At 46.0% G+C, this 121,896-nt stretch overlaps 3 protein-coding genes across 12 annotated transcripts; 2 read left to right on the plus strand and 1 right to left on the minus strand.

Moving 5' to 3' along the window:
• Positions 1–12,990: 12,990 nt before the first annotated feature.
• Positions 12,991–25,563, minus strand: MFSD2A (MFSD2 lysolipid transporter A, lysophospholipid). 4 transcript variants are annotated; one of them, XM_055341544.1, is made up of 15 exons: positions 25,348–25,486; positions 24,380–24,477; positions 23,818–23,949; positions 22,181–22,305; positions 17,574–17,697; positions 17,363–17,441; positions 16,871–17,028; positions 16,357–16,447; positions 16,117–16,238; positions 15,816–15,899; positions 15,314–15,397; positions 15,104–15,216; positions 14,521–14,664; positions 14,247–14,423; positions 12,991–13,457 (listed from the first exon to the last, which is right to left on the minus strand). In XM_055341544.1, the coding sequence occupies exons 2-15, from the start codon at positions 24,452–24,454 to the stop codon at positions 13,394–13,396; spliced, it is 1,572 nt and encodes a 523-aa protein (XP_055197519.1). In that variant the 5' UTR covers positions 24,455–24,477; positions 25,348–25,486; the 3' UTR covers positions 12,991–13,393. The 4 variants fall into 4 exon arrangements, with proteins under 4 accessions (XP_055197519.1, XP_055197518.1, XP_055197517.1 ...); XM_055341543.1 differs by lacking the exon at positions 24,380–24,477 and having other exon boundaries at positions 23,818–23,946; positions 25,348–25,563; XM_055341542.1 differs by lacking the exon at positions 24,380–24,477 and having other exon boundaries at positions 25,348–25,563.
• A 103-nt stretch (positions 25,564–25,666) lies between these two features.
• MYCL (MYCL proto-oncogene, bHLH transcription factor) lies at positions 25,667–61,594 on the plus strand. 4 transcript variants are annotated; one of them, XM_055341553.1, is made up of 7 exons: positions 25,667–25,845; positions 26,771–29,790; positions 35,302–35,403; positions 53,053–53,490; positions 54,097–54,210; positions 55,227–55,731; positions 58,763–61,593. In XM_055341553.1, the coding sequence occupies exons 4-7, from the start codon at positions 53,446–53,448 to the stop codon at positions 59,359–59,361; spliced, it is 1,263 nt and encodes a 420-aa protein (XP_055197528.1). In that variant the 5' UTR covers positions 25,667–25,845; positions 26,771–29,790; positions 35,302–35,403; positions 53,053–53,445; the 3' UTR covers positions 59,362–61,593. The 4 variants fall into 4 exon arrangements, with proteins under 4 accessions (XP_055197528.1, XP_055197530.1, XP_055197531.1 ...); XM_055341555.1 differs by lacking the exons at positions 25,667–25,845; positions 26,771–29,790; positions 35,302–35,403; positions 53,053–53,490; positions 54,097–54,210 and adding an exon at positions 54,707–54,757; XM_055341556.1 differs by lacking the exons at positions 25,667–25,845; positions 26,771–29,790; positions 35,302–35,403; positions 53,053–53,490; positions 54,097–54,210 and adding an exon at positions 54,792–54,909 and having other exon boundaries at positions 55,222–55,731; positions 58,763–61,594.
• Positions 61,595–71,037: 9,443 nt separating this feature from the next.
• Positions 71,038–120,780, plus strand: TRIT1 (tRNA isopentenyltransferase 1). 4 transcript variants are annotated; one of them, XM_055341771.1, is made up of 13 exons: positions 71,155–71,211; positions 86,587–86,717; positions 95,503–95,643; positions 101,259–101,357; positions 102,066–102,211; positions 104,588–104,730; positions 106,385–106,496; positions 106,875–106,987; positions 107,233–107,310; positions 110,280–110,389; positions 110,712–110,829; positions 113,804–114,001; positions 114,351–115,343. In XM_055341771.1, exons 2-12 carry the CDS (start codon positions 86,697–86,699, stop codon positions 113,971–113,973), a joined length of 1,251 nt encoding a protein of 416 aa, XP_055197746.1. In that variant the 5' UTR covers positions 71,155–71,211; positions 86,587–86,696; the 3' UTR covers positions 113,974–114,001; positions 114,351–115,343. The 4 variants fall into 4 exon arrangements, 3 of the variants coding, with proteins under 3 accessions (XP_055197745.1, XP_055197744.1, XP_055197746.1); XM_055341770.1 differs by lacking the exons at positions 86,587–86,717; positions 114,351–115,343 and adding an exon at positions 120,377–120,780 and having other exon boundaries at positions 71,038–71,211; XM_055341769.1 differs by lacking the exon at positions 86,587–86,717 and having other exon boundaries at positions 71,038–71,211.
• The last annotated feature ends 1,116 nt before the right edge of the window (positions 120,781–121,896 follow it).

The raw sequence follows: 121,896 nt of genomic DNA on the forward strand, positions 1-121,896 counted from the left end.
TCCATTTGCCACTCCAGACCTGATCCACTCTCTGCTCTTCTGGAAGCAAGCAATCCTGCCCCAGGAGGCAGACTTTAATGAATGGTATCAATCAGCTCTGTTGCCCAGTGGCTTCCTGTTGAGTTCAGCCAAAGGGAAATACTACTCCCTCGTCTTAGCCCTTCAGACCTATGGATAACAGACAGATCTCTCCAGTGCCCCCTCATTCCTTGTTGGTTCCCTTAACCTTGTCCACATCTTTTCCAATAATCCCTTCATTAAACTGGCTTCAATTGGACTCAGCTTGAGTGTGCCATCTGTTTCCTGCCAGGCCCTAACTAATACACTAGTTACATTATTTCTGAATTTCATTTCAGGACAGTAAAGGGCAAATTACAAAAGATTTGTTATAAAAGAGAGTAAATCCAGAATGTGAAACATTCTTGAGGACAATTGAACTGGTTTCTGGAATAAGTCAGCAGAATGAAAAATAAAGGGAGGGGGAGGATTGCTAGAGATTAAAAAGATTGAAAGGGCACGACAACAAAATGTAATGTGTAGACCTTGTGTGGATCCAAATTTGGACCAACCCAGTGTAATAAGGCATATTGGAGACGTGAGAGAAAGTTTAATTATGGACTGGATTTTAAATGACACCAAACAATGATTTTAAATTTTGTTAAGTATGGTCATGGCATCATGATTATGTGAGAAAATGGCCCATGTCTTTAAGAGATGCACTGAAGTATGTAGGAGTGAAATGACACGGTATCTGTGATTTGTTTTATTTATTTATTTTTAAACAGTTGATTATTCTTTTTAAATATATATATATATATATATATATATATATATATATATATATATATATATATATTTTAGAGACACAGATTGAGAATGAGAGAGAGAGAGTGGCAGAGGGAGAAGCAGGCTCCATGCAGGGAGCCGATGTGGGACTCCATCCCAGGTCTCCAGGATCACACCCCGGGCTGAAGGCGGCGCTAAACCGCTAAGCCACCGGGGTTGCCCCTGTGATTTGTTTTAAAATACTTTTGAGGGCAGCCCCAGTGGCTTAGCGGTTTAGCGCCGCCTTCAGCCCGGGGTGTGATCCTGGAGACCTGGGATGGAGTCCCATATCGGGCTCCCTGCATGGAGCCTGCTTCTCTCTCTACCTATGTCTCTGTCTCTCTCTCTCTCTGTCTTTCATTAATAAATAAATAAGATCTTTAAAAAAGATAAGTAAAATACTCCTGCAAGGAAAAATGAAAAAGAGAAAGAGGGATAAAGCACCTGGGGGGAAAGGGGATAGATAAACCAAATTCAATATTATTAAATGCTGAATCCAGGTAATAGATATATGGGGATGCATTGTACTGTTCTCTCTATTTGTTTGTATATTTGACATTCTTTACGGTAAACCATTTCAAAACTAAATTAGATTAAATTGAAAAGGGACATTTTGGGACACCTGGGTGGTTCAGTCAGTTAAAAGCCTGCCTTCAGCTCAGGTCATGATTGGGCCCGACCTCAGGCTCCCTGCTCAGCTGGGAGTCTGCTTCTCTTTCTGCTCCTCACTCCTCTTGTGCTCTCTCTTTCTCTCAAATAAATAAATAAAATCTTTAAAAATAAATTTAAAAAAAAGGGACATTTTATCTAATAGGGGGCATCAACCAAAGCAGGAAGTAAAGACAAGAAGAGATTTGGATTGAAATAGGAGTATATCCAAGCAAGATCTATACAGTAGAAAGGGGGCAGGAAAATGATAATAATGAGACCATGGACCCCAAGGTAGATAAATAGACAAGGTAAAGGGTAACAAAAAGGTAGTAGAGTCAATGGGCTGGATCCTGAAGAAGTTGAAAAGTTACTGGATTCAGAATACCAAACAGAGTGAGCCACAAAGAAAAGTGGTAATGGTCAAAGATTGGAATACTTAAAAATAATAAAAATACTGGGGCTCCTGGGTGGCTCAGTCAGTTAAGCATCTGACTTTTGATTTTGGCTCAGATTATGATCTCAGGATTGTACGCTCAAGCCTCATGTCTGGCTCTGTGCTGGGTGTGGAGCCTGTTTAACATTCTCTCTCTCCCTCTCCCCCACTTAAAAAAATAAATAAAAATAAAACCTCACTTCCCCATTCCTGTCTACAAAAAAAATTACTAATAATCAAAATACTAGCTTTAACTTTTTTTTTGAGAGAGAGAGAGAGATCTTGAGGGTGGGAGGGTAGGGGATGGGAGAGCTTATTAACTGATTGAGCCACCCAGGTGCCCCAAAATACTAGCTTTAACTTTAAGATCAATGAAAATGTTTTTTAAGTTAAATATGTAGAAATTTCAGGTTGCCTGGGTGGCTCGGTCATTTGAGCATCTGCCTTCTGCTCAGGTCATGATTTCAGAGCCCTGGGATCAAACCCCAAATCAGGCTCTTTGCTCAGCAGGAGTCTTCTCCCTCTGCCCCTCCTCCTTTATTTCATTTTGTTTTATTTTATTTTATTTATTTATTTATTTATTTATTTATTTATTTATTTATTTATTTATTTTTTCTGCCCCTCCTCCTGCTCGTGCTCTCTCTCTCTTTCAAATAAATTAGTAAAATCTTTTTTTAAAAAGGTTTTAAAAAAATACATATGTAGAGGTTTCATAGAATTAGTGAATTTGATGAGACTACTGGATACAAGGTCAACATACAAACAAATGTATTTCTAGGGACACCTGGGTGGCTTAGTTGGTTAAGTGTCAGGGTCCTGGGATCCAGCTGCTAGTCAGGCTCTCCACTCAGCAGGGAGTCTGCTTCTCCTTCTCCCTCTGCCCCCTCCCCCTACTCGTGCTCATGTGTGCAGTCTCTCTGTCTCTCAAATGAATAAATAAAATGTTTTTAAAAATGTATTTCTAGGGATCCCTGAGTGGCTCAGCAGTTTAGTGCCTACCTTCGGCCCAGGGCGTGGTCCTGGAGTCCCAGGATCCAGTCCCGCATCAGGCTCCCCCAGTGGAGCCTGCTTCTCCCTCTGCCTGTGCCTCTGCCTCTCTCTCTGTGTGTCTCTTATGAATAAATAAATAAAATATTTTTAAAAATGTATTTCTATATACTGGCAAGATACAATTGGACAATTGTTACAAAATGATACCATGTATAACTGCATGGAAAATATCAAATAACTAGGGATAAATGTATTGAAAGATGCTTAAGACCTAGACACTGAAAACTACAAAATATTCTTTTTTTTAAAGATTTTATTTATTTATTCATGACAGACACACACACACAGAGGCAGAGACACAGGCAGAGGGAGAAGCAGGCTCCATGCAGGGAGCCCAATGAAGGACTGGATCCTGGGTCCCCAGGATCAGGCTCTGGACTGAAGGCAGCGTTAAACCGCTGGGCCACCGGGGCTGCCCACTACAAAACATTCTTGAGAGAAATTAAAGGTGACCTCAGTAAATAGATATTCCGCGTTCATGAATTGAAAGACTCAGTACTGTTAAGATGTCAATTTTTTCAAAATTGGACTATGGGTTCAATGCAATCCAATCAAAATTCCAACAAGCTGTGTGTGTGCATGTGTGTGTGTGTGTGCATGTAAGCTAATTCTAAGATTTACATGATAATCAAAGGATCTAGAGTATCCACAGTTCTTGATGAAGAAAGTTGGAGGACTTACATTATCAGATTTCAAGATTTACTATAAAGCTATAGTAATTAATTAATATAAGGCATTTTGGGATCAACAATAGACATAGAGAGTATATATACTCTCTTTGATATATATCAGAAGTGTCACTCTAATTAAATAGGGGAAGAATGATCTTTTGTTTTTTAGAATGATCTTTTAATAAACAATGCTGGAACAATTAGATTTTGTGGAGAGAAAAGAACTTGGGGGGGATCCCTGGGTGGCACAGTGGTTTGGCGCCTGCCTTTGGCTCAGGGTGCGATCCTGGAGACCCGGGATCGAGTCCCACGTCGGGCTCCCGGTGCATGGAGCCTGCTTCTCCCTCTGCCTGTGTCTCTGCCTCTCTCTCTCTCTCTGTGACTATCAAAAATAAAAAATTAAAAAATATATATTAAAAAAAAGAACTTGGGCCTTTGACTTAAAACTATAACGAAAATTGGGCAGCCCCAGTGGCGCAGCGGTTTAGCGCCGCCTGCAGCTGGGGGTGTGATCCTGGAGACTCAGGATCCAGTCCCACATTGGGCTTCCTGCATGGAGCCTGCTTCTCCCTCTGCCTGTGTCTCTGCCTCTCTCTTTGCTCTCTCTGAATAAATAAATAAATAAATAAATAAATAAATAAATAAATAAATAAATAAATAAATAAATCTTAAAAAAAAAAAGCTATAACAAAAATTAATTTTAGGTGGATCATAGACTGAAACATTAAAACTTCAACAAACTTCGAAATAAAAACATAGGAGAATTTCTTTTAAATTAGGGTAGATAAGGGGATCCCTGGGTGGCTCAGCGGTTTAGCGCCTGCCTTCGGCCCAGGGCGTGATCCTGCAGACCCGGGATCGAGTCCTGCATCGGTCTCCCTGAGTGGAGCCTGATTCTCCCTCTGCCTGTGTCTCTGCCTCTCTCTGTGTGTCTCTCATGAATAAATAAATAAAATCTTTAAAATAAGTAAGTAAATAAATAAATAAATAAATAAATAAATTAGGGTAGATAAGATTTCTTAATCAGACCACAAAATGCATGAAACCATTAAAAAAACTCATAAATTTTACTTAATTAAAAATTTAAAATATTTGATCATCAAAAGCTTTCACTAAGAAAGCACTAGGAGGGGGATCCCTGTGTGGCTGCCTTTGGCTTGGGTTGTTATCCCAGGGTCCTGGGATCAAGTCCCACATCAGGCTCCTTGTGGGGAGCCTGCTTCTCCCTCTGCCTGTGTCTCTGCCTCTCTCTGTGTGTCTCTCATGAATAAATAAAATGTTAAGAAACAAAAGAAAACAACTAGGAAAGGTATAGACTGACAAAGTATCCAGAACATACAAAGATCTGCCACAAACCAATACAAAAAAACCCCATTCAATTAAAAATGAACAAAAGATATAAACAAGTATTTCACAAAAGAACACATTCAAGTGGCCAATAAATATATGAAAGAGTGCCTAAAATAGTATCTCATCCAAAATATGCAAACTAAAACCAGAATATAGTTAATATATTCAGCAGAATGACTTTTTAAAGTACTGTCATTATCAAGGATTGCTGAAGATGTGGAGTAATTGGAACTCTCACATGTTGCTATTTGGCAGTTTCAAATATAAGCCTATACTGTGATCTACCAATTCTGCATCCAGAATCCAGACATGTACCCAAGAAAGATTAGTTCAAATGGTGGTCAGAATACTTGTACAAGCAACTTTATTCATAATAGCCAACAATTGGGCCAAATCCAAATATACAAAAGGAGAATACAACAATTTGTGATATATTCATAAAATGGAATTTTACCAGCAATAGTCAAAATGAAAAAAAAAAAAAGGTAATACACAGAACAACCCAGATGAATCTCAAAAACATTGTGCTAAGACAAAGAATCCAGAAACAAAAGAATACATACTATATGATTCCCTTCATAAGAAGTTTAAGAATAAGCAAAACTAATCTATGATGATAGAAATAAAAATAGCAGTTACTTCTGAGGGATTGGATTTTGATTGAACAGGGCAGAGGGAACCTTCCAGGGAGATAGAAATGTTTTATATCTTGAACTGGGTAGAGGTTATATGAGTATATGGGAAAATTGAGCAATACAATTAGAATTTGTCCATTTTCCTATATGAAATTATACTTTAATACAAAGCTTTAATTTAAGGAGTTTCTTTTTTAATTAGAAAAGCAAAATAGAAAAAAAAAGAAAAGCAAAATAGATACACACTTTTTACAGGAAATTAAATAAAATATAACTAGAATGAAACCAAGACTTGAATCCATTTCTGGGGACACGAGTCTATCTTCAACTCCCTGCAGGTCTAAGTTGGAATAGAGGGAGGGCATGTTTTGTGCAAATGACAAAGGGCAGATCCAGAATCTGTGGGGGCAAGCCACAGGGACATAGTTTCCATTGGAGATGAAGATCTTTTTTACAACTTACTCCAGAAATGAAACAGGCAGATTTGAAACAGTAAGCCAATGGTAATGTGTGGAAACAGAAGGCTGCCAGCCAGCCACAAGGCAGGGATATTGTAGAGGGCATCCAACAGGTGGGGGTTGGATTAGACAACCTAGGTCTCTTGTGGCCTCTGTTGCTGGGCCCCTTTAAGAAATAGCAGTGAGTGGAACAGCTCCTCCCACACACTGAATTGCCCCTACTGTTAATAGAGATGACCTAGCCTGTCTGCTGGCAGCCCTAGACCGCTGGGGAACTAGCTCTGGAGTCTGGGCCCTGTTGGAAATGGAAGGGCAGGCAAGGACACAGAGCAAGAATATTGGTTGTTAGGGCGCCTTGGTGGTGCAGTCAGTTAAGTGCCCAGCTCTTAGTTTTAGCTCAGGTCATGGTCTCAGGGTTGTGAGATTGAACACAACTGAGGATTCCATGCTCAGTGGGGTCTGTTCGAGATTCTTTTCTTTTCCCTCTCCCTTTGCCCTTCCTTCCACTTGCAAGCACGCTTTCTCTCTCTCTCTCAAATAAATTAAATCTTTTTTTTTTTTTAAGTGTTGGTCCTCAAGAAACTGACAATTTGGTGGGAAAACAAAAATAACTCTGAGCAGGCCTGCCCCAAAATATGCTACTTTGGCATACTGATTATTTTGAATTAAATTTATTTAAGAAACAGTCAGTGCAAAAAGGACACTCTGACCCTCCTTTGTACTCATAAGGGAAGGAAATAAATTTCTTATGTGAAAGATTACCAGGAAGTAAAGAGACATTCTTATCACCAGAGATGGGAATTCAGGGCCACAGCCTATATAAACACACCTTGTTACTTTTACTATTTTATTACCCAGCCCAAATTCTGTTTTGAATTCCTTACTAACTGAAGCTCCCAAACATAAGTTTTCTTTGTCCTGCCAATTCTTCACAGGTTTATGTTTCTTTGTCTAAAAGGTATAAAAGCTGCCTGCTTTGGTCAATTCTCTGAGATTCATATTTCTATGAGATCCCATAAGTATGAATTTGTTTTTCTCCTGTGAATCTCTCATGTCAATTTAATTCTTAGACCAGCCAGAAGAACCCCAAAGGATAGAGTAAAATTCCCACCCCTTCTAATAAGTCCATCTTGCTTCTGCTTCTGGCTGGCTATGTGACCTTGTGCAACTCCTTTGCCATCTCTGAGCCTGGGGGCCAGGCTAGGCGATTCCCCTGCCATCCCCAGTATAGACCTCATTTGAGGCTACATGGGAGTCCTAAAGGGGAAGGTACTGGTGAGAGACTGCTGTGACTATAGTGGGAAACAAGAGTCAGAGAGATTCTAGGTCTCATTCCCCATCTCTTAAACTACTGTTAAAGCAAATAGTCCTGCCCCCTCCCTGCTTCATTGGCCCTAGGTCACCTGCAGGACATTCCAGCTTCCCCTACAAGTCATCCAGCCCACTGTTAGATCACCCAGAGGTGGGTGCCCAGTCTACCCCTCTAGGCCAGTTTCAGCAGGATCTCTGCCAGACAGAAGGCAATTTCATGGATGATGAGCAATCAGAGTTCATTCTGGGCTTGGCCTCTTTAGGGCTTGGGCCTCACCCCGGAAAGGGCCTTAGGCCACAGCAATCAGGGACTTCCTTGATTGCCCTGGAGATGTGAGGCACACTCAGCTCTGCCCAGCTGCCCTGAAGGAAAAGGGGAAGGTCTGAATCTAATTCAAAACACCCAGACCTAAAGTTTTCCTCGCTCTCTGCCTCCTCTGGCATACTACTTCTTTCTTCCCCCCTCCCTGTCCTGCCTCCCTCCCTAGAGTTAAAAATAAATTTTAGCAAGTAGGAAAATTTGCAGATACAGAATCTTCAAATAGTGAAGATCAACTATATTTTTCCCCGGGGAGACTGGAGGAAACTCTGACTCAGAAGAGTCGGGGAAGATTTGCAAAGAGATGTTACTTTGGCTATTCCTGTAATACAGAGAGGTCCAGACAGGGGGCTCATGACCACAAACTAATTCATGTGGTTTGACAAAGAATTATTTCTTTCCTATTCATTCATAGGTATTTTGTTGCTCTCGTAAATGTGGTCTTCTCTTTCACCATACCTTCTAACTCAGTACTGAACAATAGAACTTTCTGTAATGATCTACTTGTTCTATAACAACACTAATACAGTAGCCACTAATCAGATGTAGCTATTAAGGACTTAAAGTGTGACTAGTATGATTAAGAAAGAATTTTAAATTTTACATACTTTTAGCTATTTTATTTTTATTATTTTTAAAAGATTTTATTTATTTATTCATGAGAGACACTGAAAGAGAGGGGCAGAGACACAGGCAGAGGGAGAAGCAGGCTCCGCACAGAGAGCCCAATGTGGGACTCAATCCCGGGTCTCCAGGATCACGCCCTGGGCCAAAGGCAGGAGCTAAACCACTGAGCCACCTGGGCTGCCCCTTATTTCTTTTTCTTATCTAATTCCATCAGCTAATACCTCCAAATAAAGGTTATATAATGATATTGGAGAAAGTGTGTATTCTTGTTCTTGACTTAATGGAATTTCTAAGTGCTTTATATATGTAAAAATGATACCAACAGGTAACAAATGAATTGTTCTGTCCCTCTAGCTTGCTCCTCCTCCCCTGCTCCCTGTGCTACTGAGTTGAGGTACCACTGTTTTCTAAGTTAGAAATCTCGGCATCACTTTCATTTCTGTCTCCTCCTCTCCCTTCTCTTTTTCTCTCCTTCTCCCTCCTTCCTTCTTTCTATTATCCAGGCCAGCCAGCTGTCAAATCCATATTCTTTCCATATCCACTGCCACTTACCCATCTGGTACTTTTCATTGCCTAGAAACATTAGAAAAGAGGTGCCTGGGTGGCTCAGTCAGTTGAGTGTTAGACTCTTGATTTCAGCTCAGATCATGATCTCAGGGTCACTGGATCAGGCTCCGTGGTCGGCAGGAAGTCTGCTTCTCTTCTCCCTCTCCCTCTGTCCCTCCCCTGCGTGCACACATGCACACACATGCATGTGTTCTCTTTCTCTCAAGAGAAAGAAAGAAAGGAAGAAAGGAAGAAAGGAAAAAAGAAAGAAAGAGAAAGAAAAAGAAAATGAAGGGAGGGTAGGAAGGTAGTAAGGAAGGAGAAAGAAAGAAATGTTTTGAGAGTACCCACTATGTTAGTCACCCTGTTTCTACTTTCACTTTCTTCAGTCTTTTTTACACAAAGCAGATGATATGGTCTTTCTAAACTCTTGATCTATCATATGGCTTCCCTACTTAAAACTTGTCAATTGGCTTTTTGGCTTTTCTCAAAATAAAACTCAAAGTTTTACTGTGGGCTACTACAGGGCCCTGGATGGTTTAGTTCCTGTAGACCTCTCCAAACTCACCTCATACCACCTGCCCGCTCATTCGCTACACTTTGTTCCTTTCAATATTCCAAATACACGAAGCTCTTTCCTATCCTGGAGTCTTTGCACTAGCTGATTCCTCTATCTACAGTATTTCCCCCCCAAGCTCTTTGAATCTGCTAATTCTCCTCCTTTGTGATTCAAGTCAAAAGGCATCTTTTCAGAATATTATTTCCTGAGCACTCAATTTAAAATAGTTTCCACAGGGGTGCCTGGCTCAGTTGGTAGAGCATGTGACTCTGGATCTTGGGATTATAAATTCAAGCCCTATGTTGGGTACAGAGTTTGTTTGTTTATTTATTTATTTATTTTAAAGATTTTATTTATTTATTCATGACAGACAGAGAGAGAGAGAGAGGCAGAGACACAGGCAGAGGGAGAAGCAGGCTCCACACAAGGAGTGGTTGAACGTCCCTGGGTGACTCAGCGGTTGAGTGTGATCCCGGAGTCCTGGGATGGAGTCCCACATCGGGCTCCCTGCATGGAACCTGCTTCTCCCTCTGCTTGTGTCTCTGCCTCTCTCTCTGTGCCTCTCATGAATAAATAAATAAAATCTTTAAAAATAAGTAAACTAAATAAAAATAAAATTTTTAGGGGCATCTGGGTAGCTCAGTCAGTTGAGTGTCTGCCTTCAACTCAGGTCATGATCCTGGAGTTCCAGGATGGAACCCTTCTTCTCCCTCTGAGACTCCTCCCTTTCGTGCTCTCCCTCTCTCATTCTTCTCTCTCAAATAAATACAATCTTTAAAAAATGATAAATTAAAATCTTTTTAAAAAAATAGTCTCCACACCAATTCTCCACATTATCACCCTGCTTCTTTCATGGTGCTTATTACAATCCCAAACTATCTTATTTATTTGCCCATATATTTGTCGTTGGTCCTCGCTGAGCATGTAAGTTCCATTTTATCCACCCCTCTATCCTCAGAGCCTAGCTAGTACATGACATAGAGAAGGCCCAATACAAATATTTGTTTCCCAAGTGGATAGCCAACCTCCTAGAGTCAATGACAGGTTGGGAGTTCCTTCTTTGCAACGTTGAAAGGTATTGCTCCCTTCTTCCAGCAGGTGGAGCCAAAGCCACACCTGTTCCTTAGCAGGAGTCCCGGTGGAGGGTGCGATTGGCGGCTGGGGACAGCAGGTCAGATTCAAGAGGGAGGCGGAGTTTTTGTAGTAATGCTGGATTCAAGCATAGAGGAGGTCAAGATGGCACTTCTCCCAAAGGAGGAATAGGTACGAGCTGCCCAGAAGGCACATGGAGTCACCAGCAACCCAAGGAGTTTCTGGGATCCCAGGTTGTTTTCCTACCCATCCCACCCCCTACCATATCTTCCCCCCAGAAATAGGCAGGGGATCTTTGAGGAGAACAATTTTCTGTGAGTATGAAACTGAAGAGAGGGTGTTCCATTACAAATCCCCATTGTACAGCTGGGGGAAACTGAGGAGAGAGAAACTTCATGGTGGGTCAGTGCCAGTTGGGAGTGGCTCACAAAGCCTTCTTGTTCTAGCTCATGTTTAAAAACTCCGCAGCATGAGCGCCACCCTATCTCAGCCCACTGTGCCTGGCCCTGGGCTCAGTATAGGAAACTACAGTGGAAGAAGCATGGCCTCTCAAGAGCTATCCCCAAAGAACACAGGGGGCAGGAATGGCTTTAGAGAGGCATTCTGGAAACAAGGCACATTGGAGCAGTATCTGCCAGATGGACCAGGGGCCAGAGGTATATTCCAGGGCTGGGCAGGTGACCTGTGGGAATAGGGAGATTGGCAGGGGTCTGAGACTTCCTCCTGAAGGTAATGGGGATTCATCCAAGGGTTTCTAAATAGGGCTACTTTGGTTATCTTGGAGAGTTTGCAGAGGAATGTCAGGAGATCAAATCAGAGATAGAGACCAGCAAGGATGCTGGTATGATCATCCGGTGAGAGACCCAGTAAGTGACTATAGGGATGGGAAAGAAGCAAGACTGAGTGGCTTAGGAAATTTAAAATTTTTATTTTTTAAAGACAGGATTGCATGGTTATTGGAGTAGACGGAGGGGGAGGTAGGAATGGGCCTCTGCAAACATTATCTGAGCTCCTGAGTGTTCCAGCTACAAAGGCCAGCCCAGAGCCCAGGGCTCCTGCCCAGCCCAGGCAGCCTGACCCTGAGATGGCAGCTGTAAAGGCAACAGAACCTGGCTTGGTGGTGACAGACTACTGGTTCACATAATGGCCTAAAGTAGTGGGTCCTGTAGCCAGACAGCTCAGGTTCAAACAGCTCCTCCGCTTACTGCCTGATGACCTTGGACAAGTTCCTTTTCTGTGCCTCAGTTTCTTTATCTGTGAAACAGGGATGATGATGTACTTACCTCATAGGGGAATTATGCCTATAGCTGTGCCTGTTAGTGACACTTGATAAATTTATGAAAATACTTTGGTAGAACTTTAGAGCAAAAATGGAGCCCTATACCCAGAGTAAAAACCACGCCTGAATAGTCTATGCACTTCTCTTCTCTGCCCTCCATTTATCCAGCTGTAAAATAGGGAAGTTGGACCCATAGCCCCTGATCCTGCCAGCTTCGCTTTCCCAATATTTGGAGCTTGGCCTAAGTGTGTGAGACCCAGTAATGTGCTGGGGCAAGCTCCTACCAGCTTGTGAGAGCCAACTGTCAAATTTTCAGGAATTTGGCCCAAGTACAACCACTGGTAACTTGAAATTGGCTATAGTGGAAGCAATTACACCATGCAGATGGACAAGTGCTATACACGAAGGTCTTCCCCAGCAACCTCCTCCCCACCAGCGGTGGGTTTTCACCAGCACACCAGTGGCAAGACTCCCTCCTCAAACCATACCCACCCACCCAGCCAGGTACATTCTCAGCTTCCAACACCATCATTAACAGCTGTGGGCAAAGAATCACAGGTCTCTAGGACCTCACCCAGCCCCAGTCACATAGAGGATGTGCCAGCTCCACACGCTCGAGCATGCACAGGCCAGGAAACACAGCACGCAGGCCTGGGCAGAGTGGCCGTCTGCCAGTCAGTGGGTCACTCAGATTCAGCGGAGCAGAAGGGTGGAGTGTCACAGACCTGGGGTGGGGATTCCAGTTCGGCAGCTCTTAGCCATGCGACCTTAGCCAGGTCCCTCTCAACTTTAAAGTGGAATAGTCCTGGGGCGCCTGGGGTGGAGGGGAGGGGCTCAGTGGGTTGATCACCCAACTCATGATCTCAGCTCAGGTCTTGATCTCAGGGTCATGAGTTCAAGCCCTGTGCTAGGTGTGGAGCCTCCTTAAAAAAATAAGAAGAATTAAAAAAAAAAAAAGTGGAGTAGTCCTGACAGACCAAGACGGTTTCAATGATTAAATTTGAACACTAGCAGAGGGAACTATAAAGCCTCCACACTGTGCCTGATACAGATAGGTGTTTAGTAGATGTTAGCTGATGCTCTTATCATGCCTCCAGACACACTCTTGCTCCCCAGGGCACCTGCCGCTTACTGTTCCTGTCTTGGCACACAGGGTTCTCAGGGCAAAGACAGAAGCAAGCACCTCTGGTTTTCAGCTTTTATGAAAATTAATAACATTAATAGCTCACAGACACATACATACACACACATTGCTATGTACATGGTCATTAAGTTATTAATTAGTCTCTGTATAAAACGTTTCTACATTAGTGTTCTGGGCTAGGCCCCATCAGTCCTTGGCATATTCACAGTAGCAGCCCCTGGGCTTGGCCCCGTGGGCAGGCAGACGTGAGGCAGGTGGCTGTATGAACAGCCCTCCCCATGGTAGGCACAGGAGGTATCCTGGGCCACTTACTCTCGAGTCTTTGGCTCCCTTTCTGGCACCTGGAGACCAGCTATTCAGCAAACAGGCAAGCAGGCCCTGATTTCTCCTGTCGTCTGGTACCCAGGCCCTGTGGGTGGTGGCTTCGGGCAACACAGCAGGCCCTAGAGGATGCTGGCCAGCTCTGTAGAGTCTGTGTCAGAGCAGCCGGAGCTGCTGGCCTCTTCCCTGCAAGAACCAGAGGAGATGGGTTGGAAAAAGCATCCTTACCCCTCCCCTGTCCCCTGCTGCCTTGTTCCTCACAGGACCCTGGCCCAATAGTCTTAGCCGGCTGTCAGGGGAGTCTAACCTATAGGATGTATTCAGTTTGCTCACTCCCTCTCTCAACTCAGAAACTGCCAGTTGGTCTGTCTGCACCACAAGCCCCAAGACTACGCTTTGACCTGGGCTGGCTGATGGTCTGGCATGATTCACTTCACCGTGCCTCCCGGTCTCCAGAAAGGCAGACTCAGGCCACACCTGAGGTCCTGCATGCCAAGAGAGCTGTGAAGAGTACAGGCTCTGGAGTGACAATGCCAGGGCTCAAAGCCCAGTTCTCCTCCCTATCAGCTGGGCCAGTCACTCTTCTGGGCTAAGGCTCGATTTCTTTATCTGCAGAGTGGGAATCGTAGGACCCTCCTGACACCTCAGGTTGTGGAAGGACTGTAAGAGAACGTGAGTGCACATTCCCCAAAATGTAAATTCCGTGAGGGCAGGGATTCTGTTGGTCTCACTGGAGCAGTGCCTGGCAGTGTTTGTTGAATGAATAAATGTAAGACCACCCAGCACACTGCCTGGCATGCAGATGAGTATCCAAGAGAGGTCAGCTGCCATTACCATGGATCAGCAATGGGCAGGGGAGTGAGGAGGGGCCCTCGAGGGATGGTGTGCAGGAGGTAAGCCAGGACTTGGCCCCAAGAGGCAGGAGTGGAGGGCTTAGGCTGGACGAAGCCCCCTCCTCTGTCTCCCCGCTCTCACCTCAGAGCCTGCAGGGCCTTCTTGTTCTGCCGCCGCTTCTCCTCGTCAATGGGGTACAGCTTGAAGAGCAGCAGGCCTAGCAGGATGAGGACTATGGGAGCTATGGTCACCAGCAACTTCAGGGTGAACTTGACACGTGCCGGCTGTGAGCAGCCACGGGTCTGGTACCCGGCGAAGCTGTGGGACCCAGTGGTCAGGGGAGTGGTGAGGGCAGGGCACCTGGGGCTCGCCCCACCCTGCGCTGCCCCAGGACCGCCCCCCCCCCGCCACTCACTCAAGACTCAGGGTGGAGATGCCCAGTGAGACTCCAGAGGCGAACTTGGTGAAGAAGACATAGAAGGAGAAGAAGATGGGCTCAGTGCCGTGAGACTGGGGCTGCTTCAAGTGGAAGTCGTCAATGACATCAGGCAGCATGGACCTGCAGAGTGGTGGCAGCCATGAGGACCCCCCACCCCCACCCTGGGCCCCCACTAGCCCGTGTGGCATCTCTGTGTCAGTTAGAAGAGGTAGCCCTCTGGGACTCTGTAGCCCCAGGGTGCACAGCTCTGTGAAGACATGGCAACTTCATGGTAATAAGAAGGCCGCTTCCTCCGAGGTGGAGCCCCACTCTAGGTTTGCAGCTTGGTGAACAGAGCACAGACCAGACTTAAGCCCCCCATGTCACACCTTGATTAATCAGATCTTTTTGCACAGTTCACAACCTGTAGAACTGTATAGGAAAGACCTATCCTGCCCCCAACACGGACCCACAGAATGGTCTGCAGGAGAAGCCTGTGCAGAATTCCCTGCAAGGAACTTCAGAAGTAGGGAGGAGGGAGGGGGCTGGGGAACATAGCCAGGTGGGCCTGTATACTCACCAGGGTAGTAAGAAGGCCGCTGCTACACTGATGCCAGCTGCCACAGCTACCACATAGGTGACAATCAGGTTACTCTCCATGAAGGCCACCAAGATGAGAAATGGCACTGCTGACTAGTGGAAGGGGTGGGTACGGGAGATGAGTCAGCCTGGAGACGCCCACCAGCGACACGCAACCCAGCCGGGGCCGTACCCCTTCAGCCCCACTCACTGAGATCCCAACGTATACAGCCGTCTTCTTGCCAAATCGGGTTAGAAACCACTGCCAGATGGGAATGGTGAATGTGGCCGAGAGCTGTGGATACACAGTGGGGTGAGGGAATGGGATTAGTCATGAACCCCTGCTGCCCTTCCCAGGCCCTCAAAGATACCCCTAGCCTTGCCTGAGAGCCGCCAGATGACACCATCTAGGCAGTGTCACCTTTGATGGCTCCCCAGGGGAGCTGAGAGCTAGTTCCAGTCGCTTCTCCTACTTTCTCTGAGCACGACTGAGCACAAAATCTCTAAGTTCCTGGCCTCCATGCCTTAGCTTTTGCTATGTTTCCAACTGGAATATCTTTCAGTCTTGCCTAAGCAATTGGAGGTCAGATCCAACCAGTGATTCTGAGACTCCTCCCTCCTCACCTTACCCAGTCTGGGAAACATCCTCTGACTATCCAAAGAACCGTCTGGAAGCCCAGGCTGCCTACCCACCCTCAGGGCCCCACACACACCATGATGGCCAGGAGCAGATTCTGGAATTCATTTCGGAAGCCCAAGGTGTAGGTGCAAAACAAGGCGAAGTTCCCCTCCACCAGCTGGGAGACGGGCAGGGTAGGGGGGAAGGAAATGCAAGGAAAGAGGTGATGTCAGTGCCCATGTTTCCCCATGCTCCTGGGACCTCTGCTTACCCCAACCCCATTCCATCTGTCCCTCAGGCATTGTCACATCCCGAGTCCATGTTTTAGCCCACCCCTCTTGTACCCGCCCTACTCTCAGGCTGAGCATGTCGGAGCCCCCCCCCCCCCCACTCACCATAAAAGCCAGGGAGGTGAAGAGGAAGCCAGCAATAAGCTTGACGTATGGGCCATGGCTCATGACCAGCCGCAGGCCCCGAAAAAAGGACATCGGCTCAGCCTGCTGAGTCTCATAGGGTTCTAGAGGCCAGAGGAGACAGTGAGGAAGGAGCAGAGGCCCCTCTCAAAGCCTGAGGCCCAGGCAGAGGGAAAAGGCATGCGGTGCTAGGGCCTATACCGCTCCCCAGGGGCCCCTCACCTCTCTGCTCCCGCACACCCAGGGTTAGGATGACAGCACAGATGACATAGATGGAGGCAATGACCCCTGCCGCCAGCAGGTATGCATTTTGCTACAAAGAGGATAAAGGTGACAGTCAGCGTGATCTCATCCCAGCTCTCAGCAGTTCCACAGGCCAGTCCCTTCTCTGGAGTCTCACTGTCTCCACCCATGAAATGGGAGAATCATCCTGGGCCGGCTGCTGTTCCGATGGCAAAGTCCGGAGGAACAGAATGTTAAGAAGCCAGGCTGTGGAGTGTGAGAGGCCACCACTCAAATTCCCCCAAATCTGGGTTCTGTAAATAACTAGTTTTATGACCCTGGCCAAATTATTTAGACTTTCTATGCTACAGGTTCCTCATCTGGAAAGTGGGCGTATTAATAGTTTGTAGATCAATGGCCCAACATTAAATAAACATTTACAAGGTTGAGGATGATGACAAACCACCCCTCTGTGCCTCATCTCCCCAAATCCCCACACAACCAAGGGCCTCACCGTTTCTTTGAGTGATGTGGTGCTCTGTGTGTGATTAGCACCTTCCATGGCCAGTGCAGAGTCACTGGGGTCCTGGAGGCAAGGCGTGTCTGCTTGGCCCACGATTTGCCCCTGGATCGCTGTGCCCAACACTGTGCCCAGCACCTCCACAGTCATCCCTGAACAGTAAAGAGGTCCTTTGGAGGGGCTTCGTGGCTTGTAGGCCTCCAGGGAGGAAGGTCGGGTGGACAGATACCCAGGTGTGGCCCCCGGTGATGGGAGCCACTCCAGGAGGGTAGGTACATGGTGGTGGTACATGGTGGGGCACCCAGCACCTTGGCCTAGACTTGGCCTGACCTCTGGCATCCCTGTGCCTCCCTGTTCTCACCAGAGTGATAAAGGGATCAAGTTATATTTGAGATGGCTTCAAACCCACTCCCAGCAAGGGAAGAAATGTGATAGGAAGGTCAGGGTCCCTGGCGGAGGGGCCAGCGGGACTGGAGGGAGACTTACGATATGCAGTAGCGGAATCCCGCTCACTCTGCTCTGTGCTGATGAACATCGTGAGAGCTGAGTAGGGAACGTGGAAACACTGGCATGGAAGAGAGGCCCTCAGCCAGTCAGATGATGGGCAAGCCCATGTGGCTTCCTGCACCAACCCTACAGGCCCTGGGACCACCCTCATGCCTCCCCACTGGCACCCAGGGGAGGGGCCCACACTCACCGTGACCAGCGTTTCAAACAGGCAGTAGAAAAGCAGGTACCATAGGGCCTGGCCCCGTGGGAAATCAGGCACGAACCAGATGAGGAAGTAAGCAATGATGGCCAGGGGTGTGGAGAAGATGATCCTGGGGAAAGGGAGGGTCTGAGTGGGGACTGGAGGCCAAACCCCAGGATCTGGGATCAGCCTGGACTGCTCTGTATTCCCACAGGGTGCCTGCCGAGGAAGGGGATTCCTCCCCCCACCCTCCACTCCAATACACCCACCCCAGGGTCTCTGGGTGGAGGCTGATGGCCAAGCCTGGAGCCCAGACAGCAACAAGGCCCCTGGACTGAAATCCTGAGCATGGAGCATAAGGTCAGATGCTGAGTCTTGCCTACGTCTGCCCCCAGGGAGAGGGCTCCATGGGCGGGAGCTTCCTATGGGCTGGGGGACTGGAGGATGACAGCTAAACCTCAGGTGGCAGGGCAGGGAGGCAGGAAGCAGGAGCAACCCCAACACTGGTATTCTTATATGTGCGTGCACGCACGCATATACACACACCGTGGGCACACACAAGGGTAGCAGAGGCCAACTCCAGGTGAAGGACCAGGCCTAATGAAATCACATAAGGGAGGGTGAATGTCTGCCTTCCCACTGGTGCATCTCACACCATTGCAAATGTGGTTAGACATCAGGATGGACTGACTTCAGGTCATCAGCATAGAAAGGCAGCAGAGAGCAGTGGCTAAAAGAAAGGCCTTCGGAGCCATACTTCAGGAATCCAATTCTGGCTCTACCAATAACTATAGATAACTTGGTCTTGAGCAAGTTATTTAACTTCTCTGAGGCTCATTTTCTCATCTGTAAATAGAGAATAGTAGGGGGACACCTGGGTGGCTCCATGGTTGAGTGTCTGCCTTTGGCTCAGGGCTTGGTCCCGGGGTCCTGGGATCAAGTCCTGCATCAGGCTTCCCTCAGGGAGCCTGCTTCTCCCTCTGCCCTTGTCTCTGCCTCTCTCTGTGTGTCTCTCATGAATAAATAAATACAACTTAAAAAGGGGGGGGTAATAGTAGGGGTTCCTGGGTGGCTCAGTCGCCTAGGTATCTGTCTTCAGCTCAGGTCATGATCGGTCCTGGGATCGAGCCCTACATTGGGCTCCCTGCCTCTGTGCTCTCCCTTTCTTTTTCTCCCAAATAAATAAATAAGATTCTTAAAACAGAGAGAATAGTAATAGCACCTAATTATATTCAATATGTACTCAAGAAATATTCAAGTGCTATGTGCTAAGCACTATTCTTATGATATTCTTATGACTCAGGATGGATCAGTGAATGAAACAGAAGTTATCGCTCCAGTGAAACTCATATTCAAGTTGGCAAATGAAAAATAGACATAACTAAAAAGTTATCTATAAATGGTTCAGCCTTAAAAAGGAATGAAAGGCTGACACATTTTACAACACAAATGAACCTTGAGGCATTATGCTAACTGAAATAAGCCAGTCACGGAGGGACCAGTATTACATGATCCCACCTACAGGATACCTACAGCAGTTGAATTCAGAAACCGAGAGTAGAATGGTGGTTTCCAGGCACTGTGCAGAAGGAGGTGTGGGGAGGTATTTTTTTCCGGGTACAGAGTTTCAGTTTGGGAAGATGAAGAAGGTGTGGAGATGGATGGTGGTGATGGCTGCACAACAATGAGAATATACTCAATGACTCTAAATAGTAAGTTAAAAATGATCGGGGCGCCTGGGTGGCTCAGTCGGTTAAGTGTCTGCCTTTGGCTCAGGTCACGATCTCTGTCCATCCTGGGATGGAGCCCTGAGTTGGTCTCCCTCTCTCTCTACCTCTCACTTGCCTCACTCGTACTCTCTCTCTCACACACACATAAATAAAAATAAAATCTTAAAAAAAAATGGTTACAAAAAATGGCAGGGTGCCTGGGTGGCTCAGTTGGTTAAGTGGCTGATTCTTGATTTCGATTCAGGTCATGATCTCAGGATCCTGGGATGGAGCCCCTGCAACAGGCTCTGTGCTCAGCCTCTCCCTCTGTCCCTCCCCCACACTCTCTCTCAAATAAACAAATGCATCTTTTAAAAAAATGGTTGAAATGGCAAAATTTATGTTATGTATATTTTACCACAATTTTTTTTTAAAGTTCTTTAACACATTAGAAGGTGATTAAGGGCTACAGAGAAAAGAAAGCAGGCTCAAGGGGATTAGGAGTATGAGGCTACAATTGATAACAGGGTAGACGGGGGAGCTCTCGCTGAGGAGCCGACATCTGTGCCAAGACTTGACTGAGAGGAGACAGTTGGCCTTGCAGTTGTCTGAGGCCGAAGTGTGCCGCGCAAGAAGAGTCAGCACAGAGATGCTCAGGCAGGTCTGAGGAGTAGTAGGAAGGCCACTGGGGCTGGAGTGGAGTGAGCATAGGAGATGGGATTAGGGCCCGGGGTTGGAGGACACAGGACCTGGAGGACCTACCAGGTCATGGAAGGCCTTACTGGCCGCTGGAAGGACTCTGGTTCTATTTCCTAGAGTGGAAGTACTTTTGAGTTGATATTAAAGTGTAGAACAGTGCTTGGGACACAGTAAGTACTTGCTGTGACGATCGCACCAGGAAAGCTCAGCAGGAGAGCACAGGTCCACAGCCAGGGAATCAGACCTCAGGCCCAGCCCTGCGCCATCCGCGCCTGCCTGCCCACGGGAGCCTGGGGACACCCTGCCTCTCGCCAGGTGGCTTTGGGAACTCCAGGGAAAGTGTCTGTCAAACTCTTCCTGGTCTGAAGCGTAGATTTAAATGCTCGCTGGGGGCAGAGGCTGCTCTGAGGCCTGGAAGGAGAGCGGGCCATGGGGGCTGATAAACCCTGAGAGGCCCAGCCTCTTCCTATGCTCAAAGAAGGTGCCGGGTCCCAGGCCTGAGGGACCTAGGCCCTTATTGTGGCATGCGCAGGCAGGAGGCCCCACACCCTACACGGCAGCCCCTCCATCCACAGGAGACCCAGCATGCACTCAGACACCGGGGTGGAGGTACCAGTCAGGAGGTACCAGTGGGACTTACCACCCAGACAGGTGAGGACATGCACACAGACATTGTTGCAAAGTCCAAAACCAGCCTGGAGGGCCCCCAGCAGCTGCACCAAGCTGGCTGCCACACCTGCCTAGCGTGAGGCCCTCAGACCCTACTTTCCGTGGGGAGGGCCTCCTCCGCTCTCCCTCCCCGCCCTCCTCCTCCCTCTTGACTCCACGTGTCTCCTCAGAGAACAAGGGCTCCTTCCGTCAGCCTTCGTCACTCCTTCTCTCCTCTGGGCTGAGAAACTGAATGTGACTGGAAGTAACCCGGCAGCAGCCGCCACCGCAAGGGGCTGTCTAGGGTAGCCGCCTCCCATTGGCTGGGCCTCATGAGGAGATGTGGCAGCCTGGCCCCACCTCCCACCAGCTGCCAGGGCCTCAGGCCCTGGCCAGAGACTTGCCACTGGCTCCTACCTGGGCAGCCTGGCCAGGTAAGGCAGGCTTCCCTGCCTTCCTGTCACCGCACCCCCCATGCCCCGCCCGCCACCTTCCCACTGCCTCCCCCCCTGCAGTGAAGCCTGGATCAAAGGCCCCACTTTGGGCCTTAGCCAGAAGCTGGCGGGATTGTGGTGGGAGGGGGGCCTCGTGGGAAAGGAAGTTGTAGGGGTAGAGGGGGGCTGTGGGAAGAGCTTTGAAGGCCGGAGACCAGGTATGGGCACCCCTGGGGCAGGAAGGCGCCCACTTGAGCCTGGATGGGCTGGAGATGAAAGGGGCATGTCCACCCCCTCCCCCCAGCAGGCAGGATGTCCTGGAGGGAACCAGAGCTCCAGCCTGTCAGTCTGCCCCTGTGTCTCCCTTGGCTGTCTCTTCTGTGGTGCGACCTCCCCCCACCTTGCCCTATAGCCTGAGGCTGTGGAGGGAGCGTAAGCTCCGGATCAAGGGAAAGGGTAGTTTACATCATCCGATGGGCCAGAGGTTATGGTCTGCTGTCCCATTCTGGGCATTGCCCTCCACCCCTGCCCTACCGGGAGCCACTCTGAAACAGCGTCCGATTACATACTACTTACTACATGCCAAGCACTGTTCTAAGTCCTTTACGTGTCAAAAAAAAAAATGTAATCCTCACCTTAAACCCATGTGATAGGCATAATTATTAGCTCCATTTCGCAGATGAAGAAACTTGAGGCTCAGAGATGTTAAGTGACTTGCCCAAGGTTGCACAGCTGCGGCTGGTGAGACTGAGGCAGGCTGGCTGCAGAGGGCAACCCTTCCACCACTATGCAGCACTGTCTCTGCCACCATGGGAAATGACTGAACGGGAGAAGTTAGAATGCCAGCTTCACAGAAGGGAATGGACCTCGGGGAGCAATGGGGCCTGGTGGAGGGGAGGCTGCTCGGGCGAGTGGTTTGGCCAGCCTGGGAATGAATTGGCAGGGCATCCCAGTGCCCAGGCCTGGGGCAACTGAGACTTCAGCCAGGGTTTCAACACTGGTTTTTGCATCATTTCTTCTCCTCACCCCCCAGTCTGTGACAAGCCAGATGGAAGAATCGAGAATTAGTAGACGTGCTGGAAGCCCTGCCTTCTGCCACCTGGAAGGCGTCTCTTCTACTCACCAGGGCATGAGGCGGCCCAGGCGGGTCCAGGAAGATTTGCTAATGCAGAAGCCCACCAGGGGGTCTGTGAAGGCATCCCACGCTCGGCCCACAAATAGGATGATGGAGGCAAAGAAAGGTTCCACCTGGAATGGGGAACAGGTACAAGATGACCCCTTCATCCTTCTACTCATCTCAACCCTCAAAGGTAGGCAAAAGCAGGGGGGCCCCCTCCGCGTCTCAGCCAGGCCCTTGGGCCTCTGCGCTGCTCTCACACAGGCCTTAAGCATCCTCACTTGCCTGTTAATAGCGATAATAACAGTTCTCTGATAGCAGTCAGTAGCAGTGTGTGCCTCAGAAGTTTTTCCAGATCTGCTCCCATATGTCCTCCCTTCCACTGCCCTTGAAAACACTCCCACCCATTAGAATGAATCCAGAATCCTTTCCATGCTTCGCTCTCACAGCCCCAAGCTCCAGCCACCTGCTGTCAGAATGGGCATATGCTGGGTGACCACAGTGGGCCTCAATTTCCCCATCTGTACAATGGGAGTTAGGATCTCTAGCTTATAGGACTGGAGTTCACATCCCTGTCTTACAGGTTAAGGTCTGTCTTGGCTGTGCAAAGAGGAATCTTTAGATGCTTTTAAAAAGTGGTCGGTCACTATCCACTCAAACTGTCCCCTTCTCCACAAACCTTTTAGGCCCAAAGAGACAGCTTCTCCGGAAGAGAACACTCTTCCTTATATCCATCACAGCTCTTACTGCTTTTGCCCCAGGAAGCCAGGAAGCTAGCGGCCTCCCCACACCGTAGCTTCCCCATCTGACTTTCCCTACCCTCCCACTCCTGACAACAGCTCTACACTTTGATTGCAGCTTCCTCGTGTTTGTACCCCACTTAGGACCCCAGCCCATGGGATCTGCTCAAAAACGAGCTGCTTGAATGAGGCTACTTGCCCTTGCTGCGGCTCAGCGTTCCCCACCTGGAAATGGATACAACTAAGGTGCTTTGCTTGCAGAGTCAGATGCTACACAGAAAAGCCAGCCAGTGCAGCGTGTGGCCCTGGAGCTTCCCTCTCTCCCATCCAAGCAAGATGAATTCTCAGGATGCTAGACTCCTGGCCAAAGCTTCTCAGAACACAGAGGAGCCCTGATTCACTCTAAGTACCTCTCCCAGTCAAAGACCCCGTGTACTGTGCACCTTGCCTGAGCCCAGCCCTGGGGGGCCCCTCTGCCCCCTGCTATGCTTCTGCTTCTTAGGTGAAGGTGAGTTAAGCCTGGTGACATCTAGCAACCCCTGAGTTGGGCCATCTGACTGTTGTCCAAATGGGGACATGGTGTACCAGTCTCTTCTTAGAACAGTGTCACCAGCAGGCTCCATTCTCCCTCACGCCACCACCTACCCCTCCAGGCTCTGTTGCTCCTGCCAGGCAAGAAGTTGCCTGACCTCACCACCTAAGATTCCTGGGGCAGACAGATTCCTCTGCTGGATACTTTCCAAAGCCTTCTTATTTCTCACCCACTGCTGACTCTGAGAGGCAGCAAAGTAAGGGTTCCAGTCCCATTTCACAGATGAGGAAAACTGAATGAACCTACCCCAAGTCCCTAGTCCTTCTCACCTCAGGATGGTGGAGGAGCCCTGGCAGGCTCAGCCAACTTACCTGAGCCACATCCAACAGGTAGATCTGCAGGAAGAACCCCAGGGCACAGCCCGTCACCTGGTAGGGGGCCCCTCCAACTGCATAGCAAAGCTTGTTACAAATGGACAACTGTTGTTTCTTCTTCGGTTCCTTCTGGGAAGAAGAGGAAAGGATGAAAAAAGACCCAAGATCCTGGCTTCCAACCTAGAATGTTCTAAAGGCAGGACCATCCCTCCAGCCAACTTTGCCAGGAGGAACAAGACTGCCTTGCCCTGTTCCCACCCAGAGATCTCACTTCCCACAAGAAAAGAAAGGTATTCTCTGTCTTAGGAAACTTCCATACTGAGGAAGTTGCCCCTAAGCCACCCCACTCCCAGATTCTGAGTTAATTTAGCAGCCCGCCATCCCTAAAAGACTCCCCCCAGGGTCTCAGCCATGCTGCTGTCAAGTTGCAGGGGGGAGCATGCACCAGCAGTGGACTCGTCCCCACCCAGCACCAACCGCCACAACCTGAAAATCCTCTTGCCAAGAGCCGCCTAAGCCCAGCCCTTGCTCCCGCCCTAGTTCAGAGGCCGAGACCCACCTGCCTACTGGGTGAGGACTCTAGAGAGCTGTAGGGGCCCAGCCCAGCTGGCTGCGGGCACAGCTGTTCCTTCATCTGTCCCTGAGCCACCGTGGCCCCTGTAGACAGCCAGAGCTTCAGGCAAACCCAGGAGCTGTCCTACCCTCCCTCTTGCTGTCCCCCATCTCCTGCTCCTAGGGAACCCTGGAGAGGGGAGGAGCGGCCTCTGGGTGCCGGGTCCCTATCTGGGTGGGGCACTAGGAAGACTGAGGTTGCCCAGGGAAAGTGGAGATTACTCAGATGAGGTAGGAGCCTAACTGCTCACCCTGGCTCTTTGCAAGGATCAGTTAATAAAACCAAAAGGAAAAGGCAGTTCTCTCTTGCCTGAGACCCACACCACCTGGAGCCGCCAGGCTTCGTGTGGTCCTTCATGAGTTCCAAGGAAGCCTGGGACGGGGTCTAAGGTCAGGAGGCACAAAGTACCCGCGCAAGCGCCAACACCCACACTCCCACCTCGGAACGCCTCGGAAGAGGCTCCGGTTCTTATGAATGAACTTGAGCTGTGCTCACGGCTCACCGCAGAGCCGAGCCGCAAGCGTGGGCCTGTGGGGGTGGGGAGCAGGGGCTGCGAGTTGGGGAACTAACGGGATTTCCCCGGGGCTCGGAGGAGGTCTTTCTGGCTTCCAGGGCAGCAAACCTAAGCCACTCATCACGGAAGAACGCAAAAACGATTCAAAGAGCCGGACACCACGTGAAGCTTCTGGCTGGGCCGCCCGGCGGAGGGGCGGGGTAGGGGGTGCGCAAAAGGGGGCGCGGGGTCCCCAAACCTCCATCAGCATCAGCCCCCGTACCCAGGACACCGCCCCCCACCCCGCCCGCCCCGGGCGTCCCGGAACCGAGCCTGTACCCCAGACGTCCCCGCCTCCGCTCGCCCTCACCCCCAGCCCTCCGCCCGGGGCCCGGGGGCCCGGGGGCCCGGGGGGGCTCACCTTGACCTGCGCCGGCCGTTCAGCGGCTGGGAGGATGCCGGTGGGCAGCAGCCCGGCCGCGGAGCCGCTCTCGGCGCCCTCTCCCTTGGCCATGACCCGCGGGCCCCGCCGCCCGGGACCGGGACGCCGGGTCGCTCCTCCGCTCCGCCGGCCTCCGCGCCGCCCGGGCTCCCGTCGTGGCTGCCGCTCGGCCGCGCGCTGCTACCCTGGCGGGCGGGCGAGGCGCACGCTCCCCGGCGCGCCCCTCGCGCCTCTTAAAGGCTCGCCCGGGCCTCCCAGGCCAATCCCGCGCCGCCCCGCCCGCAGCCAATCTCTGCGCCCCGCGCCGCCCTCCGCCCGCCGAGCTCCCGGCAGCTCCGCCGCTACGGCCACGTTCTCAAAAGCCGCATCCGGCTGAGCTTACTCCCCGCGGCCCCGGGAGGAGACCCGGACGCTCATCTGACGCGCGCGAGGAAACTGAGCCTAAGGCTGGAGGGGAGCTGCCCGAGGTCCCCCGGAGTGAGTTCTCCCCGAGGCTGGCCTGCAGCCCAGGCCCTGACCGCCCCCTCCACCCCTCCACACGCCCCCTTGGGGAGCGGGAGCCCCCCTGGCCTCCAGACCTGCAGGGAGGATGCAGGCCGGCACTCCCAGTGCCCCTGGCCCTCTGTCGTCCCCCGAGACCCACGTCCCCCTTTCCAACACTGGCTCCTCTGGGCGATGGGGGGACCGACGAGGCAGGCTGCCTCTGCTGGCAGGGGGGCTCCCAGGTGTGGGGAGGAGCCGGGGCCACAGCCACTGTACACCGTGGTAATCACAGTGGCCTGTTATGGGGGGGCTTTATGCTTTCCTCCATGCTTGACGTGATCTCATTCGGTCCTCCCGGCAACGACCTGAGTATGGGACCATCATCCCCATTTTATAGCTGAGGAAATGCAAACTTAAGAGAAGTGAACCAGCTGTTCACTTCTCTTATGTGAAGCTGTTATGCAGCAGAGCCAGGCCTGGCAGGTTTTGCCAGTTTCCAGAGCCTTCTTTCTCTTAACAGCCCTGCTCTGTCCCTCTCAGAAAAAAAAAAAGACCAGAAGGCTAAATGGGGTTATATGTGTCTCCCCAACTAAAAGCCCAGGGAGACCCAGAGCTGCGGGGGCCCTCTGGTTTGCAACAATCAAGGAAAGATTTGAAAAAGAGAGGACTGAGCAATCTAACCCTTGAAAGAAGGTGGGCATTAGTCTGGAACAGACGCCAGACCCAGATCCTTAAAATATGCTTTTCTACCACCCGGTGGGTCCCTCATGCCAGCATCACCCCAGGCTTCCCAGACACTCAAGAGGCCAGGTGGGGGCCCTTTTGTTCTAATTAGCGAAGGGGCTGCTGGGATTCTCAAAGGCCACTCAGCCCTGTTCTTGTGATTGCTCAGCTTCCGGCTCCTTTTTTCTTTCTTAAGATTTCCGATCTCAGGGAGGAGAGATGAGATCTGGCTATCCCAGGATGGCCACACCAAGCCTCCTCACGTGCCCTAGCTGCTCCCATCTTGGCACACAGCTCTTGGTCACTGCTGAGCAGAGAAGGCCAGGGTGCGGCAGCTGCATACGGTGAAAAAGGTGTGGACTGGCCCCCATGGCTCCACGCAAGCAGTGTGTTGCCCTTCTGTCTCTTCCCTTCTCTGGGCTTAAGTCGGCTGTATTAGTCTGTGATCCCTCCAGCCCTAAATCCTTTACTCCCATATCACCACGCAGTGATTTCCACCCCCCCCCCCACCACCATGAACCCCAGGAAGACAGGAACCACATCTATTTCACTGCTGTCCCCACAGACTAGCTGGGACTTGACTCCTATTAGGAACCTAATAAATATGTGTTCAGTGATGCATGCTCTGTCTTCCTCCGGTACAAGCACAAGAGGAGCCCATTTGGAAAAGCCCCAGGCTCCTTCATTTACTAGTTGTGTGGCGGGTCCTGAGCAGCTCAGTTACCCTCCCCATATGTAAAGTGGAGATATTAATGGTGACTACCTAGGAGGGTTGCTTGGGGTATGAAACCAAAAAAATGCACAGGAAGTGCTTAGGACAAGTACCTGGGAGCCGAAGCTGGGCTGGTCCCCCTCCTGGCCTGATTCCAGCCTGTCAGTGTAGCAATGCAAGATTCCAGATATGGCCTGACCACGCCAGCACAATAGGCCTATTATTTCCCCCAGTCTGGACGTGACACACTGTTAATGCAGCCTAAGACTGCAGGGCTCCAGAGCCTTTCTCTCCCATGATTAGTTCCCATCAGGTTGTGATCAACTAAATCATTCAGACCCTTTTCACCAGAGCTGGGGTCAAGTCAGGTCTCTCCCATCCTCGGCTTTGTGTGAATGTCTTGAAGCTCCCAGAAGGACAATGTCATCTTGCTCATTCCAGCCTGTAGAAATTATTTTGAATGCTGTTTCTGTTGCTCGCTGCTTTCTCTCCCTAAGTTTAGATCCAGGCTGCTCCTTGCAACTTCAACTCCACCATCCATACTGTCGATGGGAACAGAGCCCCACAACATTCCTCCGGAGACATTCACCAGCAATAGAAGCAGAGCACCCCTAATACAAAAGTTCCCAATTATTGAGCACCCACTGTATGCCAGGCAAGCACCATGCTAAGTGCTTTGTGTAACACCATCTCATTTACTCCTCACAACACCACTGGGCAGGGGGGTAGTTGGGGTAGTTTTTATCCCTCCCCATTTTATAGATGATGAAACTGAGGCCAAGAGAGGGGAAGTAGGGACTAGTTTTATAAACCCAGAGTGAGGCCCCTTCTGATGGTGAGGAGTGTGGTTATAGACTTGTCACTTAGAGATGTCCTCCAATCTTGAACACGTGTCTCCATTGGCCCTCTTGGCCACTCTCCTTTCCCCTCTGCCCCCACACCACCAGGCCTGGAATCCAAGGGGCTGTGCTGAGGCTCTTGTCCATGATGAGCAGAGGGCTTTACTAGCCTCAGGAGCCTGGAGCAGAGGCCTGGGCCCATTGATCATAGCAACATTCTTTCCATCTAGGACAGCAGTGAGGACAAGCGCTTCTCCCTAAAGGGCAGACAGACAGCTCCCCATTCTGGTAGGACTACCCTCCCAGCTGTCCTTGACCACTTCTGAGTCTAGCCCGACCTCACAGGCTAGGGCAACTGAATTTCAGAGCATCCCCCTCCTTGTGGCTCTCCACCTGTCTGTGCTCTCATGGGCATCATGTCCAGCCCAGTCGGCTTCTTGTATGCCCTAGCATAATCCCCTGAGAATGTTTGGGGGAGGCCAGCAGGTCCCCAGAGCTTCTTGGAAGGCAGAGCAGCAGAGTTAAGTGCAGAGATCCCAGGGACAGGTTACCTGGCTTCGTATCTCTACCATGACAGTTTACTCTTGGGCAAATTACCAAATCTCTAGACCTCACCTTCCCCAACTGTCAAATAGGAATAATAATCGTACCTATCTTAAAGGGTTGGAATGAGGATTAAGTGGGGTGTTTAAAATAGTGCTTGGCACAGAGCAAGCACTTTTAAAAGGATGGTGATGGTGGTGGTGATTACCCTTATTAGTACCCTTGGCGAAACCTTACCAAGCAAGACCACTTCAGTCAGAGGGGAGAGATTTTGCCATTCATAGCTAGAGGCTAGGTTTCTGTCTGGTTATACAAGGTGGTGTTTCCACCACTACTGGATGCTATCAGGCCATGATTGCCAGGTGGAGCTGTTGAGGTTGTGGTGCCAAGGGAAGGAGTTGTCAAGTATGATAGCTTCTACTTCTATACAATGGAAGATCTCTTCTGTGCCTACTCGGAAGACTCACCACCCTGACTTCTGGAAAAAAGAGATCAGCCTGGACTTTAAAATATACTTAGCTCAAGAGCCACTAGTAAGTTTACATTCTGGGGGGTGGTGCTCTGAAGCCAGGGAATAGCTAGAGGTAAGGACTGAGCAGGCCCTGGAGCAAGTGTTCCCTAAAACAGCAGCTGATGGGGATGTCCCAGGCCACTCTCCATGTAGCCCCTATTGTTTGTCTTGTGGGGAGGAGGCAGGGCAGAGAGTAGGAAGGAGGGACTCTTGATAGTCCCAGGAGAGTCCTTTGGGTAGGAAGTGTCTGAGGGCCCTTGAAGTCACCAGGGAGGCTGCTAGTTCCTGCCTGGATGTTGTTTGGGCAATTGTAGAAGAGAGGCCCCAAGACCGATCCATCTGACCACAAGAGGCTCCAGACTACTCCATGGGGAGGCCCCCTATCCTGCACTTTCGGACCAGGCTAGGTGATGGGTCTGACTTCTGAGCCTCAGGTGTCAGAAGGTGAGGGTCACTGGAGAGGGCCCAGAGATTCCCTGGGACCCCCAGTGCCTCCCCCAACCAACCAGCCAGCATTCCTGGATCTTCTCATCCTGGACTCCCCTCAGTTGAAGATTCTTCCCAGAAGAGAGAGACATCCCTACTCTTCAAGAGGACTCTGGCAAGGAGAGGTATGAAGGAGTAGAAGCTGAGTAGGCCAGAGAGCCTTTCTGAGCTGAGAGCTATACCATCTGAGGCCATGGCATAGTGCTGAGATGGCCCCAGTGGTTGAACCCACCTACCAGGTAACCTCAGGATTTGCAAATCAAGCAAAGTGCTCTCTGAGCAGGAGCTTAGAGTCTGGCCTCCAAAGATGGGGTGGGGGCTGAAGACAGAGCAATACCTTGCCCTTCCTGGCTGGTTGGGACTCTGCTCTGGCTCTCCTTATGCTCACACCACGTTCCTGCGTGGAGGCCCTGCTTTGGTTTGCTGGCTTTGACCCTCTCAGTAAGATTCTCAGAGTAAGTAACTTGCCGGACTAAGGCCAGCACGGCAGAAGCAGAGCCTGCCTTGGGAAGCCCCACCTCTAGGCCTTCTTTTACCATCTGCACAAAAAAGCAGTTTGGACAACCTAACACCAAGTAATGGCTGTTTCTGCTTTCACTATGGCATATGGAGAACTGGCTTTTGGTGGCTACCTTCAGACTCATGGTAACCTGTCTGACTGACTTCGGCTCGAGTAGTGATCCCGGGGTCCTGGGATCGAGCCCTCGGTCAGGTAGGACTCCCCACTCATTGGAGAGAGTCTGCTTATCACTCTCCCTCTGCTCCTTCCCTCAATCATGAATAATAAATAAATAAATAAATAAATAAATAAATAAATAAATAAAATGATTAAAGCACGTGGGCCTTAATTTTTTAAAAAGACTTTATTTATTTGAGACAGAGAGAGAGAGAAAGCACAGGGAGAGGAGCAGAGGGAGAGGGAGAGAAAGAGAATCTCCAGAAGACTCCATGCTGAGCATGGAGCCCAACACAGGGCTCAATCCCACAACCCTGAGATCATGGTCCAAGCCAAAATCAAGAGTGGTCACTCAACCAGTTGAGCCACCCAGGCACCCCAGGGCCTTAAATTTTAAAAATTATTTAGGGGTGCCTGGCTGGGTTAGTTGGTAGAACGGCAACTCTTGGTCTCAGGGTCATGAGTTAGTGCCCCATGTGTAGTGTAGAGTTTACTTAAAATTTAAAAAAAAAATTTTTTTTTAAATGAAAGCTACTTGGAGGTAGTATTAGAGTAGGCTTGTCAGTGGTTCACTGAGTCTGTTCTGGGCCCCCACCCCACCCCCGGCAACACAGAGGTGGATGAGGCATGGATGATCTTGTCATTTGAGGGAGTCACATCTAGTCATGGGGACAAACATAAGCAGACTAAGTTACAAAATGGGCCAAGGGCCTAATGGACATCTGTCAGAAGGCACAGACTTGAAAATACCAGATTGAGGGATGAAAGTCTGGGAAGGCTTCACAGAGGAGGTGATGATGGAGCCAAACCCTGAAGGATAAATAAGAGTTCCTGAGATAGGAAAGGGCATGCCAGGCAAAGGGAACACCACAGATGGAAGAGTGATGGAGGATGGTGGTTGTAGAAGAAATGAGCCGGGGCTGGGCATTTGCTGGATGGGAAATTGATAAGGCCTGAAACTGAGAAGATGGGAAGAGGCCTTGGATCCTCATCCTGAAGACAATGGGGAACCATTACAAGGATTCTGAGCAGAGGAGTAAAACGACCAGGTCTGTACTTTATAAGGATGGCATTGCCACTTGCCAATTCCTGGACTGTCGCAACAATGCCCTAATGGGCCCTCTCTAATCCAGTCTTCAATGACAGATAAAAACAAATCTGACCATTTCATCCCCCTGTTTAACATCAACTTTCAATAAATACATGTTCAATAAATATTTAATGAATGAAAGATGAAATGAATGAAAGGGGTATCTGTAATGGCCCTTCTTCTATTTTTCTGGGTCTGTGGGTCTAAGATAAACACTTCCTGACTTCCTTTCTGGGACAGTAAGATCAGAGAAGGGAAGGGACTTGCTCAAAGTCACACAGCAAGTCATCAGCAGTGCCTCTGCTTCCTATCCCATTGGGATTCTGAGGGGTTATCCTTGCCAAGAAAGCCCTGGGCCCTGTTTTGCCTGGTATCTGAGTCCCCAGGATTGACCTCCCAGCACAGGGCCTCTTAGCCCACAGAACACTCCACCTGTCACCACGCAACATCAGCTCCCCGTCCTCTCCTGCCAGGAGTAGGGTTGAAATCCGGAATTCCTCCTTCTCACCTTGCAATCTTGATCTCTCCCTTTGGTGCTGCCGCTAGGAGGAACATCAGGGTCTGCTAGGATCTGGGCTGGGTGTGGGGTTCTAAGCCCCCCGTTAGGCTGGGGTCTGTGTCCTGGAGCTAAATGGGTCTGTGTTGGGTTCTAGGCTTTTGAGTAGCTGCTGCTGCTTCCTTTTATTTTTTTTTTAAGATTTTATTTATTTATTCATGAGAGACAGAGAGAGAGAGAGAGAGGCAGAGACACAGGCAGAGGGAGAAGCAGGCTCCATGCAGGGAGCCCAATGAGGGACTCGATCCTGGATCCTGGAATCACACCCTGACCCAAAGGCAGATGCTCAACTGCTGAGCCACCAGGTGTCCTACTTCTTTAAAAAATTTTTTTTAAAAAAATTTATTTGACAGAGTATAAGCAGGAGGAGCAGCCTAGGGAGAGGGAGAAGAAGGCCCCCACTGAGCAGGGAGCTCGATTCAGGGCTCGATTCCAGGATCCTGAGATCATGATCTGAGTCAAAGGCAGACACTCAACCGACTGAGCCACCCAAGTGCCCCTTTTGGGTAGCTTCTCACTGGACTCCGGGCTGCTCTGTGCTCCAGACTTTGGACCTAGCTTTAGTCTGAATTCTAGGCTCTGGGCTTCCAGCCCTCTGGCTCTGGGTTCTAGGCTGTGAACTGGGTTCCTGGTCCAAGACTTGGTTCTAAGTTCTGAGCTCTGGTCTTTATAGCTCTGGCTAGACTTCGGGCCTGAACTGAGTGAGTTCTGATCTCTGTGGTCTGAGTTCTGGGTTCTGGGCTTTAGTGTAGAACTTTGGAACTGGGCTGGGCTTGTTTGGGCTCTGGGTTCTAGGCTTTGAGCTGGACTTTGGGGCTGGGCTGGACCGTAATCTTTTTTTTTTTTTTTTCAGATTTTATTTATTTATTCAAGAGAGATACAGAGAGAAGCAGAGACACAGGCAGAGGGAGAAGCAGGCTCCCCGGGGGGAGCCCAATGCGGAACTCAATCCCAGGACTTCAGGATCACGCCCTGAGCCAAAGGCAGATGCTCAACCACTGACCCACCCAGGTGCCCCTAGACTGTATTCTAAACCCCAGGCAGGAAACTGATTTCTCCTCTGAATTCCAGGCGCTGGGGTTTATGTTGGGTGGGAGCAAGAGACCTTAGAAGGGAAAGTAGCAAGTTCTTAAGCCTCTCTCCTCACCCCACTCCTTTCTGGAGACTTTCAGCTTTGCTCCCTCCTTCTAATAGGGCCAAAGTGAAGGTGGTAGTGGCTTTCCCTGAGCTTTCTAAGGACTTCTCTCCCCATCAGTAAGAAATGAGAGGTGAAGGATGAGGCTGGGGGCATGTGGAAGTGTCCTCACCTGGCCACAAACCATCCTGCTCATTCTCAAGGACGTTCCCAGGGAGCAGAGAGCAGTGACAACACACAGGCGCAGCTCATAGCCCAGCACCTTGTGGGAAAACCGGCCACGACAGGGGCTGGGACTGACTGAGGGGCTTCCACCCTCACCTTTCCCCACCTCACTCCCGAGACTTCACCCCACCCTCTGCCCTGGCCAGGAGTTGGGCTTGAAGCTCCCTCAGTCCCCAGAAGTCATTCCGAGAGTTCACCCTAAGCCTTTACTCAAAGCCGTGACCTGTACCCTGACTGCCTTGTCCTTTATGATGGGCTGCTCTATACTTTATTCCCCTTCAGGGAAGGTCCTCTTCCTCCCATGACTGCTCTGAAGCCTCCCACCCTGCAGGACTCCTCCCTAGCCCCCTGCTGGATATGCTCACTCCAAGGGCTGCCATGAAGGCAAGGTCCACATACATGTGACAGACTTCACTGAAGGGGCAGGAATTCCTGTGGGGAAATACAACTAGAAGAGATCATTTTAAATTCTGCATGTCACATGACTACCCAAGGGAAAAACAACCAAAACCTGTTAACAGGATGTCCCCTCGTGAGTACACTGAGTTCCTAACTTTATTCTCTTGTCTCAGATCTTCCTTCCCTTACACCCACTGAAAGAGACCACCTTTTCAATTCTCCCCTGGACAAAAATCTCCATCAGGCTCTGTTCAGGAAACCTCACCCCCTAAGCCACATGGGACAGGATCAACAGGATAAGAAACACTTAGCAGAACACTTCCCAAAGTCTGAGTTATTCAGTCTAAAAGAATATTACAGGGGCACCTGGGTGGCTCAGTTGGTTAAGCATCTGCCTTTGGCTCAGATCATGATCCTAGGGGCTAGGGAGGAGTCCTGCAGGGTGGGAGGCTCCAGAGCAGTCATGGGAGGAAGAGGACCTTCCCTGAAGGGGAATAAAATATAGAGCTTGCTCGGCTGGGAGCCTGCTTCTGCCTCTGCCTGCAGCTCCCCCTGCTTGTGCTCTCTCTCTCTCTCACTCTCTCTCTCTCTCTGTCAAATAAATAAAATCTTTAAAAAAAATAAAAATATTTCAGCAGGAACATGGAAGGGCTCAGGCAAATAGCCTTCACCAAACAGCCCAGGATTGGCTTGGAAATTTTGACCCTCAGTCTCCCGTCTCTTTAAAATCTTGCCACCGGGATCCCTGGGTGGCGCAGCGGTTTGGCACCTGCCTTTGGCCCAGGGCGCGATCCTAGGGACCCCGGGTCGAATCCCACGTCGGGCTCCCGGTGCATGGAGCCTGCTTCTCCCTCTGCCTGTGTCTCTGCCTCTCTCTGTGTGTGTGTGTGACTATCATAAATAAATAAACATTTAAAAATAAATAAATAAATAAATAAAATCTTGCCACCGGTGAGAAGTGATGAGCTATGCCTCCTCCTCATTGTTCAGATTTGGCCTTTTGAGGTGAGTGGGAACGGCAGGAGAGTGGTTAAATGCAGATCAAACACATACACACTCCTACAAAACACAAGTGTTTCTTCTCAGCAGCAACTTAGTCTAAATCCATGTTGAGGAGGAGAAACACTTTCCTAAAAGCCCCATAATCTGGTCCCTGCGCATGGTGGAGGTAGCTCATATTGTGTTTTGGGGCAATGTCAGACCCTCTGGGTACCTCATCTTGCTTCCAGCATAACAAAGGGCCTGGCAAAGAGCATCAGCCTATCCTAGTCCCTCTTGGATATGTGATGTCCTTGTAAGACATTACATTTGTCCTCCCAAATCATGGGAGGGGAGCCCTAGAATTCTTCCCATGCCCGAGAAGAACAATGCAGAAGTGTGGGGCATTGGGTTTCCCAGTATATACTCATGCTTTCCATCTGAGCTCCTGTCCCCCGCTCTGACCACTGCAGTCTCAGGGCTCTGTTCGCCCACCCCGGGAAAGCCTCTATCTGAAACGCACAGGGGCATGCTCAGTTCTTGACACGTTTCATGTTTGTTCATTCTGTCTCCCCAGCCAGATTGGGAACCCCAGGATACAGGATGACCATTCTCTGAGCCCTGACTCGGTGTCAGGCAGTCCTCGAGGAGTTCAGAGTCTAGAGGGAGAGATCAACAGGTAAATAAATCATTACAGTAGAAGTCTGATAAAAAAAATCATGCTAAAGGTAAACAGAGGAGTGATACGGGCACAGCTGCCACGTTGCACAACGCCAGGGGCCTGCCAGTCATAACTGGTCGCTCGCTAGAGATAATGCAATGAGATGGCCCTGGTCATGTGCAAGCCCAGAGGAGGCATCTAACCCGGCGTTGGCGGTCTCAACAAGTCCCTTAAGGATATGAGCTATTAGCAGAGGCCCGAAGGGCAAGTTTACCAGGCAGATGAGGAGTGAAGGGCACTTGAAGCAGAGCAAACAGCATGTGTGAAGCCAAAGGGGGTGAGGGAACATGCGAAGTGTTAGGAAATAGCAGGAAATACATTTTGGCTGAAGCCCTGGGCACATGAGGAATGCCTAAAGCTTGTTTGTTAAAGTGAGTTAATGAATGCAAGAAAGACAAAAATCATAATCACCCACATTTGTTAGCTACTCACTCTACACCAAGCACTGTGCGGGGTGGTTTATGTGAATTCTCTAATTTTAACTTTACAACAGCCCCATGAGGGAAGTTCTTTATTATCCTGCTGTCTGCAGATAAGGAAACTGAGGCCCAGGAAAAGTTAGTTGACTTGCTCAAGGGCAGAGAGAATGGCAGAGCCAGGGCGGAAACCTGTATGTCCTGGACTCTGGAACCCTGAGCCCTTGATCACTGCTTTTCCTACAACACCGGCGCCCTTAACTTTGGGCGGAGGTGACCCAGGTCATCTGGTACCGACCCAGGTCAGCTCTTCTCAGCCTCGTCCCAGGGCTTCTCCTCCTTGGTATGACCTTAGATGTCAGAGCTCTGAGGACCTCTTCTCTTGACCTTCTGTTCTCCTTACCCCATCTTCTCCCACCCTATCAGTGACTCTGTACCAACAACTTCCCGGTCTGCAGCTTCACCCAGTCTGAATGCCTGCCTGTGTATTTCACACAGTCCTTAACACAACCGATATTTTCTAGTTTGTTCGGCACCGGGCTTGATAGATGATGTGGACCCTGCCCTCGTGAGCTCACAGTCAGGCGAGCAGATAGAGCTAGGCGAGTGGAATGGAATGTGTTGGTAGAGAGAGCTGATACCAGGAAAGTGGATCAGTTAGGTCTGGGTTTGGCTGTTGGTACAAAAGCCACAAATCACGACCACATCACCTGGAAATACTCAGTCCAGAGCTGGTGTGGTAGCTCTGTGATCATCAGAGCAGAGCCCGGTGCTTTCCGTTCCACTGTCCTGTCATCCTGAACATGGTGCTTGCTTCTCATTGGCCAGCATAGCTGCTGAAGCTCTGGTCATCACATTTGCGTTCCAGTCAGTTGGAAGCAGGAAGATGTGAAAAAGAGCACACTCTCCCTTTATAAATAGTTCCTGGAAATTGCACAAAATACTTCTGCCCAGAAGCTATTGACCAAGCACTTCGTCACAGAGTCACACCTAGCCATAAGGAATTCTGACAAATACGGTTTTTGCTCTGAGCCAGCCCATGGGCCCAGCTGAAAATCAGGGTTGTATGACTGAGGGCAAGCAGAATAATGGATATTAGGGGGCCACTAGTTGTTTCAACCTCAGAAAGTACCCAAAGGACCCAACACTTCACTTGAATTTTGGGGGATGAATCAGAGTTAGCCAGGCTGCAGAGCGTATTCTTGGAAATGCAAGCAGTTCAAGGTGTCTCCAGCATGGAGTGCACCTTGGGGAGTAATGGAAAAATACAGACAAGATCACATCATCTAAGTCATTTTTGGGGGGTGGGGGGAGTCGTGGCTCATTCTGAGGAAAGAGACACACCTGGAGGTGTGGTGGGGAGGAGCCAACCTGTGTTAAAATTAGTTTTCTCCAGAGATTAACAGCCTAGGTGTGGCTTGGCTTTAGAAGTCCCTTGACTTTCCTTCCCAGGCCTGGAGTTCCAAGAGATGCCAATTTGCAACTGTGGCACACCATGCCACAGATACACACGGTCACTCACCTACACATCACACCCAGGTTGTGTGGTTCCTGTGTTTGGAGGGCAGGGTTGTCTTAGCCTTAGGAACCTGTGCCTTGTAAGCTTCGATGGACAAAGATTTGGCAGGAAGACTCTGGAAGTTCTGGAGTGGGGCTGCAGTACTGAAGTAATCATTTAGGAGCCGGCAGTGGCCACAAGGCCATTGGCCTCACGAGCCTCCACTGCTGGTCAAAGGCAGGATATTGCCACATGAACTACCAGCTGTAGCATCCTCCCCAGACACATCACCAGGACTTCCAAAGGTTGTGTTTATTTCTCTGGCTTTTTTTTTTTTTTTTTTTGCAGACATCAGGGCAAGATAATCAGCTGGGAGAGGAGCGTCTGGCTCTCTAGAGAATAGACCCAACCCCCTTGACGCTGACCTTGTTGCCCTTCTCTGCTCTTGCAGCAAGTAGACAAGTGACCTTGGCCGGGCCACCTCAGAGAGTTCAGCAGGGAATCCTAAATGCACCAGCACCCCCCCACTCCCTAACAGAGCTCTCCAGTTCACACTCCCCCTGTTCCCGTTCAAACAAGACACACGCATCAAATAGACCCACCAACACATGTTGCTCACACCAAGTACCCAGATCTACATCTATTGCCCCGCATACAGGAATTCACACACAAAAGTCACATGCACACACGACACATGTGCTACGTGTAGATACAGCCCTCCAGCTACCCACATCACTTACAGACCTGCACATATCACACACAGACATATATATGTTACACATGATACGCTAACACACCTATTCTTACCATACAGCATGCCACAAATACATCCATCCCTACACATTCACTTACCTATTTACACATCATACCCAGACCCCCCTTTGATGCTGGTTCCTGTGTTTGAGGTATAGGACCCCCCAGGTTCCTTCATCCATAGGAACCCTTGCCTTCTGAGCTTTGATGGACAGAGCTCAGGAGGCAATCAGAGAAGAGAAGGGAGCGCCCCTCCCTCCCCAACCCAAATACATATATTCAGTCCACAGCAAAGAAGGAAGACTAGCCTTTCCCCCAGTACCCTATGGACCCATGTTTGCCCCTGACGTCAGGGACATGGAGTTCTGGGCAGGGGATCCAGTATGGTGCCCTGGCTCTGCCCCCACTGTCCAAGATGCCCTAGGGACAACAACCCTAGCCAGAAGCCTGGAAGCAAGGCTGTGCCAGGCCCACGAATGTCATAGTGGCAGGACAGCCCTTATGCAATGGGCACCGTGGAATGTGCAGGGTGCCTGTGGGAGCTGATCCAGTGGACCTGGGGAACCAGTGGAGAGGAAAGGCCCTGGCGGTTATTGACATCTACTCGGTGCCAGGTGCCATGTCTAGACCTCCACAGCATTGTCTCCTATCATCTGCACATCATCTGTCATCCCAGTTTATAGATAAAGAGAATTGGGGCCCACTTTGGTGCTCAAAGCCTCACAGCCAGTAAGTGGTAAGGTCTTGCCTTGAACCTGGGACTCTGTCCCTACAGCACCAGGGCCCCAAGCTTAGGTTGGGGTGCCACAGCGAGGCAGCTCCAGGGCAGGAGTGATCCCAGCAGCAGATAGGCCACGTGGGGCTCTATTCTGGTCTTTTTGCCATCTCTCTCCCTTCTCACTGGAGGTACAGATACCCCCTGCTTTTCAAAAGTTTGCATTAAACACCATTTTTGCTTTTACAAAAGACCTATATTAGTACCTTTTTTTGCTAACTGAAGAAATCTGAAGAGGATTTTTGCTTTTTTTAAAAAGATAGCAAATGGCAAAAAGAGCACCCAGTGCTTGTTTTGCGTCAAGCCGTCATAGAAGGAGTACGCACCCCTGACAGTGAGAGTGACATTGCCAAACTCCTTCCCTGGGAACCGCGCTCAGCATCCCAGCATCAAGCCACCAGAGATCTGAACTGTGTCTGTAGACATCTGTGCTTTCTCTTGATTTATCTTGCACACCCATTAGCAAGACGTGTCATAAAGTATCGAAAAGCATATCAGAAAAGCCTAACAGAAGCTACTTTCAGGGTCTGGGAATGCTGAAGATTTTTTTCCATATAAATTAATGGCACTTGCTTCTTTATGCCATTTCAGCTTATGAGAGGTTTCATAGGAATGCAGGGCAAACCTGTAACTGAGGTAGGAGACCTCAGCCCAGAAAAGTGGAGCTGGGGATTGGGAAGGTAGGAAACATGGGGCACCTGCCTGGCTCAGTTGGTAGAGCATGCAGCTCTTGATCTCAGGGTCATGAGTTTGAGCCCCACACTGGGGATAGAGTTTACTTAAAAATTTAAAAAAAATAATAGTTTTTTTAAAAAAAGAAAGAAACAAAATTTTAAAGGGGGTGGGGTAGGAAACAAATGAATGGGTTGTGAGTTTGGACCCAATGCCATAGACTAAGCCCATATTAGTCCTGGATATTGAGCCAAAGCTGGTGTTAGACATGAGCCGGAGCTACAGCTTGAAGCAGGTCAGAATGAGAATCAGATATGAGTCTGAGCCAGGAGGCTGGACCTGGAGCTGCCACTGTCACTGGAGTGGATCCAGGTCAGCCCTGAGCCAGAACAGAGGGACGGGAGATGGAGGCTGAGGTGCTCCCACCTCATGCTTACAGAATCTCCCCCACTGGCTCAGGTAATTGCTGGGCCCTGAGATGGGATGCACAGAAGCTCACACCACTCAGGAAAGAGAGACAGGAACACAAAGAACTTTAATCCAAGGCACACTAGACTTTGCTAACAGACTCTCCATGCATCTAGGCCTTCAAGGGTGGCCAGGGCTTCAAGCACCAGGATCCAGAGATAGATGAGGGAGATTGGGGTAGGCCAGATTGGCACTGGGAACAGAGGCCCGGAGGCAAGTGAGCTAGCATCTTATTTCACTGGAACAGACCAGGGAACAGTAAGCATCAGGCTGGCAATGTTGGTGACCAGAGCCCACAGGACTTGATGTCCTGCTTGGGAATTTGGACTTTATCTAGAGGGCAACAGGACATCACTGGCAAGTTTTAAGAAGGATGATGACAAAAGCCCTTGGGCTGCTGGTGTGGGTGAGGGGCTCGGGGTGGGAAGGGGAGCTGGAAGTCAGGGGGACCTAGGAGGAAGCTAATGTCATAGGGCGGGAGATTGTGAGGCTGATGCTGGGCAGTCACCCAGGACTGGAGGGAAGGGGACAGATGCCAGATCTGTAGAGGGGGTATGATCGACAGGATTTGGTGATCACTTTTTGTTTGAGTGTGAGGGCGAGGGTAAAGCCTAGGAGGACACCCAGGGCAGAGCTCGAACACCAGGGAGGTTGAGAGGCCATTGCAGAGGTGGGGTCACCCCCGGATAAACTACAAGGACAGAGCCCGTGCTCCAGCCTGTCCTCCCAACTTGGCCTCTCGCCAGCAGCATGTCCCTGGCATGTTATTTATGAGGCCTTCTGAGCCTCGGGTTTTTTCCTTCTGCAGAATGGGGAAATGTTTATTTCCTTCATGGAGTTTTTATGAAGCCTAGACAAAACGTGTATGATGGTATCTGGCACATGTTAAGAGTCTGTTCATTGTTCCAAGTTCAGCCATGTGCCCCAGCCCAGACCTCAGGCTCCCAAGAAAGATTGCTGGCCTCTATCAGTGACCATCACAATACCTGCTGGTCACAAGGGGTGACCTAGCTTGACCTGCAAGTATCCTACCATGTGGCAGGCAGCTCCAGGTACCTCCTGTCTTCCAATTGCCCTGTAGCTGAGGAGAATGTTCTGGGTGCCCTGTTTGCTTATTCTCTGGCCAGTGAGGCCCAGGTGCCCTCCTCCTCTGAGCAAATCTTCCCAATAGTGCCCCAGAGGCCCATCAAGTGACCCTGGGGGAAGGAGGGAACTTCTGAGGGATGCTTAGATGTCCTGAACCAGACTGGAGTCTGGCCCCCCCACTATGGGGGCCTATCGCAGGCTCCAGTCAGAAGCCCACTCCCCACCTATTCCTCAGTCTACCTGTGCAAGGAGGTCTTGAGGAGGGGGCCAGTCCTGCAGGACAGAGGCCAAGGCCACCTGGGGAGGCATTTGCAGAGTCTTCCAGGCTCCTCTCCTTTTCCTTTAACATCCTTCTAGTCCCTTAAGCATCTTGAATCCCTTATGTTAACAGGTCCTCAGGGGCCATCCTGGGCCTCTCACTCTCTCCACATACATACCTACAGGCCTCTTGTGTCACCAACTGTGCCTCTGAAGGCAACTCTTTTTCCTGAGCACCAGACCCCCTATATCCCACTCTCATCACTGACCCAGACTCTCAGACCTCACATGGCTAAAAGGAGCTCATTCTCCTCCTCTGGGCCCTCAGGTCAATGAATGGGTCTTCCTCCTACCCATTCGCCCAGGCTTTGTCTCCTTTTTCTCCTCTGCACCCCACATCCCATCATTTCTGCACCTCCTCTCCATCTATACCGTACTTCCTGCTGAGGTCTCCACATCTTGCACCCCATCACTTCTGGCCTCTAGCCCAGCTGGGGAAAGTCAGATCTTTTCCTTGCTTCAGGGGACTCCAAAGGCATAAACTGCCTCATTCCGATATGTTTGAGAATTTTTTTTTAAAGATTGATTTATTTATTTACTCATGAGAGACACAGTGAGAGAGAGAGAGAGAGAAAGGCAGAGACATAGAGGGAGAAGCAGGCTCTCCACAAGGAGCCCTATGTGGGACTCAATCCCAGACCCCCAGATCACACCCTAAGCCAAAGGCAGACGCTCAACCGATGAGCCACCCAGGTGTCCCTGAGAACTCTTTTAGAAGAACATGTTCCGGGAGGCAGCATTTTAAAATCTGACAATCAATAATCACAGCTTAAATACAATATCTGCCTTTCAAAATAAACTTGTCTTGCAGACCTTTGCAACAGGGGGATTGCCCAAGAGGTTTTTTTTTCCCCCTTCTGGTGCAATAATTAACACCACTTTGCAAAAGGCATACAAAAATACACTATAAAAAAATACACTATAAAAAAAATGAGACTGCCTCTAGCAGTACAATAACAGCTTATGAAACACAAGTTTCAAAAAAAAAAAAAAAGAAAAGAAAAGGAAACACACAAGCTCTCCAGACCTTCAGTCTTTTTTAAAGAAGCCAAAAATCTGAGTTTCAGATAAAAATCTCACAAGTTTAAATGTTAGCAATCAGCTTTTTAAAAATTTTTGAAACCAGCGTTGAGCCTCCAGCATGCAACTCTAAGCCCCTCCAAGTGTGTCCTCCACACTGCTCTTGAAATGATCTTTTGCAATAATAAAAATTATCGGGATCCCTGGGTGGCGCAGCAGTTTAGCGCCTGCCTTTGGCCCAGGGCGCGATCCTGGAGACCCGGGATCGAATCCCACGTCGGGCTCCCGGTGCATGGAGCCTGCTTTTCCCTATATGTCTCTGCCCCCCCCCTCTGTGTGACTATCATAAATAAATAAAAATTAAAAAAAATAATAAAAATTATCTTTAAAAAAAAAAACCTACACTTGGGGGCACCTGGCTGGCTTCATAGGAAGATGATGCGACTCTTGAGCTCAGTTCAAGCCCCACACTGGGCAGAGAGATTACTTAAAAGTAAAATCTTAAAAAAAAAAAAATCCTACACTTAACGCACCAAATGCATCACATGCAACTCACTTAATGCCACCCTCTGCATGCTGAGGCCCGTGCTGGGTCGAGTAATTTGCCCCAGTTACACAGCTAATGAGGGAAGGAGCCAGGATTCCAGCCCAGTCCTCCGGCTGCTTGGGACCCTGGCCTGTTTTTGCGCCCCAGCTCCTGCCCCAGCTTAATAACCGAGGATGCATAGAGACATGAAGGCAAGCGCAGCTCTCGTGTGTGCCCGGTTACCCCCTGGCCCTGCGCCCACGCCGGGACCGCGCGCCGGGGGGCCGGGCGGGCCAGCGGGGAGCGGGGCTCGCACAATGCAGGTGCCGCCGCCCCCTCCCTTCCGCCGCTTTGAGGCTCCGGGACAGCCGGGCCGCCGCTTCCTGCGCACAGCCCGGGCCTTCGACGTCCGGCTGCCGGCCCTCCCGCCCCCGAAGCCCCAGCCCGGGAGCCGGGGGGATGGGGGCACGGAGGAGGCGCCCTTGCCCCCCTTGCCCCACAGCCAGGGCTTGGCGTCCAGGCCGCAGGGCCGGTTTGCAGGCCCCCAGTCCACCCCCGGCGCCACCACGGGTTTGGTGCCTCCTGGCCCGGCCTTGGCCCGCCCTCCCTCCTTGACAAGCTCCGAGCCAATTTAAATCCTGCCCCCACGCCGTCCCTCTGCAAGTCCGGTGGGAACAATAGCTCCTGCGCCGCGGAGCACCTTCCAGGTGACTGAGTCAGGGGCGGAGGCCTTTGCATGGATAGTCTCATGCGATCTTCACGGGAGCCCAGCGGGATGATTGCTCTCATCCCTATTTCACAGGTGAGGAGCCTGCAGACCAGGTTGGTCAAAGGCCTCTGTCCTCAGGCCGCCTGGCGACGGGGTAGCAGAGCCCGGATCTGTTGGACTCCAGCGGGTCTAGACTTGGTGCTGCTGCGGGGCTGCGCGAAACCACTCCAAGGTTCCGGCCCAGGGACCTGCACCTGTCCTGGGGACACCAACCAGGGTGGGTGTTTCCCTGGCCCTCAGGCAGCTCCCCATCTGATGGGGAATGCTTTCTAGTGCTGGATGATCTAGAAACTCACTTCGTCGGGATCCCTGGGTGACTCAGCTGTTGAGCTCCTGCCTTCAGGCCCAGGGAATGATCCTGGAGACCCAGGATCGAGGTGACTCGAGACCCAGGATCGAGGGCTCCCTGCATGGAGCCTGCTTCTCCCTCTACCTGTGTCTCTGCCTCTCTCTCTATCATGAATAAATAAATAAAATCTTAAAAAAAAATAAAAAGAAGAAAGAAACTCACTTCGTTTCTCTGCAGACAGAAAGGCCAGCCTGAGCACTAAAGCATAAACAGGTTTTAGGTGGAGGGGGAACCCTGCACAAAGACTGGGCTGAGACTGGGTGAGGAGCTCCGGGCCCAGCCGCCACCACAACACAACTTTCTGCCACTGTACCCCTTCCTCTGCCTGCTGAAATCGGGTGTTTCATTCATGGGGACACCTCTGAGTGTATCTGTGTTGGCAAGCCCACCGGAAAAGCCCATCTCCTCCCCACAAGGCCTGATGTGGGAGAGGCTGAGGCAGTGATGTCCTGGCAAATATTTAGCAACTGGCACATGATGGTGGGGGGACCCCGATTTGTAGCATTTGCGAGTTTCCATGGAGCAAATATTCCACCACGGTCAATATCAAGCTACTGCAGTTGAAACTGGACAGTAACACACCATAACAGATCTGATAGAGAGATGATAGGAAAACCAGTAAGCAATGATGAGTTTGGAGTCTTTACTACTTTTGTTTTTAATATAAGTGTCAATTTATAGACTTTAATTCTTTTTTTTAAAGATTTTATTTATTCATGAGAGACACAGATTGAGACAGAGAGGCAGAGACACAGGGAGAGGGAGAAGCAGGCTCCACGCAGGAAGCCCCACATGGGACTCGATCCCTGGACTCCAGGGTCACGCCCTGGGCTAAAGGTGGCGCCAAACCACTGAGCCACCCAGGCTGCCCAGAATTTAATTTAATGACCGTGTTTAACAACCAGCTCACAGGATTCCCGTAAGTGCAACAATTGGATCTCAAGAGCCGATACTTGCTGACTCCAGTGCAACATCGAGCCAAGGTCACCCAGGTCCCCACGCCAGCAGCTCCAGGCCTTCCTCCAGCCTCAGGGCTACTACACACAGGATTCCCCATCTCTAGCCTGGGTTTCCCTCTAGTGGACAGAAGAGTCATTCCAGGTGATTCTCTCCTACCTGTATCCAGAGTTCATGGCCCAGAGGATGTGGATGAGGCTGATGGTCCCTCATGGGAAAAGTTTCCTAATGGGGGTCCATATGGTTTCAAAATTGTCCTCAAGCACTAGACACTTGGCATCCCTCTTCTCTGAGAGGTAGCACCAGGGAAGCCCTTTGGGCTTCAGCCATTATCACAGTCTCTAGAGTTTTTCAGAAGTCCCAGCTCATCCCCCAGGTGGCAGCTAGTACACTTGCGCTTCATTCAAGTTTGGAGAACACCCTCCATCAGGTCTATCTCTAAGGAGACGAACTGCTTTTTCTGTTTGCATGAGGAAGTAAGCTTTCACATAACTCATAGCCGACAGGGAAACATATGTGTTGGGCACATGAGAAAATAGAGTCACTTAGATGTAGAGCTGGGGCTCAGGACTCCCTCTCTTGCATTATGCTTGGTCTCTCTTCTTCCCGAAGTGATCTTTCCAAAGCATAGCTGTATCTGTCACTTTTCCACTCACAAATCTCCTATAATTTTCATTGCTCATATCTTCATCCCAAGCTCAGGCACTCAAGCCCCTGGTTGAGACCTCATCTGTGTTGTTTACCTTAAATTGCCAAAGAAGGAAAGAGAAGAAAGCTGATCTTTTAAAAATTCTCCTCTGGGCCATGCACTTTGCTAAACACTGTAAATACAGGTTTCTCCTGCTATCTGAAAGTTGAGGGTAGCTATGAAATCCTTCATAAGCCCAACTAGCATAAAGTGAAAATAATCCCCATGTTCTGAAAGTTCACATTATATTCTTTGCTTTTATCAAAAATTTATATTAGTACAGTAGAGACTTAAAAAAAACTAAATCGTCTTCTGATTTCTTTCTGTTAGCAAAAACAAATACAAATATACTTTCAAAAAGTGAGGGATACCTTGTAGTATCTTATTTCTCCAGTAATGCTGCTAGATAGGGCATTTTATGGATGAGAAAACTGAGTGTCAGTACCATCTGACTTGGTGTGACACAGCTTGCAAACAGAGAAATTTTATATTCAGCCTACTTCTCTTTCTTCTTGAAAGCTGCTCTTGTCATTTTAGGCCTGGCCCCCTCCCCAGGATGGCTTGCAGAGTGAGGTCCCAAATCTCCAGAACCATTTTCTCACCACACTCAAAATAAGGCCACATTCCTTAGGGTTCTAAGAAAAGGACTGCTTTTCATTGAAACTCAAGCAGAGGTAATAGAGCCACAGACAAGGGATAAGAAACCAGATTTTTATCTGATTAAATTCTTCTGGTGCTGGTGCCAAGGTCTTTCCTTTGCTTCCTTCCCCTACCTTCTCCTCAACTCTCCCTTCTCATCCTCTCTCACCTTTATCTCCTTAACTTCACCTGGAATTCTAGACATCTCTAAGGTTCAGATACAATTTCCTTTCTCCAGAAAACTCTCTCAGAGCATCTGGCTCAGGAATCTGCCTAATGAAAGTGAGAGTTGTTGCAGCTTGTAAGGAAGAGGAGATTTCTGGCTAAACATGAGGATTGATCACACGTGTTTATCTCGACTCAGTCCTGAAACTTCATTAAAATGGTAGTAAGTGGATTGGGGGGAAAAAGTATAAACTCACCAAGGAAGGGAATGACTGTATTTTAATGATCACAGGGTTTCCTTTGGGGATGATGAAAATGTTCTACAATTAGTGGTGATGGTTGCACATAAAAGAAAAGAAATAAAGAAATGGGAGAATCTGGACCCCTGCCTCACACCATAAACAAAATGAACTCAAATGGATCACAGACCTAAATGTAAGAGCTAAAACTATAAAACTCTTGGGAGAAAACAGTAAATCTACATAACCTTGGATTTAGCAATGGGTGGCTCAGCGGTTTAGCGCTGCCTTCAGCCCAGGGTGTGATCCTAGACACCTGGGGTCAAGTCCCACGTCGGGCTCCCTGCGTGAAGCCTGCTTCTCCCTCTGCCTGTGTCTCTGCCTCTCTCTCTCTCTCTCTCTCTCTCTCTCTCTCTCTCTCTGTGTGTATCTCTCATGAATAAATAAATAAAATCTTAAAGAAAAAAAGAAAAGAAAAATAGGTAAAGGATTTGAATAGACATTCTGGAAAGAAGATATACTAATGGCCAATAAACGCATGAAAAAGATGCTCAATATTATTAGTTAGAGGAATGTATCAAAACCACAATGAAATACTACTTCACACCCATGAAGATGGCTATAATAATAATAACTGAAAATAACAAGTGTTGGTAAGAATGAGGAAAAATTGTCACCTTATACTTTACCAGATAAGAATGTAAAATGGTGCAGCCACTGTGGAAAACAGTTTGGCAGTTCCTCAAAAAGTTAAACATAAAAAAAAAAAAAGTTAAACATAAAGTTGCCATATGACCCAGCAATTCTGCTACTGAAATATGCCCAAGAGGGGCACCTGGGTGGCTCAGTTGGTTGTGTCCAACTCTTGATTTTGGCTCAGGTCATCATCTCAGGGTCATGGGATGGAGCCCTGCATTGGGCTCTATTTTTTTTTAATTTTTATTTATTTATGATAGAGAGAGAGAGAGAGAGAGGCAGAGACACAGGCAGAGGGAGAAGCAGGCTCCACGCATCGCATCGGGAGCCCGACGTGGGATTCGATCCCGGGTCTCCAGGATCGCGCCCTGGGCCAAAGGCAGGCGCCAAACCACTGCGCCACCCAGGGATCCCTGCATTGGGCTCTATGCTCAGGGGAGTCTGCTTGGGATTCTCACCCTCTGCCCCTCTAAATAAATAAATAAATAAATAAATAAATAAATAAATAAATAAATAAATCTTTAACAAAAAAATTAAAAATATGTAATAGTCAAATTTTTTAGATTTTTAAAAAGATTTTATTTATTTATTTAAGTTTTTATTTATTTATTCATGAGAGGCAGAGAGAAAGAGAGAGAGAGGCAGAGACACAGGCAGAGGGAGAAGCAGGCTCCATGCAGGGAGCCCAATGTGAGACTAGATCCTGGGACTCTAGGATCACGCCCTGATCTAAAGGCAGACGCTCAACCACTGAGCCACCCAGGCATGACATCAAGTTGAGCCACCCAGGCATGACATCAAGTTTTTTTTTTTTTAAATCAATAGAAGGATTGGAAGTTTAGGAAATCTCCCAAAAGGTGAAATGAAACACACAGAGATTGAAATGAGAGACAAGATCAGAAAACGCTAGCAGGAGTTTCAGAAAGAGAAGGAAAAAGTGGAAGGGGGAAATTTTTCAAAAATATAATTAAAGAGGTGCCTGGGTGGCTCAGTCAGTTGAGCATCTGCCTTTGGCTCAGTTCTTAATCCTGGCGCCCTGGGATCAAGCCCTGCATAGGGCTTCCTGCTCCACAGGGAGCCTGCTTCTTCCTCTCCCTCTGTCTGCTGCTCACCCTGCTCGTGCTCTCTGTCTTTCTGTCAAATAAATAAATGAAATCTAAATCTAAATATATATATATATATAATTAAATATATATTATATGTAATAAAATATATAAATATATACTATAAATTATATATAATTATATATGTTATATATATATAATTATAGAAAAAATATATGTAATTACAGAGCAAATGGGTTTTCAGATTAAAAAGCTTATGGCAAAAAATGCAAAAAGATCCTGCAATGCAATTCTGACACTAACTTTCAGAGTTAGGCCAAACTTCACAGGCAGGGTTCTCCATAAGACTGCCCTCATTTGAGACAGCAGCTGCAAGCTCAGGGTTTCCCAGGCCACCAACACTCGTGAGCAACTGGCTACAAATTTATGGGTTCCCACTACCATTTCAGGTTTGATAACTCACTAGAACAACTCATAGATCTTAGGAAAATGGTATACTAATGGTTATAGATTTATTGTAGCAACAGGATACAAATCAGGACTAGCAAAAAGAAGAGACAAGGTCTTGGAGGGTCCCAATGTGAAACTTCCAATGTGTTCTTCCTGTGGAGTCAGAATGAATCACCCTCCCAATGTATGTGTGTGTAATAACATATACAAAGCATTGTTAACCAGGAAAGTTCACCTGAACTTCAGTGTCTAGTTTTTATTGGGCTTCCATTAGGTAAATAAGACTGGTTGAATGTGATTGAACTTGGTCTCCAGCCCCCTTTCCCCTTCCCAGAGGTCAGACCGATATCACTTGACCCAAAGCCCCAACCCTTTAATTACATGGTTGGCCTTTCTTGCTTGTCAGTTACTATCTTGGGTCTCTTAACTATCTGGCTATCCAACTTATCTAATTTAACATATCTTAAACTATCTGGAGGCCCACCATGAGTAATCCATTAGCAAAAACTATCAGGGCCCATTATGAATAATAAACAAAATCCTATTGCTTGGCAAATTCCAAGGATTTAGAGGCTACTTTCCAGGGACTGGAGACAAGGGCCAATCAACTGGTTTATTATATGACAGACCCACACCAAGGCATATCAGTGAAAAAATTTAGACTGTCAGAGACGAAGAGTGTACCCTAAAAGCCTCCAGAGAGAGAAACAAGCCATCTGTAAAAGTTTACATTTCAAATGATATCAACCTTGGGTGCCTAGTGGCTCAGTCAGAAGAGCATGTATGTGATTCTTGATCTTGGGTTTGTGAGTTCGAGTCCCACATTGCGTGTAGAAATTATGTAAAAATAAATAAATTTCGAATGATCTCAACCTCGATGGCAACACTGGTTGCTAAGAAACAGGAAAGCAGTACATTTAAATTTTTGAGGGAAAATTATTTCTAGTTTGGTATTCTATACCCAACCATACTATTAAAACCAAAGATGAAGGTATAGTGAAGACAATTTCAGAAATGCAAAGTCTCAAAAATTTTACTTCCCAAGGACCTTTTCTCAGGCAGCTGCAGTAGGGTGTGTTCCAACAATGTGAGGAAGTAAATCAAGAAAGAAAAAGCAGGGATCCCTGGGTGGCGCAGTGGTTTAGCACCTGCCTTTGGCCCAGGGCGCGATCCTGAAGACCTGGGATCGAATCCCACGTCGGGCTCCCGGTGCATGGAGCCTGCTTCTCCCTCTGCCTAGGTCTCTGCATCTCTCTCTCTCTCTCTCTCTCTCTCTCTCTCTCTCTCTGTGACTATCATAAATAAATAAAAATTAAAAAAAAAAAGAAAAAGAAAAAGCAATGAGTACCAGAAAACAGGGGAGCCAACACAGGAGAGAAGCAAAGGGGATTTCCAGGATAATGGTGAAGGGAAGTTGCTGAATAAAAATTGTGAAGTAGGCCTAGACTCAACCAATAAATTCAGATTAGAACAGGAAGCTAAAGGGTTCTAAGAGGTAAGTTTCCAAGAAAAAAATGGAACTGATAGATTGATTACTGGATGGGTTTGACCACATGAAGTGATCTTTGTAGCTCAAGTAAAAAATGTGTAGGGTCGAATTCATAATATGTAAAGAGAAATCTGCACAAAAGAAAAAAATGAAACAATTTAACTCTGAAAAAAAATGTGCAAGAAAGGAAATGTAGTCATAGGTGCTCCATAGTCACATAGTCAAAATACTGTAAATATTTAATATTTAAAAATCTAACTGGAGAATAAGGGAAGGCCAAGTATGTGGAGGTGGGAAGGGAAATACAAGAGCTACATCTTCTATTGTTGAATGTCAATAGGAATTTAAAAATCAGGAAAAAATAGATCATATTGGTCGAAATATGGAAGTAAATATTAGGAATAAAAAACAGCTAAAAGAGTAGTTGCCTTTGGAGACTGCAAATCAGGGGTGATGAGGGCAGGGCAGAAGACTGCCTTTTTTTTTTTAACCTTATCACCCACCTATTTGATTTTTTTAAGACCGTGTACACGTACTAGTTTGATTTAAAATGTTTTAAGAGGGATCCCTGGGTGGCGCAGCGGTTTGGCGCCTGCCTTTGGGCCAGGGCGCGATCCTGGAGACCCGGGATCAAATCCCACATCGGGCTCCCGGTGCATGGAGCCTGCTTCTCCCTCTGCCTCTCTCTCTCTCTCTGTGTGTGTGTGTGTGTGTGTGTGTGTGTGTGTGTGTGACTATCATAAATAAATAAAAATTAAAAAAATAAAATGTTTTAAGAAAAATAAAGTAAAAAATTGAATGTCCCTAGGGTAGCATTTGTTATCTTGGAGAATTCATATCACCAGCCCGGGTCCAGATATCACCTCAGAAAACAAAGCTGTTAGCTCTAAAAGCAGCAGCATCTCTATGGAACAGACACACATTAACCAGGCTCATGAGACAAATATTTCAAATCAGATGCCAATTCATTAATTTATAAGGGGAAGCAGGGCTTTGAAGCCAACTAGATAGATCTTCTTGTTCACTGGTGAGTGCATTCTCTCCCAGTGGGTGGATCTACATAGGGAATAGAGTGATTTTTAGCAGGTTGCTTGGTGATCCAAAGCACAAGTGAGGTGGGGTACCCAGGTGAACTGGGTAAGATTTCAAAGAATGAGGCCTCCATCTCCCTTGTTCCTGGACCAGTATCTTTGTCCCCAGATAGACACTGTGGTGATTGCCTTGACAACTCATTGCTCTCTGCTTCATTGACTATCCAGACTGCTCCTCACTGGCACCTTCTTTCTTCAGCTGCTTTAATACCTTTACTCAGGAGGCGCCTGGGTGGCTCAATCGATTAAGAGTCTGCCTTTAGCCCACGTCATGATCTTGGGGTTCTGGATGGAAACCCCCCGTATCAAGCCCCATATTGGGCTCTATGCTCAGTGGAGAGTCTGTTTCTCCCTCTCCCTCTGTCAATGCCCCCACTCCGGCTTGCTCGCTCTCTCTTTCAAATAAATAAAATATTTTTAAAAACACCTTCGAGGTGCCTGGGTGGCTCAGTTGGTTAAGTGTCTGCCTTTGGCTCAGGTCAATGATCCCAGGGTCCTGGGATCAAGCCCCATGTCGGGCTCCCTGCTCAGCGGGGAGTCTGCTTCTCCCTCTCCGTCTGCCACTCCATCTGCTTGTGCTTGCTCTCCCTCTCTCTGTCAAATAAATAAATAAAGTCTTTAAAAAAACAGTACCTTTTATTCAGGTTACAGTCTAGACTGGGCCTGACAGTTACTCTCTCTCCATCAGGTAGGTTGGCACATCTCTACCTCACAGCATTAGAAGCTTATATCCAGTCAAACAGGCAACACCTTTATAAAGCACCCATGATGTGCTAGGCTCTAAGCCCTGGAGTTACAGTGGTCAATAAGACTGACATTTGTCCTTGCCCTCATTAAGCTTAAAGTCTAGTAAGGAAGACAGACATTAACCAAAGTGTACATCTTTCAGCCACCATGAAGCTGGAAAGGTGAGATCTCAGCTGGGCTGGGGACATCGGATCTCCTTGTCCTCCTTCCCTTCGACATTTCCCCAAAGACCCTCAATAAAATGGTTTGATTCCTCCCTCCATAAAAGAAGTGTGCAAAGTGAAGGAGCAACCCAACTCTCAGAGACAATTTCCTTTATCTTAATTCTTGAGGTGGGGTCACCTCGTGGGTGCCCCTAGATATCACCAACTACAGTGAATCATGGAGGGACGCTCAGTGGGTGAGCATCTGCCTTTGGCTCAGGGCATGATCCCAGGATCCAGGATCGAGTCCCATATCAGGCTCCTTGCATGGAGCCTGCTTCTCCCTCTGCCTGTGTCTGCTTCTCTCTCTCTCTTCTGTGTCTCTCATGAATAAATAGATAACATCTTAGGAAAAAATAAAAGTCTTAAAGTCTAAAAAAAAATGAATCATGGGGAATGGCTGTTGAGTAAGAACTCTCATCTAAAAAGAGAAGAAAGATCAATTTTCCAAGCATAGAATCCCAGCCCCCTGTGGTTTCTATATCCCAAATCCTTCCAATAATGTTATTTCATGCTTAAATTTATCTAGGGTTGGTTTCTGTCATGTATAACCGAGCATCCTGACTGGTACTGCAACCATCTCAGACATCTGTGGACCAGAGAGCAAGTTACCAAAAGGCAGTTCCAAGCCTTCTGCTTTAGGACTGCAACCAAACCTAGAACCTTTCTGACCTGCACCTTCATTCAGCACAAAGCAGAGCACACAGCCTGTCTCAGTAAATTCTGGTTGGCTGAATCACTCACTGAGTCCACAAATATATGCCAGAAGCTGTTCTAGGCACCGAGGTTCCGAAGCTAGTGAGAACGACTTGCTGCCTTCAAAGATGTCCCACATGCATTTTAGACCCAATATATTCAAGACTGATGGTGTCATCCTCCCTGCCTTTTCTCCCAACTCACACTTTTGGATGCTCCAACCACAATGAACCGCTTGCACTTCTCATTTCCCTCTGCCTGGATGCCAACAGTGAGTACTTGGGTGTTCTTAGACCACAGGAGTGGGAGGAAAAGAGAGCAGGCAATCTGGTTGCTGACTATAGACAGCGACCAGACTTTGAATGCCATGTAGAACATTCTATATGTATTGGCTGCTATCCCGAATTACTTTACTTGGCCTAAACAGAATGACCATATATTTTGGCTTTTCTTCTCCCACTGAAGACATAGAAGATGGATGACACAAAGGGCTTCTATGTCCATTATCTTGGCCACACATGCAACTGCAAGCAATGGTCCCATTTTACAGATAAGCAAACAGAGGCTTCGGGCGACTTGGCCCTATAGCTAGCAAATAGCAAAACGAAGGCTGCAATGAAGTTTCTTGACTCCAAACCCCATTTTCTTTCCTCTAGTACTACAGTTCCTACAGAGCTATTTTGTGTGTGTGTGGTGTGAGGGAAGGGAGAGTAGCCCACACGTAGATTCCGGGGAAAAATTCTCCTTACCACCAGCACACCAGGGGCTAAGTTTGTTTTACTTGCCTCTCTTCCTGGCCTAGTACCTTCGCTATCTTGTTAAAGAAATGCTCGCAACAACCCTAAAAGGTAAGTATTACCATCCCTTTATTTTATAGAGGAAACTGAAGTTCAGGAAGGTTAAATCTGACGCTCCGAAGTCCAGCATCTTCCTACCTCGCTTCTCCGAGGTCCGGGTTTGCACCAACCGCAGTGAAGAAACGGGCCAACAGGTGATAAAGAGGATGGATACCCGGGACCAGCGCCAGGTCAGGGCGGCGGGCCGCCAGATGGCGCGGTGGAGGTGCACCGGGCCCCCCACCTTCACGCAGACCGCCCTGCAGGAGCACCTGAAATAAGCCCGCCCACGGGCTCGAGGGGCGGGGCAGGGAGTAGCCCCATTCCCCAGCCCCGGGTGGGCAAAGGGTGCGGTTTTAGGTTGCGTGCTGGGACCGCCCCGGCCCAGCTAAGAGTCACGCCTTCGCTAGACGACCCTGAACTGTGTCAGCTCGCGGCCTGCCCCGCGCCACCCAGCGTGCACCCCCTCTGGGCGGGGGGTCCAGGGAACCGAGCAGCCGGCGGGACGGACCCTCGACCGCCCCCACCTGTCGGGCGCGGGTCTGGCGGGGGGCGTGGCGGGGGCGGGCCGGGGGCGTGACCTGTCCCGTAGGCCCCGCCCCCGCTCCCGAGCCCGCGGCGCACGACCAGATATAAGGCGGCCGGAAACAATGCGCCTGCATCTCGCGCTCCCGCGCCGATCCCGGGAGCGTCCGGGCCGCGGTGCGCGGGCGAGGGCGGGGGCGCGCGGGGTGGGGGGGCGCGCTCTTGGGTGCGGGCCGCGCGCTCGGGGGCGCGCATGTGCCTGAGTGCGGGCTGCCGGGCTGCCCCGAGCCGGCGGGGAGCCGGTCCGCTCCAGGTGGCGGGAGCGAGGTGAGGCCACGGGCGGCCCCGGGGCGGGCTGCGGGCTGCGTCCCGGGCTCCGAGCGCCCCCGCCCGGCCCGGCCGGGCCCTGGGAGCTGCGCTCCGGGCGGCGCTGGCAAAGTTTGCTTTGAACTCGCTCCCCGCAGCCCCGTCCGCGCGCCGCGAGCCGCTGCCCCGGGCACGCCGCCCCGGACGCGAGGGAAGGGCGCGGGCTGCCCGCCGGGAGGTCGGGGAGGCACGAGAGCGCGGCCGGCCGTGCCGGGGGACCCGGGGGCGCCTCCCGGGCCGGCCCGCACCCCCGTCAGCCGGTCCCCCTTCCCTCCCGCAGGGAGCGGACATGGACTTCGACTCGTACCAGCACTATTTCTACGACTATGACTGCGGGGAGGATTTCTACCGCTCCACGGCGCCCAGTGAGGACATCTGGAAGAAATTCGAGCTGGTGCCGTCGCCCCCCACGTCGCCGCCCTGGGGCTCGGGTCCAGGCGCCGGGGACGCAGCCCCTGGCGTTGGTCCCCCGGAGCCGTGGCCCGGAGGGGGCGCCGGGGAAGAGGCGGAGTCCCGGGGCCATTCGAAGGCTTGGGGCAGGAACTACGCCTCCATCATCCGTCGTGACTGCATGTGGAGCGGCTTCTCCGCCCGGGAGCGGCTGGAGAGAGCGGTGAGCGACCGGCTCGCCGCCGGCGCCCCCCGGGGGAACCCGCCCAAGGCGCCCGCCGCCCCGGACTGCGCTCCCAGCCTCGAAGCCGGCAACCCGGCTCCCGCAGCCCCCTGCCCACTGGGCGAGCCCAAGACCCAGGCCTGCTCGGGGTCCGAGAGCCCAAGCGACTCGGGTAAGGACCGCCCCGGGCCATCCAAGAGGGGGGCACCCCAAGGGTGGCCAAAACTCTGCCGCTGTCTGAGGTCTGGCATTGGGTCTTCGCAAGCCCTTCGGCCACTTCCCCCTTTCTCTGGCTGAAGCTGCCGGTGTAGCCCCCAGCGGTGTCTGTCTGGCACGTGGGTGTGTTAGTAAACAGTTTGAAGAAGTGGCGTGGGAGCCTGCGTCCTTTGGATGATGATCGGAGCCCCAGGGGACAAGGGAGACCGGGTGAGGCTTAGCGCTTAGAGAGGACGATCCTAGGATTGGACTGTAGGGGATTTCTGGCCTTCGGAGGCTGGAAGGGGTCCCTTAAGGGGCATTCCAAGCTTGAAGTTTTTTGTTGCTGCCACTTTCCCTGGGGAAGCTCACACTCCCCCAGGAAGAGAGGAAGCTGAGGAGCCTTTTGTGCAAAACCAGAGCCTTCGCCCTCTGAAAAATCTAGTTTCCTGTCTGCTTTACTTTAAAATGACAATAATGCCCCCCACACACACACACTTGCACCTCCCACCCTTTACCACTAGTGCCCCACACAATCACCCACCAGACAGGCAGCAGAGCAAGGAACGCTCCCCATTAACAGCTGGAAAAACTGAGGCTTAGAAACGGGAAATCACCAGAAGTGAGCCCCATCTTCTTTGGCCCAAGGGTCCATTTGCAACCAGGCATTTCCTCGATGTTTCCAGGGTCTTCATGGTAGCTTATCCGAAAAGGGCTACATCTTGCTTTGTTGCTTTGGCCCGAGTGGGAAGAGCAACCTCCAGTACCTTCCTAATTTGACCTGTGGTTCTGTGTAGCTGCTTCCTTGCATTCAACAAATGTTCACTGGCCCCTGCTTGGTACCAAGCTCTGAGCCAGGTGCTGGGGTCCCAGATCTGAAACTCCAGCCTCCTCCTCCACCCTTGGATGCAAATTTAAACCTAAGGGCGGACTTTGAGCATCCTGTGCCACCAAACTATGTCGTTCTTAGCCTAGCCTCTTAAATCTCTACCCATGAGAGAGACCGGAGAGGGTGCTTTAATAGAGTGCCACTGACTAGCATCAGGTAAATCAGGACCTAGAAAACTCACCGTAGCTTTTAAGAATGACTTTTACGTGACCAGTTTGAGAGGGAACTGGGGAGTGGGTATGTAAGTTGTTATACACTTGAGGGGAAAAATAAGGACAACAAGAAATTAAAAGTCAATTTTTTCGGTCCACTGTGTTAAGGTCATTTTTAACCTGCCTGCTTTCAACACCAAGAGCTTGTGTTTGTTTAATGGCTGCAACGGGAGTTTTGAGATCAAGAAACCAATAAAGATGTATCTCTACAAAAGCTTGGTGGAGTGGTAGAGTGCAAAGAGCATTGTTTGGGGGAGTTTGGAGATCTTTAGTTTGAGATCCAGAACATTACAAAGGTGATATGCGGACATGGCTGATCTGGATCTCAGTTTCCCCTTCTGCACACTGGAGGGTTGAACTTGATTATCCAGCTGAGGCCATTTCCTTGTCTAGGTAGAATTAGACCATCTCTGAAAAGAATGGTATCTTCCGTTATTGCTTCCTTAGGCAGAACCTTACGGGCTATGAGGTTTTAACACTGAACTATTAAAAGGTTTGGGATGTGGGGAAGCCTCCTGAATCATTTTCTGACTTGCCCTTTAACCTGAACCTGTTCACAAGCTCCTGGTTCACTCACAGGCCACATGGCCCAGAACAAAATGCAACAGATTGCAAACAATGAGAGGGGGGGCGGGGAGAGTGACTGACGGCGGGGCTCAGCCAATGGGGGCCAGGGGCCGGGTGAGACGGCATTCCAAACACAGCTCAGCCAGCCAATCCCGGGCCTCGTGGCCAGGAGGGCTGAATGGTCAGGTTTTATTAATGGAGAAATAATGCGATTGTCCACACAATGGAAGCCTTCCTGACAAAGGGGCTCAACCATCCTGATATGCAAAAGAGGCCCAGAACTGGGCGCTTCTGTGGTCAGGCCGCTATGCATTCGGGTGGCCTCCTTCTATGTGGGGGCTGCAATATGTGCGAAGCAGGAAGGCTTTCCCCTAACCGCCCCTCTCCGGGGTTGAGTAGCCTGAGACACCTTTGAGCCAGGGGATGACGGGGGGCATTTCCAGGCGTCCCCAGGCCCCTGGTGTCTTGGCCCTCGCACCTAGACGTTCTGTTGCTGCTCAGTTCCCTGCCCCCCCCCCCCCGCCTCCCCCGGCACAGGTCGCTAGGAAATGGTCGCTTGTATCTTTGTGAAGTTCCAGCAGCTTTTGCAGACAGGCGATTGCAAAATCCAACCCCCTTCTGGTCCAGGGAAGGGGGTGGGGCAGGCGACCTATAAATGATGGATGACTAGAAACCCATTGAAACCAGGAGCAAAATGCTCCTGAGGGAGACCCGTCCCCCACCCCCGTGGGTGAGGAGGGATGGCTTGTAGCCCTCCCTTCTCGGAGTCCTCAGCTGAAAGGATAGCAGAATAGAGAGGTAGGGGAATAATAGGATTTATAACTTGTGAAAAGTAACAATTCCCCAAGTGCAGACTGTGCTGGGCCGGAACAAAGGGCAGCTCTGCCCACAGACCCCTCATTTACAATTCTGATGGGGCATGAAAGAGCCTGACGGGGGAAGATCTTTACAGCTAAACTTTGTCCCAGGCCGGTAGCTCTTTCTCTCCATCCCCTCCGTGGGGGAGGGGAGCGCCTGGGCGGACTGGGGGCTGTTGGCTTGGGTCTGCCTTTTGTTCTTATCTAAGCCTTGCTGTGCAAAAGGAAATTGGAGAATATTTTCCTTCTTGCTTCTTCCCCCTTCTTTCCTTCCCGCTGCCCTTACCCCGTTACAAATGAATCCGTTGTCTTGCTCCTCACTTGGATCTGTTTATATCTAAATGAGCAGAATGCCATCTCCTTTCCTAAGCCCCAGCATAGGGTGCGTGTGTGTGTGTGCGCGCGCGCGCGTGTGCGGGTGCGGGTGCGGGTGTGTGTTTCTCATGGGGTGTGTTTCTTCTCTGGATCTCTCTTCTTGGACAGAGGGTGAAGAAATAGACGTCGTGACAGTGGAGAAGAGACAGTCCCTGGGTGTACGGAAGCCGGTCACCATCACGGTGCGGGCGGACCCTTTGGACCCCTGCATGAAGCACTTCCACATCTCCATCCACCAGCAACAGCACAACTACGCCGCCCGCTTTCCTCCAGAAAGCTGTTCCCAAGGGGGGGCTCCAGAGAGAGGTCCCCAAGAAGAGGCTCTGGAGAGAGACGCCCCAGAGGAAAAGGAAGAAGAAGCGGATGAAGAGACCGTGAGTCGCCCCCCCGTAGAAAGCGAGGCTCCCCAGTCCTGCCACCCCAAAGCTGGCAGTTCTGACACCGAGGATGTGACCAAGAGGAAGAACCACAACTTCCTGGAGCGCAAAAGGCGGAACGACCTCCGTTCTAGGTTCCTGGCCCTGAGGGACCAGGTCCCCACCCTGGCCAGCTGCTCCAAGGCCCCCAAGGTGGTGATCCTGAGCAAGGCCTTGGAGTACTTGCAAGCCCTGGTGGGGGCCGAGAAGAGGATGGCCACGGAAAAAAGGCAGCTCCGATGCCGGCAGCAGCAACTGCAGAAGAGAATTGCCTACCTCAGTGGCTACTAGGTGACCAAAAAGCCTGACTGCTCTGTCTTACAGAGACCTGAGTTTATTTTCTAACCTTCCTTCTCCCCCTTAGTAATTTGCACATTTGGATTATGGAGGGACAGTCGGAACTGTACATTCCAGAAGGTGGTGCAGCCTTAGGGGGCAGGGCATGCCCTCCCAGGCAGGGCTCGCGTTCTTGGGAACCCTGAAACCCAGCTCTCCCTCCTCCCTGACTCCCAGGAGCACTGGGTCTTCTCTGGCGCCTTTGGCTTCTCAGGCAGGCAGCTGACCGAGGAGACTTGGGGTCGGCCTAGCTCACTAGCTCGGAAGAAAAGCCTGACAGATGCTATGCAACAGGTGGTGGACGTTGTCGGGGGGCTCCAGCCTGCATGAAATCTCACACTCCAGATGAGCTTGAGGCTGGGAAAGGATGCTCCCACTGGTGTCTCTGGGGTGACGCTAGGACAGCTGGGCCCGGACACCCTCCCTAAGGCTCTTCTTTCCAGGAGACACACGAGCTATCTGGGGTGAAGACAAGCTCACAGACTTGATCAACATGGACCGTTACCTCACTGACAGACACTTTACAGTAGCTGAGGAGTTGGAAACCTTTAATATATATATAATGATGTTAGCCAACACCCCTTCTCCCACTCTCAATGCTGCGACCTTGAGAACATTTAAAAGAGCTTGACCTCTAAATTCTTTGTCTCGTGAAGCCCTCTGGGCCCTTTTCTCTGAGGGAGAAAGCATTCTGTCCTCACAAGGGACTTTTTTGTTTCCTTCTGCCTTTGTTATGCAATGGGCTCTCCAGCACCCCTTTCCCAAGGTCAGAAATATTTCCCCAAGACACTGGGAAATGGGTCCTACTAGCCTGCCGCCTGGGGAAGGCTTGGAGTCCTGGCTGTGAACTTGTTATCTGCCCAGGTGTTTTCCAGTTTGGAATCTTTTCTCCAGGCAGATGTCAGGCACCTCAGAGGGAGAACTATACCACTTCCTCTTCCCCACTTCCCTCTCATCTCAGACCCTGACTGGTAAGTTTGAAGTTCTACTAGAACCATGCAGGCTGTCCTTCTAGGGCAACTCCAAGGAGCTTGCTTGCTGGCTTTGCAGCCACCCTCTGGCCCCTTGCCAGCCTGACATGAGTCAGATCTCTTTCCCAGAGTCTGGGCCTTACTGGAGTTCTTGCTAGGAGAGTTGCTGGGACTCGTCCAGGGCTCCAGAAGTGGACTGGTTTCCTGGTGGGTTTTAAAAGAGCTTCCAGAAGCTCTGCTTAGCTGACCATGGATTTTGCCCCAGGTGAACTTGGTACCTCCAAGTGGATTCCAGGTGCCGCCTCCAGTCTGGAAAGGCATCCAACCCAACAGGTGTCCTATGGGCCAAGCTCAGCAGCCCCTAAGCCTGGCCTGGAAGAAAGATCAGCCCCTCCAGAACTCTGCCCAGGGCAGCAGGTGCCTACTGGCTGTGGTTTTATAAGTGGGGGAGGGGAGGATGGTGGAGCACTCTTGGGGGGTCTGAGAGCCAGCTGCTACTTCCAAACTTAGGCACAATGGTCTGTTTCTGAGGTTGCTTCCTCGCCTCGGAGAACCCCAGCGGAAGTTTGGAAAAAACCTCTCTACCTTCTGGAGTATGGTTTTCGGGAGCCAACTGACTTCTGGAACTGTCTTTGGAGAACAGGTGGGATGTAGGTTACTGATGTATCACCCGAATAGCTTGTGTTTTATAAGCGGCTGTTGGGTCTTAGATTGGGAGCAGTGGTTTGTTTTATTTGTGGGGTTTTTTTTAATACTGTATTTTTGTATGCCTTTTGCAAAGTGGTGTTGTTTTTGTACAAGAAAAAAACTCTTGAGCAATTCTCGTGTTGCAAGAGTCTGATTTATTTTGAAAGGCAAGTTTACCTGAAATTTTGAATTTGTTGTGATTATCAATTGCCTGATTTTAAAATGTTGCCTTCTGGGACTTCTAATAAAAGATTCCTCAAACATGTCAGAGTGGGGCACCTTATGCCAAGTCCCCCTAAGCCAAGGAAAACTATTTCAGGGTAACCACCAGTGATCCAGAGGGCTGCATTTTTCTAACCATGTTGCCAACCAGGTCATTCCACTTTGGGTTCCTGAAATGCCATTTCAGACATGTCTAAACAATGTAGGTTGTGTACTGGGTGAACATGAAATTCTTTTGTGAATTGCACAGAGTGCTGAATTTGTACTTCAAAAGGTTTGAAATCCCAGTTCCACTACTTAACTTCTTCTGTGCCTTTTAGCTTTACCTCTCTGACCCCTAGTTTCCTTGTCATAAAATGGGGATAAACACTACTACACAGGAGGTTGGCAGGTATTAATGAAGTAGTAGACCTCTTTTTTTTTTTTTTTTTAGATTTTATTTATTTATTTATTTGAGAGAGAGAAAGAGAGAGTGCGAGCATAGCAGTGAGGAGGGGCAAGGGGAGAGGGAGAAGCAGACTCCCTACTGAGCAGGGACCTTGACATGGGGCTTCATCATAGGACCCCAGGATCATGCCCTGAGCCAAAGGCAGATGCTGAACCATCCAGGTGCCCCGAGACTGAGGTTCTAAGAGTGAAAACAAAACAGCCCAAAGTTACTCCACTAGTAAATGAGTTGGGATTGAAACCCCCTTTTGCCTGTCTCCACAGCCACAGGTCTTCATCACGGCCTAGTAATGCCAGCCTGTTTTGTTAGCATGGGGTGTGTGGAGGAGGTAAGCATGGAATTCCAGCACTTAACTGCCTGTTGCAATCGTCCCTCCTCGGGACCATGGTGCCGGCCACTTATTGGGATGAAGTGGAGCCAATGTTCTGTGACCAGTCACTGGGCCACGTCTGTGGGCTGGGTGGGTCAGTCCTGGTTAGGCCAGAGAAGCCCCTCCGGGATTGGGACAGGCCAACAGTTGCTGTTGGGAAAGGCCATGAGCATCATGGCGGAGGGAGGCCACTTTGCCTCAGCCAATCCTTCCTTACAGCTCAGACCTGGTTGGTATCGCCTGCCTGTTCTCCCTCTGTCATCAGGGAGCCTGATGAGTAGAGTCCAAAAGCTACCCTAAAGCCCTCACGTTGGCAGAGGAAGCCTCATCACACTGTGTAAGTACACCACCTCTGCCACAGGGGACCAGAGCGGATTTTTGCTCAAGGTCCCAGAACAAAATCAGAGTCCCAAACCCAGTCTCCCCGCAGGTAAGCTTTCCACTCCATCCCCACTACCTCTCTCAGTCACCAAACCTAGTGTAGAGACATGCATTGTTGGGAATCTGAAAACTCCCAATTCCCTCTTCTAGTGCTAGTCACTCTGCGCCCAGGATACTCCTCCTTCTTCTTTCTCACTCCCTCCTATCACCTTCCAGAGCAATAAAGTCATCCCCATCCCCAGCCATTTATCAAGAGATGAACATGTAGGACTTCTCTCCCTTTCCTAGCCTGGGATGAATCCCTAGGCCCTCGGTAAAATAGTAGGGACTCCTAGGTAGGGGTACTGGTGTTAATCGTTTTACGTATCTTAAATTCTCTTGATAACCTAGAGAACCGGGTGGCATCGGCCCCATTTCGCAGATGAGCAAACTGAAGCTTAGAGACATTGAAATCATTTGTCTAAGCCCACACCTGCTAGTGCCAGCCGGCTGTCTCCAAGCTTCAGCTCCTCCTCGTCCAACTCTGCTGAGAAAGGAGTGGGAATAAAGCCATCTCCTGGGGGGAAGGGAGGGTGTTTCTGGAATGTGAAGTATTTTAAGCTCCTTCCTAGCTCATTTCTTAGAGACTCCTACCTCTATCTTTGTCTGAAAATAGTCAGGGAGTTTATTCCTGGATTTCGGAGAACAATTCCTACAAATTAGATTTGACTCGGAATAGTACACCTAAGGAACCACAAACCCGACTCAAGGACACACGTGTGGACAATAAGGGGCAGCTGCAAAGCCACCCTTAGTGTAGAAAAGAAAGGTTAAACAATAAAAGGCCAACGCGTGTGCTAATTCCCACCCCTGTGGGAAGCTATTTTGGGGGCACTGAGACAGGTTGAACTATTTTAGATGTGCTGAATTTGTCTAAAGTGCTCCCAGGATTAGGATATTCCAGAATACTCACTTTTGGAAGGAGGAGGAGAGGATGGGGATGACTTTATTGCTCTGGAAGGTGATAGGAGGGAGTGAGAAAGAAGTTCCTTTCTGAGGATAAGCTAGCCAGTTGGAAGATGATTGATGAGTGGGTGACTGGGGAGGGGAGGCGAGGTGTCTAAATGTGTCAGCGAAGCTCTGCCGGGGTGTGAGCATTTCTACTTTAAGCCTGGTGGGCAGCTCTTATTAATGTCTTTATTTGGAACTACTGCCAAAGGGATCAACTGTATTCACGTTTCCATTCTTTGGACCAGGAAATGTAAATATGTTCTTAAAGTCACTAATCAGATGAGTTATTAAATAATTAGCCCCAGTGCCAGGGGCCCGGTAGGTGCCCAGGAAGTGTTGGATTGCCTTTAAACTTGTGAGAGGTGGTATGGATAAGTGGTCTCCCATACCCAGCAGATCTGAGTTCCAAATCTGGCTCCACATTTCCCAGCTGCACCTTTGCCACCACCTTGGGCAAATTATTACCTTCTCTGTAAAACAGTTCTAAATAATAGCTGGGGTGTTGTGGGGTTGTTATGAGCAATAGTAAGTGCTCAGTAAATGATTAGTGTAATTCAAACCATGCAGCAAGCCACACCTTGCTAATACAGATTAGTCATATTTGAAAAGTGATAGAAGCGGTTGGTGAAATAAGGAATCTTCTGAGCATGAGTACTTAGTCATCTGGGGAGCCCGAGCTAGGCACAGGGGGAATGGCGGGCACGACCTGAGCTTCTGGCTGGCCCACAGCATCCCATGACCCACAGCAGGCAGGAGCCGTGAGTCTGTGATGGTGTTGCACGAATGGGCCTTCCATGTGTCCTTACTGGGCAGTGTGGTAACGTCAAACTGAGCCAGAGTCAACTGATCCCATTTAGCCATTTAAACCCTCAAATGCCTGTTTTGTTCAGGCAGTGACTCTCAAACATGAGTGTGCATTGAGAATCTACCCACCCCAACCTGATACAGTAGGTCAGAGCCAGGAATCTACAAGCACGCAGGGAGGGGAATCCTGAGGTTCTTAGAAGAACTTTGGAATGAGAAGTTGGGGCCAGGTCCTTTGGAGATTAAAGAAGAATAGCCACAGAAGGTGGTTTGATGGCATAGTATAATGGTTAAGAACGGGGATTTTGGGGATCCTTGGGTGGCTCAGCGGTTGAGCGTCTACCTTTGGCCCAGGGCGTGATCCTGGAGTCCTGGGATCAAGTCCCAAGTCGGGCTCCCTGCATGGAGCCTGCTTCTCCCTCTGCCTGTGTCTCTGCCTCTCTCTGTGTGTCTCTCATGAATTAAAAAAAAAAAAAGAAAAGAATGGGGACTTGGAGTTACTACCTGTGTGACGTTGGGCAAATCACTCAACCTCCCTGAGTCCTAGTAGTTTCCTTCCCTGAAATGGGTATAATATTAATACCTACCACATAGCACTGTTGTAAAGATTAAGCAGGTAATTATATGTAAAACACTTAGCATGGTGCCCGCCACAGCATGAGAGCAGTGATATATGAAGCTAGGTTCCTGGTGGAAGTTTATAAGCGTGTGAACACAATCACGAGATAAGACACTATATGTCTCAGGCAAGGGCTACAAGCCTCAAAGGGGAAGAGAGCACTTTGTTTGGAGTCATTAAGAAAGTTCTTGTTGGGGATAGTGTGACTGTAACTGGAACTAGAAGTCCCTGCAGCATCTAGCTAAGTGGAGAAGAGGAAGGTATTCTAGGCTGAGGGAATAGTTTGGGTGCGGGATGGGGGAACTGGGAAGGTTTGTATGGAATCTGGGAATGGGGAAGAATCCGGTTTGATGTGCTGTCTTCTGAGTGTCTCATTTTTTGCAAAACAGGAGTTGAGCTGGATTTCTAAGAGGACCCTTGGGTTGGCAAACATCCTCAGAGATCCTTTGAAATAGGGAAGTCAGGGGAGGAAACTGACTGTGGTTTGGGACACCGTGAGGTTTGAGGTGATGGGGTCATACAAAACAGAGCACCCAACAGGAAGTTGAGGATGTGATACTAAAGCTTTAGGAAGGGGTTTGCAGTGAAGGTACAGATTTGAGACTCATGAGGATATAAAGATGATGAAGGCCCAACCGGCCATGCCATGAGAAAGGGAAGGGACCAGAGACACAGAGGACTTGAAAATGCCAGGAAATCAGGACTGGAAAGGAGCTCTTCGTGGCTCTGTATCTTACTGCCCCCTCTTCCCCCACTCTGACCTTACAGCCTTCAGGGCTTCGCTGTGGGTGTACAGGCCCTCTTAGACAGCTGAGAAGATGGGAAGTGAGCTCCCTCTGAGAACATTCTGATGGACTCTGGAGAAAACCCTATAACTTTACTTTGGGCATAACACAAACCGTATAACATGATGAGCTCCACTCCCTTGAGAGGGGAGCTTCACTTCTTTTGAGCAATTCTGAGCTCCCAAATTTGAATCGACAAATCGTCAATGGAAACAGCAACCAATGAAAAAGTATTCTGATTACTCCCAGGCACTCTGCTGGGTCATATTTTGTCCCTCACCCAACTCATGTCTATCCAGAACCCATGAATGTGACCTTATTTGGAAATAGGATATTTGCAGATGTCATCAAGATGATGTCATACTGGATTTAGGTGGATTCTAATCCAGTGACTGGTGTCCCAGGGAGGGAAAAATTTGGACAGAGGCACACACAGAGAAGACGGCCATTTGAAGACAGAGACAGAACTGGAGTCATGCTGCCACAAACCAAGGGATGCCAGCAACCACTCGAAGCCAGAAGAGGCACTCGAAGCATCCTTCCGTAGAGGGAAGCTTGGGACTGGGGCCCTGCCAAGCCCTGGATTTGGGGCTTCTGAGGTCCAGAACTGTGAGAAAATAAACTTCTGTTTTTTTAAGCCACACAGTTTGTGGTAATGTGTTATGGCAGCCCTAGGAGATCGATGCAGGCACCGAGTTTACCATGAGATAATCCCACAGGATATATTTTATTTGGAATATGTATTTAGTATGGGGGTCAGGCTGCAAAGGCACCTAGAGTTGCATAAAAAGCTAGTGTTTGTCTTCAATTCAACTTTCTTCTCTTGCCTGGGAAACATGCTTCAGACCTCCCGTGGCATGTTCCTCCTCCTGTCCTATCAAAACATCCTCTAGATTTCCATGTTGAACATTTGAGCTTTCTGGATGCTTCACTGTGGATGGCCCTTCCACTCTAATGGCTTCACCTTTAGCCTTCTCCCTATACTCCTTTTTTCTAAAAATATTTTAAACATTTAAAAAAAGATTTTATTTACTGGGGCACCTGGGTGGCTCAGTGGTTGAGCGTCTGCTTTCGGCTCAGGTCATGATCTCGGGGTCCTGGGATCGAGTCCCACATCGGGCTCCCCACAGGGGCCCTGCTTCTCCCTCTGTCTATGTCTCTGCCTCTCTCTGTGTGTCTCTCATGAATAAATAAAATCTTTTTTTTTTGAATAAATAAAATCTAAAAAAAAAAGATTTTATTTATTTATTTGACAGAGATATAGAGAGAGAGCACAAGTTGGGGGAACAGGAGAGGAAGAAGCAGGCTCCCTGCAGGGAACCCTGCGGGACTCGATCCCAGGACCCCGGAATCACAACTTGAGCCAAAGGCAGACATTCAACCACTGAGCCACCCAGGCGCCCCTGAAATTTTTTAAAATAAATTATTTAAAATAGAGGACAGGAAATAATAGAATGAACACTGGGTCATCACCCAGATATCACCTTTGCCTCTCTGCACTTCCCTCTTTTTTTTTTGCCGTGCTCCCATGCCTATTTCACCCCCTGTACTGCTCTCAATTTTTTTTTTTAAAGATTTTATTTATTTATTCATGAGAGACACAGAGAGGCAAAGACACAGGCAGAGGGAGAAGCAGGCTCCATGCAGGGAGCCCGATGTAGGACTCAATCCCGGGACTCCAGGGTCATGCCCTGGGCTGAAGGCAGATGCTTAACTGCTGAGCCCCCCAGGTGTCCCATGCTCTCAATTTTCTAAAGAAGGTGAGGCAGGTGCAGAGGTTGTCCAGCCTGACTATACATCTGTCCTACAGACAGACACCGTACAACACATGCACACACGGGGGATAATGATGAGGTGGCTGGCTGGGGACTTTAGTAGGGGAGACCAAGGATTATTACCCTCCAAGAAGTTTGAATATCCCTATTTCCTTATTCTTACATTTTAGATATGTTCTTCTGAAACTGAAATTGTCTCAGCATTTTTGCCTTTTCAATTAGAATTTCTTTACCCCGAATAATCTATAAGCAGTGGAGTATGGGAAATGGGCTTCTTCATCTTCCACCTCTAGATATACAATTTACTTTAAGTGAAAGACTCCCTTTCTTCTTGAGTTATCTTTCAGAATAGATTGAGCTGTTTGCTATTTGGCCTCACAAAAGGGGAAGTGGGGGGATCCCTGGGTGGCTCAGCGGTTTGGCGCCTGTCTTTGGCTCAGGGCATGATCCTGAAGACCCGGGATCAAGTCCCACATCGGGCTCCCTGCATGGAGCCTGCTTCTGCCTCTGCCTGTGTCTCTGCCTCTTTGTGTGTGTGTGTGTGTGTGTGTGTGTGTGTGTGTGTGTGTGTTTCATGAATAAATAAATCTTAAAAAAGGGGGGGGAAGTGGGGTCAGGGCTAATATCTGGGCATGACTACAAATAGCTTTGTTTTCTTTGTTTTCTTATGATTTATTTATTTGAGAGAGAGAGAGAGAGGGAGGGAAGGTGGGAGGGTCACAGAGAATCTCCAGCAGACTCCCTGCTGAACAAGGAACCTGATCGGGGGCTTGAACCCACAACCCTGAGATCATCACATAAGCTGAAATCAAGAGTGGGACACTCAACCAACTGAGCCACCCAAGTGCCTCCAAATAGCTTTCTCAACTCCTTTTGTCACCTTTTGTCTCCTTATTGCCCTGAAAAGCTTCCCATTTGAAAGTTTTATATTGTTTTAAAATAAATTCTTATTAATTCTTGATCATAGGCTTCCATTTCCCAATTTTCCCTTGAGTTTAAACTCACCAATTAGGATTTCAAGTTACAAATTATCTTGAATGGAACTATTAGTATAATTTAGAGTTCAGAAGACCATTAGGAGACAAACAGGTACAAATGAAATAGCCTAAAGGTATTTTAAAAATATGGTCCCATTCTCTTTTGGCAGGATTGGTAGAATTAAAACAAATGGAAATGGTACGATGTTTTTCTCATTTCTCCTGATTTGTTTTGGACCATGAGCTCCATTCTGATTTAGGAGTCTTTCCTGCTCAGCATTTCAGTGATAATTCTCCCCATGGTCTATAGGATCCCTGTTCTCTTTGTTTCTATAGCAACAGTCCCGTGTTGCTTGGCTAGAAGCAATTTTCTGCTGCTGTGGTGAAGCCCCATTTTTTCATTCCTTTCTCCCCAGTTGCCTTGGTAACCAGCTTCTCCCTCTTCGGGTCTCTCAGTGGTAAATTCCACTCCCCTCTTTTTTGCTCTCTCTAGTAACAGTCACCTGGTCATGACTTGGACAGTGCTTTCCTATCTGTGAGTGAGCATACTCTGTCATGGTCAGATTGTCATCATGAAATTAGCTCCCTTTTGCTTTATTTGCATCATTTCTCCTGCCTGCCATCTTTCTAGTGGTTGTCATGGTAACTGTACCCTCTGAAAGTCTCCAGGCAAAGGCTCTACAGTTAACAACCATCATGTGAGAGTGTGTGCCAATATATGGCCACACATCTCGATTTTAAAACCAGCCCCAGGCGGGTACCACAAATTGGTGAGAACAGGCTTTTGATCAGAGCAGACTGGATTGAGAAAAGGAGGTACAGGGTACTCTGGGTTCTGATGTACTCCAAACAATACATGTGGCTACAAGGTTCAGGCTGCAGAAGTGGCCATTATGCCAGCAGTGATCCAAGCGATTGAGAAATGTATTGGCAGTTATTCCAGGCAGGCCTACATATGCTCTAAACCTCCAGTGGTAATTCCTCTGGCCCAAGGGATCCTAGTGATATGACCTGAGAGCTGGGCACAGCCAAGTAATCTCAGGGAGAAATAAATTAACCCTTAAATTGGCTAACAAGGGGTTACTAGAATAGATGTTTGGGTACTTTTACACAGTACTGAAGATTTCTCTGCCCTTAGGCTGCTGTTCTTACCTCTTTAGTGAGGCAGATGGGGTGTTACCATTATAATAATACGTGTTCAACAAATGGTAGTCATTCTGTGCTAATGTATTGTAGCAGGTACTTTTTTTTTTAAAGATTTTATTTATTCATGAGAGACACAGAGAAAGGCAGAGACATAGGCAGAGGGAGAAGCAGGCTCCATGCAGGGAAACTGATGTGGGACCCCAGGATCATGCCCTGAGCCAAAGGCAGATAGATGCTCAACCACTGAGCCACCCAGGTGCCCTACAGGTATTTTTTTTTTTTTTTGAATTTTATCCTTATGACGATCCTGAGAGGTATTAATGATAAAAGTGAGGCTAAGTGGTAAAGTTAATTGTGTGAGGTCATGCAGCAGCTGATAAGTAGCAGATCTAGGATTTGAACCCAGGTCTCTGATTTCAAAGCCCTTTCTTAAAGGTTGTGGGGTTTCCTGAATTTCAGGCCTCTGATCTGTACTTTAATCTGAGGGTTACCACTCCTTTATCCTTTCTGCCTTCCTTATTTTCCCTCTTATTTTGCGGGTTGTTTACTTTTCTCTGTTTTCAACCCATCTCTTGCATCCTTTCACTAAAGAGATGGAAGATTTTGTCCTGCCTTCTGATTATGTCTGGGTTTGCGTTTTGGGATAAAAACATTAGAGCGGCTGCCCATGCCTGAGAACTGGGCAGATCTGATCCTGGAAAACACCACGCCTCTAGCTCACTGGCTCCAGCGCTAGGTAGGGAAACCATTCTCCTCTCCGTTTAACAATATTGGGTGTCTTTTCCCCATCGGATGCTCTGCTAGGCACTGGAGATTCAGCAATGGCTGGGTAGAACCTGTTCCTTGCCTTTATGGAACTACCAGCCTGGGGCGGAAGTCAGACAATGCACAAGACATCAGTATATAATTTTATATTGTAATTAATGGCATGAAGAAAAGAACTGAGAGTGATTTGAGATAGAATTGCCGCTCGGCATTTAGGAGGAGATAGCTTAAAAATCATTTCGGGCAGCCCAGGTGGCTCAGCGGTGTAGCGCCGCCTTCGGCCCAGGGCGCGATCCTGGAGACCCGGGATCGAATCCCGCGTCGGGCTCCTTGCATGGAGCCTGCTTCTCCCTCTGCCTGGGTCTCTGCCAATCTCTCTCTTTTCTGTGTCTCTCATGAATAAATAAATAAAATCTTAAGAAAAAAATCAATCTTTTGAATACATTGATTATCAGTTGCTTAAAAGAAAGAGAGAGAGAGAGAGAGAGAGAGAGAGAGAGAGAGAGAGAGAGAGAGGTGACAGTTGAGGCTCTGACACCAGCTAGTCGGGAACCTCTCAAGCTTGGAAACCTAGGTCTCGCTCCCCCCACCTCTCCTCTCCTCCCCTCCCCCACAGAGCCTTAGGGGTGCGCCGGCGCACTACCGGTTGCCATGGGGACAGCTGCTCCGCGCAAGCGCAGATGTCTTCAAGATGGCGGCGGCGGCGGCTGCACGAGCGGTTTCTGTGGGCTCTGGGCTCCGGGGCTTGCCGCGGACGCTGCCTCTCGTAGTGATTCTCGGGGCCACCGGCACGGGCAAATCCACCCTGGCGTTGCAGCTAGGCCAGCGGCTCGGCGGCGAAATCGTCAGCGCCGACTCCATGCAGGTATGACGGTGCGGCGAGCGCCGGGCCTGAGGAACCCGGAGGCCATTTGCAGGCGCCTCAGGTCGAGCGGATGCCCTGTCGCCTGGTGGGAGTGGGTGAACCCCGAGGCTTGTGGGGCGGAGTGGGTAAGTGAAGGGAACCCGTCATGACTGGAGATGCCCACCATGTGCCAGACGTAGTGCCCGGCGATCGAGTCAGCCCTCCTCCCCGTCACGCCTCACGACGTTGCTGTTGGTAGGTAACTGTCTCGGGTGACGGCTGAGGGAATTCGCCTAGGGAGAGGGACTTCCCGTGGCGCAGAGCGAGTACGCGAGGAGGTGGCGCTTGAACCTACAAGGCTGACGAGCGTCCAGGAAATAACCTGTTGAATGAAAATCTTTGCAGAGCTTTTGCGACGCGGGTGTCCGTCGGGCCCCATCTGTGAGTGACTCGTGCGGGAAATGGGACAGGGTGCATGGATGTTCAGGAGACCTGCGTTCTAGTTCCGAATCTGCCGTCGGCCACGTGAGCTTAAACGCCTCTGTAAAGTGGGACGGGGAATGCCACCTCCTTCACAGGGCTTGGGGCTCGATAGGTGAGAGCAGGAGTTTTCAAATGAAGAGCAGGGTCCTGAGGAAGGCCAGGGCCAGGCACTTGGTAAAGGGTTTATTGAGATGTTTAACCTGTTGGCCGCTGGGAGTCAGGCCGCTTTGTCCTCTTCCTTGAGTTAGAGGGAAGCCGAGAAGGGAGTGTAGTACCCGCAGCACCTGGGTGCATTTGTGCTCGCGGTGAGAGTGGGTGACATTTTGGGTAAATCGTTGATGGAGGAACCCTATTTGTTGAAGATAGTTTGCAGTTAATGGGTTTTTACAGAGTATATAGGTGCTTGATATGAAATGCCTGGCCCTGAGTCCGGCACCTACCTGATGGGTATTAAAGCGAGGAGGGGCATTCCTTCCCCTCACGCTACACCCTGTAAACCTCCGCGGCATGGTTTCTACCTTTTTTAGCTCTTTTTTTTTTTAAATTTTTTTATTTTTAAAAATTTTAAAAGATTTAATTTATTCATGAGAGACAGAGAGATTGAGAGGCAGAGACAAAGGCAGAGGGAGAAGCAGGCTCCATGCAGGAAGCCCGATGTGGGACTTGATCCCAGGACTCCAGGATCATGCCCGGGCCCAAAGGCGGGTGCTAAACCACTGAGCCACCCAGGGATCCCTCTTTTTTTTTTTTTTTTTTTTTTTAAGATTTTATTTATTTATTAATGAGACAGAGAGAGGGGGGGGGCAGAGAGAGGCAGAGACACAGGCAGAGGGAGAAGCAGGCTCCATGCAGGGAGCCCGACGTGGGACTCGATCCTGGGAGTCCAGGATCACGCCCTGGGCCGAAGGCAGGCACTAAACCGCTGAGCCACCCAGGCTGCCCTACAAGTCAGCTTTTATAGCAAGCCATACAATTTCTGAGATGGGAGAAATCAGTGAAGACTGGTGTAGTCAGTCATGGAAAGCTCTCTGAAAAGGGACTTGAAAGATGGGTGAGAAGTTTGGACGGATAAGAGAAGGAAAAGGCGTTATGTGAAAGGAACACAAATGAAGATTTAGAAGGTGAAGTGGGCATAGTGTGTATGTAGGGTAGTGAAAGAAGGGTGTTCATTAGGTATTGTAGATACTGTGGATGGAATCGGGGATGAGTAATGTGATGAAGACTGTGTAAGAAGCATTCCTTTGTGAACAGTATGCGTAATGAATTGGATTTGGGAGTGGGTGTTAGGAATGCAGGGGAAGGGAAAGATGTAACTTTTTTTTTTTTTAAGATTTTTATTTATTTATGAGAGAGAGAGAGGGAGAGGCAGAGACACAGAGGGAGAAGCAGGCTCCATGCAGGGAGCCTGATGTGGGACTCGATCCTGGGTCTCCAGGATCCCGCCTGGACTGAAGGCAGTGCTAAACTGCTGAGCCACCTGGGCTGCCCCCGTAACTTTTTTTTTTTTTTTAAAGACTTATTTATTTGAGAAAGCACACACTCTTGAGTGGGGGTGGGAGGGAGAGAGAGAATCTCAAGTAGACTCCTCACTGAGTGTGGAGCCCACTGTGGGGCTTGATCCCAGAACCCTAAGATCATGACCTGAGGTGAAATCAAGAGTCAGACACTTAAGTGACTGAGCCACCCAGGCGCCCCAAGATGTAATATTTTCGAAGGTATTATTATGTTAAAGTGAGTTGGTCACTGATTCCTGAAAGAATACACACAATGTGACTTGGGATTCAGGTTTGCATGCCTGGGAGAGTATGGTGAGCCTGGACATCAGGAAGATTTTGTAGAGCACAGTGGGAGTGGCAGCAGGACATTCAAGGGGAAAGTCTACTGGGTGGGTGGAGAGTGCCACAGATGTGACCCTGCTTCAGGATTCTTGCACTTACTACCTCTGCCTGGTGGAACTTATTTAACCATGTGGCTCACTTTCTCTCTTTATTCACATGTCACCTTACTGAGGCCTTCTCCGATCATCCTATTTAAAATAACACACCACTATTCCCTGTTCCCCATTTTCCTCATATACCAAACATCGTCCATGTCAGGAGAGTGTTCTCAGTAAATCATTTTAGTTTTACATTTATTTTTAAAGTGGGTTCTGATTGTATACAGTGTTGTAATAGCTATTATTCATTTCTCAGAAGTGTTTCTTTACTCGTAGTTTGTGTACTATAAGGTTGAGGTCGCTAGAGGTTTTGTTGGCTGTAAAATAGGTCATATCAGTGGGACACCGTGCCATACTGGTGATATGGTGGACCTTACTTAATATTTGATGAAAGATTTGTTGACTTGCCTTATTGAAATCTTGATCCAGGGTAGCCTGGGTGGCTCAGCGGTTTAGCGCCGCCTTCAGCCCAGGGCATGATCCCAGTCCCGGGATCGAGTCCCACATTGGGCTCCCTGCATGGAGCCTGCTTATCCCTCTGCTTTAAAATCTAAAAAAAGAAAGAGAGAGAGAGAGAGAGAGAGAGAGAGAGAGAGAGAGAGAGAGAGAGAGAAAGGAAGAAAGAAAGAAAGAAAGAAAGAAAGAAAGAAAGAAAGAAAGAAAGAGAAATCTTGATCCATTCAGATTTTTCCTGTGGTTATGTAAGTAACTGGGATATGAGACTTAAATTTTTTTTTTTAAGATTTTATTTTTTTATTTTAAATTTTTATTTATTTATGATAGTCAGAGAGAGAGAGGCAGAGACACAGGCAGAGGGAGAAGCAGGCTCCATGCACCGGGGAGCCTGACGTGGGATTCGATCCCGGGTCTCCAGGATCGCGCCCTGGGCCAAAGGCAGGCGCCAAACCGCTGCGCCACCCAGGGATCCCCAAGATTTTATTTATTTATTCACGAGAGACAGAGAGAGAGAGGCAGACACGCAGGCAGAGGGAGAAGCAGGGGAGCCTGATTTGGGACTCGATCCCAGGACTCCAGGATCACACCCTGGGCCCAAGGCAGAGGCTCAACCAGTGAGCTACCCAGGCACTCAGAGACTTAAATTTCTTTCATCTTAGGGATGCCTTGAGAATTAATGTAGGAAAACACTTTGAAGATTATTGAGCTTTCTGAACTGGCTATAGATTGTGTTTAGTTTTGATTATACCATGGCTATTTGACCTCTTGGTCTCCATTGGAAAACTTTGATTTTAGTTTTCAGTCCAAATAATGATATAAAGTAACTATGCCCCGTTTATGTGGTTGTACACAGTTCTTCATTTCTACCTTTGCTTATATGCCTGTTAACCTGCTTTGCTTGTTTTTTTATCCGAAGGAGCGAGATGGTGCTTTTCATTGACTTGAGGTTAACTCAAAATTTTTGGTGACCATGTGAACAAAATAACATTTAAAAAAAGAATTGAAGTATAGTGGATGACACACGTTATATTAGTTTCACGTGTACAAAATGACATTCTTAATGTTGTATTACCAGCTCCTTGAAACCATTTCGAATAAATACAGAGGCAGAATGATAATAATAACTTAAATTTGTATAGCAAATTTGTTTATAAAACAGTTACAGATGCTTTTTATTTTCACAACAACCTTGTAAGGTAGATATTGTCATTTCACAGGTAAGGAAACAGGCTTTGCAGTAAGGTCTTCCAGTAAGTAGCAAACCTGGAGTTGAATATAGGTGTTTACTTTCCATGCTTGCTGCCTTATCCCCACAAAGCCTTGCCCTTTAGATGGGGCAGGAGGAGTAGTGTTCAGGCATTAGAGAGTATTTCTTAATATGTATGACTTTTCTTTCACAGGAGTGCTACATTTTGAGTAGGATATAAAATGTATTTTCGGATTCGTATTGTGAATCATAGTGTGAATTCATAGTGATGTTTTCAAATGGAGTTTGAACTTAGTGGTGGCCACATGATGCATTGCTTAGGAGAATAAAACTTGCTGCAGCTAAGAGAAATAATTTAATGTCAGTAATTTAATGATACTTGGAGAGAATGTGTACTGAAACAAAGGGGAATCTTGGCCTTGTGGAGAGCCTACTTGGAGCAGTAAACTTTGTTGTACAGCCACACAAAGAGTGACCAAATGCAAAGTGTGATAATTAGTTCTTTCAAGGTTCCAGGTCGATCTTTTAAAAAAACAAATATTTGCATTTTAATAATCCCTTTTGGGATGATGTCCAGAATTTTGTATTTCATAAGTGTGCTAGTAACTCAAAAGGGATTCTAAAACACTGTTTTATTTTATTTTTTTTAAATAAATTTATTTTTTATTGGTGTTTAATTTACCAACATACAGAATAACACCCAGTGCTCATCCCGTCAAGTGCCCCCCTCAGTGCCCGTCACCCATTCACCCCCACCCCCCTGCCCTCCTCCTCTTCCACCACCCCTAGTTCGTAAAACACTGTTTTAAATCTTAAATTGTCTTGCACTTTGTACTTGTTATATCTTTGTCTTACTTGACTGTAGGGTGATTTCAAGGCAAGCCCTGTTGAGACAGTTCCCATCCAGGGAAAGTGATTATTTTTGTAAACATTGAATAAGTAAGTGCTTTAAATATTGAGGTAGCTTCTTTGAGGGAAAATCACAGTGGAGTATTAAGGGTAGGATGTCTAGGGTGAATACATTGTCATGGAGCCTGATAGATAATGACTTGCTCTTGTAGCCATGTGGCATCCGAAGGTCCTGCCTGGCTTCTTGCTTCCCATTCTCAAGCACTTAATTTGTTGAGTGGGATATCAGAAACACTTTCTGAGGAATTACTTGTTTAGGGACTCTTGCTGGATTCTGCTTTGAATTTCTGCATGGCAGTTGTGACAAATGTGAGAAATTAAATACAAATATTTAACGTGAGTTTGGGGCACCTGGGTGGCTCAGTGGTTGAGCGTCTGCCTTCAGTTCAGGTCATGATCCCGGGGTCCTGGAATTGAGTCCCACATGGGCTCCCCAGAGGGAGCCTACTTCTCCCTCTGCCTATGTCTCTGCCTCTGTGTGTGTGTGTGTGTGTCTCATGAATAAATAAATACAATCTTTAAAAAAATAATAATTTTCTGAGTTTTTCCAAACCCCAATTTCACAAATTATAGAAACTAAATATTGTTAGCAGTAAGAGTCTAAATTTAAGGAGGGACAGGTAATGCAATCCCTGTTTTCCAGGATGGAAAAACTGAGGCCCAGAAGATTAAAGAGCACGCTAGAGATCACAATGCAAGACACTGGTACACCTGGGAATTGGATCTGGGTCTTGTGACTCCTGTGTAGTGTCTGATATATTGCAGGAAGATGATACTGAAGGTCTTCTTTTCAGTCTGAGTCTTTTTCTTGGCATGTAAATTCAAGGTACAATGCATTGCCTTCAGTCACTGGATGAAACATTGTACTGAGAAACATGAAGGCACTTGCCAAAAGATGTACAATGACTGCCTGGAAATACAGACTGCCAACTATATGCCAAGAGAAAAATAAACAAAGTGTTCTATTTGGGTTTATAGAGAGGAAGTATCTCTAATGCCTTAGTTCTTCAAGTCCTGTGGAGAAGCAGTAGTCATACATAGGAGCACAGTTCCCTTTGTGTTTGTCTAAACCTACAAGAGAAGCAAATGATTTTTGGCAGTCTGGCTATGAGCAGGCTATGTATCATCTAATAGATGTGGAGTTCTGGGTTCTTTTTGTCTGCTTTGGGATATAATTTAGCAGCAGTATCTATCTATCTATCTATCTATCTATCTATCTATCTATCTATCTATCTACCAAAGGACTGTTTGTCTGATAGTGCTCAAGGGAGATCTGGGATGCTTGGGGGAGGGATATGAAAGGAGAGATGGGAGAGTGGATCATAGTGGCTTACTAGGACATGAAATAAAAGTCATAAAAACCTTGTTAACCAGGAGAGATGGGAGCTATCTGGAGGCTATTTGCCATGACTGACAGAGGAGATCTTAAAAAAAAAAAAAAAAAGACTGAGCCCGACAAGAGGAGATCTCAAAATTTTTGACTTATCTAAAAAATCTATGGGTTTTGGGACGCCTGGGTGGCTAAGTGGTTGAGCATCTGCCTTTGGCTCAGCGCGTGATTCTGGAGTCCCGGGATTGAGTCCTACATTAGGCTCCTTCCATAGAGCCTGCTTCTCCCTCTGCCTGTGTCTCTGCCTCTCTCTCTGTGTCTCTCATGAATAAATAAAATATTTAAAAAAGCTATGAGTTCTAGATCTCTTAGTTCACCTCCATTGTCACTGAGTTTAGTTTTCCTTAGGCTATGGTATTAAGCCTGGGTGGGTTATTCATATATATGTATATTCACTTTCTTGCAGCTGTGGAAAGAACTGTGGAATCAAACATCCTATGTTATGTGAGGAAAGAGAAGTCACTACTGGCCAAATGAGAAACCATAGGAGAGCACAGATGGGACTTGTAGGTTCAGATGTGTGAGGAGAAGATGGTGCTCTGATGCTTCAGTGCCTGGGGCAGGGTGTTGAAACAGCTCTTCTTTAAAAGGAATATACTTGGGGGAGCCCAGGTGGCTCAGTGGTTTAGCACTGCCTTCAGCCCAGGGCGTGATCCTGGAGTTCTGGGATCGAGTCCCACGCCAGGCTCCCTGCATGGAGCCTGCTTCTCTCTCTGCCTCTCTCTCTCTCTCTCTCTCTCTCTCTGTGTGTGTGTGTGTTTCATGATAAAATAAATAAATAATCTTTAAAAAAATAAAAAAATAAAGGGAATATATGTTCAAGGGGTAAATGTTATTTGGGATATACAGGAATTGCCCTATGTGATTTGTATGTACTTGTATGTGGCTTAACCAAATTGGTTTTGGTTTCTTGTGTAGTTTGAATTTTTTAGATAAATTTGAATCAAACTGGAGTCCTGTTTACCTCATTACTTACCTTTGGGGCACTGGTTCTGCCCCTTCCTCATTGTGGCATCCAGAGTTCAAGCTCTTAACCATTATACCATGAATAATCCTCGTCATCATAATAACAAGCATAGAAAACAATAATAGTATATATGCCAGGTACTGTTCTAAAAGTTTGACACGTATTATCTCATTTAATCCCTTCACCACCGCCTTGTGAGGTAGGCACTATTATCTCAGCCCTACGGAAAATTACTTTCTTGAACCCTCACCTCTGTACTATTCTATGCTTTTTTCCTCCACCTCCTCTTACTTATTTGTCCATTCATTCTGCATCCCAGTTTTTCCTCTGTACCACTGTATACATTTTATCTGGCAGAGGAGGAAGACTATTTCTGCCTGACAAAAGAATAGCATGAACAAAGTAATGGAAAAATAAAAGTGTATGGTGTGTTTTCAAGGAGTGACCAGCAATTATCTGGTATAGAGGATACTTGAGGGACAGTAGTAGGAGGTGAAACTAAAAATAAAGGACCCCGTGAACAAACTGTAGAGGCCTTTGAAAGGAATGCGGGGTGTGTGTGTGTGTGTGTGTGTGTGTGTGTGTGTGTGTGTGAAATATGGGAGTGTTAGTAAATGTGTTTCATTGGGTAACTCTGGTTAGAGAATGGGTTAGAGAGGGATAAACAGCTCAGTTACATTGGCCTGGGTGAGAGGGGCTGGAGTTGAACTGTGGCTGAGAAGAAGAGGAACCATTTTGACATTTTGGAGACAGAATCAATAGGATTTTGGTTATTGAAATGGAAGGTTTTTTTTTTTTACTTTATTTATTTATTTATTTATTTATTTATTTATTTATTTATTTATTTATTTATTTATTTATTTATTTATTTATTTATTTATGATAGTCACACACACACACACAGAGAGACAGAGACACAGGCAGAGGGAGAAGCAGGCTCCATGCACCGGGAGCCCGACGTGGGATTTGATCCCGGGTCTCCAGGATCGCGCCCTGGGCCAAAGGCAGGCGCCAAACCACTACGCCACCCAGGGATCCCGTTTGGGTTATAGTTCAATACTATGTTATTTATTTTATTGCTCAAATTAATTCAAACTTTGATTATTGGGTGCTCTTTCACATTAACTCTTGTGTCCTTTTGGCATGCTCCCATCTTTGTTTGTTTAGCACTTTCTTTCTGGAACTATAAGATGCTCTCAGCTTGTATTTGTCCTGCCCCACCCCAGAATCAGTCATTTCTCCAAGGAGCCCTGGTTTTTGTTTTGTTTTGTTTTTAATTGGTGAATGTCTTTTTGTTTGTTTATTTTGCTTTATTTCAGGTTTTGGTGAATGATATTTAGGAACCAAAATCTGGATGCTGGGTATGCTTGTTGCAACTGGGATATCATTGCTTCTTGTCCCTTCAGTGGAAAAAGCTAGGACATGAATATGCACACTTATTCCATGTATACACAGTATCTGTGTTTATATCTGTATCTGCATATATGTGAAAATAAACATGGGCTTATATGGATACCTCTGACTCTATTCTGGCATTTCAGAAAATTATTCTCATTTTAGTGTTCCCTTCCTTGCCTATTTGTGACTTCTTTCTTAGAGAGTAAGAAATTTGGCTCTCATTGTGTATAATATATTTACTTATGTGTGCAACCTGTATTGTAGTTTCATTAATTACTTGTGTGAGAAACAGATTTACCAACTAGGTATAATTGTGTGCAGTCATTTTGTTCATATTAGCCTTAGAGTATCCAGTCATAACAATGTAACAATTACAGTTACTTAGGTAAGCTTTATTCCCCTCCACTGCCTTTTGGTGAGGTTATGCCATATACATTTGTAATACAGGTAGATTCATTTGTTGCAGTCTGCATTCTATCCTGGGTTCCCCAGACATTCTGGTTATTTTTTTAAGAATTGCATACAGTAAAGTGCATTCTTTGTTGAGTATGGTTTTATGGGTTTTGACAAATACAGAGTCAGGTGTCTACCAGTACAGTACCAAAGTGAACAGCTCCATCACTCTAAAAATTGCCTTGTGTGGCCTCTGTAGTCAGCTCTTTTCTACCTGCCTTAACTTTCAGCAACCACTGTTTTCCATCCCCATGGTTTTGCCTTTTCCAGAATGTAATGTACATGGAGTCATACAATATGCACCCATTGGGAACTGACTTTTTCACTAGCAGAGTACATTTTAAATTCTCCCATGTTGTTGCATGAATCCATTAATCTTTATTGCTGAGTGTCCTGCCATTGTATGGATGTACCGTAGTATGCCCATTCACCAATGAGAGGACAATCTGGGTTTCCAGTTTTTAGCACTTTTTGCTGCTGTAGACATTCATGTGCTGATGGTTTAACTTTAAAAACTACAAAGTTTTTACAAAATGGCTATTCAGTGAATGAGAATTTCTGTTCCTCTGTATTCTCTCCAGGATTTGGTACTTTTTTTTTTTTTTTTTTTTTAAGCAATTCTGATAGGTGTGTACTGGTATCTCATGGTGGTCAATTTACATTTCTCTGAAGGCTAATGATGTTGAGCATCTTTTCATATGCTTATTTGCCATCTGTGTATCTTTGAAGTGTCTGTTGGATCTTTTGGGGGTGTGTTTGTCTCATTCTTGACTTTTAAGAGTTCTTTATATATCCTCGATACAAATCCTTTACCAGATATGTTATTTTTTTTTTTTAAGATTTTATTATTCATGAGAGACACACAGAGAGAGGCAGACACACAGGCAGAGGGAGAAGCAGGCTCCATGCAGGGAGCCTGATGTGGGACTCGATCCCAGGTCTCCAGGATCATGCCGTGGACTGAAGGTGGCACTAAACCGCTGAACCACCGGGGCTGCCCCCAAAAAGAAAAGTTTTATACTGCAGTTTACATTTATGTTGCATTTTACATTTAGGTCTGTGAGCTGGTTTGAATTAATTTTTGTATAAGGTATGAGATATAGATGTCTAGTTATGCCAACACTGTTTTAGAGAGGCTATCCTTTCTCCATTAAATTGCGTTCGTACTTTTGTCAAAAGCTAGTTTATGTTTGTGCAGGTCTATTTCTGGGCTACATTTTGTTCCATTGATCTGTGTCTAGTCTTTTGCCAATATTGCATTGTCTTGATTACTGTGGCTTTATAATAAGTCTTAGAATTGGGTAGTGTAAGCTCTCCAACTTTCTGCTTTGTTGTTTTTAATCCCTGGGTAGTCTATTTTGTAGGCATATCGTAATTAGCTAGGTTTCTACTGAAGGATATTTAGAGGGTTGTTTTTTGCTATAATAAATGATGCTGAGATGAACATCTTCACACATACATCTATTTGAACTGTGTGATTCTCTCTCCAGGATAAATGCCTAGGGGGACACCTGGGTTGCTCAGTGGTTGAGCCTCTGCCTTTGGCTCAGAGAGTGATCCTGGAGTCCCAGGATTGAGTCCCACGTTGGGCTCCCTGCATGGAGCCTGCTTCTCCCTTTGCCTGTGTCTCTGCCTCTCTTTGTGTGTCTCTCATGAATAAATAAAATCTTTAAAAAAAAAAAAAAAGAAAGAAAAGAAATCTCCCTGCCTTTAAAAAAAAAAAAAAAAGGTTAAATTCCTAGGGTGGAAACACTGGATAAAAAAGATGCACATAGCACCTTTTTTTCTCCCTTCTTCCAATTTTCTAAGATTATTAGAGGTTATACTTATTTTATATTGTTTTTCTTACTGAGGTGAAATTCACATAACATCAGCCACTTTATTTTATTTTTATAAAGATTCATTTATTTATTTGAGAGAGAGCGAGGGAGAGGGAGAAGCAGACTCCAAGCTGAGCAGGGAGCCTGATGAGGGGCTCAATTCCAGGACACTAGGATCATGACCTGAGTTGAAGGCAGATGCTTAACTGAGTGAGCCCCCAGGTGCTCCAGCATCAGCCATTTTAAGGTGACGGATTCAGGAGTATCTGGTTGGCTCGATCAGTAGTGCATGCTACTGCTGATTTCAAGGTTATTAGTTTGAGCCGCATGTTGGGTGTAGAGATTACTTAAAAATAAGATCTTTAAAGTGGAACAATCCAGGAGCACCTGAATGGCTCAGTTTGTTAAGTGTCTGCCTTCAGCTCAGGTCATGATCCCGGGGTCGTGTGGAGCCCTGCATTGGGGCCCTGCTCAGGGGGTAGCCTGCTTCCCCTCCACCCACCCACCCTGCGGCACCCCCTGCTTATACTCTGTCTTGCTCTCAAATGAATAAATAAAATCTTAAAAAAAAAAAGTGAAGTGATTCAGTGGCATTTAGTATGTTCATGGTGTTACAACCACTACCTCTTTCTAGTTCCAAAATATTTCCACTACCCCAAAAGAAAACCCTATCCCCATTAAACATTTATTCTGGGGATCCCTGGGTGGCGCAGCGGTTTGGCGCCTGCCTTTGGCCCAGGGCGCGATCCTGGAGACCCGGGATCGAATCCCACATCGGGCTCCCGGTGCATGGAGCCTGCTTCTCCCTCTGCCTGTGTCTCTGCCTCTCTCTCTCTCTCTCTCTCTCTCTCTCTCTCTCTCTCTCTCTGTGACTATCATAAATAAATTTTAAAAAAAAATTATTCTGCATTTCTCTAAGCATTTACTCCCTCATTCCCCTCATTCCCTCCACTCTCCCCCCCCCCATCCCAAGCCCCTGGCAACCACTAGTTTGCTTTCTGTCTCTAGGGATTGTACCTATTCTGGATATTTCATATAAATGGAATCATATAATTTGTGACCTTTGTGTCTGGCTTCTCTCACATTTATTGTAGGCATGTATTGGTACTTTATTTCTTTTTATGGTTGAATAATTTTCCATTGTATGTATAGATCACAATTTGTCCCATCTGTTGATGGGCATTAGAACCTTAGGCTGTTATAAATAGTGTTGCTCTGAACATATACATGTACATCTACTTGTTTATCTGTTTTCATTTATTTTGGGCATATGTAGGAGTAGAATTGTTGGGTCATATGATAATTCTGTGTCTAACTTTTTAGGGAATTGCCAAACTGTTTTTACACAATGGCTATACTATTTTACTTTCTTTCTTTTTAAAAGATTTTATTTATTTATTCATGAGAGACACAGAGAGAGGGGCAGAGACACAAGCAGAGGGAGAAGCAGGCTCCCTGTGGGGAGCCTAATGTGGGACTCTATCCTAGGACCTCAGAATCACGACATTCAACTACTGAGCCACCCAGGTGCCCCCTATTTTACATTCTTACCAGTGATGTATAAGGGTACCAATTTCTTTATCTCTTCTCCAATGTTTATTATTTTCCTTTTTTTTTTGTTTTCTTAATATAGCCATCCTAGTGGGTGTAAAAATGGTATGGTTTTATAGTTTTGATTTACATTTTCCTAGTGGACATTTGTATATCTTTGGAGAAATACCTATTTAAGTCCTGTGCTCTTTTTTATTTTTTTAAAGATTTTATTTATTTGAGGAAGAGTGCAAGAGAGCACACAAACAGGGGGAGGGGCAAAAGAGACAAGTAGACTCCCCACTGAGCAGGGAGCCCCACAAGGGCTCTATCCCAGGACCAGAGCCAAAGTCAGATGCTTAACCAACTGAGCTACCCAAGGTGCCCCTGCACATTACATTTTGATATGTATTGCCAGACTGCTTTCAAGAAAGTTTGTACCAGTGGTAAGTCTGTTTTCCTTCACTCTTGCAATTCTATTAACCTATTAACCTATTTCATTGTTGTCAGTTTGGTAAATGAGAAGTGGATTTCATCTTAATTTCATTTCTTAGGTTGTCTTTTCAAGGGTGCATTAGCTATTTGTGTTTTTCTTTTTTGAATGTCCTGTGTTGTGTCTACTTCTATATAATCCTTTTCTTTCTTTTTTTTTTTTTTTTAAGATTTTATTTATTTATTCATGAGAGAGGCAGACACCTAGCCAGGGAGAGAAGCAGGCTCCATGCAGGGAGCCCGATATGGGACTTGATCCTGGGACTCCAGGATTATGCCCTGGGCCGAAGGCAGGCACGAAACCGCTGAGCCACCCAGGTGTCCCCTATATACTCCTTTTCATTTTGTGTTTATTGATTTCTAAGAGGTTTTATGTAAGTTTTTTTTTTTTTTTTTTTATGATAGTCACAGAGAGAGAGAGAGAGAGAGAGAGAGAGGCAGAGACACAGGTAGAGGGAGAAGCAGGCTCCATGCACCGGGAGCCCGATGTGGGATTCGATCCCGGGTCTCCAGGATCGCGCCCTGGGTCAAAGGCAGGCGCTAAACCGCTGCGCCACCCAAAGATCCCTGTATTGTAAGTTTTAATCCTTGGTGCAGTCTCATGTGTTGGAAGTATTTTTTAAGTTGGTCATCTGTCTTTTGATTTATATGACTTTTTTTGTCACATAAATGTTTTATTTTTTTTTAAAGATTTTTATTTATTTATTCATGATAGAAACACAGAAAGAGGCAGAGTCACAGAATGAGGGAGAAACAGGCTCCCTACAGGGAGCGAGATGGACTAGATTCCCTGACCGGGATCACACTCTGAGAGGGATCACACTCTGAGTCAGACGCTAAACCACCAAGCCATCCAGGTGTCCCAATATAAATGTTTTAAATTTGTATATTCTTATATACGTTTTAGGAGTATAAAAATTTAATATTCTTTTAGAGAATGCTATAGGGGTGTCTGGCTGGCTCAGTTGGTAAAGCCTGTGACTCTTGATCTTGGGTTGTGACTTTGAGCCTCACGTTTGGGTGTAGAACTTGCTTTAAAAGATGAGAATGTAAAAAAAAAATGATGAGAATGATATAATAGATTTATAATTTATTGAACTATTGGAACTTACAGATGTGTGTAAAAAATGTTGTTGATGCTCTAGCATAAATGAAGGTATACCCAAGGCTTCTTTGCCTTTGCTGTGTCTGTTACTCTTCCCTTGCAGTCCCCTATACATATGTAACTGCAGCTGAAGTATGGGATTCTCCATGGTCCAGGCTGGTAGCTACCCAGCTACCCAATCAGCAACTTTACTCTCCTTTTCTGGGGTTTACATCTTGCTAGTGCCTCACACAATACTTACAACATTGGTTCTCACTCTCAAGTGCACATTCCAGTCACCTGGAGAGCATGAAAAGAACAGATTTATAGTATTCGGTGTCTATTGATTAGAATTAGATGATTTGCCTAACTTTTCAGGTGCTGATATTCTTCCTAATTTACAGTCTTATTCCGAGGTCTTCATTTAGCCTCTTTAGCCTGGTAGACAGTTTTATTTACTGGGAAAACTGGGTTTTAGTCCTAGCTTTGCCACTAACTCACTGTATCTATAACCTGGGACAAGGTACTGTCCTCTCTGGGCTTTAGTTTCCTCTTTGGCTATATTAGGGAGGGGAACTGATTAGATTAGATCAGGGATGGGCAGCTTTTTTCTATTAAGGTCCAGATAGTAAATATTTAGGCTCTGTGGGTCATATAGTGTCTGTCTGTCACAGTGTCTAAAGCTCCTTTTAGTTCTGGCATTTTGTGGTTCTCTTTTTTCAAACCCTAGCAAGGGGTCTCACCTAGAAGAACCAATGAAAGTCTTGTTTAACTACCACCAGTTAAATATAGGTAATACCAAACCTTATATAGTGCTTACAGTTTGCCTGCTACTCTTCTAAATATTTCACCTATATTAACTCTAATCTTCAGAATAACCCAGTGAGAAGTGTAGGTGCTATTATCATCCTCATTTTATAGATTAGAAAACGAGACACAACGAAAAATTAAATACTTAATTAACTGCAAAATGAAGTTGGATAGTAGAGCCAGAATTTGAACCCAGGCATAGCTCCATTATACTTTATTGCCTCTCCCTAACTTAGACATAGACCTCCAAATAATATATACTCTATCATAAGGATCTTAAGTAAAATATTATTGAAGCCCTCGAAAGTGGGCCAATATTGAGGCTATAAAAGTGGCCATGAGAGGAACTTTATTAATAATTTTATTTTCTTAAAAGAGCCCTTTTGTTTCTGTCCCAGCATTATAGTCACATGGCATTGTCTTTTTAGTTATTTTTAGTATTCCTATCATTTACTTTTCAGAACCATGAGGGGGTTCACTGAATGGAAGCAGTCTTCTCCTCGGTTTCTGGAATTTAATTTCACCTTAATAAGAGTTTATTACTTCAAGCAAGCAAACAGACCAGAGTCAAATGGGGATAAAAATTCTACTGGTAAGAGACAGCAGAAACAGCTTGTGCTATAAGCAGAGTATCCAGGCTTTAGTTGTATCTCTACTGCCAGTCAGTTATATGTCTAGGGAAGCTTTCTGAGCCTCCATATTCTCAAGTATAAAATTTTAGGTGATTGGACTAGGTGGATGATCTCTGAATTTCCTTAAATCCATGCTTCACCAGAGTTTACAGGTGGACCTCCAAGCAGCCACTGCAGAGGCTCTCCATTGCAGAGTTTCTCAGGCTTTAACTTAAAAGTTATGTGCCATTTTTTTTAAGATTTTATTCATTTAGGGATCCCTGGGTGCCGCAGCGGTTTGGCGCCTGCCTTTGGCCCAGGGCGTGATCCTGGAGACCCAGGATCGAGTCTCACATCGGGCTCCCGGTGCATGGAGCCTGCTTCTCCCTCTGCCTATGTCTCTGCGCCTCTCTCTCTCTCTCTCTCTCTCTCTCTCTCTCTATCATAAATAAATAAAAAAATTTAAAAAATTAAAAAAAAAGATTTTATTCATTTATTAATAAGAGACACAGAGAGGGAGAGAGAAAGAGAGAGGCAGAGACACAGGCGGAGGCAGAAGCAAGCTCCATGAAGGGAGCCTGACGTGGGCCTCGATCCCGGGTCTCCAGGATCAGGCCCTGGGATGAAGGCAGTGCTAAACCGCTGAGCCACCCCGGCTGCCCCATTATGTGCCAATTTTGCATTCTCTACCCTGTCTGTATGTATTTATTTAGATGTAAAAATGTTTCAAATTCTTTTTACCATTTAGTTAGATTGATGCTCTCCAGGAATGCATACTTACTATGTATGCGCCTCTTAGTTTGAGAAGCATGGCTTTAAAAAAAAAAAAAGAGAAGCATGGCTTTATATTAAGATTCTGTCCCTTCCCCCCCCCCGCCCTTTTTTTTAAGATTTTATTTTTAAGTAAGCTCTACACCCTACATGGGACTCGAACTTACAACCTTGGGATCAAGAGTCCCATACTGCATTGACTAAGCCAGCCAGGTGTTCCCCCCACCCACCTTTTTTTCTTATATACAGATAGCCATTGGAAGAAGAAAAGTCATGATCTGCACTGCAAATTCCAAAGCACTCCTCTCACCAGACTGACTGAAGGCTTCTCCCACTTTCTGAGCATCTTTGTCTGTCTGATTTAGTCAGCATATCTGCAGTTGAACTTCTGCCAAACAAAGCTAAAAGGAGTAGTTGCCTGATATAATGTTCCTGTAGCTTGCTCATTCTTTCTTAATAAAGTGTAAAATTTTTTAAAAGTCATCTTTTTATTAAGAAAGAAAAAAGTTAGGCAAGAGGTTGACCTTTTCCCTACTCTTTCATTTCTCTTCAGTTGAATAATCAAATTCAAGCTCCTTTAATCAGAAAGGAAAATCAACTTTCTGGTGTGTGCCAACATCCTTTAAAAATTTTTTTTCCTTTAAGCTTCCATGCCAAAAGTCTTTTTTTCTGAAGTTTGGACTGTTAGAATTAAAGAGGATGTAGGGAATGAGGAACTTGAGGTTCCAGGAAAGAAAGCTCAGTTCCCCAAAGTCACAGAGCTGATGTGTATAGAACAGAGATTAGCAACATGGTGGGAAGAGAACAATACGAAGTCAGAAGATGTGGATTCAAAGTTTGCCTCTGCCGCTAACTTGCTGTGTGACTTTGATCAGGTTACCTAACATGTCTAAGTTTTCATTCCCTCATTGTTAAAGTGGAAGCCAACATAACTTCATAGGGTGTGAAATTTCTTAAGATTTTATTTATTCATGAGAGAGAGAGAGAGAGAGAGAGAGAGAGGCAGAGACACAGGCAGAGGGAGAAGCAGCCTCCATGCAGGGAGCCTGCTGAGCTTCCCGGGTGTGGACATAAATTGGAGGACTTATACTGTAAGGATAGAAAGATCAGTGAGGAACTCGATGGAATGAGCAGTCTGGTTGGGAAGTCATAAAGCCTTCAATTGGTGTGATGATAGTGAGCGTTTTAGGAACTAGTTTGGATAAAAGTGGAGAGATTGGAAATGTGGGGAGAGAGATGGATACAGAGGTACTAGGATCACTTCGAGGGTTTTGGTTTGATTATCTCATGGTTCACTCAAGTATGGCTGGGACAATAAGGAGTTCAGTTTTGGATATACCAGGTTACAGGTGTCTGGGGTGATGTTGCTGCTGCTGCTAAGGATGATAGCTAACATTTATTGACTGCTTCCAAAAAGCAGGTCCTAGTCCATATGCTTTGCATGTATTAATTATTTAATTCTCACCGTAACCTTTTGAGGTAAGCTTTAAGATTATCCTCACTTTATAAGTAAGAAATCTGAGGCACAGAGAGGTTAAATAACTTGTCCAAGGTTACATAGCCAGTAATAGTGGAGCCAGGACTTAAATCCAGGCAACCTGGCTCCAGAGTCCTTACTGTTAACAACTTCACTATATTATATGCCTCTCATTGATGATGAAAATGTCCACTAGGCAGTTAAATATACAGGTCTGGCATCAAGAGAGAACTAGATTGCAGATATGGATTTTAGGAGTTAGCACAAAAATGGTTATAGAAGCCATGAGTGTCATACAGTTCATAGTATAGGAATGACAGGTAGATGCCCTAAAGACACCCATTTCTCAGTATTGTTACCATGACAGATATTGCTAACAGATCAGGGGTTGGCTTCAGTAAGGAAACTGAGGAAGGGCCAGTGAGATTGGAAGAAAAGTGGGAGAGATTGCTGCCATTGAAACTCCAAAGGAGAATGGATTATGGAGAGAGACTAGTAGTATCAGATTGTTGCTTTTTCCATCATGTGTTTTGAAAGTTTAGTAGAAAAGTGTTAATTTGGCAGCCAGGGTTCATTAGTGATCTCAGAGCATGGTATCCATGGAGCAGTACAGGGGCAGCCAGCAGAGAAGGTACGGTGATTGTACTGATTCATAATCCATGATTGTGGTTTTCAAAGCATATGCAATCCATAGAGGCAAGAAAGTGATTGAGGGACTTCAGGATCTAATTTGGATTAGGAAGGAAATGAAGTCCAAAGAAAGAAGGAAAGAAAAACAAACAAGGGGGGAGGGGCAGCTTTTCCTCATGCTTATAGACAGCACTGTTGGGGAATCAATCTGCACTCAGAGCTCCATGATCTGCCTAGTGCTCAGGATCTTGCTGATGAACATACTCAGTAGGACTACCCTACAGAATGACAGCCTAAAGGGATGGAGACTTAAATGAGTAGGATCTTTAGCAGTACACTTAAAGATTTTGGGGAGTTTCTCCAAGGTAAAATTTCTTTGGATCAGGGTTTATCCTCAGGACTATTGACATTTTTGAGCTGGATAATTTTTTGTTGTGTGTGTGTATGGGGGGAGGGGGGAGTTGTCCTTGCATTGTAGTATGTTTAGCAGCATCCCTGACCTACCCACTAGATAACAGCAGCACGTCCACTCCCGCAGTTGTGACAGCCAAAAATATTTCTAGACATTGCCAAATGTCCCCTAGGGGACAATTTACTTTCAGTTGATAACACACCTCTCGATTCTGCTGGTTTTCCTCTAGGTCTCTGCTGTAAATTTCACTCACCTTCATTAGCGCCTCTGGGCACTTTAGCTTTGTTGGTTTGGAGAGTTTGGGTTATTTTAGTTCTGTGGCCTTTTCCCAAGACATTTTCAATCTGGAAATAAACTCTGAATAGAAATGAGACAGAAGCATATTTCCTTCTAGTACATATAAATACCTAGAACATTCATTAAATGGTTAGTGCTTATGAGATTTATAGAAGATGGTTACAGTCAAACTTTAATGTCTCAGAAACTTTTATACTGTTTATCTCTTTATAGTATAGTTATTTGTATCTGTATCTCTTGCTAGCCTGGACTCCTTGAGGACAGGGACCCTTTTTAAATCTTTGCATGCCCTAACATCTTGGCAGAATACCTGGCACATAGTAGACTCTCAATAAATGTTTGCTAAGATAAGTCAATTATGTTGATAATTGGCTAAGTAGGTTAAACTTGTAATTTTTCAGAGTATTTCAGTTATCAGACCTCACAAAGAGACCAGAACTCCCTTAGTATTGACAAAATCTGAATTGTACAGAGAGAAGCATTTTATCCAGTCATTTCTATGTACACAGATCATAGGTGTCCTCTGGGAGAATAGGAAATGGAACAGTGACATGCTGCCTTTGGAAGGTAACAGATCCTTTAAGCTCTTCCTAGCACCCAGGGCTGTCTATTCTATAGGTAGAGTCTCAGTGCAACTATAATTGAAGCTGGAAAATAGGTGAAATATAAGGCAATCAGCTACAAACCTAACTTACTCTGGTAGGATGATGTTTTCTGGGCAGGTAATAAAATAAGCACAGTTGTGGGATTTATAGTATAAATATCTGTATGGGCCAAATGTGACATTTACAAAATTGATTGGTTTCTAAATTTGATTAGATATTTATTCTTAGTGCAAATGTGTAAAATGTGTTGTGTTTTTGCTTTTTTGGCTGGGTGGTATGATTTTAGTTGGTAAATAATGTATGTCTTAAAATGCATAATTCTTGGGGCTTCTTGCTGGTTCAGTTGGTGGAGGGTACAACTCTCGATCTTGGAAATATAGGTTCAAACCCCATGTTGGGTGTAGAGATTACTTAAAAATAAAATCTTTAAAAATGCATAATTCATAACTGTACAATTCAGTGAGTTATCAAAAAAGTGAAAATCCCTGTGTAACCAAAACTCAGTTCAAGAAATAGAACATTACCAGTCTTCTCAATAATTTTAAAAGTTATGGTATGATCTAGCAATTCCACTTCTAGGTACATATTTAAAAGAATTGAAAATTTCAAATTTTTGAAAATGTCACTTCATTGCTAATATTCACTGGTTTGTCATTCTACCAAAAAATCTGTCATCCAAGTTTTTTGTTATTGTAAAATATACATGACATAAAATTTACTATTTTGCCATATGTTAAGCATATTCACATTGTTCTGCAAACTTCATCACCCTCCATCTTCAGAACTTTTTCAGCCCAAACTGAAATTCTGTACCCATTTTATTTTATTATTATTTATTATTACTATTGTTATTTTTAAAAGATTTTATTCATTTATTTGACAGAGCACAAGCAGGAGGGACAGCAGACAAAGGGAGAGGGCTCAGATTGTGACCTAATCAGGTGCCTGCATCCACAATTTTAAAAGAAACTTTTTGTTAGGGAAATTTTCCAACATATAAAAAAGTAGAGTGAATACCAGTTGAACTGCTCTGTGTCTCACCTCCCTTCAGCAGTTAAGAATACTTGGCCAATCTTGTTTCAGTTATTAGTCTGCCCCTCCTACCCTGTTACTGGAAGCCAGATCTCAGTCATGATATACTTTTTTTTTTCCTGTTGTTAAAAGCAGCAAATAAACTTAAAATTTTTTTAAAAAATTTATTTATTTATTTATTTATTTATTTATTTATTTATTTATTTATTTGAGAGCGAGAGAGAGTATGTGCAAGCAGGGGAGGGGCAAAGGAAGAGGGAAGGATAGAATCCTCAAGCAGAGGGGCACCGGGGTGGCTCAGTTGGCTAAGTGTCTGCCTTTAGCTCAGGTCATCATCCCAGGGTCCTTGGATCGAGCCACATTGGGTTCCCTGTTCAGTGGTGAGCCTGCTTCTCCCTCTGTCCCTCCCCCTGCTCCTGCTTTCTCTCAAATAATAAGTAAAATCTTTTTAAAAATGTAAAAAATAAAATTAAAAAAAATCCTCAAGCAGAATCCCGACAGAGTCCAGAGCCCAAGGCAGGGCTGGATCCCAGGACCCTGAGATCATGACCTGAGCCAGAATTCAGAGTGTCACTCAATCAGCTGAACCAGCCAGGTGCCCCAGTGATCATAATTCTCATGTCATTATTAACAACTATCTTTTCAGCATCATTCTTTCTCTCATGCAATGCAGATATAGATGGACTTTACATATGCCCTTCATCTGCCCTTGCCTTCTTGCTCGTTAAAAATTTATTCATGGGTAAAATGAAAAAATACACAGTAGCTGTGGTCACAAGTTGCACAGTTATTTGTAAGCTCAACTGTAACTGTTGAAAGAAGTCATATTAGAATGGAAGACTGAAGCAACGTCGTTATAGATGTAACTTTGGATCAGCTCTAATTTCTTTTTTTTAAAAAAGGTATACTTTCATTCATATGTACCTCAATATGTTGTATACCTCAAAGTTAAGGACTCCTTTTTTTAAAAAAACATAACCATAAAACTGATACCTAAAAATAATCCTTTTATCATCAGATATCCAGTTAGTATCACCTATGTCTTTATGCCCAGTTTCTTTTAATCTAGTGGTACAGGAAATGAAAAGTTGACAAATCACTCAAAGATGACAATTTACACTGGTAACCAAGATGTACTTTTGTGTGATTTACAGTTTTTAGTGTGTTAACTCTATAAGCAAGACATCTACTTTCCATAAATCACTAATACTCTTTTCTTTCTGATATTTGTTGACATTTATATATACCATAAACAGTACAACAGACCATTTCCTTTAATAAATAAGATGAGCCTCGTTCTGGGGTTGCCTTTAGTATTTGTTGATGTTTTTGTTGAAACAAAAAATAAAAATAAAAAATAAATAAAATAAACTTACCATTTTAAGGAGTTCTAGAACAGGGACGCCTGGGTGGCTCAGCAGTTGAACGCCTGCCTTTGGACCAGGTCGTGACCCTGGAGTCCCAGGATCGAGTCCCACATCGGGCTCCCTGCATGGAGTCTGCTTCTACCTCTGCCTGTGTCTCTGCCTCTCTCTCTTTGTGTCTCATGAATAAATAAATAAAATCTTTAAATAAATAAATAAATAAATAATAAGTAAATAAGTAAATAATAAGTAAATAAATAAGTAAATAAGTAAATAAATAAATAAAAGCTTAAAATTTTTTTAAAAAAGGAGTTCTAGAACATACACATAAAGGCAGGACTCAGGATGAAAATTTATATATGTTTACATTTTGGCTTTTTTGGAGGTGGGGGTGATAATTGTGCATTTACAACTATGCCTTTCCTTAACATTAATCTCAGTGTTAAAAAATCCATTTACAAGGTTCAGAAAGTCTCTACTGACAAAATCAGATTGTTGTTTAAGTTCTTTAACTAACATTGATTAGGTCATTTGGAATTCAACAAAGCCAACTAAAGTTTGTGGGGAAGAGGGAGAAGAACACAGAACACAGAATTATTAACTCCTATCCCTCCTATAGTTTTCTTAATTCATGGAGAAGACTGCTGTGTATAGTATATGCTGTGGCACCTTCTGATGTCAGAAGGACATCTTGTTCAAGATACACAGAAAAGCACACCCGATGATTTAAGATTCCATCAGTATCCAGGTGTAAGAATGGATGTCTGTTGTGAGTTAAAGGCAGAGCTGGTTCTTTCCTATGGCTCTTTAGATTTCTTCTGTGGGGGGGGGGGCAGGGGGTACTAATTAACATTTTTTTTGTTCCTTGAAGATAGCGTATATCCTTGTTGGGTAAACAACCTCAGTAGTTAAGAGCACAGAAGCTTCAGAGTGCTAGTGACACTAAACTTACTTCCCATTTCTCTTGCATTGTGATAGTAGTAGTAGTGGTTGTAATATAGGTAGTAATTTAATGACCCTATATATCATATGCAAAGTGTTAGGGAAAAACCAAGTGCTTTTACGTGTATTAACTCACTTAATCCACACAACAACCCCATGAGATAGATACTGTTATCCTCATTTTACTGTTGAGGGATTGAGGCAGAGAGAGGTTAGTAACTGACTACTCCACAAGTACAAATAACTGGTAAGTGGCAGAGCTAGGAATTGATCTGAGGCAGCCTGGCGCCAGCGTCCTTCCTCCTAAACCATTATACTGTACTGTACTTAATCGACACCCATGTAAGTAAAGGGAAATGTGAGATAAAAAATGCTTTTAACATCTTTGTGGGCTCTATGGAACTTATTATTTGTTCATTCAATGCTCCCTGTAGAATCAGTGATTACAGAGAGAACATTTAATCTCAAAGCATTCATCCCTATTTTCCAACTAGTATTTTCAGATCTGTTCTCCATCTGAGACCTTGCATTTGGAAAAAGTACATTTGAACTTTTTAGTTGAATTGGCAGATCAAGAGCTTACAGACAGGATATTGCCTTTGAGTATTTAGACTGTATGTGCTGACCCCCTGAAGCAGTAATTTGGTTAGATCACAATGTTTCCATTAGAGTCCAGCAGTATTAGGGGTTCTGACTTCAAAGTGTGTCTGTGTGTGTTTTATATGTATCTTTGTAAATAGGCCACTTCTCTACAAATGGAGCCAAGATTCTAAAAATCTTTCAGAGCCATTTAAATCCAAGAAATATCTAAGCATTTGAAGTAGAACTATGAGCAATGCAAATGTTACCTTTCTGGAGACTTGTGATAAGTAAAATAAATAAAACAACCTGCCCATTTTTAAATGCTTACAGAACCTAAAGAACGTCCAGTTAATCCTGCAGAATTAGTTCTTACTTGACCATTGATTTACATACACTTTTTATCTTTAAGTCTAAGCTAATAGCCACTGTTTGTTAAGAAAGCCAGTGTTCTGTTTTCTTTTGCTTCCTTTATCTTGGGTGTTTGTAGGTCTGCTATTCTCTCAACACATGTGCTTAGAAACACATCTATTCTGGTGCTTTGGGTCAGTCCCGTGTTTGGCTAGAGGGAGGAACAGATCACCATTGCTACTTATGAAGTTTGCGTTTTATGGAGGCAGGTGACTTTCTCATGCTAATTTTCTTTCCCCTCCCTAGGTTTATGAAGGCCTAGACATCATTACGAACAAGGTTTCTGCCCAAGAGCAGAGAATGTGCCAACACCACATGATCAGCTTTGTGGATCCTCTCGTGACAAATTACACAGTTGTGGACTTCAGGAACAAAGCAACTACTCTAATATCCTTATGAAAGAGCAACTAGATTTGGTGGGTACAAGGCAGCCCAAGCCAAGAGAGAAGTTTTCTTTTCAGTGAGTTTCTTAAAACCAGGGGCACCCAAGACGTAACAACCAATAGATAGCACCCCCATCAGAACTATATGGATCAAAAATAGAATGCTCTTGCTTCTCAGAGTCATCAGACTAGAGCATCAGCCATCCCTTGGATGCTTATTAGAAATGCTGAATTTGGGCCTCACTCCAGAACTACTGAATCAGAATCTACATTTCACAAGAGTCCCAGGTGATTCATATACATATTACAATTTCAGAAGCAGTTTTAGTGAAGACAGCACTGATTCAGGAATTAGAAAATCTGTTCTCTAGTTCCAGAACCTTTGGACCAAGTGAATTTTATTGAGTAGAGCATTTACCCCACTCAGTTCCAGTTTCTCATCCTTTAAATGGGGATGCAAAATCAATTTATAGATATAATGGAGTTACTTACTTTTAGAATTGAATAGGGATTGTTGGGTGAGGACTGCAAAACAATAAAAAAAATTTTTTTCCTATGATCAGTGATCTTTGATTGATTAATTAGGCTCTATACCCAGCATGGAGCCCAACATGAGACTTGAACTCACAACCCTGTATTCAAGACCTGAGCTGAGATCAAGAGTCGGATGCTTAACCAGCTGAGCCACCCAAGGTGCCCCTTGTTTATTTTAAAATTAATTCCAGTACAGTTAACATATAGTGTTACATAGTTTCAACACCAATAAATTTTGAAAAAAGAATACTATAAGGGAGACTGTCCTTATATTTTAATTGTCCAGACTTCCAGGTGGGGTGCCTGGCTGGCTGTGTTGGTAGAGCATGCAACTCTTTTTTTTTTTTTTTTTTTTTTTTGAGCATGCAACTCTTAATTTCCAGGTTGTGATTTCAAGCCCCACGTTGGGTTAGAGATTACTTAAAAAAAAAAAAAAATATTGGACTGCCAGATATTAAAATATAAGGAAAATTCATAATAGTTATAATAACGTGGAACTAATACTAGACAAATATATGACACAGAATAGAAAACTCAGGTACAAATTCAAATGGATATATATATTTACCTAATGATCAAGGTGGCATTTGAGGAACGCCTGGGTGGCTCAGCGGTTGAGCATCTGCCTTTGGCTCAGGGCGTGATCCTGGAGTCCTGGGATCGAATCTCACATTGGGCTTCCTGCTTGGAGCCTGCTTCTTCCTCTGCCTGTGTCTCTGCCTCTCTCTCTCTATGTGTGTCTCATGAATAAATAAATAAAATATTTTTTAAAAAGATGGCATTTGAAACAGTAGAGAAATAATATAGTAGTTAATAATTATTCCTGGAATAGCTAATTTTTTGGGAAAAAATAAAATCACAATCTCATATATGACATTGCAGATGGGTCTCAGAGTTAAATACATGTATTTTTAATGAAACTTTGAAACAGATGGGATAATATAGAATTGAGTAGTTATATGATTTTATTTTATTTATTTTTTAAATTTTTATTTATTTATGATATTTATTTATGATAGTCACAGAGAGAGAGAGGGGCAGAGACATAGGCAGAGGGAGAAGCAGGCTCCATGCACCGGGAGCCCAACGTGGGACTCGATCCCGGGTCTCCAGGATCGCGCCCTGGGCCAAAGGCAGGCACCAAACTGCTGCGCCACCCAGAGATCCCAGTTATATGATTTTAGAGTAGGGAAAAGTTTTTTTTTTTTGGGGGGGGGGGGGAGTGTTTTTAAATGGATTTTTAAACTCAGTTTTTCTTTATTTTACTATGTTAAAATACAGAATTTACCACTTAACTATTTTATTTTATATTATTTTATTTTTTCAAGATTTTCTTTTTTTTTTAAGATTTATTTATTTATTTATTCATGATAGAGAGAGAGAGAGAGGCAGAGACACAGGCAGAGGGAGAAGCAGGCTCTCCGCCGGGAGCCTGACGTGGGACTCGATCCTGGGACTCCAGGATCATGCCCTGGGCCAAAGGCAGGCGCTAAACCGCTGAACCACCCAGGGATCCCCTATTTTTTCAAGATTTTATTTATTTATTCATGAGAGACAGAGAGCGAGAGAGAGAGGCAGAGACACAGGCAGAGGGAGAAGCAGGCTCTCTGCCTGGAGTCCGACGTGGGACTCGATCCTGGGTCTCCAGGATCAGGCCCTGGGCCGAAGGCAGCGCTAAACCACCTAGCCACCCAGGCTGCCCACCACTTAACCATTTTAAAGTGTACATTTCAGTTGTGTTGAATACATTCACATTGTAGTGCAACCATCACCACCATCCATCCATATAACCTTTTTTTTTTTTTTAAGATTTATTTATTAGAGAAAGCACAAGTGGGAGGGGCAAAGGGAGAGATAGCAAGAATCTCAAGCAGACTCCCTGCCTGATGTGGGGCTCCATCCTAGGACCCTGAGATCATGACCTGAGTCAAAACCAAGTGTCAGGTGCTCAACCAACTATACCACCTAGGTACCACCTTCTCCTTTTTTAAAGGAAAGTAGCTAGCTTTGAGTATGTACGAATTAAGAATTTGTGTTGGCAAGAATGTGTGTCCACCCTAGAGTAACCTTGCCACGAATATAACTGGAGATAGATGGTAGATCTCATTCATAGCAGCATTGCTCTTAATGGCAAAAACAAACACCTAGATTCTTACTTACAGAAGAATGTATAAAATTTGCTTTGTTCATATAAGTGCTTTTTCAGCAGTGAAAGTGAATACATTGTAGCTGCGTGCAGCAATTAATGTGGGAGAATTTCAGAAACATTATAAAATATGAGAAATTGTAGAAGGATGCATGTGCATTCATACCATTTATTATAAAAGTTAAAAAGCAAGCAAAACTAACCTATGTATTTTTTAGGGGGTTATATATACATAAGGAATAACATAAAGAAAAGCAAGGGAATGATAACAAGAAAACCAAACAATTCAGAATAGCAAATCTCAGGTTTCCCTGCAGAGAGGGGAAGTGTAGGGGGTTGGAATGGGAATGAATACACAAGAAGCTTCAAAAGAATTAATAATATTCCTTTTCTTACCTTGAGTTCATGAGTGTTTATTATTAGGCTTCATAATGTATGGATGTTCTTTTGTGTATATTAAATATTTTATAATTTTTTAAAAATTAACCCGCTATAAACAAAATTAAAAAACAGACTATAAGCCAGAGGAAAAATACTTGTAACCTAGGAAAAGTGAATAGTTCATATCCTTAATATATGAAGAACTCGTATGAATCAATATGAAAAATTCTTAAAGGGCTTGAGTAATAATAATTCACAAAGGAAGAAATATAAATGATGGTAAATGGAGAAAAGGGTTTTTATCCTTGCTGTTAAGGCCATGCAGATCAAAATAGTGAGATCATATTTTTTTGCCTATTAGATAGGTAGATATTAAAATGTAGATAATTCTTGCCCTACCTGCTATACGAGACAGTTGTATCAGATGAAATAATATATATGAATGCCCTTGGCAAATTAAAACATAACACTGAATGTATGTTGTTGCTTTAAGACAGTTTGGTTATTCAGAAAGAACTTAGAGAAAGTGGAGTTTTCAGAGGGCAGCAGGGGATGACTTAATCATCACTTACAGGATCGGATATTTTTGAGTTTAGGTAAGAATCTAAAATCAGAATGTCAAAACTGAAAGTACCTTAAGAAATATCCAGTTAACCTTGTTTTGACAGGCTAGGTAAGGTATTAGATACTGAGGCCCAGAGAGAAGGATTTTGTCCAGTTGTTTCATGGCTTGGGCAAACAAGTTAAACCTTTTCCCACCAAATGTCTCCTATCCCATTTTCCTTCTCTCTTTTCCACTCTCTCTCTTTGGCATCTCACCATTTCCCCCTTCCCTTTTTACTTTCTTTGGTCCTTCTCCCTTTGTCACTCATAGTATATACTTGAATGTTTATTATAATTACTGTAATTGTGTATGCTCCTTATACTTAATAGGGGGAATATAGTATTTCCTCTCTCTCTCTCTCTCTTTTATTTTTTTTTTATTTTTTTGAAGATTTTATTTATTCATGAGAGAGAGAGAGAGGCAGAGACACAGGCAGAGGGAGAAGCAGGCTCCATGCAGGGAGCCTGATGTGGTACTCGATCCCAGATCCTGGGATCATGCCCTGAGCCAAAGGCAGACGCTCAACTGCTGAGCCACTTAGGCGTCCCTCTCTCTCTTTTTTAAAGATTTTATTTATTTGAGAGAGACAGAGAGAGAGCACAAGTGTGGGGGAGAGAGAGAAGCAAGCTCCCCAGTGAGCGGGGAGCCTGACAAGGGGCCAATCCCAGGACCCAGGGATCACGACCTGAGCTGAAGGCAAATGCTCAACCAACTGAGCCACCCAGACACCCCAGTATTTCTCTTTTTAAAAAACAAATAGAAAGGGATACCTGGGTGGCTCAGCGGTTGAGTCCAAGTTGAGCCTTTGGTCCAGGGCATGATCCTGGAGTTCCGGGATGGAGTCCCACATTGGGCTCCTTGCATGGAGCCTGCTTCTCCCTGTGCCTATGTCTCTGTCTTCTCTGTCTCTCATGAATAAATAAAAATTTTAAAACAAAACAAAAGGGAAACAATGTTTCTTCTTTAAGATCCTTGATTTGTAACAGCTTTCTTCCCACCCCACCCAGCCTCTCTGGGGTTAGTGGGCTTCTGATAGAAAAGAGGTCATCTATCTCTGGGCGCACAGACAGACTGGCAAGGGGAAGAAAGGTATAAATGAGTCAGTCTTTGTCTAGGTCGAAAGTCTCTTTTTATCAATTATCCTCAGAAGCAAAGCCCTCCATAAAGCAGATAATTATCTGTTCAACAGAGATTCTAAAGAGAAGAATTTAAAGTAGTGGGGATATAAAAACAATAGTGGCTCAAGTAAATTCAGTGCTTACTCAATTGAAAGCAAATATTTCGGGCATCATGGTAGGGGATTTATATGCCTCGTCACATTTAATGCTCCTTAGACTTCAAGAGAATTTTACAGGTGAGAAAACTGAAGCTCAGGCTGAATAACTTGTCAGAGTTGGAGCTGGTAATTGAGATCTATTTGTCTTCAGAACCTGTGCTTCCCAGTTTACTGGTGGAGTCTCAAGTGGGGCTGAAATGTGCAGTATTACCATGTAATGGTGGGGACTGACTGAGTCTAGGAACCGTGGTGTAGGGAAACCAGCTTGTATTTTATTGTAGAAGGCAGTCACAGAATGGATGTCACCGTGGTGGCTTCCTGAGCAGCTGACGCTTGTTTCTCTGAGAGCCCTTGGGCTTGTGCTCATTAAACTGATTTGGAATACCAAGCAAGCTTTGAATTGTAGCAGCGAGGCCTAGAAACTTCTAGAACTGAAAGGAATTACCATCATGCATTTGTATCTGGTTTATGCAAGTCCCTCCAGAACTAATGGGAAATGCTTCTGGGAACTCATGGGAGAGGGTGAAGACTGGTATCAGTTCATCTTGGTTTCCACCCTTTCTTCTCTGTTCTCCAGACGAATAAATGAGTGTGGTTTCTTGCTAATATCCTCCTTCCCAAGTGAGTCAGGATGCTCTTCTTGATATTAAATATTGTGATGTCTTTCTTAACATTAACATTGAAGATATATTTGCCCGAGACAAAATTCCTATTGTCGTGGGAGGAACCAATTACTACATTGAGTCTCTGCTCTGGAAAGTTCTTGTCAATACTAAGGTATGTTTAGTTCCTTTATAAGTCACTGAGGAAATGGGTTCCTCTTTCTTGCCAGCTAATTTTAGTGGGAGGAAAGTTGACTCTTGTCTATTTCTTAAACTCAGCAACTATAATTTTCTTACTTAATATTCTGAAGCAAATGCCACCTCCATATGTGAAGTGTGCTCCTCCAGGGTGGCCTGAGGGCAGGGGCTGTGTGTGGGAAAAATGCTCCTCTGTGAATTAATTAGCATCTCCATGTAAGTTAACAGTATATCAGTCTGACTCAGCATTTCCTGGCTGTAACAATCTGTACATCAGTGAGATGCCCAACACTAACCTTTCGTATGGAGATGCTATTGCCTAGGGGGAGGCTTTGCAAACTGTATTGTGCAGGCAATCCTGATCCACTCTGGTCACTTACTGAGAAGACTGGGCTCCTAGATATGTTCATACAGATGTGTTAGCCCTGGTTCCTGTTTGTACTTCTGACAAGGAAGCAGGTACCTGAGTACTTTGCTCAGCAGTAAGTCCTTTGTGTGCTGTGGTCTCACAACACTACCACGGTGTATTGGAATTTTCTATGATCTGTCTTTCACTATATGGCAAGACCTTCTGATTTCTCTCTGTTCTGTATTTCTAACTCCCAGCAAAGCACCTGGCATATATACTGTTGGAATGCTTGTTGAACCGTTGAATTAAATTTACTTCTAAACCTTCTTTTAATAGCCCCAGGAGATGGGCACTGAGAAAGTGATTGACCGGAAAGTAGAGCTTGAAAAGGAGGATGGCCATGCACTCCACAAACGCCTAAGCCAAGTGGACCCAGAAATGGCTGCCAAGCTGCACCCGCATGACAAGCGCAAAGTAGCCAGGTAAGAAAGCCTGGGCCTACTGAGCCGAGTCCCTCTGGAGTTGGGGAGCCAGTTCTTCAGTGCACCTGGGTAATGAATGAGAGGGGTTTGGTAATAGCAGGAAGTGGAGATTGGTGTGTTCCCAGCCCACAGGTCATGAGGCCCTGAGGTACTGCCTCAGTCCAACTCCCTCAATAAATAATTGCATCCAACTTTGTTGTTAATTTAAAATGTATAATACAATAGAGTTTTCCCTAGGGCCTAGGTAATTGTGCTTCATTTTCTATTTGATCTTTGCTTGTATAACAGTTTTCATATAAATTTTTTCTGGCATGCAGTTGGTTTACATTGTGATTTGAGTTTCATAATTGATGGTGTAATTCTGAGTTCTGCCCCAGCAGCTTTCCCAGTGGGAGGTAGATTTTATGAACCTGTCTCGTAGACCTGCTCACCTTCACATATGGAGGTTTTCTTGAAGAGGTGGTGAATGAACTCATAAGGTCATGTTTTCTTAGTTTTTTTTTTTTTTTTAAGATTTTATTTATTTATTCATGAGAGACACAGAGACACAGGCAGAGAGAGAAGCAGGCTTCCTGCTGGGAGCCTGATGCAGGACTCAATCCCGGGACTCGGGGATTATGCCTTGAGCCAAAGGCAGACACTCAACCACTGAGCCAATCCCTCTTAGGTTGTTTTGAAATCGCAGTCTTGTGTGTTAGGTTTATTTTTCTGCAGTGTTGGGAGTGATACCATATCTGGCAAAGTAGAGGGTCTAATGAAGGATGGTTGATTATGCAGATTAAATATTATAGAACCACCTGGTATTGATAGGGATTGTGAAATAGTCCACCTAAATGAATGTTCTAGATCAGTGTTTCTTAATCCTTTTTCATTATCCCCCACCACCCTACATGTACCCAGTGCCTTTTTAGAAATTTTTTCCTAATTGTACTTCCCTCCCTCCCTGTTCTCCATGAAGTTTAGTACTAAAGAATAATATTTCTTTAGGTACGATTGCCCTCAGAGGGTCATACCACTGTAATATCTAAGTTTTTTTGCCCCTTTGAGAGTAGTATCACCCCGGGTGATAATGCATGTTCTAGATAAATGAAGTTTATACTTTCAGTATCTAAACATTTATTTTAAAACATTTTAATAGAGATCTTTAAAAAATTTTTAGAAAACAGAAACTTGATGAACATTCATTTTTATATTGTTTTATGATGTGATTCTAGAGCTTGGTCTTTATTATCCTCTCCTTTTATTAATGAGTTCTTTTTTTATCACCTCTCCTCATTTTGCTACTTCTAAACTAGTAATGAGCCAAGAATTGTTTCCTAGTAAGAGTCAGTAGGTTCTTTTTTTTTTTTAAGATTCTATTTATTCATGAGAGACACAGAGGCAGAGGGAGAAGCAGACTCAATGCAAGGAGCCCAATGTGGGACTTGATCCTGGGATCCAGTATCTGGATCACGCCCTCAACCAAAGGCATATGATCAACCGCTGAGCCACCCAGGAACCCCAAGTCAATAGGTTCTAAGCAAGAGCTCTAGTCTCTTCTTTAGAGAGGACTGGAGGACTTTGTTCATCTCTCTTTTAGTTTGAGACTATATCCTAACCTCCAGATAAATGAGATTATCTATTACAATTTTTCCTCACAGGTCCTCTTTGAGTGAGCATTGGTACAGAAACATAGGGGGTCTCTACTCTTGTGTTAGGGATTCAGGAAGTAGAATTGGGTCAGGGAGGGAAAGATCACTTTCAAGCTGATAAGTTGCCAACACTCAGAGTGGTGTAGTGTAGGTATGAGAGTTATATTACCTGCATAATCTAATAGAAGCAGACAGAGTGGATGGTGGCTGAAGAATAAGTATCTGAGTTCTTTCTTCAGTGGTCTTTGTGCTAGTAGAGTACCAAATCAGTCAGAAGTGCTCTTCATTAATTCTAGACCTATGTTAAAAAAAAAAAAAAGGTTGATGAGCTGGATATACAACATACTTTTGTACTGTGGGAAAGGCGTTCCAGCAAGACTGGACTTGCTGGCTTGTAACAGTCTCCCAAATAAGCTCTTTTACTGCTTACCTGAAGGTGAGTGTGTCCCATTCTATTTGTGTAGAAGAAGCCTGTTGTTTCTGAAAAATTAATATATGTTTACAAGAATAGTATTAGTCTTACTTTATCTAAAATTTTCTTTGGAACTGTTTTCTGGGTAGCTATAGGATTGGAGTGACTCCAGGCCTTCATGGCTTTGGGGGCTTATCAGTGAAAATGAGAAAGAGGTGTTTGTAATAAATAACCTTTCTCCTTGTCTCATTTGAGAATGAATATTTTCTAATGGTTTTTATGGGTATTCCCCCCCCCCCCCCCCCCCCCCCGCTGTCCCCTTAAATGGCTTAGGAGCTTGCAGGTGTTTGAAGAAACAGGAATCTCTCATAGTGAATTTCTTCATCGTCAACATGCGGAGGAAGGTGGTGGTCCCCTCGGAGGCCCTCTGAAGTTCCCTAATCTTTGCATCCTCTGGCTTCATGCTGACCAGACAGGTAAAAGCCCTTTGATGTGTTAGAGTCCATCTGAGATAGAGCTTGTTATAATATGTGATTATATGTATATATACACGCATAAGATGCCCAGAACCACAAGTGGCTCGTAATAAGCACTAAACAAGTGTTAGCTATTAATTTTATAATTATTGTTCTTCATTAACTTAGTAAGGCACAGTGCCCTTCCCCTAGGTATCTGTCTGGAAAGGGAAGAAGGGTAGCCCTGGCACTAGGATAAGATACCAAGGGTGGGATAACATGAAATGGGTAGGGTGGGTAAGAGACTGCCATCCAGGGAAGGTATGAAGAGAAAGAGAAAGAAGGCTTTGTGAAAGGAGGTCTGCCTCCCTGGATTGATGAGATGGAGGTTGCATCACTGATTATTCTAGAAGCAGCAGGCTTCAGAAATGGATATGATGGTTAATTAGCTAGCCAGATGATATTTTTTGGGTTTTTTTTGTAAAGTATGGTAATGCCCGGTGATAGTACTAACTTCTTCATCCAGCTAACATTTAGTAAGCATCTCTAATAAAGTGCTAGATATGCTGCATGGTCCTTGGATTTCAGAGATGAATATGAGACAGTGCCTGGTTTTTAGGAGCTCCCAGTCTAGTGGGGCAGCAAAGATAGGTACTACTTTGTGATAAATTCTGGGCCAAAAAGTGCTGTAAGGCCACAGAGAAAGGATGATGAACATTCTCTTGAGGGCAATCAGAGACCCACTTAAGACAAATTAGTTAACCTTCCTGTGCCCCAATTTTCTCTTCTGTAAAATGGAATTAATGATAGTAATAGTAATATATATATGGATTGAGGATTAGATGAATTAGAACATGCAAAGTGCTCAGTTGTGCATAACATGTGGTGAGTCCTTAATAAATACAAACTTTCTAGGAAGATAGGAAAAAAGGTTACTGTTACTGCAGGCAGAGAAGTAGCAATGGCAGATAATGTAGAATATGGTTGAAATGGTGAATATTTACTGTTAAATTAATCTCAGGTACAAGTTTATAGAAAAAGTTAATTTTTTAAATGAAATTTTTTTAAATGAAATTTCTGTAAATAAAAACATGTATTGCAATTTAGCATAAAATAATGGAATCTGATTCATAATAAAGCTGACCACTACCTTTGATCATAGTAAAGTTTTTGACCACCACATCTGAATGATTATGACCCCTGACTCTGCTTTGCTCCTTTGTTTGGCTCAGTAGTTCAAGAGGTACCCAGGTATTAAAGTTTCTTATTCCTGTCCAGGGTGTCATCTGACAGTTCTTAAATGTAAAAGAACACAAAGTTAAAGTAACAAATATGATGGGAAAAAATAAAGGTAAAGCAGGGGTCTCAGCTGCCTCTAAAGTAAATAATGAATATACCTTCCATAATAAAATATTTGTCCTTCTTAGTTGCTATAATTGTATGCTTTCTCTTTATGTAATAAGACATGTGCTTCATTTTGGCTGTTTTGTATTGAAGTTTGGTCTTAAGTATGACAAATATAATATGAATTATTCTATAATCCTTGGACTTTAAATGCCTTCTTCCATTTGAATAAATGCTCCTCTTTGTGGCAGCCTGTCCATTCACTCACTGTGTAAGTGTCTAGTGGGCACCTATGACAGACTAGATGGTTGATGGGCTAATGTGATTGAAGTTCTAGATGAGCGCTTGGATAAGAGGGTGGATGACATGCTAGCTGCTGGGCTCTTGGATGAACTAAGAGATTTTCACCGACGCTATAATCAGAAGAAAGTTGCAGAAAATAGGTGAGGATTTGGCCGTTTCTTCAACCTACTCTCCCTCGCTTGCATATGGCCCAAAGGCCATAAATAGAGTACTGGCTTTGGACCTACTTGTTTATTAGCCTTTGTCCTTGGCGTTGGCAAGGCTTGTTGCAAGGAGCTCTGGTGTACTTGTTACAGTTGCACTTTTCTAATCTGTCAGACATTCCCAGGAGTTCATTTTCAAGGGAACTAACCAGGGAACTGTTGGGGTGGGGGGTGGAGGAAAAATTTAGAGAGACAGTAGTTGCTCAGGATCTCAATTTCTCATCTATGAGATGAAATGGCTTAGCTAGATCCTCTCTAAGGCCCCTGCTAGCTCTCAGATGCAGTGGCTCATCACTGATGCTCTCCTATTCCCAGCCAGGACTATCAACATGGTATCTTCCAATCCATTGGCTTCAAGGAATTTCACGAGTACCTGGTCACTGAGGGAAAATGCACACCAGAGACTAGTAACCAGCTCCTAAAGAAAGGTGTGAATTCCTCCATCTAACCTAGACTTGGACATCCTTGGGTGGCAGAGTACCTACTGGTATGATCTGAGAAAGAGCTGAGGCCAAAGAGTCCCAAGTGGCCTTCAGCTCAGAATTGAGATTTTTGTCTACCAAGTGTATTCCAGGGTGCTGCTATGGCTGATTTTCTCTTTTCCTGGGCTGGGAGGGCTTGCCTTTTGCCTGCGTCAGAACTTAGAGGTTACTAGATCTACTTTGTCTTTCAGGTATCGAGTCTTTGAAACAAGTGACTAAGAGATATGCCCGGAAGCAAAACCGATGGGTTAAAAACCGGTTTTTGAGCAGTAAGTCTCATGTTTTTCCTTACCCCTGGGTTTGTTTCCAGTAGAGTATAGATTGTCCTCAACTCACCGCGAAAAGGAACTTTAGTTTCCGGACCTGTCCTGAGCTTGGGGACCTGATCTGGGAGAGGGTCTACTGCATAAATGACCATGCTTTTTTGTAATGTGTCAGAAAACAAATGAAATCTTTCCAATGAGAAGTTGAACACATGGGTGTTGGCTACAAACACATAAGAACATAACAGCAACATTGTCGTAGGGTCGGTGTTCAAGGTTGATTTTAGCTTCAAATTTTGTACCTTGAGTGCAGTCAGATTTCTGTAGGTAGGCTTTCCTAATTAAAGTGGTTCTGGGGTACCTGACTGGCTCAGTTGGAAGAGCATGTGACTCCTGATCTCAGTGTTGTGAGTTTGGGCCCCATGTTGGGTGTAGAGATTTTTAACAACAAAAGAAAGCTTAAAGAAAGAAAATCATTCTTAGGATACATGAGCAGTATAAAAAGCCAAACCTTCACCAGTTCTCTCAGTGTTGCCTTCACATTTAGGTATGTGGTGCCTCAGAGTTGCTGCAGGTTTGCCTTCAATTGAACAGCACTTTTAAGCAACAGGGAAGGAAATTCTCCTTCACTTGACCCTGTTCTGTGTCCTTGACAGTAAATTTGGTGCCATACATATATTACTAAGCCTGTGAGATAGGTGCTATTCTTTCATTTTTGCAGATAAGGCAATGGAGGCTTCAAGACGTTAAAAATCTTGCCAAATATCTGCCAGCTGAATAAGCAGTATTGAAAGCAGGCCTGTCCCCCTACCCACTCCCCCCATCCCCCACAATGTATTCTATAGCATGCTTCTTGTTTCCTGTAGCTATAATTTCAGCTTGACAGCATTGGTATTGGGCCTTGGGTAAGAAATTTTCTGGTTATGAGCTAAAAGGAGATTAACTTAAAGGAGATTAAATGAAACACCAACTTTATTTTATAGGCACTCTTTAAATATGTTTCTGAATCTTCCCGTTTGCCTTTTGCTGTTAGACTTCTGCTTTCAGTTATAGATCAGGACAGCTGAGGCCTCCACTGTCTGCTCTTCAGGGTCTCTGAACAGAAACACCTCAATCCATGTTGTGACCACGGATTGTTGCATTTCTCTCTCCTGCTCTCACTCTCTGCCAGACCTCTCCAGGGTAGTTCTGGCACCAAGAGGCTCTTTATACTTCTTTCTACTCACCCTGCTTTCTCTACATGTCCTGTCAGATAGGAGAATTCTCTACAGTCAAAATTGAATTGCATCAACTGAAATTCAGTATAGATTTCTAATGCAGCTTCTCTTCTCTCCAGGGCTAACAATTAGTCTGCAACAAAAGCTGTTTTTTATAATGATTTGAAACTTCCTCCTGTGGTAAAGCCACAATAACTCCCCCATCTCTGAGTCAGGAGGGATTGATGGCACAGTGCATCATCTGCCCATTCCTCATTCATGTGTATGCCGGCACAGTCCTGGTGCTAGAGTGAAAGGCACAGCTGCCTCGTAAACCAGGAGCCGTGTGTGATTGGCCAGGGCTAGTCTGCTGGGACATGGTTCTGGCAAGAAGCCAGGGGGACTTCCCCGCCCCAACTTGGCCTTGGACCCAAGCCAGAAATAGCAGCTGGGAGCCGAGAACTTGTTGAAAGGTGCTTAGACAGGGCACAGAAGCTCAACAAAGGACTCAGAGGGGAAAGGAAAATATAGAGTGGCCTGGAAACAGGTGCAGAGCTTAGCCAAGGCCAGGTGTGCTGTGGATGCTGCCTGCACCCTCCCGGTCTCACCTTTCCGTGTGGTGGCAGGTGCGGCCCAGTCCATTTTATGAAAAATCTTACTTGTGGTTGGCACAATCAAAAGGCCAGCACCTGCCAGCCGTTGGCATCCTAAGGACTTTGATGTTTTTGTCCATGGGGAGATGCTTTTTGCCTTTAGGCAACTGACTTGACCTAGCTGTGGAAGGCAATTTAGTGTGTCCATAGACAGGGGAGGCTACCAACAGAGACCAAACAGGGTTGGCTCCACGGGACAGAATGCCTGTAGCTGTACTCTAGGCTGTCTCTAGTTGTCTCTCCACTCAGAAGTATTTACCAAAAGATGTTTCTTGAATACTCGTCTAGATCTTGTTCCTGGGATCCCTGGGTGGCGCAGCGGTTTGGTGCCTGCCTTTGGCCCAGGGCACGATTCTGGAGACCCCGGATCGAGTCCCACGTCGGGCTCCCGGTGCATGGAGCCTGCTTCTCCCTCTGCCTATGTCTCTGCCTCTTTCTCTCTCTCTGTGTGTCATAAAAAATAAAAAAAAAAAAAAAAAAATTAGATCTTGTTCCTAAAAGAAGGGGCTCAACTAGTTTAATTTCATGGCTTCTTTCTAAAAGTTCTCAGATTTAGTGGCTCATTGACTGATACTCTTCTGTTCCTAGTCCCTGATCATGGGTATGGTATCAACAAGTTTCATGAGGGCCGTGCTGCTGAAGGGATATATACAAACCTGAGACTAGTGTCTGCTCCTAAAGAAAGCTGCGAACTCTCTTGCCAGAAGAGCAGTATCACTGTTAAGATCATAGGCAACTTAGAATAGGCATTTACTTCGAGCTGTTAGTTTATTTACTCCTATGGTATGCTATCTTCATATGGTTGCGTACGCAGCAGTCACTAGAGCTGTTACTCTGTTCTGTTTTTTTTTTTTTTTTTTTTTTTTTGACCGATCTGGAAGATCCTGTCTCTGGAAGTCTCTGGATTATACAGCTAGACTTGTTGGCTACAGATCAGTGAACCTTCTAGGTCATTCTTGGATTGTATGTAGTTGTTTGGTTCATGTTTCTGGTTAGAATGAATGGCATGATCAGAATGTTTATTCTTTGGCCCCATATATTTCCTTTGAGGATTTTGGAGTCCTGGGAGCAGAATGGATTGGGTCTTTGAGGCTGACCTCTCACAACTTCTCTTTGTCATCATTAGGACCTGGTCCCAGAGTCCCCCCAGTATATGGCTTAGAAGTGTCTGATGTCTCGAAGTGGGAAGAGTGTGTTCTTGAACCTGCTCTTGAAATCGTGCAAAGTTTCATCCAGGTGATTATTAATCACAGTGCTGTGTGTTGTCTGGCTTTCAGAGAGTTTTCCTTAGCTGGCACCTTTGTTGGCATGTCAGGGAACCAAGCTTTCTTTTCCATGGAATAGAGCAGAAGAGCTGGCTGCCCTTAGATCCCTGGAGGCTGTGTTTCTGCTTTCACATTTAGAAAGGTTGTTGCTAAAATCTGTCCGTAGTCCACCAGAACAGGGATGAGAAAAAGGAATCTTGGGAAAAATCCCACTCCCCTTAATATCAGAGAATGAGATCCAAATCTCTTTTGAGTTGATTGCTTCTCTCCCCTCCCCCTCCTTGTTCTTTCAGGGCCACCAGCCTGCAGCTGCTCCAGTAAAGATGCCATGTAATGAGACAGAGAACAGGAGAAGTCATCACATGTGTGACCTCTGTGATCGAATCATCATTGGGGACCGTGAATGGGCAGGTAGGATCTGGGGAGGGGCACGGAGACATTTGTGAGGGTGACTCACAGTGACTTTGTGAAATTTAAGGTCTTCGGTAGGTTAAATGCTGGAGTCTGCTTACTTGTAAAGGGATGGCCAGATTCCTCCAAGAGCCCCTAAGTACTCACATTTCATGGCAACTTTCCCATTTTGAAGAGTTATCTTTATATTCTGAATTTCAAAGGAAGATCATCTGCCCTCCAATTTCAGCTAGAGTAGATATTTTATACTGACAGGTCTGTAGTTAAGTTTCCAGAGCCCCTTTGACTTTCCTGATCCTACCTTATAGGAGTTTCTTGGCCCCTCATGTTTAGAACTCAGTGCGGGTGAGGTGGGATTGTAAGGGAAACTAGCCAACTCACCCAAGAGACCAGAGAAGCAGAAACAGCTGAGAGGGGAGGAGGAAGTGCAATTACTCCTCCTGAGTACATTCTTTGAAAGTGGTCTCTGGTAATTTTTAATGTAATATATTGAAATGGTGGTGATTACTAAAGTTGTGATAAAAAGCATTAAGAGAACCTGTGAGAGCAGGAGCATCTGGGTGGCTCAGTCGGTTAAGCATCCGACTCTTGGTTTCAGTTCAGGTTATGATCTCAGGGTCTTGGGATCCAGCAAGCAAAACCCCACCCCACCTCCACCCCCTCGTATTGAGCTCAGCACTCAGAGGGAAGTCTGCTTGGGAATTCTCTCCCTCTGCATGCCCTACCCCCCACATACGTACACACACTCCCTCTTTCAAATAAATAAATAAATCTTTATTTTTTTATTTTTAAAGATTTTATTTATTTATTCATGAGTATACACAGAGAGGAGAGAGAGAGAGGCAGAGACACAGGCAGAGGGAGGAGCAGGCTTCACGCAGGGAGCCCGACGTGGGACTCGATCCAGGGTCTCCAGGATCACATCCCGGGGCTGCAGGCGGCGCTAAACCGCTGAGCCACCGGGGCTGCCCATAAATAAATCTTTAAAAAGAGAGAGAGAAGCTGTGAAAGCAAGATTTATATAGAGAAAGTGGTCAGAGGGTGATGTCTTTAAAGGTACTCCTGACCAACCAGCATGGGCACTGACCTAAGGCTCTCTCTGTCTTTTAGAGCCTGGGTCTGCTCTGCCATAGTCACACTGCACTCCCCTGTCAGCTTCTTTTTTCTTCCTTCTTTCTTTCTTTCTTTCTTTCTTTCTTTCTTTCTTTCTTTCTTTCTTTCTTTCTTTCTTTCTTTTTTTTTTTTTTAAGATTTTGTTTATTTATCCATGAGAGACACACACAGAGAGAGAGGCACAGGCAGAGGGAGAAGCAGGCTCCATGCAGGGAGCCCGATGCGGGACTCGATCCTGGACCACTCTAGGACCACACCCTGGGCCGAAGGCAGGCGCCAAACTGCTGAGGCACCCAGGGATCCCCCTGTCATATTCTTGTAGTCCTCTGGTCAAAGCCCAGAAAGGGTCAGGGCCTCCAAGTCTTGAGTTTACACTGTATTTGGAGACTTCTTAAAAGGTCACTCCTTTTGAGCACAGTAGGGCTTGTAAGATACCCAGTAGCTGGAATCGTTCTGTTTAGAGTACTGCCTTTCATGAGATTCTCCTAGAAATAGAATTTTCTCCCCATACCAACCAATAGAATGATTAGTTCTATTAACTGGTAACACTGGCAAAATGAACTCCATTGTCAGAGACTGGGAATGGCTGTGATTTGCCTTAACGGCAGAAGAAGCCTCGATTGTCACTGGTTTATAATGATGAAAGGGGAAGAGAAAGAGAGTGTCTGATTGTTTTTTCTAAAGGAAACTTAGTGGTTCGATTTGTCGAATGTCCTTCAGGGATAGCCTTAAAGAAACAACATTTGTGAGCCTTTGTGAGCTTAGCTTGTGTGAGCCCTTCTATAGTGCCATCTGTCAGGTCCCTGCTCCCATCTCCTGCTGCCGTGGAGAGCCAGGCCAGAAGCCCCCCTTTTTTTTTTGCCTTAGGCTCTAGCTGGAGAATAAAGCTGACTTTTTCCTCCCCAAGTAAACTTTTCTTCTAACTTCTTCCTTTTTAAAAAATTCTTTTTGCTGTGAAACCCTTAAAATGATGTTTTTTTTTAAAATATATATCAAAAATCATTTAATCTAGTCATCTCTCTCTTTAGAGGCTTCCAAAGAAAATTTCCTTGAAAAAGAATAAGTAAAAAGAGGCTAATATGAGTTGGTCAGAGGGTGGGAACACTCTTTGGGGTGAGAGGTCAGAAATCGTTATTAGGCAACAGTGGCCTTTCAGCTTTACTGATTCTGTGGACCCTCAAAAAGGATCAACAGAGAAGAATGCTTCCTGTTATCTGCCTGGAGCATTGTGTGCTTGAAGAATGTGAACCTTGTGGGTTAGTCATTCAAATTGCTTATCTAGCCTAGGCATAGGGGATGTTGGATCAGGAGGAGCCACCTGTGTGAGCGGGGAAGAAGAGGAAAGGACAGCTCTGGGTTTGATGTGGGACAGAGCATCTGTCTGGCAATATAGACAAGGATTTGGGTTTGTAACTTTTTAGCTGAGTGAGTTGAAAGGTAATCTCTCTGAAACAGCTCTGTTCTGTTACAAAAATGGAGTCTGGAGCTCTGATTCTGGAAAATTTGGTCTCTTTTGAGCTATAGATGAGCCAAAGTACTTACCTACTGTGTGTACTTGGACAGAATCTAAGTCCTCAGTGAACTTCAGTTTCCTTCGGTATAAAATGAGCTGAATAATACTGTCCTGCAAGATTGCTGTGAGGATTAGTGATGTAAAGCACCCAGCAGGGTACACTTAATGCATGGTAGCTTGCTGGCCATGTAACTTATCCTTCTTTTAAAAAATGCTAAGCAGCTATACCAGTACATGTGTTGATCCTGTTATTATTTTTTTAAAAAAGGATTATATAGTTAATTTTTATGCTTCTAGGATTGATTCTAGAAAGTTCTAATGAGTTGTTTTTGTTTTGTTTTGTCTTAGCACACATAAAATCCAAATCCCACTTGCACCGACTAAAGAAGAGAAGAAGATTGGACTCGGATGCTGTCACTACCATAGAAAGTCCGAGTATTTCTTCAGACCGTGAGAAAGAGCTTAAAGAGAAAGGATCCCTAGGGCAGAATGAGAAAGAGCTGGAATCTAGTGTTTAAAGAGACATGTCCAGTAGCCTTTGCACAGGTAGAGACCCAGTTTAGGAGGGAGGGTTATGTCTGTGTCCCTGTCTGGACTGGGGAGTGCTCTGCAGAAAGCGCCCACCATTTTCTGCCTTCAGTGGTGTAGTTTTAATGTTCTCTGTCATGGAAACAGCAGGGCTTGTTAGCTCCTTGTTTGGCTGATGTGCCTGTTAATGATGATTTGGGGAAGGAATTTTTTTTTCTTTTAACAAAGTTCTATTTTTGAAAGAAGCACAGATTGTGCTTTTTAATACTTGTGAAGATCTTTTTGGTAATGAATACCTGAATTCCCTATAGCCTTTAAAAAAGAAGTTTTATATCCCTGACTCTGGCTAAAAATATCTCATTTCCAGATACTTTTATAGATGACTGAAGTATTATGGGCCACAAATTGGGAGTTCTGGATTTGGGTGAATGGCAGGAAAGGACCAGCCCCAGTGAGAAGATTAAGTGAACTCAACCACCAATTCTTGGAATTCCACTGAGAAGGAGAGAAGAACGTGGTCATGACATGGCACTTGAAAACTAAAGACTTTGAGGGATCCCTGGGTGGCGCAGCGGTTTGGCGCCTGCCTTTGGCCCAGGGCGCGATCCTGGAGACCCGGGATCGAATCCCACGTCAGGCTCCCGGTGCATGGAGCCTGCTTCTCCCTCTGCCTATGTCTCTGCCCCCCCCCCTCTGTGACTATCATAAAAAAAAGAAAAAGAAAACTAAAGACTTTGACATTTTGTTGAGTTCTTCCTGTGTGATAATTACTCTCACTGCTGTCTTTACATTAAGTTAGGAGCCTATATTTTTATTGAAAGTTAAATTTAAAAAAAAAGTTTCCAAGAGTCTCTTTATTTTTTTAATTTTTTATTTTATTTTATTTTTTAAGATTTTTTTGAGAGACAGAGACACAGACAGATGGAGAAGCAGGCTCTGTGCAGGGAGCCTGATGTGGGACTCGATCCCGGGTCTCCAGGATCAGGCCCTAGGCCAAAAGCGGCGCTAAACCGCTAGGCCACCAGGGCTGCCCCTAAGAGTCTCTTTAGTCCTTAAAACAATGTATATTCCGGGATCCCTGGGTGGCGCAGCGGTTTGGCGCCTGCCTTTGGCCCGGGGCGCGATCCTGGAGACCCGGGATCGAGTCCCATGTCGGGCTCCTTGCATGGAGCCTGCTTCTCCCTCTGCCTGTGTCTCTGCCTCCCTCTCTCTCTGTGTGTAACTATCATGAATAAATAAATAAAATCTTTAAAAAAAAAAAACAATGTATATTCCATGTCTAGTTTATACACTGTAGGCTCTGTTGTCAACATACAGCCTTGGAGCACTTGGGTGGCTCATTCGTTTAAGCATCCTACTCTTGATCTCAGCTTAGGTCTTTTTTTTTTTTTTTTAAAGATTTTATTTATTTATTTATGAGAGACAGTGAGAGAGAGTGGCAGAGACACAGACAGCCTGATGTGGGACTTGATCCCGGGACTCCAGGATCACACCCTGGGCCAAAGGCAGGCACTAAACCACTGAACCACCCAGGGATCCCCTCAGCTTAGGTCTTAATCTTAGGGTCATGAGTTCAAGCTGTGCATTGGGCTCCATGCTGGGTGTGGAGCCTACTTAAAACACACACACACACACACACACACAAAACAAAAACATCATAGCTTTTTCTGAAACTTAACATTCTTCATATGATCATGCTGTCCGTTCATTATTCAGAAAATGTTTACTAAGCACTTCTTATATTCCTGGAAGACATAGGTTATTGGAGATGTGTGATTTCCAGTAATATTGAGTATATGTATGTATGCATTTAGCATAAAATTAAGTATTTTTATGTTTACAGTTCAGCATCAATTACATCCATAGTGCTTTGTGACCATCACTTCTATTTCCAACACTTTTTCATCACTCCAAACACGGTATATCCATTAAGCCATAACCCCACTCAAGTAGTATTATATTTGTTCAGAATCTACTAGGTAAGAGGCTAGAGGGAGTACAGAGATAAAATAAGATGCTGTTTTTGTTTTCAGGGAGCTTTGTTCATACTCTACAAATAGCCAGTCTAGGGAAGAATATCTGAAGGTCATAAGAGGTGGGTAGCATAGTACTTTAGAGGGGAGGGCAGGGGAGGGAGAGGATCGTGGAAGAAGGAGCATTTCTCCTGGACCTTTAAATATTTTATTTATTCATGAGAGACTCAGAGAGAAAGGCAGGGACATAGGCAGAGGGAGAAGCAGGCTCCCTGCAGTAAGCCCCATGTGAGACTCGATCCCAGGACCCCGGGATCACGACCTGAGCCACCAGGCGCCCCCTCTCCTGGACCTTTAAAAGCAATTCTTGGTTAACTCTGTGTAGGAGGAGAGGGTAAAGAACTATCAAACTTGGTTGTCCTTTTTTAAACAGTGTGAATTCCATAGCTTTACCTTTTTTTTTCTTCAAACATTTTTTTAAAGTTTAATTTAAAAAAAGTTTAATTTTTTTCCACTAGTTTACATAGTTCAAAAATCAAAATAATACAAAAAGACATTCACTGAGGGGCATCTAGGTGGCTGTTTCGCTCTCAAAAATCTTTCTTTCTTCCAATGATTTTATTTATTTGAGAGAGATCATGAGTAGGAGACGGGGGCAGAGGCAGAGGGTGAAGCACACTCCCCACCCAGCAAGGAGGCTGGCACGGGCTCCATCCCAGGACCCTAAGATCATGACCTGAGTGGAGGGCCAAAGCCCAATCAACTGAGCCACCCAGGCACCTCTAAATAAAATATTTTTAAAAAAATTTTATTTATTTATGATAGGCACACAGTGAGAGAGAGAGAGGCAGAGACACAGGCAGAGGGAGAAGCAGGCTCCATGCACCGGGAGCCCGATGTGGGATTCGATCCCGGGTCTCCAGGATCGCGCCCTGGGCCAAAGGCAGGCGCCAAACCGCTGCGCCACCCAGGGATCCCTAAATAAAATATTTTTTAAAAAGGGCAGCCCGGGTGACTCAGCAGTTTAGCACCGACTTCAGCCCAGGGCCTGGAGACCTAGGATCAAGCCCCATGTCAGGCTCCCTGCATGGAGCCTGCTTCTCCCTCTACTTGTGTCTTTGCCTCTCTTTCTGTTTGTGTGTCTCTCATGAATGAATAAATCTTGGGAAAAAAAAAAAAAGATGTTCATTGAGAAATCTCACTCCCATCCCTATCCCCTCCTCTCGAAATAATTATTTACTAGTTTTTTAGAACTCTCTAATTGTTTTTAATGCAAAAATGAACAAATTTTCCATTACCCAAAATATAGCATTTAGCACATACAGTCTTTAATATGTCCCCTTACCTTGTGACAGGTAAACCTGGTTAGCAATATCTGGATGTGCATGATTTCTCCTGCCACGTCTGTCAGGTCTCTTGTTTTGGGCCTTAACCATCTACCCTAGACTTCCCCAGTTAACCTCAACAGGGTTCATTTACCTTGTATACTGAACTTCATTCAGATGCCAGGGTTGAGGCCAAAACCAGTCTCTGACAAATTCAGCCAGCAGATACCTTAGAACTTACCATGTTCTTGGTGCATTGCTAGACTCAGCAGATACAGTGGTGATCCAGAAAGTTCACACTGATTAAGTAATTACAGAATTTAAAAAAAATAATTACAGAATTATAGCTGTGATAATGGCTGCAAATAAAGGACATTGCTGTAAGAGCAAGTAACCCGAGGACCTGCCCCCCATGTTGGTGTGTGGGAGTGTGTGCATGAGTTGGGGGAGGGCATACAAGCCATGGCACAGCATGATGCCAGGACGGGAGTTAGGAGCCAAATCTGCAGATATGGGACCACATGACCTGGAAAACTCGGTTTCTCAATATGACTGCAGTGGCTTCTCCTCCCTCCTTCCCCACTCGTATGTCCTGGACCCCTTGAGTTTTATTGACCTTTACCCATTTTTAACGACTTTGGATTTCAAGAATAAATTTTTATAAAGTCAAGTCTCTATCCACCCCAAGTTGTTCCTAATATTAAACATAACCCAGATTTCCCAATCAGGGTTTGTTTGTTTGTTTATTATTATTATTAACTACTTCAGGAGCTAACAGAGCAGAAAGTCACATCTTCCCACTGGAAGTGGGGATTAATACTTAACTATTAGTCAAACAAGCGCTTTGTACTGTTCTTTCCCTTCCCACATACTCCTGGGAGGGAGATGCTGTTCCTCTTCCCGCTAACCGGGGCGGGGGGGGGGGGGGGCTCCACACAGGACCACAGCTAGTGAGCAGCCGCCTGGAGTTGAGGCACTATGAAGCTGGCTGTAATTTTAGGAGGAGCCTTAGTCTCTGAAACGCTCTTCACTCCAGCCACTAAATATATTTTAAAGCAATAAAGTTTTGGTGGAGAAGCAGGAAAAACTAGTTTTAATAATCCTACCTCAAAAAGCCTTTAATCCTTTCATCTGAAATACCTGGAGCAGCACCTTCTCTTTGAACCCACTGCTATCTCTATGGCAATTGGAAATCAGGAATTTCCTGAAAGAGACAAGCCAAGCGCCTAATATTCATGAAGTACCTACGAAGTATAAGGCCCTGTGGTTGTGCCCACTGCCCCTATTCTTAGAAACTATAAGTTCAGCAAGATGGAATTCCTTCACTGTCAGCAGAGAGCCTAGGGAAGAGGCTCACCAGAAATCAGCTTGGTACCCCGGTCTGTGGCATTGCACTGAGGTAGATTTCCCTTCTCTGCCTGCTGCCTGCTGAATGACCTTGCTCTTGAGTGTAAGTTCTTCCCAGTAATTGTCATAATGTAGACCTGGAAGGATCCTCAGCACCTTTTTGTGCAGTTGGGGAAATTGAGACCCAAAACATGGCTGTTCCATAACCATAGAGCAAGTTGTGGCGAAGTCAGGACAAATCTCAGCTTCCCTCTGTTAACTACTGCTAAATACCTCATTCCAAATCTCATTTGAGAACTGGGAAGGACCATGGAGACCAGCTCTGGGCTATTTGTTCAGCCTGGAGGGAGGATGAGGAGTGCCGTTTTGTACCATCTGGCCTCAGCTAATCCCCAGATAAGCAGAGCCCTTTGGTCCAGGTGCTCAGAGTCTCCAGGCCACAGCAGTGCTATCTAAATGGCTCTGGTAATTAATTCCAACACTCAGTAAGCTATTTAGGTCCGTCTACCTCTGTCAGTAAAAAATTTTTGCCCCAGTTTTATTGAGATAAAGTTGACATATAAAGTAAAAATCCTGACTAGGCTTTACACTTCTTGTAGCTCAGGCAATGCTGTTTTCAAGAGGGTAGGAAATACTTTGAAAATCAGAGAGCTGGATTCTTCGTCTTTAAAATATTTTGCTTGGGGCATCTGGGTGGCTCAGTCGGTTACATGTCTGCCTTAGGCTCAGGGATTGAGCCCTAAATTGGGCTCCCTGCTCAGTGGGGAGTCTACTTGTCCCTCTCCCACTGCTATGCTCCCCCTACCCCCTGCCCATACCCTCACTCTCTTTTTTTTTTCGCTCTCTCTCTTGCTCTCTCAAATAAATAAAATATTCTTAAAAGCCCACAAAATATATTGCTTGATTTTTAGAGCTAAGTAGGGAAACAGTTCATTTATAGTCTAGGTCCATGGTTTGTTCCTTTGTAACTGTCAGTAACTGTATTCTTAGCCTCAGTTCCTACAAAGTGGTTTTTCTGTTTAAGACACTACATTAAAAACGACAGAAAACACTAGAAGGCAAGCTTGTAACCTGTCTATATATCCCCAACATCTAGAAAGTAAAATACTTGTTGAAATAATTACACAAAAGCATAGAAGCTAAGTGGGTCTCTACATAAAGATGTTTTAAAACGTCAAATAAGGGGCAGCCCGGGTGGCTCAGCAGTTCAGCGCCGCCCTCAGCCCAGGGCCTGATCCTGGAGACCCGGGATCGAGTCCCACATCGGGCTCCCTGCGAGGAGCCTGCTTCTCCTTCTGCCTGTGTCTCTCTGCCTCTCTTTCTCTCTGTGTCTCTCATGAATAAATAAATAAAATCTTTTTTAAAAAATCATTAAATAACCAGGATGATGAAATCTTGAGATAGTAGCCACAGGAAGGAATTTCATTATTTGATCATCACCTGCTTGGGCGGTTAGGGCCATTTTCTAAAAAGATAGCTAACTGGTCACTTGTCAAGCTATTCTGAATATGTACAAAGGAAGCTGCATGGTTGTATCAGTTAGGATAAAAGGCTAAGCTGCTATAACAAAGAGGCTCAACAATACAGTGGCTTAAGGGACAAAGAAGTTTGTTTCTTTCTCACATAGCAACTTTGAGGGGGAGCTAACATTTCTGAAGCCAGTGGTCCAGGTCTGCGGGACAGCTGTGCTCCAAGCAGCCACTCAGGGACACGGGTTCCTAATATCATGCTGCTTTTCCATCATCCAGGGGACACTGTCATTTTATCACCTGCATGAACGAGGCTGGATCACCGCTGGTTCCAGCCAAGGGGAAGGGGAACCGGCACCCAGAAGACAGCCCGCAGTGGCGTCCCTACTTCATGCTTCTCATTGGCAAGAACTTAGTCCTGTGGCCGTCCACACCTACCTGCAAAGGAGGCTGAGAAATGTAGGCAAGTCACAGACCAAGATAAAATGGGAGAACGGATTCTGGTGGGCACTTTGCCGCCTCCACTAAACACTTGTGTCATGGAAAGGAGCACTGGACTCCAGGCTGCTGTAACTAATTAGCTCTGATATCTCGCTGGGGGCAAATCTATTTCCCCATCTGTGAAATCAGTGAGCTGTATGAGCTGACTGCTGAAATATTTCAAAAAGTAAAGCTGGACAAGATCTTGGCTGGAAAGTTTTTTATTTTTTTTAAGATTTTGTTTATTCATGAGGACACAGAGAGAAGCAGAGACACAGGCAGAGGGAGAAAGCAGGTTCCCCGTGGGGAGCCTAATGTGGGACTCGATCCCAGACCCTGGGATCCTGGCCTGAGGCAAAGGCAGACGCTCAACCACTGAGCCACCCAGGCATCCCAGGCTGGCAAGGTTTTTAAATATAGGTTAAAAAGAATATTAGAAGGCATATGAGACTGAAGGAGCCTTGGGGCCAGGGGCTAACACCCTAAAGATGGTGGGGAGGGATGATGGGTATTTTGGTGGCCTTGTGGAATAACTGGGCTAGGGGCTGGGACTACTTACCTGCACACTTTTTTGTGTGGAAAAAAACAACATCTGTTCTTTGTACTTGCAGCTGAACACTTTCCTATCTAGCACACTTCCTTGGTGACCTTGAGAAAATTGCTCAAGCGTCCTGAGTTTCCTCATATAAAATGGAGTTATTGCCTCCATTCCGGGGAACATTGCAAGGATTAAATGAGGTCCTTTGGAAAACAGCATAGTTGTTGCCATTTACTGGCAAGGCAGTGCCCCGTAAATGATAGGTATAATTTGGATTTATTTGCTTCATTGTGGAAAAATTGTTAATGCCACCGAAGTGTTGGTTTATGGTGTAGTGTCAGTTCCCAGAAGTTATCAGGTCAAGCTCTGACTTAAAACTGATTAGTTTGGTTGTCCACAGTGCTAATGGCTAAAAAGAATGCCTCCTGCATTATTTACCACCTATTAGATGTTATTGTTTTTTTTTAATTTAAAAACATTGTTTTAAAGATTTTATTTATTTATTCATGAGAGACAGAGAGAGGCAGAGACACAGGCAGAGGGAGAAGCAGGCTCCATGCAGGGATCCCGATGTGGGACTGGATCCCGGGACTTCAGGATCACGCCCTGGGCTGAAGGCAGGCGCTCAACCACTGAGCCACCCAGGTGTTTCCCCCAAAAAATTTTTAAAGTAAACTTTACACCCAATGTGGGGCTCAAATTCATGACCCTGAGATCAAGAGTCTAATGCTCCATCAAATGAACCAGCCAGGACCCCTATTGTTTTTTAATGCATATGATT

The sequence above is a fragment of the Nyctereutes procyonoides genome, unplaced genomic scaffold, assembly GCF_905146905.1.
Source record: "Nyctereutes procyonoides isolate TBG_1078 unplaced genomic scaffold, NYPRO_anot_genome, whole genome shotgun sequence".
NCBI classification, from domain to species: Eukaryota; Metazoa; Chordata; class Mammalia; order Carnivora; family Canidae; genus Nyctereutes; species Nyctereutes procyonoides.

Excerpts from the sequence above, each read along its gene's own strand:
- TRIT1 (XM_055341770.1), top strand. The coding sequence starts at position 71,038 with ATGGCGGCGGCGGCGGCTGCACGAGCGGTTTCTGTGGGCTCTGGGCTC. Across the intron at positions 106,988-107,232 it reads TAACCAGCTCCTAAAGAAAG|GTATCGAGTCTTTGAAACAA; the intron begins GTGTGAATTCCT and ends TTTGTCTTTCAG. Across the intron at positions 110,390-110,711 it reads TCGTGCAAAGTTTCATCCAG|GGCCACCAGCCTGCAGCTGC; the intron begins GTGATTATTAAT and ends TTGTTCTTTCAG.
- MFSD2A (XM_055341542.1), bottom strand. The coding sequence starts at position 25,440 with ATGGCCAAGGGAGAGGGCGCCGAGAGCGGCTCCGCGGCCGGGCTGCTG. Across the intron at positions 16,448-16,870 it reads CCACATCACTCAAAGAAACG|CAAAATGCATACCTGCTGGC; the intron begins GTGAGGCCCTTG and ends TCCTCTTTGTAG. Across the intron at positions 15,398-15,815 it reads ATCTGCTCCTGGCCATCATG|CTCTCGGCCACATTCACCAT; the intron begins GTGTGTGTGGGG and ends GTGTATCCACAG.
- MYCL (XM_055341553.1), top strand. The coding sequence starts at position 53,446 with ATGAACCGCTTGCACTTCTCATTTCCCTCTGCCTGGATGCCAACA. Across the intron at positions 53,491-54,096 it reads CCTCTGCCTGGATGCCAACA|AGGAAACTGAAGTTCAGGAA; the intron begins GTGAGTACTTGG and ends TTTATTTTATAG. Across the intron at positions 55,732-58,762 it reads CGAGAGCCCAAGCGACTCGG|AGGGTGAAGAAATAGACGTC; the intron begins GTAAGGACCGCC and ends CTTCTTGGACAG.